The 143,551-nt window shown below is 53.6% G+C and overlaps 7 protein-coding genes and 1 non-coding gene across 8 annotated transcripts in view; 2 read left to right on the top strand and 6 right to left on the bottom strand.

Annotated features, from left to right (window-relative positions):
* Positions 1–1,213: 1,213 nt before the first annotated feature.
* Positions 1,214–73,593, bottom strand: CPSF1 (cleavage and polyadenylation specific factor 1). The gene is made up of 38 exons (XM_033072442.1): positions 73,522–73,593; positions 70,474–70,663; positions 68,356–68,383; positions 66,784–66,917; positions 64,143–64,223; positions 61,034–61,185; positions 60,813–60,959; positions 57,657–57,796; positions 55,034–55,144; positions 51,997–52,090; positions 50,173–50,260; positions 49,964–50,089; positions 49,029–49,080; positions 47,304–47,398; positions 45,784–45,858; positions 45,073–45,153; positions 43,232–43,321; positions 42,132–42,248; positions 40,298–40,439; positions 36,309–36,487; positions 34,307–34,437; positions 33,430–33,601; positions 27,994–28,191; positions 22,984–23,073; positions 22,713–22,898; positions 19,544–19,696; positions 18,664–18,780; positions 17,729–17,819; positions 16,064–16,148; positions 14,086–14,227; positions 11,756–11,908; positions 9,267–9,443; positions 8,224–8,290; positions 6,825–6,872; positions 6,585–6,740; positions 3,488–3,617; positions 2,043–2,181; positions 1,214–1,331 (listed from the first exon to the last, which is right to left on the bottom strand). Exons 2-38 carry the CDS (start codon positions 70,615–70,617, stop codon positions 1,284–1,286), a joined length of 4,359 nt encoding a protein of 1,452 aa, XP_032928333.1. The 5' UTR covers positions 70,618–70,663; positions 73,522–73,593; the 3' UTR covers positions 1,214–1,283.
* Positions 73,537–89,165, bottom strand: SLC39A4 (solute carrier family 39 member 4). The gene is made up of 9 exons (XM_033064306.1): positions 88,953–89,165; positions 84,230–84,631; positions 83,171–83,603; positions 82,052–82,266; positions 81,122–81,265; positions 79,746–79,806; positions 77,105–77,260; positions 75,930–76,117; positions 73,537–73,563 (listed from the first exon to the last, which is right to left on the bottom strand). The coding sequence occupies exons 1-9, from the start codon at positions 89,163–89,165 to the stop codon at positions 73,537–73,539; spliced, it is 1,839 nt and encodes a 612-aa protein (XP_032920197.1).
* On the top strand, positions 78,845–78,917 carry TRNAR-CCG. The gene has a single exon. It is a non-coding gene; the product is annotated as a tRNA-Arg (tRNA).
* A 17,839-nt stretch (positions 89,166–107,004) lies between the features above and the next one.
* LOC116998579 (NAD(P)(+)--arginine ADP-ribosyltransferase 2-like) lies at positions 107,005–108,396 on the top strand. Its single transcript, XM_033064441.1, has 2 exons — positions 107,005–107,749; positions 108,311–108,396. Exons 1-2 carry the CDS (start codon positions 107,005–107,007, stop codon positions 108,394–108,396), a joined length of 831 nt encoding a protein of 276 aa, XP_032920332.1.
* A 2,468-nt stretch (positions 108,397–110,864) lies between these two features.
* LOC116998614 (erythroblast NAD(P)(+)--arginine ADP-ribosyltransferase-like) lies at positions 110,865–112,083 on the bottom strand. The gene is made up of 2 exons (XM_033064590.1): positions 111,333–112,083; positions 110,865–110,950 (listed from the first exon to the last, which is right to left on the bottom strand). Exons 1-2 carry the CDS (start codon positions 112,081–112,083, stop codon positions 110,865–110,867), a joined length of 837 nt encoding a protein of 278 aa, XP_032920481.1.
* A 9,982-nt stretch (positions 112,084–122,065) lies between these two features.
* LOC116994948 (erythroblast NAD(P)(+)--arginine ADP-ribosyltransferase-like) overlaps positions 122,066–143,551 on the bottom strand; it is a 268,873-nt gene continuing 247,387 nt past the window's right edge. Inside the window, exons 2-3 of the mRNA XM_033056972.1 lie at positions 122,678–123,464; positions 122,066–122,218 (exon numbers count right to left, since the gene is read on the bottom strand). Coding sequence (XP_032912863.1) covers positions 122,127–122,218; positions 122,678–123,431 — 846 coding nt within the window. The 5' untranslated portion in view covers positions 123,432–123,464 and the 3' untranslated portion in view covers positions 122,066–122,126. The remainder of the gene's footprint in view (positions 122,219–122,677; positions 123,465–143,551) is intronic.
* On the bottom strand, positions 131,190–134,814 carry LOC116998668 (GPI-linked NAD(P)(+)--arginine ADP-ribosyltransferase 1-like). The gene is given in 4 exon segments (XM_033064708.1): positions 131,190–131,263; positions 131,651–131,692; positions 134,014–134,328; positions 134,331–134,814. Coding segments are annotated over 4 exon segments (915 nt in total).
* LOC116994880 (repressor of RNA polymerase III transcription MAF1 homolog) overlaps positions 143,253–143,551 on the bottom strand; it is a 16,527-nt gene continuing 16,228 nt past the window's right edge. The window contains exon 8 of the mRNA XM_033056833.1: positions 143,253–143,551. This exon is cut by the window's right edge and continues 1,234 nt beyond it. The gene's annotated coding sequence lies outside the window, so the exon portion shown is untranslated.

Genomic DNA, 143,551 nt, shown 5'->3' on the forward strand with positions numbered 1-143,551 from the left:
ACCAAGAATCCCACAAAAATCTCCCTCAAAAATCCCACAGAAAAACACCTTGAAAATCCCCCAAAAATCCCCCAAAACCACCAAAAATCCCTCCAAAAATTCCCACCAAAAACCCCCCAAAATATCCCAAAACCCACCAAAAATCCCACAAAAAAATCCCACAAAAACCCAGCTGAACCCCCCAAAAAAATCAAAAATCCCACCGAAAATCCACCTCAACTATCCCAAAAATCCCACAATAAAAACCCTGAAAACCGCCAAAAATCCCCCCAGAATCATCAAAAATCCCACAAATAATCCACCTCAAATCCTTTTAAAAAATCCCAAAAAATCCCACAAATAATCCCCTGAATCCCCCCAAAAAATCCCCCCAAAAATCCCACCAAAATGCACCTGAAACCCTTTAAAAAAACCCCAAATGTCCCCAAAATCCCATAAAATATCCACCTCAAATCCCCCCAAAAAATCCCCAAAAAATCCCAAAAAAGTCCCAAAAAAATCCCCAAAAAATCCCCAAAAAATCCCAGAATCACCAAAAATCCCACGATCCCTCTCCCTAAAATTCACTGTGAATCCCAAACCACTGTGACCCCAAATCCCCCAAATAAAACCCTAAAAAAATGAAACTTTGAGTTGGTTTTTATTACAAACTGAGTTTTGGGGTTTTGGGGTTTTTTGGGATTTGGGGTTTTTGGGATTTTTGGGATTTTTGGGGTTTGGGGATTTGGGAATTTTTGGGTTTTGAGGTTTTTGGGAATTTTGGGTTTTGGGATTTTGGGATTTAAAGTTTTTGGGATTTTGGGGTTTTGGGATTTTGGGATTTTTTTGATTTTTGGGATTTTGGGATTTTTGGGTTTGGGGATTTTGGGGTTTGGGGATTTTGGGGTTTTTGGGCTTTTGGGGATTTGGGGATTTTTGGGATTTTGGAATTTTGGGAGGAAATTTGGGTGAACCCCAAAATCCCCCAAATAAACCCCAAAACTGTGAATTTTTATTTTATTACAAACGGGAATTTGGGGGTTGGGATTTTTGGGATTTTGGGATTTCTGGGATTTTGGGGGATTTGGGATTTTGGGAGGAAATTTGGGTGAACCCCAAAAACCCCAAATAAACCCCAAAAACAAAACTGTGAGTTTTTCTTTTATTATAAACAAGGATTTGGAATTTTGGGATTTTTGGGATTTTGGGGTCTTTGGGTTTTTTGGGATTTTGAGGTTTTGGGATTTGGGGTTTTTGGGATTTTGGGATTTGGGATTTTTGGGATTTTGGGGTGTTTGGGTCCCTCAGAAGTGGGCGGTGACGCGATCGATCTCCAGGAGGTCGTCCAGGATCTGTGGGGGGAGGTGAAAAGTCAGGGACTCACCTGTGTGAGCCTCACCTGTCCCAAACCTCACCTGGTCTGAGCCTCACCTGGTCTGAATCTCACCTGTCTGAATCTCACCTGTCCCAAATTTCACCTGTCTGAATCTCACCTGGCCTGAGCCTCACCTGTCCCAAATCTCACCTGTCCCAAATCTCACCTGTCTGAATCTTACCTGGCCCAAATCTCACCTTGTCTGAATCTCACCTGTCCCAAATTTCACCTGTCCAAAAACCTCACCTGTCCTGAACCTCACCTGTCCCAAATCTCACCTGTCCCAAATCTCACCTGTCCTGAGTCTCACCTGGTCTGAGCCTCACCTGTCCTGAGTCTCACCTGGTCTGAGCCTCACCTGTCCCAAACCTCACCTGTCTGAATGTCACCTGTCTGAATCTCACCTGTCCCAAACCTCACCTGTCTGAATGTCACCTGTCTGAATCTCACCTGTCCCAAACCTCACCTGTCTGAAATCTCACCTGTCCCAAACCTCACTTGTCCCAAATCTCAGCTGTCTGAATCTCACCTGTCCTGAACCTCACCTGTCTGAATCTCACCTGTTCCAAATTTCACCTGTCCCAAGCCTCACTTGTCCCAAATCTCACCTGTCCAAAACATCACCTGTTCCAAACCAGCCCCACACCTGTCCCACCCCTGTCCCACCCCTGTCCCAGGTGACACTCACGATGTCAGGTGTGGTGCCGATCTTTTTGGCCAGCTCTCCCCTCTCCATGGCGCTCAGGTACAGGAACCTGCCCAGCAGTTCCCCGTCCAGCACGTTGCGCACGGCGTTCTGCAGCAGGCGCCGCTCCGACTGCAGCAACCTGCACAGGTGGGACAGGGGGGACAGGTGGGACAGGGGAGACAGGTGAGGGACAGGTGACACACAGGTGAGACATGGGAGACAGGTGAGACAGGGCAGACAGGGGGGACAGGTGAGACAGGTGGGACAGAGGTGAGGGACAGGTGGGACAGGGGAGACAGGTGTGACAGGTGGGACAGGGGAGACAGGTGTGACAGGTGGGACAGGGGAGACAGGTGGGACAGGTGGGACAGGGACAGGTGAGACAGGTGAGACAGGGACAGGTGAGACAGGTGGGACAGGGGAGACAGGTGAGACAGGGGAGACAGGTGAGAGACAGGTGGGACAGGTGAGACAGGGACAGGTGAGACAGGTGAGAGGTGAGACAGGTGAGACAGGGACAGGTGTGACAGGGGAGACAGGGACAGGTGAGACAGGTGAGAGGTGAGACAGGTGAGACAGGGACAGGTGTGACAGGGGAGACAGGGACAGGTGAGACAGGTGAGACAGGGACAGGTGAGACAGGTGGGACAGGGGAGACAGGTGTGGGACAGGGGAGACAGGTGAGACAGGGGAGACAGGTGAGAGACAGGTGAGACAGGGACAGGTGAGACAGGTGAGGGACAGGTGAGACAGGGGAGAGACACAGGTGAGACAGGTGGGACAGGTAAGACGGGAGAGACAGGTGAGGGACAGGTGAGCACAGGTGAGATACAGGTGAGATACAGGTGGGACAGGTGGGACAGGTGGGACAGGTGAGATACAGACAGGTGTGACAGGTGAGACAGGTGAGACAGGTGAGGGACAGGTGGGACAGGTGAGACGGGAGACAGGTGAAGGACAGGACAGGTGAGACAGGTGTGGGAAATTGGGACAGGTGAAACAAGTGAGGGACAGGTGTGGAACAGGACAGGTGAGAGAGGACAGGGGAGAGACAGGTGTGGGACAGGTAAGAGACAGGAGAGACAAGTGAGGGACAGGTGAGGGAAAGCTCAGGTGTGCCCAGGTGAGCCCAGGTGTACCCAGGTGTACCCCAGGTGTGCCCAGGTGTATCCCAGGTGAGCCCAGGTGTGCCCAGGTGTGCCCAGGTGTGCCCAGGTGTACCCCAGGTGTGCCCAGGTGTATCCCAGGTGTGCCCAGGTGTGCCCAGGTGAGCCCAGGTGTGCCCAGGTGTGCCCAGGTGAGCCCAGGTGTGCCCAGGTGTATCCCAGGTGTATCCCAGGTGTCCCCAGGTGTATCCCAGGTGTATCCCAGGTGTCCCCAGGTGTATCCCAGGTGTCCCCAGGTGTCCCCAGGTGTATCCCAGGTGTGCCCAGGTGTGCCCTCACCTGAATGCCCGCGGGTTGAGCCCCGCCAGGTGCGGCAGGGCGGAGCTCAGCGCGTTCTGCAGCATCAGCAATCTCCTGTAGGTTTTCTCCTGCATGGGCAGCAGCAGCCCCAGGCCCCCGTCCAGCGTCGCTGCAAAAGGGACACACAAATGTGACACCAAATGTGACACCCCAAATCTGAACCCCAAATCCTAACCCCCCAAATTCCAACTCCCAAACCCTGACCCCAAATCTGAACCCTAAATACTGACACCCCAAACCCCAACCCCAAATTCTGACACCCCAAATCTGAGCCCCAAACCCCAACCCCAAATTCTGACACCCCAAATTCTGACACCCCAAATCCCAACCCCAAATTCTGACACCCCAAATCTGAGCCCCAAACCCCAACCCCAAATTCTGACACCCCAAATCTGAGCCCCAAACCCCAACCCCAAATTCTGACACCCCAAATCCTGACACCCCAAATTCCAACCCCAAATCCTGATCCTAAATCCTGACACCTCAAACCCCAACCCCAAATCCTGACACCCCAAATCCTGACACCCCAAATTCCAACCCCAAATTCTGACACCCCAAATCCTGACACCCTAAATTCCAACCCCAAATTCTGACACCCCAAATCCTGACACCCCAAATCCCGACCCCAAATCCTGATCCTAAATCCTGACACCCTAAACCCCAACCCCAAATTCTGACACCCTAAATTCCAACCCCAAATCCTGATCCTAAATCCTGACACCCTAAATTCCAACCCCAAATTCTGACACCCTAAATTCCAACCCCAAATCCTGATCCTAAATCCTGACACCCTAAATTCCAACCCCAAATTCTGACACCCCAAATCCTGACATCCCAAACCCCAACCCCAAATCCTGACACCCCAAATCCTGACACTCCAAATTCCAACCCCAAATTCTGACACCCCAAATCCTGACACCCAAAATTCCAACCCCAAATTCTGACACCCCAAATCCTGACACCCCAAATTCCAACCCCAAATCCTGACACCCCAAATCCTGACACCCAAAATTCCAACCCCAAATCCTGACCCCAAATCTGAGCTCAAATCTGAGCCCCAAATCCCGACCCCAAATCCTGATCCTAAATCCTGACAACCCAAATTCCAACCCCAAATCCTGATCCCAAATCCTGACACCCCAAATTCCAACCCCAAACCCTGATCCTAAATTCTGACACCCCAAATCCTGACACCCCAAATTCCATCCCCAAATTCTGACACCCCAAATCCTGACACCCCAAATCCTGACACCCCAAATTCCATCCCCAAATCCTGACACCCCAAATCCTGACACCCTAAATTCCAACCCCAAATTCTGACACCCCAAATCCTGACACCTCAAATTCCAACCCCAAATTCTGACACCCCAAATCCTGACACCCCAAATCCTGACACCCCAAATTCCAACCCCAAATTCTGACACCCCAAATCCTGACACCCCAAACCCCAACCCCAAATTCTGACACCCCAAATCCTGACACCCTAAATTCCAACCCCAAATTCTGACACCCCAAATCCTGACACCCCAAATTCCAACCCCAAATCCTGATCCTAAATCCTGACACCCCAAATTCCAACCCCAAATCCTGACACCCCAAATCCTGACACCCCAAACCCCAACCCCAAATTCTGACACCCCAAATCCTGACACCCCAAACCCCAACCCCAAATCCTGATGCTAAATCCTGACACCCCAAATTCCAACCCCAAATCCTGACACCCCAAATCCTGACACCCTAAATTCCAACCCCAAATTCTGACACCCCAAATCGTGACACCCCAAATTCCAACCCCAAATCCTGACACCCCAAATTCCAACCCCAAATCCTGACACCCTAAATTCCAACCCCAAATCCTGACACCCCAAATTCCAACCCCAAATCCTGACCCCAAATCTGAGCTCAAATCTGAGCCCCAAATCCCGACCCCAAATCCTGATCCTAAATCCTGACAACCCAAATCTGAGCTCAAATCCTGACACTCCAAATCCTGACCCTGAATCCCAAACCCAAATCCCAACCCCAAATCCCAACCCCAAATCCTGACCCCAAACTCATCCCCAGCTCTGATTGGTGCTCAGAGATGCAGGATGGGCCCTGCCTCAGGTGTGCCCAGGCGTCCCCAGGTGTGTCCCAGGTGTGCCAGGTGTGTCCCCAGGTGTCCCCAGGTGTCCCCAGGTGTTCCCCAGGTGCCCCCAGGTGTTCCCCAGATGTCTCCAGGTGTGTCCCACCCGTCCCCAGGTGTGTCCCACCCATCCCCAGGTGTGTCCCAGGTGTCCCCAGGTGTGTCCTACCTCTCTCCAGGTGTCCCCAGGTGTGTCCCACCCGTCCCCAGGTGTGCCCCTCACCGAACCAGGTGATGTGCTTGCTCTCCCAGGTGTTCCCAGATGTTCTCAGGTGTCCCCAGGTGTGTCCCAGGTGTCCCCAGGTGTGTCCCAGGTGTCCCCAGAAGTGTCCCAGGTGTCCCCAGGTGTTCCCCAGGTGTGCCCAGGTGTGCCCAGGTGTGTCCCACCTGTCCCCACCCGTCCCCAGGTGTGTACTCACCAAACCAGGTGATGTGCTTGTTCTCCCAGGTGTGTCCCCAGGTGTCCCCAGGTGTGTCCCAGGTGTCCCCAGGTGTCCCCAGGCGTCCCCAGGTGTCCCCAGGTGTGTCCCAGGTGTCCCCAGGTGTGTCCCCAGGCGTCCCCAGGTGTCCCCAGGTGTGTCCCAGGTGTCCCCAGGTGTGTCCCCAGGCGTCCCCAGGTGTCCCCAGGTGTGTCCCAGGTGTCCCCAGGTGTGTCCCTCACTGAACCAGGTGATGTGCTTGTTCTCCCAGGTGTGTCCCAGGTGTCCCCAGGTGTATCCTATCTTTCCCCAGGTGTCCCCAGGTGTGTCCCAGGTGTCCCCACCCATCCCCAGGTGCGTACTCACCGAACCAGGTGATGTGCTTGTTCTCCCAGGTGTTCCCCAGGTATCCCCAGGTGTGTCCCACCCATCCTCAGGTGTGTCCCAGGTGTCCCCAGGTGTCCCCAGGTGTGTCCCAGGTGTGTCCCAGGTGTCCCCAGGTGTCCCCACCCGTCCCCAGGTGCGTACTCACCGAACCAGGTGATGTGCTTGTTCTCCCAGGTGCTGGAGCGCCGGTTGGGCCCCTCGGCGTGCCCGCGGCACGGCGTGCGCCAGAAGGTGTTGACGTGCGCGCCCACGTGGAAGTCGGCGCGGCGCAGCAGCCGCAGCCCCCCGAACGACTCCTTGGCTGGGGGGGGACAGGTACGGCTTAGCTGGGCTCAGCTGGGCTCACCTGAGCTCACCTGAGCTCAGCCGGCCCCGCCCCGCTCACCTTCAGGCAGGTACATGTACACCAGCAGGTTCCGGTCGCGGTCCGACACTGCGGGGGAGGGAGTTGGCAGAGTTAACCCAAATTTATCCAAATTTTCCCAAATTCAACAACATTTAACCCAAATTACAAAAATTTAAACTGAATTTACGAAAATTTAACCCAAATTTAACCCAAATTTTCCAAAATTCAATCCAAATTCCACCAAACTCAACCAAAACTCAACCCAAACTCAACTAAACCAAATTAACCCAACCCAAACTCAACCAAACCAAACTAAATCCAACTGAACTCAACTAAACCCAACCCAAACTCAACCCAACTAAACCCAACCCAAACTCTACCAAACCCAACCCAAACTCAACAAAACCCAACTAAACTTGACTCAAACTCAACTAAACTCAACCCAAACTCAAACCCAACTAACCCAACCCAAACTCAACCCAACTAAATTCAACCAAACCCAACTAAAGTCAACTAAACTCAACCTAAACTCAACTAAACCCAATCCAAACTCAATCAAACTCAAACACAAACTCAACTAAATCCAATCCAAACTCAATTAAACCTTACGAAACCCAACCCAAACCCAACTAAACCCAAGCAAACCCAACCCAAACTCAATGAAACCCAACCAAACTCAACTAAATAAAACCCGAACTCAAAAAACCCAACTAAACTCAACTAAACCCAACTAAACCAAACTGAACCCAACTCAAACTCAACCAAACCCAACTAAACCCAACCAAAACTCAACCAAACCCAACCAAACTCAACCAAACCCAACTAAACTCAACCAAACCCAACTAAACCCAACCAAAACTCAACCAAACCCAACCAAAACTCAACCAAACCTAAACAAACTCAACTAAATCCAGCTATGGTCAACCTCACTCAACTTCACCCAACTAAACCCAACTGTTGTCAACCAAACCCAACTAAACCCAACCCAAACTCAACCAAACCAAATTAAACCCAACCCAAACTCAAATAAACCCAACTAAACCCAACCCAAACTCAACTAAACCCAACCTCACCCAACTAAACCAAACTAAACCAAACTATGGTCAACCAAACCCAACAAAATCCAACCCAAAACCAACTAAACCCAAAGTCAACCACACCCAACTAAACCCAACCAAACCCAACTAAACTCAACCCAAACTCAACCAAACCCAGCTACGGTCAACCTCACCCAACTAAACCCAACCAAACCCAATGAAACTCAACCCAAAACACACTAAACTCAACCCAAACTCATCCAAACCCAACTAAACTCAACCAAACTCAACCACACCCAACTACAGTCAACCAAACCCAACTAAACCCAACCCAAACTCAACCAACCCAACCAAACCCAACCCAACCGTCACCAAACTCCCGCCCCAGGCCGTGTCCGTACCCAGGAATCCCAACTGGCTGCCGTCCACCATGAAATCCACGCTGTACACCTCCAGCGGCTTCGCGTCCTGCAGGGGACACGCCCGTCACCGACACCGGCACCGGGGGTGGCACCTGGGCGTCCCCATAGAGCCCAAGAGTCCTCCAAGAGCCCTGAGTTTCCCCTAGGTGTCCCCCAGAACCCTCAGGTGTCACCCAGGTGTCACCCAAGACCCTCAGGTGTCCTCAAGATGCTCAAGTGTCCCCAGAAATGTCCCCCAGGACTCTCAGGTGTCATCCAAGACCCTCAGGTGACCCCCAGGTGTCCCCAACACCCTCAGGTGACCCCAGAACACTCAGGTGTCACCCAAGACCCTCAGGTGTCCCCAGAAATGTCCCCCAGGACCTTCAGGTGTCCCCCAGCACCCTCAGGTGACCCCCAGGGCCCTCAGGTGACCCCAGAACACTCAGGTGTCACCCAGGACCCCTGGATGTCCCTTGAGATGTCCCCAGGCCCCTTGAGGGGGTTTGGTGGCCTTAGGGTGGATTTGGTGGCCCTGGGAGTGGTTTGGTGGCCTGGTGGCCCCAAGGTAGCTCTAGTGGCCCCATGAGAATTTGGTGGCCCTTGATGGGTTTGTTGCCCCGTGGGGGTTTGGTGGCCCCAAGCCTGGTTTGGTGGCCCCAAGGACAGTTTGGTGGCCCCATGTGAGTTTGGTAGTCCCAGTAGGAGTTTGGTAGCCCCAAGGCCAGTTTGGTAGCCCCAAGGAAGGTTTGGTAGCCCTGTGTGGGTTCGGTAGCCCCAAGGCCCATCCAGTAGCCCCACAGGAGTTTGGTAGCCCCAAGGAAGGTTTGGTAGCCCCGTGTAGGTTTGGTAGCCCCAAGGAAGGTTTGGTAGCCCCAAGGAAGGTTTGGTAGCCCCATGTGGGTTCAGTAGCCCCAAGGAAGGTTTGGTAGCCCCAAGGAAGGTTTGGTAGCCCCGTGTGGGTTCAGTAGCCCCACAGGAGTTTGGTAGCCCCGTGTGGGTTCGGTAGCCCCGATCCCCATCCGGTAGCCCGCGCGGCGCACCCGGCTGACGAGGGACAGCGTCTTGCTCTCCTCCTGGTAGCGCAGCAGCGAGATGCTCTTCATGAGGTCGGCGGCCAGGATGAAGCTCTTGACGCTGATCATCTGGTGGATGTAGAGCTGCGTGTCGATGAACGCCATCCCCGTCAGCTCGTTGTCCTTGAGGCTCCACAGGAAGATCTGGGGACACAGGGACACCTTGGTGGCACTGTGGTGGCCTTTGAGACCTCCCTGGTGGCCTTTGACACCTCCCTAGTGGTCCCTGTCACGTCTCTAGTGGCCATCCCAACCCAAACCCAACGAACATTGAGTGGCCACCAAGGTTGGTTCATTGCCCTTCAAAGTCTACAGAGAGCTCTAAGGGGACAGGGACACCTTGGTGGCACCATGGTGGCCCCTCAACACCTCTTTGGTGGCCATTGACACCTTCCTGGTGGCCCTTGACACCTCCTTGGTGGCCTGTGACACCTTCCTGATGGCCCTTGACATCTCCCTGGTGACCATCTCAACCCAAACCCATCCAACAATGAGTGGTCACCAAGGTTGGTTCGTTGTCCTTGAGGCTCTACAGGAAGATCTGAGGGGACACAGTGACACCCTGAGGTCACCATGGTGGCCTTTGACACCTCCATGGTGGCCCTTGACACCTCTGTAGTGGCCATCCCAACCCAAACACAACGAACACTGAGTGGTCACCAAGGTTGGCTCGTTGTCCTTGAGGCTCTACAGGAAGATCTGGGGGGACAGGGACAACTTGGTGGCACCGTGGTGGCCTTTGAGACCTCCCTGGTGGCCCCTGTCACGTCTCTGGTGGCCATCCCAACTCAAACCCAACGAACATTGAGTGGCCACCAAGGTTGGCTCATTGCTCTTGAGGCTCCACAGGAAGATCTGGGGACACAGGGACACCTTGGTGGCACTGTGGTGACCCTCAACACCACCTTGGTGGCCTTTGACACCTCCCTGGTGGCCCCTGACACCTCTGTAGTGGCCATCCCAACCCAAACCCAATGAACACTGAGTGGCCACCAAGGTTGGCTCGTTGGCCCTCAGGCTCCACAGGAGGATCTGAGGAGACACAGTGACACCCTGAGGTCACCTTGGTGGCCTTTGACACCACCTTGGTGGCCTGTGACACCTCCTTGGTGGCCTGTAACACCTCCCTGGTGGCCCTTGACATCTCCTTGGTGGCCATCCCAACCCAAACCCAATAAGGAATGAGTGGCCACCAAGGTTGGCTCGTTGTCCTTGAGGCTCCACAGGAAGATCTGGGGACACAGGGACACCTTGGTGGCACTGTGGTGACCCTCAACACCACCTTGGTGGCCTTTGACACCTCCCTGGTGGCCATCCCAACCCAAACCAAATAAACAATGAGTGGCCACCAAGGTTAACTCGTTGTCCTTGAGGCTCCACAGGAAGATCTGGGGGGACAGGGACACCTTGGTGGCACCATGGTGGCCCTCAACACCTCTTTGGTGGCCATTGACACCTCCCTGGTGGCCTCTGACACCTCCCTGGTGGCCATCCCAACCCAAACCAACACTGGGTGGCCACCAAGGTTGGCTCGTTGGCCCTCAGGCTCCACAGGAGGATCTGAGGAGACACAGTGACACCCTGAGGTCACCTTGGTGGCCTTTGACACCTCCATGGTGGCCCCTGTCACCTCCCTGGTGGCCTTGGACACCTCCCTGGTGGCCTCTGACACCTCCCTGGTGGCCATCCCAACCCAAACCCAACTGGCATTGAGTGGCCACCAAGGTTGGCTCATCCTTGAGGCTCCACAGGAAGATCTGGGGACACAGGGACACCTTGGTGGCACCGTGGTGACCTTTGAGACCTCCCTGGTGGCCTTTGGCATCTCCCTGGTGGCCATCCCAACCCAAATCCAATAAACAATGAGTGGCCACCAAGGTTGGCTTGTTGGCCCTTGGGCTTCACAAGAGGATCTGGGGGGACAGGGACACCTTGGTGGCACCGTGGTGACCTTTGAGACCTCCTTGGTGGCCCCTGACACCTCCTTGGTGGCCCAGGTGTGCCCAGGTGTGTTCCATGTGTCCCCAGGTGTGCCCAGGTGTATCCCAGCTGTCCCCAGGCGTATCCCAGGTGTGCCCAGGTGTGTCCAGGTGTGCCCAGGTGTCCCCAGGTGTATCCCAGGTGTGCCCAGGTGTGTCCAGGTGTGCCCAGGTGTCCCCAGGTGTATCCCAGGTGTGCCCAGGTGTATCTCAGGTGTGCCCAGGTGTCCCCAGGTGTGCCCAGGTGTCCCCAGGTGTATCCCAGGTGTATCCCAGGTGTGCCCAGGTGTCCCCAGGTGTGCCCAGGTGTCCCCAGGTGTGTCCCAGGTGTATCCCAGGTGTGCCCAGGTGTCCCCAGGTGTATCCCAGGTGTATCCCAGGTGTCCCCAGGTGTATCTCAGGTGTGCCCAGGTGTACCCAGCTGTACCCAGTTGTACCCAGTTGTACCCAGGTGTGCCCAGGTGTGCCCAGGTGTACCTTTTGCCCGATGGCAGACACCAGGTAGCCGTGGCAGTGGCACAGCGCCGTCACCGGCCCCTTCTGCTCCTTCTCGTAGAGCACCTTGAACTTGTTCTTGGTCAGCGGCTGCCCCGGCTCCGGCACCACCTCGATCACGTCCAGGATCAGGATCTGCAACAGGTGAGCACAGGACAGGTGAGCACAGCACAGGTGTGTGAGTGTGGGGCACCACCTCGATCACGTCCAGGATCAGGATCTGCAACAGGTGAGGGTGGCACAGGTGAGGGGGGGACAGCTGAGTGTGGGACAGGTGAGGGTGGGACAGGTGAGAGGGGACAGCACAGGTGTGTGAGTGTGGGGCACCACCTCGATCACGTCCAGGATCAGGATCTGCAACAGGTGAGGGTGACACAGGTGAGGGGGAGACAGGTAAGGGTGGGACAGGTGAGCACAGGACAGGTGAGGGTGGCACAGGTGAGCACAGGACAGGTGTGTGAGGGTGGGACAGCACAGGTGTGTGTGTGGGACACCACCTCGATCACGTCCAGGATCAGGATCTCCAACAGGTGAGGGTGGGACAGGTGAGCACAGCACAGGTGTGTGAGTGTGGGGCACCACCTCGATCACGTCCAGGATCAGGATCTGGGGACAGGTGAGCAGGGGACAGGTGAGCACAGGACAGGTGTGTGAGTGTGGGGCACCACCTTGATCACGTCCAGGATCAGGATCTGCAACAGGTGAGCAGGGAACAGGTGAGGGGGGGACAGTACAGGTGTGTGAGTGTGGGGCACCACCTCGATCACGTCCAGGATCAGGATCTGGGGACAGGTGAGCAGGGGACAGGTGAGCACAGGACAGGTGAGCACAGGACAGGTGAGGGTGGGACAGGTGAGAGTGGGACAGGTGAGCACAGGACAGGTGAGGGTGGGACAGGTGAGGGTGGGACAGGTGTGGGTGGGACAGGTGAGAGTGGGACAGGTGAGGGTGGGACAGGTGAGTACAGGACAGGTGAGTGTGGGACAGGTGAGCACAGGACAGGTGTGTGAGTGTGGGGCACCACCTCGATCACGTCCAGGATCAGGATCTGCAACAGGTGAGCACGGGACAGGTGAGGGGGGGGACAGGTGAGGGTGGGACAGGTGAGGGTGGGACAGGTGAGCACAGGTGAGTGTGGGGCACCACCTCGATCACATCCAGGATCAGGATCTGGGGACAGGTGAGTGTGGGACAGGTGAGGGTGGGACAGGTGAGGGTGGGACAGGTGAGCACAGGTGAGTGTGGGGCACCACCTCGATCACGTCCAGGATCAGGATCTGCAACAGGTGAGCAGGGGACAGGTGAGGGTGGGACACACAGGTGAGGGTGGCACAGGTGAGTACAGGAAGGTGAGAGTGGGACAGGTGAGCACAGGACAGGTGAGGGTGGCACAGGTGAGTACAGGAAGGTGAGAGTGGGACAGGTGAGCACAGGACAGGTGAGGGTGGCACAGGTGAGTACAGGAAGGTGAGAGTGGGACAGGTGAGCACAGGACAGGTGAGAGTGGGACAGGTGAGCGTGGGATACAGGTGTGTGTGTGTGCGACACAGGTGAGGGTGACACAGGTGAGCGTGGGACAGGTGAGCACAGGACAGGTGAGGGGGGGGACAGGTGAGCACAGGTGTGTGAGTGTGGGGCACCACCTCCATCACGTCTAGGATCAGGATCTGCAACAGGTGAGCATGGGACAGGTGAGCGTGGGACAGATGAGGGTGGGACACACAGGTGAGGGTGGCACAGGTGAGCACAGGCAGGTGAGGGTGGGACAGGTGAGGGTGAACAGGTGAGGGTGGCACAGGTAAGGATGGGACAGGTGAGCATGGGATACAGGTGTGTGTGTGCGACACAGGTGAGGGTGACACAGGTGAGCGTGGGAAAGGTGAGCACAGGACAGGTGAGGGTGGGACAGGTGAGGGTGGGACAGGTGAGCATGGGACAGGTGAGAGTGGGACAAGTGAGCACAGGACAGGTGAGGGTGGGACAGGTGAGGGTGGGACAGGTGAGTACAGAACAGGTGAGTACGGGACAGCACAGGTGTGTGAGTGTGGGGCATCACCTTGATCACGTCCAGGATCAGGATCTGGGGACAGGTGAGCACAGGACGGGTGAGTGTGGGACAGGGGAGGGTGACACAGGTGAGTGTGGCACAGGTGAGAGTGGCACAGGTAAGGATGGGACAGGTGAGCGTGGGACACATAGGTGAGTGCTGGGATATCCTCTCAGGTGTGTGTGGGACACACAGGTGTGCCCAGGTGCCCCCAGGTGTATCCCAGGTGTCCCCAGGTGTATCCCAGGTGCCCCCAGGTACGCACCCTGCCCCGACAGGTGACCTCCTCGCCCTGCATCAGGCAGGTGCCCACGGCCACGTAGCCCTTGAGGCCCGACACCGTCTCCTCGGAGCGCAGCGACACCGTCTTCATACAGGTGACGTGTTCCCACTCCTCCAGGGCGATCCTGCACAGGTGAGGGCAGGTGGGGTCACAGGTGAGCTCAGGTGAGAACAGGTGAGCTCAGGTGAGCACAGGTGAGCACAGGTGAGCACAGGTGAGCTCAGATGAGCACAGGTGAGCTCAGGTGCGTTTAGGAGGGCACTTAAGGGGGTTCCCAGTTGGATTTTGGGGTTCCCAGTTGAATATTTTGGGGTTCCCAGTATGATTTTGGGGTTCCCAGTATAATTTTTGGGGTTCCCAGCGGGATTTTTGGGGTTCCTGAGAATATTTTGGGGTTCCAAGTATAATTTTTTGGGTTCCCAGTATGATTTTTGGGTTTCCCACTATAATTTTTCAGTTCCCAGTATGATTTTTGCCATTCCCAGTATAATTTCCCATTCCCAGTACGATTCTGGTCCCACCTGGTGTTGAGGATGGCCTCCCAGTTGGATTTTTAGGGTTCCCAGTATAATTTTTGGCATTCCCAGTATGATTTTTAGGGTTCCCAGTGGGATTTTTGGGTTTCCCAGTATAATTTCTCAGTTCCCAGTATAATTTTTGCATTCCCAGTATGATTTTTGCATTCCCAGTATGATTGTTCCCCACCTGGTGTTGGGAATGGCCTCCCAGTTGGATTTCTAGGGTTCCCAGTTAGATTTTTGGCATTCCCAGTATACTTTTTGGGTTTCCCAGTATAATTTTTGCCATTCCCAGTATGATTTTTGCCATTCCCAGTATAATTTTTGCATTCCCAGTATGATTTAGTCCCACCTGGTGTTGGGGATGGTCTCCCAGTTGGATTTCTAGGGTTCCCAGTTAGATTTTTAGGGTTCCCAGTATAATTTTTGCCATTCCCAGTATAATTTCTCAGTTCCCAGTATGATTTCCCAGTTCCCAGTACGATTCTGGTCCCACCTGGTGTTGGGGATGGCCTCCCAGTTGGATTTTTAGGTTTCCCATTATAATTTTTGGCATTCCCAGTATGATTTTTAAGGTTCCCAGTTAGATTTTCAGGGTTCCCAGTGGGATTTTTGGGTTTCCCAGTATAATTTCTCAGTTCCCAGTATAATTTTTTACATTCCCAGTATAATTTCCCAGTTCCCAGTATGATTCTGGTCCCACCTGGTGTTGGGGATGGCCTCCCAGTTGGATTTTTAGGGTTCCCAGTTGGATTTTTAGGGTTCCCAGTGGGATTTTTGGGTTTCCCAGTATAATTTTCCAGTTCCCAGTATAATTTTTGGCATTCCCAGTATAATTTCTCAGTTCCCAGTATGATTTAGTCCCACCTGGTGTTGGGGATGGCCTCCCAGTTGGATTTTTAGGGTTCCCAGTTGGATTTTTAAGGTTCTCAGTTGGATTTTTAGGGTTCCAAGTGGGATTTTTGGGTTTCCCAGTATAATTTTTGGGTTTCCCAGTATAATTTTCCAGTTCCCAGTATAATTTTTGCCATTCCCAGTATAATTTTTGCATTCCCAGTATGATTTTTGCATTCCCAGTATGATTGTTCCCCACCTGGTGTTGGGGATGGCCTCCCAGTTGGATTTTTGGGGTTCCCAGTTGGATTTTTGGGGTTCCCAGTGGGATTTTTGGGTTTCCCAGTATGATTTCTCAGTTCCCAGTATAATTTCTCAGTTCCCAGTATAATTTCCCAGTTCCCAGTACGATTCTGGTCCCACCTGGTGTTGGGGATGGCCTCCCAGTTGGATTTTTAGGGTTCCCAGTATAATTTTTGGCATTCCCAGTATGATTTTTAGGGTTCCCAGTGGGATTTTTGGGTTTCCCAGTATAATTTTTCAGTTCCCAGTATAATTTTTTACATTCCCAGTATAATTTCTCAGTTCCCAGTATGATTTGGTCCCACCTGGTGTTGGGGATGGCCTCCCAGCTGACGGGTGAGATGAGCTGGATGCTGAACGCCTCCTGCTGGGGGGGCACGTAGCGCTCGTCTGGGGGGACACGGGCGGTCAGCACTGGGGGCACTGGGGGGACTGGGGGGACTGGGATGGGCTGGGAGGGACTGGGAGGGACTGGGATGGACTGGGGGGACTGGGGGGACTGGGGGGACTGGGGGGACTGGGGGGACTGGGAATACTGGAATGGACTGGGGGGACTGGGGGGACTGGGGGGACTGGGATGGACTGGGATGGACTGGGGGACTGGGATGGGACTGGGAGGGACTGGGGGGACTGGGATGGACTGGGGGGACTGGGATGGACTGGGAGGGCCTGGGGGGACTGGGATGGACTGGGGATACTGGGATGGACTGGGGATACTGGGATGGACTGGGGGGACTGGAATGGACTGGGATGGACTGGGAATGGGGACACTGGGATGGACTGGGGACACTGGGATTGTGGATACTGGGATGGACTGGGGATAATGGGATGGACTGGGGATAATGGGATGGACTGGGAGAACTGGGGATACTGGGATGGACTGGGGGGACTGGAATGGACTGGGGACACTGGGGGGACTGGGACTGGGGATACTGGGGATACTGGGATGGACACTGGGGATACTGGGATTGGGGATACTGGGAATGGGGATACTGGGGAGACTGGGATGGACTGGGAATACTGGGGATACTGGGAATACTGAGGATACTGGGATGGACTGGGGATACTGGGACTGGGGAAACTGGAATTGGGGATACTGGTGATACTGGGGATACTGGGATGGACTGGGGGGACTGGGATGGACTGGGACTGGGGATACTGGGGATACTGGGACTGGGGATACTGGGATAGACTGGGACTGGGGACACAGAGACTGAGGATACTGGGGGTACTGGGATAGACTGGGGATACTGGGATGGACTGGGGGAACTGGGATGGACTGGGGGGACTGGGACTGGTAATACCTGGGATAGTGGGGATACTGGGAATGGGGATACTGGGGATATTGGGAATACTGGGGATACTGGGATGGACTGGGGAGACTGGATTTGGGGATACTGGGACATGGGACACTGGGAATGGGGATACTGGGACTGGGAATACTGGGATGTACTGGGGATACTGAGGATTTGGGATACTGAGGATTTGGGATACTGGGGATACTGGGAGTGGGGATACTGGAGATACTGGGAGTGGGGATACTGGGAGTGGGGATACTGGGGGGACTGGGATGGACTGGGATGGACTGGGGACACTGGGGATACTGGGATGGACTGGGGACACTGGGGATACTGGGATGGACTGGGGATACTGGGATGGACTGGGATGGACTGGGACTGGGGACACTGGGATTTGGGATACTGGGGATACTGGGAGTGGGGATACTGGGGATACTGGGGATACTGGGATGGACTGGGACTGGGGACACTGGGACTGGGGACAGAGCTCCCCAGGTGTCCCCAGGTGTGTCCCAGCTCCCCCAGGTATCCCCAGGTGCCCCAGCTGTCCCCAGCTCTCCCAGGTGTGCCCCGGTGTCCCCAGCTGTCCCCAGGTGTCCCCAGCTCTCCCAGGTGTGTCCCAGCTCTCCCAGGTGTCCCCAGGTGTGTCCCCAGGTGTGTCCCTGCCCTCACCTCTCTCGATGCTCTCGAACTCCTTCTCCTCCCCCGTCATGCGCGGGATCCGCGTGCAGGGGTGGGGGGAGCTCGTGGCCACCGCGTACACCTGGGGAGGGGACACACCTGAGAGACCCCCAACGTCACCTGGGACCCCCCCCAAACATCACCTGGGGAGGGACACACCTGAGAGACCCCCAACATCACCTGGGACCCCCCCAAAATCACCTGGGAACCCCCAGAGACCCCCCAACATCACCTGGGGAGGGGACACACCTGAGAGACCCCCAACATCACCTGGGACCCCCCCCAAAATCACCTGGGGAGGGGACACACCTGAAAGACCCCCCACGTCACCTGGGACCCCCCAACATCACCTGGGGAGGGGACACACCTGAGAGACCCCCAACATCACCTGGGACCCCCCAACATCACCTGGGGAGGGGACACACCTGAGAGACCCCCCAACATCACCTGGGACCCCCCAGAGACCCCCAAAATCATCTGGGGGGGGTGACACACCTGAGAGACCCCCAAAATCACCTGGGACTCCCCTGAGACCCCCCAGACATCACCTGGGACCCCCCCCAAAATCACCTGAGTTCTGGGCATGGCCCAGGTGTGTCCAGGTGAGTTCTGGGCACGGCCCAGGCGTGTCCAGCTGTGCCCAGGTGAGTTCTGGGCACAGCTCAGGTGTGCCCAGGTGTGCCCAGGTGAGGTCTGGGTATGGCCCAGGTGCGTCCAGGTGAGTTCTGGGTATGACCAGGTGTGCCCAGGTGAGTTCTGGCCATGCCCAGGTGTGTTCTGGCTCTGCACAGGTGAGTTCTGGGTGTGCCCAGGTTTGCCCTGAGTGTTCTCAGTGTCCCCAGGTATGCCCAGGTGTGTTCTGGCCGTGCCCAGGTGTGCCCAGGTGAGTTCTGGTCATGCCCAGGTGTGCCCCCAGCCCCGCCCACCTTGGACTCCACGTGGTAGGCGACGTAGTGAGCGGTGCAGCGCAGGGGGATCTTCCTCACGGGCCAAGGGGCGTCGTAGGACAGGTACGCGGGGAGCACGCTGATCCTCAGCTCACCCTGAGCCAAAAAACACAGCCAGGTGTGTCACAGGGACAGGTACAGGTGAGCAAAACACAGCCAGGTGTGTCACAGGTGTGTCACAGGTACAGGTACAGGTGAGTACGCTGATCCTCAGCTCACCCTGAGCCAAAAAATCCAAAAATATCCCAAAAATGAACCCAAAACACAGCCAGGTGTGTCACAGGGACAGGTACAGGTGAGCACACTGATCCTGAGCTCTCCCTGACCCCAAAACACAGCCAGGTGTGTCACAGGTGTGTCACAGGTACGGGTACAGGTGAGCACGCTGATCCTCAGCTCACCCTGCCCCAAAAAACACAGCCAGGTGTGTCACAGGTACAGGTGAGCACGCTGATCCTCAGCTCACCCTGAGCCAAAAAATCCCAAAATGAACCCAAAACACAGCCAGGTGTGTCACAGGTACAGGCACAGGTGAGCACGCTGATCCTCAGTCACCCTGATCCCAAAATATCCAAAAATGAACTCAAAATGGCTCAGGTGTGCCCAGGTGTGCCCAGGTGCACTCACCTGGTGGTTGAAATACAGGAAGCCCTTGGGGCTGTTCAGGTGCCCCCCCAGGTGTGCCCAGGTGTGCCCAGGTGTGCCCAGGTGTATCCCAGTTGTCCCCAGGTGTCCCCAGCTGTCCCCAGGTGTCCCCAGCTGTACCCCAGCTGTCCCCAGGTGTACCCAGGTGTCCCCAGCTGTCCCCAGCTGCCCCCAGGTGCCCCCAGCCGCCCCCAGGTGTCCCAGGTGCGCTCACCTGGCGGTTGAAGTACAGGAAGCCCTTGGGGCAGTTGACGTTGTGGAAGGGGGCGAAGGATTCCACGGGGCCGTCGATGGCCATGGGGTGCAGGCGCAGAGCGCCCCGGCCCGTCAGCAGCATCCAGTGCGGGGAGGGGCCGCAGATAAACACCTGGGACAGGTGAGGGACAGGTGAGGGACAGGTGAGGAACACCTGGGAATGGGGACAGGTGACAATGGGGACAGGGACACCCAGGAATGGGCACTCAGAGCGCCCCGCCCCGTCAGCAGCATCCAGTGCGGGGAGGGGCCGCAGATGAACACCTGGGACAGGTGAGGGACAGGTGAGGGACAGGTGAGGGACACCTGGGAATGGGGACAGGTGACAATGGGGACAGGTGAGGGACACCCAGGAATGGGCACTCAGAGCGCCCTGCCCCGTCAGCAGCATCCAGTGCGGGGAGGGGCCGCAGATAAACACCTGGGACAGGTGAGGGACAGGTGAGGGACAGGTGGGACAGGTGACAATGGGGACAGGTGACAATGGGGACAGGGACACCCGGGAATGGGCACTCAGAGCGCCCCGCCCCGTCAGCAGCATCCAGTGAGGGGAGGGACCACAAATGAACACCTGGACAGGTGAGGGACAGGTGAGGGACACCTGGGACAGGTGAGGGACAGGTGAGGGACACCTGGGAATGGGGACAGGTGAGGGACACCTGGGAATACCCAGAGACCCCCAGGAATGGGGTACTCAGAGCCCCCTGCCCAGATTTGGGGTCCCAGTCCGGTTTTGGGGTCCCTGTCTGTTTTTGGGGTCCCTGCCCAGCTTTGGGGTCCCTGCACAGATTTGGGGTCTCTGTCTGTTTTGGGGTCCCTGCCCAGGTTTGGGGTGCCCCCCAGCTCTCCCCCCATAGATTTGGGGTCCTTGCCCAGATTCCCCCCAGATTTGGGGTCCCAGGCAGGTTTTGGGGTCCCTGCCCAGATATGGGGTCTCTGCCCAGATCCCCCCCAGGTTTTGGGGTCCCTGCCCAGCTTTGGGGTCCCTGCCCAGATTTGGGGTCTCTGCTCCGTTTCAGGGGTTTCTCCCCCATGGATTTAGAATTTCCCCCAGAGATTTGGGGTCCCTGCCCAGATCCCCCCCAGATTTGGGGTCCCTAGAAGGTTTTGGGGTCCCTGGAAAGTTTTGGGGTCTCTGCTTGGTTTGAGGGGTTCTACCCCATGGATTTCAGATTTCCCCCAGAGATTTGGGGTCCTTGCCCAGGTTTGGGGTCCCTGCCCAGATCCCCCCAGATTTGGGGTTCCTGTCTGTTTTTGGGGTCCATGCCTGGTTTTGGGGTCTCTGCTCAGTTTTGGGGTCCCAGGCAGGTTTTGGGGTCCCTGCCCGTTTTTGGGGTCCCTGTCTGTTTTTGGGGTCCCTGTCTGTTTTTGGGGTCCCCAGCAGGTTTTGGGGTCTCTGCCCAGATTTGGGGTCTCTGCTCAATTTCAGGGGTTCTCCCCCATGGATTTAGGATCTCCCCCAGAGATTTGGGGTCCCTGCCCAGATCCCCCCCAGATTTGGGATTTCCCCCCCAGAGATTTGGGATTTCCCCCCCAGATTTGGGATCCCTGCCCAGATTTGGGGTCCCTGTCTGTTTTTGGGGTCCCTGCAGGATTTTGGGGTCACCCCAAAGACCCCCTATAGATTTGGGGTCCCCATCATAGATTTAGGATTCCTCCAATAGATTTGGGGTCCCTGGCTGTAGATTTGGGGTCCCTGCTCAGATTTGGGGTCCCTGCCCAGCTCTCCCCCTATAGATCTGGGGTCCCAGGCAGGTTTTGGGGTCTCTGCTCAATTTCAGGGGTTCTCCCCCATGGATTTCAGATTTCCCCCAGAGATTTGGGGGTCCCTGCTCAGGTTTTGGGGTCCCTGCCCAGATTTGGGGTCCCTGCTCGGTTTCAGGGGTTCTCCCCCATGGATTTAGGATTTCCCCCAGAGATTTGGGGTCCCTGCCCAGATACCCCCCCTATAGATTTGGGGTCCCTGTTTGTTTTTGGGGTCCCAGCAGGTTTTGGGGTGCCCCCCACTCACCCCAGAGTACCCATAGATATCCTGGAAGTGCCTGAACCGCGCCACACGGCCCCGGGGTCCCCAGAGATTTGGGATTTCCCCTCCAGAGATTTGGGATTTCCCCCCCAGATTCGGGATCCCAGCCCAGATTTGGGGTCCCAGGCAGGTTTTGGGGTCTCCACTCGGTTTCAGGGGTTCTCCCCCATGGATTTCAGATTTCCCCCAGAGATTTGGGGTCCTTGCCCAGGTTTGGGGTCCCTGCCCAGATCCCCCCCAGGTTTTGGGGTCCCTGCCTGGTTTTGGGGTCCCTGCCCAGATTTGGGGTCCCTGCCTATTTTTGGGGTTCCCAGCCAGTTTTGGGGTCCCTGTCTGTTTTTGGGGTCCATGCCTGGTTTTGGGGTCTCTGCTCAGTTTTGGGGTCCCAGGCAGGTTTTGGGGTCCCTGCCCGTTTTTGGGGTCCCTGCCTGTTTTTGGGGTTCCTGTCCAGGTTTTGGGGTCCCTGTCTGGTTTTGGGGTCTCTGCTTGGTTTCAGGGGTTCTCCCCCATGGATTTCAGATTTCCCCGAGAGATTTGGGGGTCCCTGCCCAGATTTGGGGTCCCAGCAGGTTTTGGGGTGCCCCCCAGGTCTCCCCCCATGGATTTGGGGTCCCTGTCTGGTTTTGGGGTCTCTGCTCAGTTTCAGGGGTTCTCCCCCATGGATTTCAGATTTCCCCCAGAGATTTGGGGTCCCTGCCCAGGTTTGGGGTCCCTGGCAGGATTTGGGGTCCCTGCTCGGTTTCAGGGGTTCTCCCCCATGGATTTGGGATTTCCCCCAGAGATTTGGGGTCCCTGCCCAGATCCTCCCCAGATTTGGGGTCCCTGCAGGATTTTGGGGTCGCCCCAAAGACCCCCTATAGATTTGGGGTCCCTGTCTGTTTTTAGGGTCCCCAGCAGGTTTTGGGGTGCCCCCTCACTCACCCCAGAGTACCCACAGATATCCTGGAAGTGCCTGAACCGCGCCACACGACCCCCAGAGATTTGGGATTTTCCCCCCAGAGATTTGGGATTTCCCCCCCAGAGATTTGGGATCCCTGCCCATTTTTGGGGTCCCCAGCAGGTTTTGGGGTCCCTGTCTGTTTTTGGGGTGCCCCCCACTCACCCCAGAGTACCCATAGATATCCTGGAAGTGCCTGAACCGCGCCACACGGCCCCGGGGTCCCGCTGGTTCCTCGGGAGTCCCTCCCTGCGCTCCCCCCGGAGCCCCCCCGGGAGCTCCCCCGGGCCCTTCCGGCTTCTTCCGCGACGGCTTCGCCTTCTTCTCCCGGAAATTGATCCCGTGGGGCACCTGGGGGGACACAGGGACATCCAGGGGGGGTCACAGGGGGGTTGGGAATCCCAAAATTCCCTCTGGGATCCGTCCCCGATCTCACCTTGCGGAAGCGAACCTTGAGGTTGCTCTGGCCCAGCTGGGAGTCGTGGGCAAAGGCCTCGTACAGGAGCAGCTCCTGCTCCACGTGCACCTGGGGGGATAAAAATATACCTGGGGAGTTAAAAATATACCTGGGGAGCTAAAAAATACACCTGGGGACACCCAAATCCACCCCCAGATCCATCCCAGAACCCCAAAGGCCTCGTACAGGAGCAGCTCCTGCTCCACGTGCACCTGGGGGGGCAAAAATATACCTGGGGAGTTAAAAATTGCACCTGGGGAGTTAAAAATACACCTGGGGAGCTAAAAAATATACCTGGGAACCCCAAAAATACACCTGGGGATTTAAAAAATACACCTGGGGACTGAAAAATACACCTGGGGAATTAAAAATACACCTGGGGAGCTAAAAAATACACCTGGGAACCCTAAAAATACACCTGGGGAGTTAAAAATATACCTGGGGAGTTAAAAAATATACCTGGGAACCCCAAAAATACACCTGGGAACTGAAAAAATACACCTGGGGATTCAAAAATACACCTGGGGATTCAAAAATACACCTGGGGATTCAAAAATACACCTGGGGATTCAAAAATACACCTGGGAATGCAAAAATACACCTGGGGAGCAAAAAATGGGTCAGGGAACCCCAAAAACACACCTGGGTAGCCCAAAAATACACCTGGGGACTGAAAATATACACCTGGGAACCCCAAAAATCCACCTGGGGATTCAAAAAACACACCTGGGGAGCTAAAAAATACACCTGGGGACTGAAAAAATACACCTCGTACAGGAGCAGCTCCTGCTCCACGTGCACCTGGGGGGGCAAAAATACACCTGGGGAGTTAAAAATACACCTGGGGAGCTAAAAAATATACCTGGGGACTGAAAAATACACCTGGGAACTGAAAAAATACACCTGGGGAATTAAAAATACACCTGGAGAGCTAAAAAATACACCTGGGGAGCCCAAAAATACACCTGGGAATTAAAAAATGGATCAAGGAACCCCAAAAATACACCTGGGGAGCTAATAAATACACCTGGAGAGCCAAAAACGGGTCAGGGAACCCCCAAAAATACACCTAGGGATTCAAAAAATGGGTCAGGGAACACCAAAAATGCACCTGGGAACTGAAAAATACACCTGGGACAGGAGTAGCCCCTGCTCCACGTGCACCTGGGGGGACAAAAATGGGTCAGGGAGACCCAAAAATACACCTGGGGAACCCCAAAAATACACCTGGGGACAGAAAATACACCTGGGGATTCAAAAATGGGTCAGGGAACCCTAAAAAATACACAGGGGAACCTAAAAAATACACCTGGGAAACCAAAAATACACCTGGGGAACTAAAAATACACCTGGAGAGCCAAAAATGGGTCAGGGAACACCAAAAATACACCTGGGGAGTTAAAAAATACACCTGGAGAGCCAAGTTACACCTGATACAGGAGCAGCTCCTGCTCCACGTGCACCTGGGGGGGCAAAAATACACCTGGGGAGCTAAAAATATACCTGGGGAGCTAAAAATATACCTGGGAACCCCAAAAATACACCTGGGATACATCTGGGAACTGAAAAATAAACCTGGGAATGCAAAAATACACCTGGGGATTCAAAAATGGGTCAAGGAACCCCAAAAATACACCTGGGGAGCCCAAAAATACACCTGGGAATCCCAAAAATACACCTGGGGAGCCCAAACATACACCTGGGAACTGAAAAAATACATCTGGGGACCCCAAAAATATACCTGGGATACACCTGGGAACAGAAAAATAAACCTGGGAATGCAAAAATACTCCTGGTACAGGAGCAGCTCCTGCTCCACGTGCACCTGGGGGGGCAAAAATACACCGGGGGATTTAAAAATGCACCTGGGGAGCTAAAAAATACACCTGGGAACACCAAAAATACACCTGGGGACACCAAAAATACACCTGGGGAGCTAAAAAACACATCTGGGAACCCCAAAATACACCTGGGGAGCCAAAAATAGGTCAGGGAACCCCAAATCTGAGCTAAAAAATACACCTGGGAACCCCAAAATCCACTCCCAAATCCATCCCAGAACCCCAAAGGCCTCGTACAGGAGCAGCTCCTGCTCCACGTGCACCTGGGGGGATAAAAAATACACCTGGGGAGTTAAAAATACACCTGGGGAGTTAAAAAATACACCTGGGAACCCTAAAAATACACCTGGGGATTGAAAAATGGGTCAGGGAACCCCAAAAATACACCTGGGGACACCCAAATCCACCCTCAAATCCATCCCAGAACCCCAAAGGCCTCGTACAGGAGCAGCTCCTGCTCCACGTGCACCTGGGGGGATAAAAAACACACCTGGGGATTCAGAAATGGGTCAGAGAACCTAAAAAATACACCTGGGGACTGAAAAAATACACCTGGGAACTCCAAAAATACACCTGGGAACTCCAAAAATACACCTGGGAAGCTAAAAAATACACCTGGGGATTCAGAAATACACCTGGGGACTGAAAACATACACCTGGGGAGCTAAAAAATACACCTGGGAACCCCAAAAATACACCTGGGGATTTAAAAATGGATCAGGGAACCCCAAAAATACACCTGGGAACTCCAAAAATACACCTGGGAACTGCAAAATCCATCCCACACACCTCTAATGCACCTGGGAACATGAAAAATACACCTGGGGAGCCCAAAAATACACCTGGGAACTGAAAAATACACCTGGGGAGCTAAAAAATACACCTGGGAACCCCAATGGCCTTGTACAGGAGCAGTTCCTGCTCCACGTGCACCTGGGGGCACAGAAAATACACCTGGGGAGTTAAAAATACTCCTGGGAACCCATAAAATACACCTGGGAACTGAAAAAATACATCTGGGAATGCAAAAATACACCTGGGAACTCAAAACTACACCTGGTACAGGAGCAGCTCCTGCTCCATGTGCACCTGGGAGACAAAAATACACCTGGGGAGTTAAAATATATACCTGGGGAGCTAAAAAATACACCTGGGGAGCCCAGAAATACACCTGGGGACAGAAAAAATACACCTGGGGAGCTAAAAAATGCACCTGGAGAGCCAAAAATGGGCCAGGGAACCCAAAAATACACCTGGGAACTGAAAAATACATCTGGTACAGGAGCAGCTCCTGCTCCACGTGCGCCTGGGGGGGCAAAAATGGGTCAGGGAACCCAAAAATACACCTGGGGATGCAAAAATACACCTGGGGACTCAGAGATACACCTGGGGAGCCCCAAAAATACACCTGGGAACCTAAAAATACACCTGGGGATTTAAAAATACACCTGGGGATTCAAAAAATACACCTGGGGACCCCAAAAATACACCTGGGAACTGAAAAAATACACCTGGGCAGCTAAAAAATACACCTGGGGAGCCAAAAATGGATCGGAGAACCCCAAAAATACACCTGGGGATTCAAAAAATATACCTGGGAACCTAAAAAATACACCTGAGGATTCAAAAATTCATTCCCAGTGCTCCCAGTGCCATCCCAGTGCTCCCAGTGCCATCCCAGTGCTCCCAGTGCCATCCCAGTGCTCCCAGTGCCATCCCAGTGCCATCCCAGTGCCATCCCAGTGCCATCCCAGTGCTCCCAGTGCCATCCCAGTGCCATCCCAGTGCCATCCCAGTGCTCCCAGTGCCATCCCAGTGCCATCCCAGTGCCATCCCAGTCCATCCCAGTGCTCCCAGTTTGCCCAGTTTGGGTTACCAGCAGGAAGGGGCGGCTCTGGGCCCGGCCCAGCCCCACCAGCAGCAGCTCCCTCACGTGGGGCAGTTCCCAGTGCTCCCAGTGCCATCCCAGTGCCATCCCAGTGCCATCCCAGTGCCATCCCAGTGCCATCCCAGTGCTCCCAGTGCCATCCCAGTCCATCCCAGTGCTCCCAGTGCCATCCCAGTGCTCCCAGTGCCATCCCAGTGCTCCCAGTGCCATCCCAGTGCCATCCCAGTGCTCCCAGTGCCATCCCAGTGCTCCCAGTGCCATCCCAGTGCCATCCCAGTGCCATCCCAGTGCTCCCAGTGCCATCCCAGTGCCATCCCAGTGCCATCCCAGTGCCATCCCAGTGCTCCCAGTTTGCCCAGTTTGGGTTACCAGCAGGAAGGGGCGGCTCTGGGCCCGGCCCAGCCCCACCAGCAGCAGCTCTCTCACGTGGGGCAGTTCCCAGTGCTCCCAGTGCCATCCCAGTGCCATCCCAGTGCCATCCCAGTGCCATCCCAGTGCCATCCCAGTGCCATCCCAGTGCTCCCAGTGCCATCCCAGTGCCATCCCAGTGCTCCCAGTTTGCCCAGTTTGGGTTACCAGCAGGAAGGGGCGGCTCTGGGCCCGGCCCAGCCCCACCAGCAGCAGCTCCCTCACGTGGGGCAGTTCCCAGTGCTCCCAGTGCCATCCCAGTGCCATCCCAGTGCTCCCAGTGCCATCCCAGTGCTCCCAGTGCCATCCCAGTGCCATCCCAGTGCCATCCCAGTGCCATCCCAGTGCTCCCAGTGCCATCCCAGTGCCATCCCAGTGCCATCCCAGTGCCATCCCAGTGCTCCCAGTGCCATCCCAGTGCCATCCCAGTGCCATCCCAGTGCCATCCCAGTGCTCCCAGTGCCATCCCAGTGCCATCCCAGTGCCATCCCAGTGCCATCCCAGTCCATCCCAGTGCTCCCAGTTTGCCCAGTTTGGGTTACCAGCAGGAAGGGGCGGCTCTGGGCCCGGCCCAGCCCCACCAGCAGCAGCTCTCTCACGTGGGGCAGTTCCCAGTGCCATCCCAGTGCCATCCCAGTGCCATCCCAGTGCCATCCCAGTGCCATCCCAGTGCTCCCAGTTTGCCCAGTTTGGGTTACCAGCAGGAAGGGGCGGCTCTGGGCCCGGCCCAGCCCCACCAGCAGCAGCTCTCTCATGTGGGGCAGTTCCCAGTGCTCCCAGTGCCATCCCAGTGCCATCCCAGTGCCATCCCAGTGCCATCCCAGTGCTCCCAGTTTGCCCAGTTTGGGTTACCAGCAGGAAGGGGCGGCTCTGGGCCCGGCCCAGCCCCACCAGCAGCAGCTCCCTCACGTGGGGCAGTTCCCTCTCGCCCCTCTCGTCCTTGCGCGGCTCAGCCGGGGGTTGCCCGAAGGACGAATCAACCAACACGCGCTGCCCCACCGGGAAGTTCTTCACCAGGAACACCAGGCGCCACTCGGGGACCTGGTAGATCTGGGGATTGAATAATTAATTCATTAATAATGGGATTAATAATGGGGGTTAATAATGGGAATAACAGAGATTAATAATGGGAATAATGGGGATCAATAACATGGATCAATAATGGGGATCAATAACAGGGATCAATAATGGGGATCAATAACATGGATCAATAATGGGGATCAATAACAGGGATCAATAATGGGAACAGCAGGTGCCACTTGGGGACCTGGTAAATCTGGGGATTAATTAATAATGGGGATTAATAATGGGAATAACGGGGATTAATAATGGGAATAATGGGCATCAATAACAGGGATCAATAATGGGAACAGCAGGTGCCACTCGAGGACCTGGTAGATCTGGGGGGATTAATTAATAATGGTGCTTAATAATGGTGATTAATAATGGGAATAATGGGAATTAATAATGGGAGTAATGGGGATCAATAATGGTAATAACAGGGACCAATGACAGGGATCAATAATGGGAACAGCAGGCACCACTCGGGGACTTCGTAAATCTGGGAGTAATTAATTGATAATGGTGATTAATAATGGGAATAATGGGGATTAATAATGGCAATAATGAAGATCAATAACTGGGATCAATAATGGGGATCAATAACAGTGATCAATAATGGGAACAGCACGTGCCACTTGGGGACTTGGTAGATCTGGGATTAATTAATTAATTAATAATGGCCATTAATAATGAGATTAATAATGGGAATTATGGGAATTAATGACGGGAGTAATGGGGATCAATAATGGGAATTACAGGGATCAATGACAGGGATCAATAATGGGAACAGCAGGCACCACTCGGGGACTTGGTAGATCTGGGGTGGAATTAATTAATTAATAACGGCTATTAATAATGGGAATTAATAATGGGAATAACAGGGATTGATAATGGGAGTAATGGGAATTAATAATGGGAATTAATAATGGGAATTAATAATGGGAATTATGGGGATTAATAACAGGAATAATGGGGATTAATAATGGGAATAATGGGAATTAACATTGAGAATAATGGGAATTAATAATTGGAATAATAGTAATTAATGATAGGAATAATGGGGATTAATAATAGGAATAATGGGAATTAATGATGGGAATAATGGGAATCAATAATGGGAATAATGGAGATTAATGGGAATATTGGGTATTAATAATGGGAATGATGTGGATTAATAATGGGAATAATGACAATTAATGACAGGAATAATGGGGATTAATAACAGGAGTAATGGGGATCAATAATGGGAATAATGGGGATCAATAACAGGGATCAATAATGGGAACAGCAGGCGCCACTCGGGGACATGGTAAATCTGGGGGTAATTAATTAATTAATAATGTGGATTAATAATAGGAATTAATAATGGGAATAACAGAGATTAATAACCAGAATAATGGGGATCGATAATGGCAATAATGGGAATAATGGGGATCAATGACAGGGATCAATGACAGGGATCAGCAGTGGCCACTCGGGGACCTGGTAAATCTGCGGGGATTAATTAATAATGGTCATTAATAATGGGGATTAATAATGGGATTAATAATAGTGATTAATAATGGGATTAATAACGGGAATAATGGGGATTGATAATGGGAATTGTAGGGATCAATAATGGGAATATTGGTTATTAATGACAAGGATCAATAATGGGAACAGCAGTTGCCACTCGGGGACTTGGTAAATCTGGGGCAATTAATTAATAATGGTCATTAATAATGGGATTAATAATGGGATTAATAATGGGATTAATAATGGGAATTAGGGGAATTAATGACGGGAGTAATGGGGATCAATAATGGGACTTATAGGGATCAATAACAGGGATCAATAACAGGGATCAATGACAGGGATCAATGACACAGATCAATAATGGTTATTAATGACAAGGATCAATAATGGGAACAGCAGGCGCCACTCGGGGACCTGGTAGATCTGGGGATTTAATAATTAATTAATTCATTAATAATGGTCATTAATAATAGGGATTAATAACGGGGATTAATACTGGCAATTATAGGGATCAATAATGTGAATATTGGTTATTAATAACAAGGATCAATAATGGGAACAGCAGGCACCACTCGGGGACATGGTAAATCTGGGGGTAATTAATTAATTAATAATGTGGATTAATAATAGGAATTAATAACGGGAATAACAGAGATTAATAACCAGAATAATGGGGATCGATAATGGCAATAATGGGAATAATGGGGATCAATGACAGGGATCAATGACAGGGATCAGCAGTGGCCACTCGGGGACCTGGTAAATCTGCGGGGATTAATTAATAATGGTCATTAATAATGGGGATTAATAATGGGATTAATAATAGTGATTAATAATGGGATTAATAACGGGAATAATGGGGATTGATAATGGGAATTGTAGGGATCAATAATGGGAATATTGGTTATTAATGACAAGGATCAATAATGGGAACAGCAGGTGCCACTCGGGGACTTGGTAGATCTGGGGATGTAATAATTAATTAATTAATAATGGTCGTTAATAATGGGGGTTAATAATCAGAATAATGGAGATTAATAATGGCAATAATGGGGATCAATAATGGGGATCAATAACCGGGATCAATAACAGGGATCAATAATGGGAACAGCAGGCGCCACTCAGGGACTTGGTAAATCTGGAGATCAATTAATAATGGTCATTAATAATGCTGATTAATAATGGGGATTAATAATGGAAATAATGGAGATCAGTAATGGGAATAATGGGAATTAATAATGGGAATAATAGTAATTAATGACAGGATTAATACGGATTAATAATGGGAGTAATGGGGATTAATAATAGGAATAATAGGAATTAATGATGAGAATAATGGGGATCAATAATGGGAATAATAGTAATTAATGACAGGAATAATGAGGATTAATAATGGGAATTATGGGAATTAGTAACAGAAGTAACGGGGATCAATAATGGGAATTATAGGGATCAATAACAGAGATCAATAACAGGGATCAATAGTGAGAACAGCAGGCACCACTCGGGGACTTGGTAAATCTGGGAGTAATTAATTGATAATGGTGATTAATAATGGGGATTAATAATGGGAACTAATAACAGGAATTATGGGGATTAATAATGGGAATTATAGGGATCAATAACAGGAATATTGGTTATTAATGACATGGATCAATAATGGGAACAGCAGGTGCCACTCGGGGACTTGGTAAATCAGGGGGGATTAATTTAAAATAGTCATTAATAATGGGATTAATAATGGGAATAATAGGAATTGATAATGGGAGTAATGGGGATCAATAATGGGAATAATGGGAATCTATGACAGGGATCAATAATGGGAATCTATGACAGGGATCAGTAATGGCAACAGCAAGCACCACTTGGGGACTTGGTAAATCTGGTGTGGAATTAATTAATTAATAATGGTGATTAATAATGGGGATTAATAACAGGGGTTAATAACGGGAATAATGGGGATTAATAACAGCGATTAATAATGGGGATCAATAACAAGGATCAATAATGGGAACAGCAGATGCCACTTGGGGACCTGGTAAATCTGGAGATTAATTAATAATGGGGATTAATAATGGGAGTTAATAACAGGAATAATGGGGATCAATAACAGGAGTAATGGGGATCAATGACAGGGATCAATAACAGGGATCAATAATGGGAACACCAAGTGTCACTTGGGGACATGGTAAATCTGGGATTAATTAATAATGGTGATTAATAATGGTGATTAATAATGGTGATTAATAATGGGAATACTGGGAATCAATGATGGGAGTAATGGGGATCAATAAGGGGAATAATGGAAATTAATAACGGGAATAATGGGGATAAATAACAAGGATCAATAATGGGAATAATGGGGATCAATGACAGGGATCAATAATGGGAACAGCAGGCGCCACTCAGGGACCTGGTAAATCTGGGGGGATTAATTAATAATGGTGATTAATAACAGGGATTAATAATGGGGATTAATAATGGGAATAATGGGGATCAATAACAGGGATCAATAATGGGAACAGCAGGCGCCACTTGGGGACCTGGTAAATCTGGGGGTTCATTAATAATGGTGATTAATAACAGGCATTAATAATGGGGATTAATAATGGGAATAATAATGGGAATAATGGGGATGAATAATGGGAATTATGGGGATTAATGACAGGGATCAATAACGGCAATAACAGGAATTATTCTGCTCCCAGTCCCATCCCAGTCCCATCCCAGTGCCATTCCCAGTCCCATCCCAGTCCCATCCCAGTCCCTCCCAGTCCCATCCCAGTCCCCTCCCAGTCCATCCCAGTCCATCCCAGTCCATCCCAGTCCCATCCCAGTCCCCTCCCAGTCCCTCCCAGTCCCCCCAGTACCTCCATGTTGCCGTTCTCCCTGGCCAGCACACACCAGTGCCATTCCCAGTCCCATCCCAGTCCCTCCCAGTCCCTCCCAGTCCCTCCCAGTCCCCCCAGTACCTCCATGTTGCCGTTCTCCCTGGCCAGCACACACCAGTGCCATTCCCAGTGCCATCCCAGTGCCATCCCAGTGCTCCCAGTGCCATCCCAGTGCTCCCAGTGCCATCCCAGTGCTCCCAGTTGCCCCAGTACCTCCATGTTGCCGTTCTCCCAGGCCAGCACACACCAGTGCCATCCCAGTGCCATCCCAGTGCCATCCCAGTGCTCCCAGTGCCATCCCAGTGCTCCCAGTGCCATCCCAGTGCTCCCAGTTGCCCCAGTACCTCCATGTTGCCGTTCTCCCAGGCCAGCACACACCAGTGCCATTCCCAGTGCTCCCAGTGCCATCCCAGTGCCCCCAGTGCCATCCAGTGCCATCCCAGTGCTCCCAGTCCCATCCCAGTCCCTCCCAGTCCCATTCCCAGTCCCATCCCAGTTGCCCCAGTACCTCCATGTTGCCGTTCTCCCTGGCCAGCACACACCAGTGCCATTCCCAGTCCCATCCCAGTCCCTCCCAGTCCCTCCCAGTCCCCCCAGTACCTCCATGTTGCCGTTCTCCCTGGCCAGCACACACCAGTGCCATTCCCAGTCCCATCCCAGTCCCATCCCAGTCCCATCCCAGTCCCTCCCAGTCCCTCCCAGTCCCATCCCAGTACCTCCATGTTGCCGTTCTCCCTGGCCAGCACACACCAGTGCCATTCCCAGTCCCCTCCCAGTCCCTCCCAGTCCCTCCCAGTCCCTCCCAGTCCCATCCCAGTACCTCCATGTTGCCGTTCTCCCTGGCCAGCACACACCAGTGCGAGGGCTCGGGGCTGTGCGGGGCCGGGTCTCTCTCGGGGGGTCCCGGGCGCCGCGGCTCCTCCTTGGGGGGGGAGCGCCCCGAGCCCCCCGAGTCCCCGTAGAGCATCTCCTCCTCATCGTCAACAGAGTCACTGTGGGGTGGGACACACCTGGGATATACCTGGGGACACCTGGGGACACCTGGGATACACCTGGGACACACCTGGGATACACCTGGGGACACCTGGGATACACCTGGGCACACCTGGGATACACCTGGGATACACCTGGGGACAGCTGGGGACACCTGGGGACAGCTGGGCACACCTGGGACACCCCCCCAGTCCCCGTAGAGCATCTCCTCCTCATCGTCCACGGAGTCACTGCGGGAAATGGGGATAGGACACACCTGGGGACATCTGGGTACACCTGGGCACACCTGGGATACACCTGGGTACACCTGGGCACACCTGGGATACACCTGGGATACACCTGGGCACACCTGGGATACACCTGGGATACACCTGGGATACACCTGGGCACACCTGGGATACACCTGGGCACACCTGGGCACACCTGGGCACACCTGGGATACACCTGGGCACACCTGGGTACACCTGGGATACACCTGGGATACACCTGGGATACACCTGGGCACACCTGGGGACACCTGGGTACACCTGGGGACATCTGGGCACAGCTGGGGACACCTGGGGACATTTTGGTGACACCTGGGCACACCTGGGGCACACCTGGGGCCACACCTGGGCACACCTGGGATACACCTGGGATACACCTGGGGACACCTGGGGACATTTTGGTGACACCTGGGCACACCTGGCACACCTGGCACCCACCTGAGGTCCTGGATCAGCGTCTCGGCCTCGGCGTGGGGGCGGGGCGGGGGCTCCTCGCGGGGGGCGCGGCTCTCGGTGGTGAACATTCCGGAAACGTCGCGGTACAGGCACAGCGCGGTCACACGGGATTGCTGCGGGGACATGGGGACATGGGGACACTCAGGGGACACTGGGGACATTGGGGACACTGTGGAACATTCCGGAAACGTCGCGGTACAGGCACAGCGCGGTCACACGGGATTGCTGCGGGGACATGGGGACACTGGGGACATTGAGGACACTCAGGGGACACTCAGGAGACATTGGGGACACTCAGGGCACACTCAGGGGACACTGGGGACACTCAGGGGACCTTGGGGACACTGGGGACACTCAGGGGACACTCAGGGGACACTCAGGAGACATTGGGGACACTCAGGGCACACTCAGGGGACACTGGGGACACTCAGGGGACACTGGGGACACTGGGGACATTGTGGAACATTCCAGAAACGTCGCGGTACAGGCACAGCGCAGTGACATGGGATTGCTGCGGGGACATGGGGGACAGTGGGGACATTGAGGGGACACTGAGGACACTGGGGACATGGGGACATTGGGGACACTCAGGGGACACTGGGGACACGGTGGAACATTCCGGAAACGTCGCGGTACAGGCACAGCGCGGTCACACGGGATTGCTGCGGGGACATTGGGGACATGGGGACACTGGGGACATTGAGGACACTGAGGGGACATTGGGGATACTGGGGACATTAGGGGACATTGGGGACACTCAGGGGACACTCAGGGGACATTGGGGACATTGTGGAACATTCCGGAAACGTCGCGGTACAGGCACAGCGCGGTGACACGGGATTGCTGTGGGGACATGGGGACACTGAGGGGACATTGCGGACACTGAGGGGACATTGAGGGGACACTGAGGACATTGGGGACACTGGGGACATTGGGGACACTCAGGAGACACTCAGGGGACACTCAGGGGATACTGGGGACACTGGGGACACTCAGGGAACACTGGGGACACTCAGGGGACACTCGGGACACTCAGAGGACACTCAGAGGACACTCAGGGGACACTGGGGACACTCAGGGGACACTCAGGGACATGGGGACACTCAGGGGACACTCAGGGGACACTCAGGGGATACTGGGGACACTGGGGACACTCAGGGAACACTGGGGACACTCAGGGGACACTCGGGACACTCAGAGGACACTCAGAGGACACTCAGGGGACACTGGGGACACTCAGGGGACACTCAGGGACATGGGGACACTCAGGGGACACTCAGGGGACACTGGGGACATTGGGGACACTCAGGGGACATTGGGGACATTGGGGACACTCAGGAGACATTGGGGACACTCAGGGGACACTCAGGGGACACTGGGGACATGGGGACACTTGGGACACTCAGGAGACATTGGGGACACTCAGGTGACACTCAGGGACACGGGGACACTCAGGGGACACTGGGGACATTGGGGACACTCGGGGAACACTGGGGACATTGGGGACATTAGGGACACACAGCTGACACTCACGTGTGACACAGGCGGCCGCAGCAGGGTTGGGGATGGCAGGGGATGGTTGGGGACACACAGGTGACACTCACATGTGACACGGGTGGCCGCAGCAGGGCCAGGCAGGGTTGGGGATGGCAGGGGACACTCAGGGGACACTCAGGTGACACTCACGTGTGACACGGGTGGCCGCAGCAGGGCAGGGTTGGGGATGGCAGGGGACACTCAGGTGACACAGGTGACACTCACATGTGACACAGGTGGCCGCAGCAGCGCCAGGCAGGGTTGGGGACAGTTCAGGGGGTTTGGGGACACAGGTGACACTCACGTGTGACACGGGTGGCCGCAGCAGGGCCAGGCGCGGGGCGCGGCCCCCGTAGGTGTCCCCTTTGAGGGTGAAGGTGGCCAGGTGGGGTTGGGGATGGCAGGGGACACTCAGGTGACACTCAGGTGACACTCAGGTGACACTCACGTGTGACACGGGTGGCCGCAGCAGGGCCAGGCGCGGGGCGCGGCCCCCGTAGGTGTCCCCTTTGAGGGTGAAGGTGGCCAGGTGACCCTCGGCGCTCAGCAGCACCCCGAAGGGATCGGCCACGGCGCAGTGCACGATGGGAGAGCCCAGATCCACCGGGACAAAGTGCAGCTGGGTCACTGTGAGGGGACACAAATGACATCAGTGTCACCAGGGTCACAGTGCACGATGGGAGAGCCCAGATCCACGGGGACAAAGTGCAGCTGGGTCACTGTGAGGGGACAAATGTCACATCAGTGTCACAGGGCACGATGGGAGAGCCAAGGTCAACAGGGACAAAGTGCAGCTGGGTCACTGTGGGGACAGCAATGTCACATCAGTGTCACATCAGTGTCACAGCCATGTCATCAGTGCTACAGTGTCACAGTGTCACAGTGCACGATGGGAGAGCCCAGGTCCATGGGGACAAAGTGCAGCTGGGTCACTGTGAGGGGACAAATGTCACATCAGTGTCACCAGGGTCACAGGGCACGATGGGAGAGCCCAGGTCAACAGGGACAAAGTGCAGCTGGGTCACTGTGAGGGGACACAAATGTCACATCAGTGTCACCAGGGTCACAGCAATGTCATCAGTGTCACAGGGCACGATGGGAGAGCCCAGATCAACCGGGACAAAGTGCAGCTGGGTCACTGTGGGGACAGCAATGTGACATCAGTGTCACCAGGGTCACAGCAGTGTCACAGCAATGTCACAGGGCACGATGGCAGAGTCGAGGTCCACGGGGACAAAGTGAAGCTGGGTCACTGTGGGGACAGCAATGTCACATTGTCATATCAGTGTCACAGCAATGTCACATCAGTGTCACATCAGTATCACAGTGTCACATTGTCACAGTGTCACAGTGCACGATGGGAGAGCCCAGATCCACGGGGACAAAGTGCAGCTGGGTCACTGAGGGGACAGGAGTGACAGTAGTGTCACATCAGTGTCACAGTGTCACCAGTGTCACAGCAATGTCATCAGTGTCACATCAGTGTCACAGAAATGTCATCAGTGTCACAGTGTCACAGGGCACGATGGGAGAGCCCAGGTCAACCAGGACAAAGTGCAGCTGGGTCACTGTGGGGACAGGAGTGTCACAGCAGTGTCACAGCAGTGTCACATCAGTGTCACAGTGTCACAGGGCACGATGGGAGTGCCCAGGTGAATAGGGACAAAGTGCAGCTGGGTCACTGTGGGGACAGGAGTGTCACATCAGTGCCACAGCAGTGTCACAGCAGTGTCACATCAGTGTCACAGCAGTGTCATCAATGTCACCAGTATCACATTGTCACAGTGTCACAGTGTCACATTGTCACACTGTCACAGTGTCACAGTGTCACAGTGCATGATGGGAGAGCCGAGGTCAACGGGGACAAAGTGCAGCTGGGTCACTGTGAGGGGACACAAATGACATCAGTGTCACATCAGTGTCACTTATATCACAGTAATGTCATCAGTGTCACCAATGTCACATCAGTGTCACCAATGTCACATCAGTGTCACAGTGTCACAGGGCACAATGGGAGTGCCCAGGTCAATAGGGACAAAGTGCAGCTGGGTCACTGTGGGGATGTGGGGACAGGAGTGACACCAGTGTCACCAGGGTCACAGCAATGTCATCAGTGTCATCAGTGTCACATCAGTGTCACCAGTGTCACATCAATGTCACAGCAGGGTCACAGTGCACGATGGGAGAGCCGAGATCAACCGGGACAAAGTGCAGCTGGGTCACTGTGGGGACACAAATGACATCAGTGTCACCAGGGTCACAGGGCACGATGGGAGAGCCCAGGTCCACGGGGACAAAGTGCAGCTGGGTCACTGTGGGGGGACAGGAGTGTCACATTGTCACATCAGTGTCACATCAGTGTCACAGTGCACGATGGGAGAGCCCAGATCAACAGGGACAAAGTGCAGCTGGGTCACTGTGAGGGGACAGGAGTGACACCAATGTCATCAGTGTCACATCAGTGTCACCAGGGTCACAGCAATGTCATCAGTGTCACATCAGTGTCACAGCATCACAGTGTCACATTGTCACAGTGTCACAGGGCACGATGGGAGAGCCGAGGTCAACCGGGACAAAGTGCAGCTGGGTCACTGTGGGGACAGAAATGTCACATCAGTGTCACCAGTGTCACATCAGTGTCACCAGGGTCACAGCAATGTCATCAGTGTCACCAGTGTCACATCAGCGTCATATAAGTGTCACACCCATGTCACACTCTCTGTGTGACCCCAGACCCTCGGTGACAAAGTGCCCCTGAGATGGGACAGCAGCACTGTCACATCCCCTGTGTCACCTCCTGTGTCACCTGCCCATGTCACCTCAGTGTCACTGCACCTCAGCATTGACCCAGCCGTGTCACCCTGGTGCCACACCCTTGTGTCACCTGTGGGCCACCCTCTGACCCCTCTGATGTCACCCCAGGTGTGTCCCTGTCCCCAGGTGTGTCCCTGTCCCCAGGTGTCCCCAGGTGTGTCCCTGTCCCCAGGTGTCCCCAGGTGTCCCCAGGTGTGTCACTCACCCCCCTGCAGCAGCCTGAGCCCCAGAGGTGACACCTGCACAATGAACTGGCCCTGGCCCAGCTGTGTCCCTGTCCCCAGGTGTGTCCCTGTCCCCAGGTGTCCCCAGGTGTGTCCCTGTCCCCAGGTGTCCCCAGGTGTCCCCAGGTGTGTCACTCACCCCCCTGCAGCAGTCTCAGCCCCAGAGGTGACACCTGCACGATGAACTGGCCCTGGCCCAGGTGTGTCCCTGTCCCCAGGTGTGTCCCTGTCCCCAGGTGTCCCCAGGTGTGTCCCCAGGTGTGTCACTCACCGCCCTGCAGCAGCCTCAGCCCCAGAGGTGACACCTGCACGATGAACTGGCCCTGGCCCAGGTGTGTCCCTGTCCCCAGGTGTCCCCAGGTGTCCCCAGGTGTGTCACTCACCGCCCTGCAGCAGTCTCAGCCCCAGAGGTGACACCTGCACGATGAACTGGCCCTGTCCCCAGGTGTGTCCCTGTCCCCAGGTGTGTCCTGTCCCAAGGTGTGTCCCTGTCCCCAGGTGTGTCCCTGTCCCCAGGTGTGTCCCCAGGTGTCCCCAGGTGTCCCCAGGTGTGTCACTCACCCCCCTGCAGCAGCCTGAGCCCCAGAGGTGACACCTGCACGATGAACTGGCCCTGGCCCAGGTGTGTCCCTGTCCCCAGGTGTCCCCAGGTGTCCCCAGGTGTGTCACTCACCCCCCTGCAGCAGCCTCAGCCCCAGAGGTGACACCTGCACGATGAACTGGCCCTGGCCCAGGTGTGTCCCTGTCCCCAGGTGTGTCCCTGTCCCCAGGTGTCCCCAGGTGTCCCCAGGTGTGTCACTCACCGCCCTGCAGCAGCCTCAGCCCCAGAGGTGACACCTGCACGATGAACTGGCCCTGGCCCAGGTGTGTCCCTGTCCCCAGGTGTCCCCAGGTGTCCCCAGGTGTGTCACTCACCCCCCTGCAGCAGTCTCAGCCCCAGAGGTGACACCTGCACGATGAACTGGCCCTGGCCCAGGTGTGTCCCTGTCCCCAGGTGTGTCCCTGTCCCCAGGTGTCCCCAGGTGTCCCCAGGTGTGTCACTCACCCCCCTGCAGCAGCCTGAGCCCCAGAGGTGACACCTGCACGATGAACTGGCCCTGGCCCAGGTGTGTCCCTGTCCCCAGGTGTCCCCAGGTGTCCCCAGGTGTGTCACTCACCCCCCTGCAGCAGCCTCAGCCCCAGAGGTGACACCTGCACGATGAACTGGCCCTGGCCCAGGTGTGTCCCTGTCCCCAGGTGTGTCCCTGTCCCCAGGTGTCCCCAGGTGTCCCCAGGTGTGTCACTCACCGCCCTGCAGCAGCCTCAGCCCCAGAGGTGACACCTGCACGATGAACTGGCCCTGGCCCAGGTGTGTCCCTGTCCCCAGGTGTCCCCAGGTGTCCCCAGGTGTGTCACTCACCCCCCTGCAGCAGTCTCAGCCCCAGAGGTGACACCTGCACGATGAACTGGCCCTGGCCCAGGTTCCCGGCGAACACGGTCGGGCCCTGCGTGGCGAAGCCGCTCGTGTCCAGCTCCAGGATCTCCTGTCCTGTCTGCAGGATCTGGGGACATTGGGGACATCGGGGACATTGGGGACATTGGGGACATCAGAGCATGGCAGCCACGCAGCCCCCAGGACATGAGTGCTGTCCCCATGGGGGACACTGAGGGGACATTGAGCCCTGGATGCGGCATCAAGGGAAGTCCCGAGAATTGTGTCACTGTCCCCCATGATGTCCCCATGATGTCCCCATGTCCCCATGTCCCCATGATGTCCCCAATGTCCCCTCATCATGGTGGAATCCTCCCTGCTCAGGATCAGGAAGCCCTGTCCCCATGTCCCCATGTCCCCATGTCCCTGTGATGTCCCCATGTCCCCTCACCATGGTGGAATCCTCCCTGCTCAGGATGAGGAAGCCCTGTCCCCATGTCCCCATGTCCCCATGTTCCTGTGATGTCCCCATGTCCCCATGTCCCCATGTCCCCGTGATGTCCCCATGTCCCCTCACCATGGTGGAATCCTCCCTGCTCAGGATCAGGAAGCCCTGTCCCCATGTCCCCATGTCCCCATGTCCCCATGTCCCCTCACCATGGTGGAATCCTCCCTGCTCAGGATCAGGAAGCCCTGTCCCCCATGTCCCCATGTCTCCATGTCCCCATGTCCCCAATGTCCCAATGTCCCCATGTCCCAATGTCCCCATGTCCCCAATGTCCCCATGTCCCCATGTCCCCATGTCCCCATGTCCCCATGTCCCCTCACCATGGTGGAATCCTCCCTGCTCAGGATGAGGAAGCCCTGTCCCCATGTCCCCATGTCCCCATGTCCCCATGTCCCCATGTCCCCATGTCCCCATGTCCCCTCACCATGGTGGAATCCTCCCTGCTCAGGATCAGGAAGCCCTGTCCCCATGTCCCCATGTCCCCATGTCCCCATGTCCCTGTGATGTCCCCATGTCCCCTCACCATGGTGGAATCCTCCCTGCTCAGGATCAGGAAGCCCTGTCCCCATGTCCCCATGTCCCCATGTCCCCATGTCCCCTCACCATGGTGGAATCCTCCCTGCTCAGGATCAGGAAGCCCTGTCCCCATGTCCCCATGTCCCCATGTCCCCATGTCCCTAGCCCTGTCCCCATGTCCCCATGTCCCCAATGTCCCCATGTCCCCATGTCCCCATGTCCCTGTGATGTCCCCATGTCCCCTCACCATGGTGGAATCCTCCCTGCTCAGGATCAGGAAGCCCTGTCCCCATGTCCCCATGTCCCCATGATGTCCCCATGTCCCCTCACCATGGTGGAATCCTCCCTGCTCAGGATGAGGAAGCCCTGTCCCCATGTCCCCATGTCCCCATGTCCCCATGTCCCCATGTCCCTGTGATGTCCCCATGTCCCCTCACCATGGTGGAATCCTCCCTGCTCAGGATGAGGAAGCCCTGTCCCCATGTCCCCATGTCCCCATGTCCCCATGTCCCCATGTCCCCTCACCATGGTGGAATCCTCCCTGCTCAGGATCAGGAAGCCCTGTCCCCATGTCCCCATGTCCCCAATGTCCCCATGTCCCCTCACCATGGTGGAATCCTCCCTGCTCAGGATCAGGAAGCCCTGTCCCCATGTCCCCATGTCCCCATGTCCCCATGTCCCCATGTCCCCATGTCCCCATGTCCCCTCACCATGGTGGAATCCTCCCTGCTCAGGATCAGGAAGCCCTGTCCCCATGTCCCCATGTCCCCATGTCCCCATGTCCCCATGTCCCCTCACCATGGTGGAATCCTCCCTGCTCAGGATCAGGAAGCCGTGCCGTTCCCCGTCCTCCTCAGAAGGTTCCGGAGCCGTTGTCCCCTCGGGCTCAGCGCTGGTCCCCGGGGCCACCTCCGGCTGTGGGGACACAGCCTGCTGGGGACACGGCCACAGGGACAGGGGGACACAGGGACACAGGGACATGGGGACATGGGGACATGGGGACACAGGGATGAGGGACATGGGGACACAGGGACATGGGGACACAGGGATGGGGACATGGGGACACAGGGACATGGGGACATGGGGACACAGGGAAGAGCGACAGGGGGACACTGGGAAATGGGACATGGGGACACGGAAATGGAGACACAGGGATGGGGGACAGGGACACAGGGACATGGGGACACACACAGGGACATGGGGACGCAGGGACACAGGGACAGACACACGGGGACATGGGGACACTGGGAAATGGGACATGGGGACACAGGGAAGGGGGACAGGGGGACATGGGGACACAGGGACATGGGACATGGGGACACAGGGATGAGGGACAGGGACGCAGGGACACAGGGACAGACACAGGGACATGGGGACACAGGGATGGGGACAGGGACATGGGGACATGGGGACACAGGGACAGGGATGGGGACATGGGTACACAGGGATGGGGGACAGGAACATGGGGACATGGAGGGACAGGGACAGGAACACAGGGACATGGGGGGACATGGGGACACAGGGAAGGGGGACAGGGACACAGGGACAGGGGGACACAGGGACATGGAGATACACAAGGATGGGGACAGGGGACATGGAGGGACATGGGGACACAGGGACATGGGGACAAACACTGGGACACAGGGACAGAGATGGGGACAGTGACACAGGGAGGGTGACATGGGGACACGGTGACACAGGGAAGGGGACTTGGGGACAAGGGACACAGGGACAGGGATGGGGGGACACAGGGAGAGTGACACAAGGACACAGGAGATGGTGACACAGGGAGGGTGACAGGTGACACACAGGTGACACAAGTGACACAGGGTGACACAGGGTGACACCCAGGTGACACACAGGTGACACAGGTGACACCCAGGTGACACAGGACTCACCTGTTCCCGCGGGGGTGGCGCTGTCACCGTCCACATGTCGTAACAGCCAGGCAGCTCGAACGTGGTGACAACCTGGGGCCGGATACTGCGCTGGGGACAGGGACAGAGGGGACAGTTAGGGACAGGGACAGGGACAGGGACAGTCAGGGACAGAGACAGGGACAGGGACAGGGAGAGGGACAGTCAGGGACAGGGACAGTCAGGGACAGGGACAGGGAGAGGGACAGTCAGGGACAGGGACAGTCAGGGACAGAGACAGGGACAGGGACAGGGAGAGGGACAGTCAGGGACAGGGACAGTCAGGGACAGGGACAGGGAGAGGGACAGTCAGGGACAGGGACAGTCAGGGACAGGGACAGGGACAGGGACAGTCAGGGACAGGGACAGGGATGGGGACAGGGACAGTTAGGGACAGAGACAGGGACAGGGACAGGGACACAGGGACACAGGGACAGTCAGGGACAGGGACAGTCAGGGACAGGGACAGGGACAGTCAGGGACAGGGACAGTCAGGGACAGTCAGGGACAGGGACAGTCAGGGACAGGGACAGGAACAGGGACAGTCAGGGACAGGGATGGGGACAGGGACAGGGACACAGGGACAGGGACAGGGACAGTCAGGGACAGGGACAGGGACAGGAACAGGGACAGTCAGGGACAGGGATAGGGGACAGGGACAGGGACAGAGGGGACAGGGATGGGGACAGTCAGGGACAGTCAGGGACAGTCAGGGACAGTCAGGGACAGGGACACAGGGACAGGGACAGAGGGGACAGTCAGGGACAGGGATGGGGACAGGGACAGGGGACAGGGACAGAGGGGACAGGGATGTGGAACTTTCAGGGTCCCCACATTTTTGGGGTGTCCCTGAGTGTCACAGTCAGGATTTTGGGGTGTCCCCATTTTTGGGGTGTCCCCATTTTTGGGGTGTCCCCGTTTTGGGGTGTCCGGGGGTGTCACAGTCAGGATTTTGGGGTGTCCCCATTTTAGGGTGTTCCCATTTTGGGGTGTCCCCATTTTTGGGGTGTCCCCATTTTTGGGGTGTCCCCATTTTAGGGTGTTCCCATTTTGGAGTGTCCCCATTTTTGGGGTGTCCCCATTTTAGGGTGTCCCCATTCTGGAGTGTCCCCATTTTTGGGGTGTCCCCGTTTTTGGGGTGTCCCTGTTTTTGGGGTGTCCCCATTTTGGGGTGTCACAGTCAGGATTTTGGGGTGTCCCCATTTTGGGGTGTCCCATTTTTAGGGTGTCACAGGGAGGTTTTTGGGGTGTCCCCATTTTTGGGGTGTCCCCATTTCGGGGTGTCCGGGGGTGTCACAGGTGCTCCCCACACTTTGGGGTCACCCTGGTTTGTCCCCAGCTCTGCTCTGGCACCGGGAGAGACCCCCGGGAACCTCCCACGGGGGATTTGGGGTGCGGGGTTTGGGGTGCAGGGTTTGGGGTTTGGGGTTTTTGGGGTGCAGGGTTTGAGGTGAAGGGTTTGGGGGGGATTTGGGGTTTTTGGCTTCAGGGGGGATTTGGAGTATGGGGGACTTGGGAGGTTTGGGGTTCAGAGGTGGTTTTGGGGTTCCAGGGGTGTGTTTGGGGTCCCAGGGGTGTGTTTGGGGTCCCAGGGGAGTTTTTGGGGTCCCAGGGATGTTTTTGGGGTCTCAGGGGTGGTTTTGGGATCTCAGGAAGGTTTTTAGGGTGGTTTTTTTAGTCTCAGGGGAGTTTTTGGGGTCCAGGGGATGTTTGTGGGGTGGTTTTGGGGTCCCAGGGGTGGTTTTAGGGTCTCAGGATGGTTTATGGGGTGGTTTTAGGGGTGTATTTGGGGTGTATTTGGGGTTTGCGGGGTGTTTGGGTACCTGCAGCACGGTGAGCGCCCCGTTCTTGCCGTACCCCGAGCACAGGACGATCTCCAGGTCGGGCTCGGGGCTGTTCTGGAACTGAGGGAGAAAAACGGTCAGGGGTGGGGTCAGGGTTGGGGTTTGGGGTCAGGGTTTGGGGTTTGGGGTCAGGTTTGGGGTCAGGGTTTGGGGTTTGGGGTCAGGGTTTGGGTTTGGGGTCAGGGTTTGGGGTCAGGGTTTGGGGTTTGGGGTCAGGGTTTGGGATGACTGCAGCCAGGTTTGGGGTGGATTTTGGAATTTTTGGGATGGGTTTTGGGGTTGATTTGGGGTTTTATGGATGGATTTTGAGGTTTTTTGGGGTGGATTTGGAGTTTTTGGGGTAGGTTTTGGGGTAGATTTTGGGGTTTTTGGGTACATTTTGGGATTTTGGGTCCCTCACCTCCTCAGACAGGAAGGCCGGGTTTGGGGTGGGTTTGGGGTTTTTTGGGGTTTATTTTTGGGTACATTTTGGGTACATTTGGGGTTTTTGGTCCCTCACCTCCTCAGACAGGAAGGCCGGGTTTGGGGTTGATTTTGGGGTTTATTTTTGGGTACATTTGGGGTTTTGGGTCCCTCACCTCCTCAGACAGGAAGGGCAGGTTGGGGTTTATTTTGGGGTGGGTTTGGGGTGGGTTTGGGGTTTATTTTGGGGTTTATTTTGGGGTACATTTGGGGTTTTTGATCTCTCACCTCCTCAGACAGGAAGGCCGGCTCCCCCATGGCCGCGTTGGCGCAGGGCCCGATGTTGAGGATGCTGTCACACACCTGGGACAGGGACAGGGACACGGTGACAGTGACAGGTGACACACACAGGTCACACAGGTGACAGAGATGACACACAGCTCACACCCAGGTGACACACAGATGACAGTGACAGTACCTCGAAGGAGTAGGTGACACACAGGTGACACAGGTACACACACAGGTGACACCCAGGTGACACAGATGACACACAGGTGACAGTGACAGTACCTTGAAGGAGCAGGTGACACAGGTACACACAGATGACCCAGGTGACACACACAGGTGACACAGAGGTGACACCCAGGTGGCAGTGACAGTGACAGGTGACACACAGGTGACAGTACCTCAAAGGAGTAGGTGACACACAGGTGACAGTGACAGGTGACACAGGTGACACACAGGTGACACAGGTGACAATGACAGTACCTCGAAGGAGTAGGTGACACAGATCACACACAGGTGACACAGGTGACACACAGGTGACACAGGTGACAGTGACAGGTGACAGTGACAGTACCTAAAGGAGTAAGTGACACACAGACGACACACAGCTCACACATGGATGACACCCAGGTGACAATGACAGTACCTCAAAGGAGTAGGTGACACAGGTGACACAGGTAATACAGGTGACACAGATGACACAGATGTGACACAGGTACACACACAGGTGACACAGGTGACACAGGAGACACAGGTGACAGTGACAGGTGACACAGCTCACACCCAGGTGACACAGATGACACAGTGACAGTGACAGATGACACCCAGGTGACAGAGCTCACACACAGATGACACAGTGACAGTGACACCCAGGTGACACAGGTGCCAGTACCTCGAAGGAGTAGGTGACACAGCTCACACACAGGTGACACAGATGACACAGTGACAGTGACACAGGTGACAATGACAGTACCTCAAAGGAGCAGGTGACACACAGGTGACACACAGGATCACACACAGGTGACACAGGTGACAGTGACAGATGACACACAGGTGACACCCAGGTGACACAGGTGACACAGGTGACAGTGACAGTACCTCAAAGGAGTGGGTGACACAGATCACACACAGGTGACACAGGTGACAGTGACAGTGACAAGTGACAGTGACACACAGGTGACAATGACAGTACCTCGAAGGAGTAGGTGACACAGATCACACACAGATGACACAGATGACACAGTGACAGTGACAGATGACACCCAGGTGACAGAGCTCACACACAGATGACACAGTGACAGTGACACACAGGTGACACAGGTGACACAGGTGACACCCAGGTGACACAGGTGACAGTACCTCGAAGGAGTAAGTGACACAGGTACACACACAGGTGACACACAGATGACACAGTGACAGTGACACAGATGACACAGTGATAGTGACACACAGATGACACAGTGACAGTGACACACAGGTGACACAGATGACACAGATGACCCAGGTGACACAGGTGCCAGTACCTCGAAGGAGTAGGTTGCCAGCTGTGTCCCCGAGGCCGCCTCGCTGCCGTACACCTCGATCTCATCGACCTCGTCCTGAGCCTGCGGCTTCCCCCCTGCCACAGGGACAGGGACACGTGTGACACCTACTGACACCTACTGCCACCCCTGTGCCACCCCCTGGGACACACTGCCACCCCTGGGACAGGGACACACCTGTCACCTACTGCCACCTACTGCCACCCCTGGGACACACTGCCACCCCTGTGCCATCCCCCTGGGACAGGGACACGTGTGACACACTGCCACCCCTGTGCCACCTACTGACACCCCTGTGTCACCCCCCTGCACGAGGACAGGGACACACCTGTCACCTGCTGCCACCCCCTGGGACACACTGCCACCCCCTGGGGACAGGGACACACCTGTCACCTACTGCCACCCCTGTGCCACCCCCCTGGGACAGGGACACACCTGTCACCTGCTGCCACCCCTGTGCCACCCCCCTGGGACAGGGACACACCTGTCACCTGCTGCCACCCCTGTGCCACCCCCCTGGGGACAGGGACACACCTGTCACCTGCTGCCACCCCTGTGCCACCCCCCTGGGACAGGGACACACCTGTCACCTGCTGCCACCCCTGTGCCACCCCCCTGGGACAGGGACACACCTGTCACCTACTGCCACCCCTGTGACACCCCCCTGGGACAGGGACAGGTGTGACACACTGCCACCCCCTGGGACAGGGACATACCTGTCACCTGCTGCCACCCCCCCCCTGCCACAGGGACAGGGACAGGTGTGACACATGTCACCTACTGCCACCCCTGTGTCACCTACTGCCACCCCCTGGGGACAGGGACAGGTGTGACACATGTCACCTACTGCCACCCCTGTGTCACCTACTGCCACCCCCTGGGGACAGGGACAGGTGTGACACATGTCACTACTGCCACCCCTGTGACACCTACTGCCACCCCTGTGCCACGCCCCTGGGGACAGGTGTGTCACCTACTGCCACCCCCCTGGGGACAGGGACATGTCTGTCACCCCCTGTGCTCCCAGGTGACACTGTCATTGTCACCACCCCCACCCTCTGCCACCCCCCATGTCACCTGTGTCACCTCCCCAGGACTCAGGGAGTCCCCAGGTGTGTCCCCTCCCTGTCACTGTCACCCCCCAGTGTCTCTAGGTGTCCCCACAGGTGTCCCCAAGTGTCCCCAGCTGTCCCCAGCTATTCCCAGGTGTCCCTCAGGTATCCTCAAGATGTCCCCAGGTGTCCCCAAAATGTCTCCAGATGTCCCCAAATGCCCCCCAGGTGTCCCCAACTGTCCCTAGATGTCCCCCAGATGTCTCCAGGTGTCCCCAGGATACCCCCAGGTGTCCCCAAAATGTCCCCAGATGTCCTCAAGTGTCCCCAAGATGTCTCCAGGTGTCCCTCAGGTATCCCCAGGTGTCCCCAGGATATCCCCCAGGCGTCCCCAAAATGTCCCCAGATGTCCTCAAGTGTCCCCAAGATGTCTCCAGGTGTCCCTCAGGTATCCCCAGGTGTCCCCAGGATATCCCCCAGGTGTCCCCAAATGCCCCCCAGGTGTTCCCCAGATGTCCTCAGGTGTCCCTCAAGTACCCCCAGGTGTCCCCAGACACCCCCCAGGTGTCCCCAAGTGTCCCTAGATGTCCCCCAGGTGTCCCCAGGTGTCCCCAGGTGTCCCCAGGTGTCCCCAGATGTCCCCAGGTGTCCCCACCTGCCCACGGCCCCGATGGCTCCGAGCGTTTCTTCTTCACCGGGGGCTCCTCCTGGGGGGGACAGGGACAGATTTGGGTCCCCCGGGTGACATTTGCGTCCCCGAGGTGTGATTTGGGGTCCCCAGGTGAGATTTGGGATCCCCAGGTGAATTTGGGGATTCCCCAGGTGAGATTTGGGGTTCCCCAGGTGTGATTTGGGGATTCCCAGGTGTGATTTGGGGTCCCCAGGTGAATTTTGAATCCCACCAGGTGGTTTTTGGGGATCCCCAGGTGAGATTTGTGCCCCCCGGGTGAATTTTGGTGTCCCCCAGGTGTGCTCTGTGTCCCCCAGGTGTGATTTGTGCTCTCACCTGTCTCTCAGGCCCCTCCCTGCCCACCCTGCCCAGGATCTCTGGGATGGGAATTTGGGGTCCCCAGGTGAATTTTGAAGCCCCTCAGGTGAATTTTGAAGCCCCCCAGGTGTGCTTTGTGTCCCCCAGGTGTGCTCTGTGCCCCCCAGGTGTGATTTGTGCTCTCACCTGTCTCTCAGGCCCCTCCTCGCCCGCCCTGCCCAGGATCTCTGGGATGGGGATTTGGGGTCGCGGGAAGGATTTGGGGTCCCCAGGTGAATTCTGAAGCCCCCCAGGTGAATTTTGGGGATTCCCAGGTGATATTTAAAGCCCCCCAGGTGTGCTTTGTGTCCCCCAGGTGTGCTCTGTGTCCCCCAGGTGTGCTCTGTGCCCCCCAGGTGTGATTTGTGCTCTCACCTGTCTCTCAGGCCCCTCCTTGCCCACCCTGCCCAGGATCTCTGGGATGGGGATTTGGGGTCGCGGGAAGGATTTGAGGATCCCCAGGTGAATTTTGAAGCCCCCCAGGTGATATTTAAAGCCCCCCAGGTGTGATTTGTGCCCCCCAGGTGTGCTCTGTGTCCCCCAGGTGTGCTCTGGGCTCTCACCTGTCTCTCAGGCCCCTCCTTGCCCGCCCCAGCCGGCGCCTCCTGCAGTTTCTCCGTGTACCTGAGCAGCAGCGAGTTGCCCAGGCGGGACCCCAGGAACAGATAGCCGGGCTCCAGAGGGACCATCTGGGGACACAGAGGGGCACAGCTGTCCCCTGATGTCCCCAAGGTGTCCCCAAGGTGTGCCCAAGGTGAGCCCAGGTGCTTACACAGGTGGTGAGGACGGAGGCGGCCGCTTTGTCGAAGTGGAAGGAGCGCACGGAGCGCATCCCGTCCGTGATCAGCGTCAGGACGTAGCTGGGACGGGAGGGGACACTTCAGGGAGGGTGACAGGAGACACCAGATCCTTGGGGACACCCCAAAATTCATGGGGACACCCAAAATACATGGGGACACCCCCAAAAATCCCCCCTTTGTCCCACAGAACAGAGCTCATCCCGTCCGTGATCAGCGTCAGGACATAGCTGGGATGGGAGGGGACACTTCAGGGAGGGTGACAGGTGACAGCAAAATCCCTTGGGGACACCCCAAAATCTCTTTGGAACACCCCAACAAAAAACCCAGGACCCCCCATGTCCCACAGGACAGAACTCAACCCATCCCTGATCAGGGCCAGGACACACAGGGGACATTTTGGAGGGACAGGACACCCCAAAATTCCTGGGGAGATCACAGAATCTGTTTGGGACACCCCAAAATCTCTTTGGGACACCCCAGAATCTCTTTGGGACACCCCAAATCCCTTGTGGACACCCCAGAATCCCTTGGTGACACCCCAGAATCCCTTTGGGGACATCCCAGAATCCCTTGGGGACAGCCCAAACCCCTTGGGGACAGCCCAGGACCCCTTGGGGACACCCCAGAGCCCCTTGGGGACACCCCAGAGCCCCTTGGGGACAGCCCAGGACCCCTTGGGGACAGCCCAGAGCCCCTTGGGGACACCCCAAAATCCCTTGGGGACACCCCCAAACCCCTTGGGGACACACCAGAACCCCTTGGGGACACCCCAAAATCCCTTGGGGACACCCCCAAACCCCTTGGGGACACCCCAGAGCCCCTTGGGGACATCCCAGGACCCCTTGGGGACATCCCAGGACCCCTTGGGGACACCCCAGAACCCCTTGGGGACACCCCAGAACCTCTTTGGGACACTCCAGAACCCCTTGGGGACACCCCAAACCCCTTGGGGACAGCCCAAAATCCCATGGGGACACCCCAGGACCCCTTGGGGACACCCCAAACCCCTTGGGGACAGCCCAGGACCCCTTGGGGACACCCCAGGACCCCTGGGGACACCCCAGAACCTGCTGGGGACACCCCAAAACCCCTTGGGGACACCCCAAATCCCTTGGGGACAGTCCATAACCTCTTGGGGACACCCCAAACCCTTTGGTGACACCCCAGATCCCTTGGGGACACCCCAGGACCCGTTGGGGACACCCCAGGACCCGTTGGGGACACCCCAGATCCCTTGGGGACACCCCAGGACCCGTTGGGGACACCCCAGATCCCTTGGGGACACCCCAGGACCCCTTGGGGACACCCCAGATCCCTTGGGGACAGCCCAGGACCCCTTGGGGACACCCCAGAACCCATTTGGGACACCCCAGATCCCTTGGGGACACCCCAGGACCCCTTGGGGACACCCCAAACCCCTTGGGGACACCCCAGAGCTCCTTGGGGACAGCCCCAAACCCCTTGGGGACACCCCCAAACCCCTTGGGGACAGCCCAGAACCCCTTTGGGGACACCCCAGAACCCATTTGGGACACCCCAAACCCCTTGGGGACAGCCCAGAGCCTCTTGGGGACACCCCAGAATCCCTTGGGGACACCCCAAACCTCTTGGGGACACCCCAGAATCCCTTGGGGACACCCCAGAGCCCCTTGGGGACACCCCAGAATCCATGGGGACACCCCAGAAGCCCTTGGGGACAGCCCAGGACCCCTTGGGGACAGCCCAGAATCTCTTTGAGACAGCCCAAACCCCCTTGGGGACAGCCCAGGACCCCTTGGTGACACCCCCAGACTCACATCTCCCCCCCCTTGAGCGAGATCACCATCTTGTCATAGGAGATGAAGGTGGCCTGGGCACAGTCCAGAGTCATCCTCACCCCCTCCTGGATCCCTGGGGACAGACAGGGACACTCAGGGACAGGGACAGCCAGAGACAGGGACAGTCAGGGATGGGACAGGGACACAGGGATGGGGACACAGGGACAGGGACACTCAGGGACAGGGACACTCGGGGACAGGGACACAGGGACACTCAGGGATGGGGACACAGGGACAGGGACACTCAGGGGTGGGGACAGGGACAGTCAGGGATGGGGACACAGGGACAGGGACACAGGGACAGGGACACTCAGGGACACAGGGACAGTCAGGGGTGGGGACAGTCAGGGATGGGGACACAGGGACACTCAGGGACAGGGACACTCAGGGACAGGGACAGGGACACAGGGACAGGGACACTCAGGGACAGGGACACAGGGACAGTCAGGGATGGGGACACAAGGACAGGGACACAGGGACAGTCAGGGACAGGGACAGTCAGGGGTGGGGACACAGGGACAGGGACAGAGGGACAGGGATGGGGACACAGGGACAGGGATGGGGACACAGGGATGGGGACAGGGACACAGGGATGGGGACACAGGGACAGGGACAGTCAGGGATGGGGACAGTCAGGGGTGGGGATAGGGACAGGGACACTCAGGGACAGGGACACTCAGGGACAGGGACACTCAGGGACAGGGCACAGGGACACTCAGGGGTGGGGACACAGGGACACTCAGGGACAGGGACACAGGGACACTCAGGGAGAGGGACACTCAAGGACACGGACACAGGGACACTCAGGGATGGGGACATAGGGACAAGGACATGGACAGGGAGGAGACAGGGATGGGGACAGGGAGGGGACAGGGAGGGGACAGCGACAGGGACAGGGACAGGGGAGGAAGAGAAAGAAGAGGAAGATGAGGGAAGCGAGGATAACAAAGGATGAGGAGAGAAAAACACAAGGAGGAAAATGAGGGGCAGGAAATGGGGATGAGGAGGAGGAGGATGAGAGGGATGAGGATGATGATGGGGATGAAGATGAGGTTGTGAGGATGAGGAGGATGAGGATGAAGATGAGGATGATGAGGGGAGGAGGAGGATGAGGATGAAGATGAGGTTGTGAGGATGAAGAGAATGAGGATGAAGATGAGTCTGAGGATGAAGAGGATGAAGATGAGGATGAGGATGAAGAGGATGAAGATGAGGATGAGGATGATGAGGATGAAGATGAGGATGAGGATGAAAGGGATGAAGATGAGGATGAAGATGAGGCAGATGATGAGGATGCTGAGGATGACAGGGATGAGGATGACAATGAGGCTGAGGAAGATGAGGATGAAGATGAGGATAACAGGGATGAGGATGATGAGGATAATGAGGATGATGAGGATGAAGATGACAGGGATGAGAATGATGAGGACAAGGAGTAGGATGAGGGATGAGGATGATGGGGATGGTGAGGATGAGGCTGAAGAGAAGGATGATGAGGATGAGGAGGATGACAGGGATGTGGGTGATGAGGATGATGAGGCTGAGGAAGATGATGATGAGGATGATGGGGATGATGGGGATGATGAGGATGATGAGGATGAAGATGAGGCTGAAGAGGAGGATGATGAGGGGATGAGGAGGAGGATGAGGATGATGGGGATCAGGATGATGAGAATGAGGCTGAAGAGGAGGGTGAGGATGATGAGGAGGACGAGGAGGATGATGAAGATGATGGGGATGAGGCTGAAGAGGATGAGGAGGATGAGGAGGATGATGAGGAGGATGAGAAGGATGAGGTTGAAGAGCAGGATGATGAGGATGATGAGGATGAAGATGAGGCTGAGGATGAAGATGAGGATGATGAGGGGATGAGGATGATGAGGAAGAGGCTGAAGAGGACGATGATGAAGATGACGAGGATAATGAGGATGATGGGGATGATGGGGATGAGGCTGAAGAGGAGGAAGATAAGGATGATGGGGATGATGAGGATAAGAATGATGAGGATGATGAGGATGAAGATGAGGATGATGAGGGGATGAGGATGATGAGAATGAGGCTGAAGATGAGGATGGGGATGATGAGGAGGATGAGGAGGATGAGGCTGAAGATGAGGATGGGGATGATGAGGAGGATGAGGAGGATGAGGCTGAAGATGAGGATGGGGATGATGAGGAGGATGAGGAGGATGAGGCTGAAGAGGAGGATAATGAGGATGATGAGGATGGGGATGATGATGCTGAAGAGGAGAATGATGAGGATGATGATGAGGTTGAGGATGAGGATGATGAGGATGATGAGGATGATGGGGATGGGGATGAGGCTGAAGAGAAGGAGGATGAGAAAGATGAGAAGGATGATGAGGATGATGGGGAGGAGGATGAGGAGGATGAGGCTGAAGAGGAGGATGATGATGAAGATGATGAGGATGATAGGGATGATGGGGATGATGAGGATGATGAGGGTGAGGAGGATGAGGAGGATGTGGCTGAAGAGGAGGATGATGAAGATGATGGGGATGGGGATGAGGCTGAAGAGAAGGAGGATGAGAAGGATGAGAAGGCTGAGGAGGATGAGGATGAGGGGGAGGAGGAGGATGATGAGGATGATGAGGATGGGGATGATGACGCTGAAGAGGAGAATGATGAGGATGATGATGAGGTTGAGGATGATGAGGCTGAGGAGGATGATGAGGATGAGGATGATGATGAGGATGAAGATGGGGACGAGGACTAGGATGAGAATGATGAGGATGAGGAGGATGATGAGGATGATGAGGATGAGGCTGAGGATGATGAGGATGAGGATGCTGAGGATGATGAGGATGATGAGGATGAAGATGAGGTGGATGACGAGGATGATGAGCATGAGGATGATGAGGATGAGGATGCTGAGGATGGGGATGATGATGATGATGATGAGAATGAGGATGCTGAGGATGAGGATGCTGAGGATGGGGATGATGATGATGAAGCTGAGGCTGAGGAGCAGCAGCGAGGCCGAAGGCTGTCCTTACGCAGCGGGAACACGGTGGTGCCGCAGGTGAGGCTGTTGAGGGCGACCCCGTACGGGGGCACGCTCTGGTTCAGGTACAGCAGCGAGTTCACCGCAAAGATCACCACGCCACCTGCCACGGGGACAGGGACACCACGGTGTCACCACAGTGTCACCATGGTGTCAGTGTCACCACAGTGTCACCACAGTGTCACCACGCCACCTGCCACAGGGGGACAGTGTCACCATGGTGTCACCACAGTGTCATTGTCACCAACAGTGCCACCACAGAGTCACCAACAGTGCCACTACAGCGTCAGTGTCACCACACCACCACCACGCCACCTGGCACAGGGACAGGGACAGTGTCACCACGGTGTCACCACGGTGTCACCAACAGGGTCATTATCACCAACAGTGCCACCACAGAGTCACCAACAGTGCCACTACAGCGTCAGTGTCACCACACCACCACCACGCCACCTGGCACAGGGACAGGGACACCACGGTGTCACCACAGTGTCAGTGTCACCACAGTGTCACCACAGTGTCACCACGCCACCTGCCACAGGGACGGTGTCACCATGGTGTCACCACAGTGTCAGTGTCACCACAGTGTCACCACGCCACCTGCCACAGGGACAGGGACAGTGTCACCACGGTGTCACCACAGTGTCAGTGTCACCACAGTGTCACCACAGTGTCACCACGCCACCTGCCACAGGGACGGTGTCACCACGGTGTCACCACAGTGTCAGTGTCACCACAGTGTCACCACAGTGTCAGTGTCACCACACCATCACCACACCATCACCATGCCCCCTGGGACAGGGACAGTGTCACCACAGTGTCAGTGTCACCAACTCTGTCACCACAGTGTCAGTGTCATCACATCATCACCACATTGTCACCATGCCCCCTGGGACACGGAGACAGGGACAGGGACAGTGTCACCAACAGTGCCACCACAGTGTCACCAACAGTGTCACCGCAGTGTCATTGTCACCACAGTGTCACCACACCACCTGGGACACGGGGACAGGGACAGTGTCACCACACTGTCACCACGCCCCCTGGGACACAAGGACAGGGACAGTGTCACCACAGTGTCTGTGTCAACACAGTGTCATTGTCACCACACCGTCACCACACTGTCACCACACCATCACCACGCCACCTGGGACAGGGACAGTGTCACCACACCATAACCAACAGTGTCAGTGTCACCACAGCGTCACCAATACTGTCACCACGCCCCCTGGGACATGGGGACAGAGTCACCAACTGTGTCACCACAGTGTCATTGTCACCACACCGTCACCACACCATCACCACGCCACCTGGGACATGGGGACAGGGACAGTGTCACCACACCACCTGGGACATGGGGACAGTGTCACCACAGTGTCACCAACAGTGTCATTGTCACCAAAAGTGCCACCAACACCATGCTGCCTGCCACAGGGACAGGGACAGTGTCAGTGTCACCACACCATCACCATGCCCCCTGGGACACGGGGACAGTGTCATTGTCACCAACAGCGTCACCACAGTGTCAGTGCCACCACACCCCCTGCCACAGGGACAGGGACAGTGTCACCACAGTGTCACCACAGTGTCACCAACAGTGTCAGTGTCACCACAGTGTCACCATGCCCCCTGGGACATGGGCACAGTGTCATTGTCACTGTGTCACTGTGTCACTGTCCCTGTGTCACTGTCACTGTCACTGTGTCACTGTCGCTGTGTCACTGTCCCTGTGTCCCTGTCAGTGTCACTGTGTCACTGTGTCACTGTGTCCCTGTGTCACTGTGTCACTGTCCCTGTGTCCCTGTCAGTGTCACTGTGTCCCTGTGTCACTGTCCCTGTGTCACTGTCCCTGTGTCACTGTCACTGTGTCCCTGTGTCACTGTCACTGTGTCACTGTCACTGTCACTGTGTCCCTGTCACTGTCACTGTGTCACTGTCACTGTGTCACTGTCACTGTGTCCCTGTGTCACTGTCACTGTAACTGTCACTGTGTCACTGTCACTGTGTCCCTGTGTCACTGTGTCACTGTGCCACTGTGCCACTGTGTCACTGTCACTGTGTCACTGTCACTGTCACTGTGTCCCTGTCACTGTCACTGTGTCACTGTCACTGTGTCACTGTGTCACTGTCACTGTAACTGTCACTGTGTCACTGTCACTGTGTCACTGTGTCACTGTCACTGTGTCACTGTCACTGTGTCCCTGTCACTGTCACTGTGTCACTGTCACTGTGTCACTGTCACTGTGTCACTGTGTCACTGTCACTGTGTCACTGTGTCACTGTGTCACTGTCCCTGTCAGTGTCACTCACCGATGGGTTTGGGGACAGGCAGTGCCTGGGTGCAGTCGAAGGGCAGCGAGCTCAGTGACCCTGTCACTGTGTCACTGTCACTGTGTCACTGTCACTGTGTCACTGTGTCACTGTCACTGTGTCACTGTCACTGTCACTGTGTCACTGTGTCCCTGTGTCACTGTGTCACTGTCCCTGTGTCACTGTCACTGTGTCACTGTCACTGTGTCACTGTCACTGTCACTGTGTCACTGTGTCCCTGTGTCACTGTGTCACTGTCCCTGTGTCACTGTCACTGTGTCACTGTCCCTGTCAGTGTCACTCACCGATGGGTTTGGGGACAGGCAGTGCCTGGGTGCAGTCGAAGGGCAGTGAGCTCAGTGACCAGATGACCGGGTGGACGCGCTGCAGGATGTTCAGAGAGATGGCCACGATGCTGCACGTGTCCTGTCGCACTGCCACCCTCCTGTGGGGACAGCACTGTCACCTGGGGGTGACAGACACACCCTGACCCCCACAGGTGTCCTGTCGCACTGCCACCCTCCTGTGGGGACACCGGTGTCACCTGGGGGGTGACAGACACACCCTGACCCCCACAGGTGTCCTGTTGCACTGCCACCCTCCTGTGGGGACAGCAGTGTCACCTCTGTGTCACCTGGGGGTGACAGACACACCCTGACCCCCACAGGTGTCCTGTCACACTGCCACCCTCCTGTGGGGACAGCAGTGTCACCTCTGTGTCACCTCTGTGTCACCTGGGGGTGACAGACACACCCTGACCCCCACAGGTGTCCTGTGGCACTGCCACCCTCCTGTGGGGACACCAGTGTCACCTCTGTGTCACCTGGGGGTGACAGATACGCCCTGACCCCCACAGGTGTCCTGTCGCACTGCCACCCTCCTGTTGGGACACCAGTGTCACATCTGTGTCACCTGGGGGGTGACAGACACACCCTGAGCCCCACAGGTGTCCTGTTGCACTGTCACCCTCCTATGGGGACAGCAGTGTCACCTCTGTGTCACCTCTGTGTCACCTGGGGGTCACAAACACACCCTGACCCCCACAGGTGTCCTGTCGCACTGCCACCCTCCTGTGGGGACACCAGTGTCACCTCTGTGTCACCTGGGGGGTGACAGATACGCCCTGACCCCCACAGGTGTCCTGTCGCACTGCCACCCTCCTGTGGGGACACCAGTGTCACCTCTGTGTCACCTGGGGGGTGACACACACACCCTGACCCCCACAGGTGTCCTGTCGCACTGCCACCCTCCTGTGGGGACACCAGTGTCACCTGGGGGGTCACAGACACACCCTGACCCCCACAGGTGTCCTGTTGCACTGCCACCCTCCTGTGGGGACAGCAGTGTCACCTCTGTGTCACCTGGGGGTCACAGACACACCCTGACCCCCACAGGTGTCCTGTCACACTGCCACCCTCCTGTGGGGACACCAGTGTCACCTCTGTGTCACCTCTGTGTCACCTGGGGGTGACAGACACACCCTGACCCCCACAGATTTCCTGTCGCACTGCCACCCTCCTGTGGGGACACCCCAATGTCACCTGGCGTGACCCCTGACCCCCCAGCCCTGTCACCCCTTTGGGGACACCTCAATGTCACCAGGAGGTGACAGAGTGACCCCCTGGCTGTCCCCTGTGTCCCCACAGTCACTGTCACCCTCAAACTGGGCAGTGTCCCCTGGCCCTGGACACCCAAATTCTCCCTGAAATCCCCCAAAATTCCCCCAAAATTCCCTAAAATCTCCCTGAAACCCCCTCAAATCTCCCCTAAATTCCTTCCAGACCCCCAAAATTCCCCCAAAATTCCATAAAATCTTCCTGAAACCTCCTGAAATCTTCCTGAAAACCCCTCAAATCTTCCTGAAACCCCCCAAAATTCACTCCAGATCCCCCAAAATTCCCCCAAAACTCCCTAAAATCTTCCTGAAACCTCCTCAAATTCACTCTGAACCCCCCAAAATTCAATCCAGATCCCCCAAATTCCCCCAAAATTCCCTAAAATCTCCCTGAAACCTCCTGAAATCTTCCTGAAAACCCCTCAAATTCCATCCAGACCCCCCAAATTCCCTCCAGACCCCCAAATTCCAGCACTGACCCAGGCCAGGTCTGGTTGGGCTCCAAGAGGATCAGCAGGGCTCACGGTGACCATGCAGGAAAATCATGGCCTGGGACCCTCAAATTCCCCCTAAAACCCCACTTAAACCCCCTAAAATTCCATTCAGTCCCCCCAAATTCTCTCCAGACCCCCCAAATTCTCTCCAGACCCCTGAAAATCCGGGACTGACCCAGGCCAGGTCTGGTTGGGCTCGAAGAGGATCAGCAGGGTGGGCTCATGGTGGCCATGCAGGAAAATCATGGCTTGGGACCTCCAAAATTCCCCTAAAATCCCCCAAATTGTCCCAAAATTCCATAAAATCTCCCTGAAACCTCCTGAAATTTTCCTGAAACCTCCTCAAATTCACTCCAGACTCCCCAGATTCACTCCAGACCCCCCAAATTCCAGCACTGACCCAGGCCAGGTCTGGTTGGGCTCCAAGAGGATCAGCAGGGTGGGCTCATGGAATTACATGGTATAGGACCCCCAAATCCCCTAAAACCCCCCAAAATCCCCCTCAAACCACCCTAAAATCCCTCTGAAACCCCCTAAAATTCCATCCAGACCCCACAAATTTTGGAACTGACCCAGGCCAGGTCTGGTTGGGCTCAAAGAGGATCAGCAGGGTGGGCTCATGGTGGCCATGCAGGAAAATCATGGCTTGGGACCTCCAAAATTCCCCTAAAATCCCCCAAAATTCCCTCAAAAATCCATAAAATCCCCCTGAAACTTCCTTAAATCTTCCTGAAACCTCCTCAAAGTCCATCCAGACCCCCTAAATTCACTCCAGACCCCCCAAATTCCAGCACTGACCCGGGCCAGGTCTGGTTGGGCTCCAAGAGGATCAGCAGGGTGGGCTCACAGTGACCATGCAGGAAAATCATGGACTGGGACCCCCAAAACCCCCCTGAAATCCCCCAAATTCCCCTAAAAGTCTCTCAAATCCCCCTGAAACCTCCTCAAATCTTCCTGAAATCCCCTCAAATTCCCTCCAGACCCCCCAAACTGTGGCACTGACCCAGGCCAGGTCTGGTTGGGCTCCAAGAGGATCAGCAGGGTGGGCTCACGGTGGCCATGAAGGAATTACATGGTATAGGACCCCCAAAATTCCCCCTAAAATCCCCTTGAAACCCCTCTAAAACCCCTCAAAACCCCCTCAAATTCCCTCCAGACCCCCAAAATTCTGGCACTGACCCGGGCCAGGTCTGGTTGGGCTCGAAGAGGATCAGCAGGGTGGGCTCATGGTGGCCATGCAAGAATTACATGGTATAGGACCCCAAAATCCCCCAAAATCTTCCTGAAACCTCCTCAAATCCCACTGAAATCCCCCCAAATTCCCTCCAGACCCCCCAAATCCCGGGACTAACCCAGGCCAGGTCTGGTTGGGCTCGAAGAGGATCAGCAGGGTGGGCTCATAGTAGCCATGCAGGAACTGCATGTCGATGATGTTGAGCAGTTTCTCGTCCAGCTCGCGCACGTCGATGATGTAGCTGGGCAGGAAACTCGACTTCTGCCTGCGGGGATTTGGGGGTTCAGGGGGGTTTCCATGATTTGGGGGGCTCAGGGAGGGTGCAGGGGGGGCTCTCACCCCTCTCCCACCAGCCCCTCGTGCTCGTCAGCCAGGGAATCGCGGCGGAAGGGCAGCACCACCAGGCGCGTGCCGTAGATCAGCATCACCGCGCAGCGCCCGTCGGGGTCCACGCGCACTCGGGGGGTGTGCACGTTCTGAACGAAGCCATCCTGGAATAAAAGGGGGATTTGGGGTGTGGGGTGTGTGGGGAACACCAAAATCCAGCCCAGAGTGACCCCAAAGGGATGGATCCACCAAGGGTTTCACACCCACACACGCGGGGTGTGAACGTTCTGAATGAAGCCATCGTAAAAAAATGGGGGTTTGGGGGAAGTTTGGGATTTGGGGAGCCCCAAAATCCATCCCAGAGAGATCCCAAAAAGACCCCAAGGGTCTCAAACTCAGGGGTTGTGCAGGTTCTGAATGAAGCCATCCTAAAAAATATTGGGAATTTGTGGCATGGGGAACCCCGAAATCCAACCCAGAGCTCCTGTGCAGGTTCTGAATGAACCAATCCCAAAATAAAATGGGGATTTGGGGTTTGGGGTGTCCAGAGAACCCCAAAATCCATCCCAGAGCTCCCTGTGCAGGTTCTGAAGGAAGCCATCCCAAAATAAAATGGGGATTTGGGGTTTGGGGTGTGCAGGGAACCCCAAAATCCATCCTGGAGGGAAATCAGGGGATTTGGGGTGGTTTGGGGGAACTCTGGGATGTGGAGAATCCCAAAATCCATCCCAGAGAGATCCCAAAAAGACCCCAAGAGCCTCAAACCCAGGGGGTGTACAGGTTCTGAATGAAACCATCCCAAAATAAAATGGGGATTTGGGGGAAATCTGGGATGTGGGAACCCCAAATCCAAAATCCAAACCCCAAAATCCATCCCAGAGCTCCCTGTGCAGGTTCTGAATGAAGCCATCCTAAATAAAATGGGGATTTGGTGTTTGGGGTGTGCAGGGAACCCCAAAATCCATCCTGGGGGGGAAATCAGGGGATTTGGGGTGGTTGTGGGGAACTCTGGGATGTGGGGAACCCCAAAATCCATCCCAGAGTGACCCCAAAAAGGATCCCAAGGGCCTCAAATCCAGGGTTGTGCAGGTCCTGAATGAAGCCATCCTAAATAAAATGGGGATTTGGGGGAAATCTGGGATGTGGGGAACCCCAAATCCAAAATCCAAACCCCAAAATCCATCCCAGAGCTCCTTGTGCACATTCTGAACAAACCAATCCTAAAATAAAATGGGGATTTGGGGTGTCCAGGGAACCCCAAAATCCATCCCAGAGTTCCTTGTGCAGGTTCTGAATGAACCAATCCTAAATAAAATGGGGATTTGGGGTTTGGGATTTGGGGAACCCCAAAATCCATCCCAGAGCTCCCTGTGCAGGTTCTGAACAAACCAATCCTAAATAAAATGGGGATTTGGGGTTTGAGGTGTGCAGGGAACCCCAAAATCCATCCCAGAGAGATCCCAAAGGTCTCAAATCCAGGGTTGTGCAGGTTCTGAATGAACCAATCCTAAAATAAAATGGGGATTTTGGGGAAATCTGGGATGTGGGGAACCCCAAATCCAAAATCCAAACCCCAAAACCCATCCCAGAGCTCCCTGTGCAGGTTCTGAATGAAACCATCCTAAATAAAATGGGGATTTGGTGTTTGGGGTGTGCAGGGAACCCCAAAATCCATCCTGGGGGGGAATCAGGGGATTTGGGATTTGGGGGAAACCCCAAAATCCATCCCAGAGTGAGCACAGAGGGGCTCCACATCCTAAAATATAATGGGAATTTGGGGTTTGGGGGGAAGTCTGGGATCTGGGGAATCCCAAAATCCATTTTGGGGTGAAATTCAGGGATTTGGGGGTGAAAATCAGGGATTTTGGGGTGAAAATGAGGGATTTTGGGGTGACATTCAGGGATTTTGGGGTGAAATTCAGAAATTTTGGGGTGAAAATGAGGGATTTTGGGGTGAAATTCAGGGAATTTGGGGTGAAAATGAGGGATTTTTGGGGTGAAATTCAAGGATTTGGGGTTCAGGGATAGCTCTGGGATCAGGGGAACCCCAAACTCCATTTTGGGGTGAAAAAATGGGATTTTGGGGTGAAAATAAGGAAATTTTGGGATGAAAATGAAGGATTTTGGGGTGAAATTCAGGGATTTTGGGGTGAAAATGAGGGGATTTGGGGTTCAGGGATAACTGTAGGATCTGAGGAACCCCAAAATCCATTTTGGGGTGAAATTCAGAAATTTTGGGGTGAAAATCAGGGAATTTGGGGTGAAATTCAGGGATTTTAGGGTGAAAATGAGGAATTTTGGGGTGAAATTCAGGGAATTTGGGATGAAAATGAGGGAATTTGGAATGAAATTCAGGGGTTTTGGGGTGAAAATGAGGAATTTTGGGGTGAAATTCAGGGATTTTGGGGTTCAGGGATAACTGTAGGATCTGAGGGAACCCCAAACTCCATTCTGGGGTGACATTCAGGGATTTTGGGGTGAAATTCAGGGATTTTGGGATGAAAATCAGGGATTTTGGGGTTCAGGGATAACTGTAGGATCTGAGGAACCCTAAACTCCATTTTGGGGTGAAATTCAGAGATTTTTGGGTGACATTCAGATAATTTGGGGTGAAATTCAGAGATTTTGGAGTGACATTCAGGGATTTTGGGGTGAAAATGAGGAATTTTGGGGTGAAATTCAGGGATTTGGGGTTCAGGGATAGCTCTGGGATCAGGGGAACCCCAAACTCCATTTTGGGGTGAAAATCAGGGGATTTGGGGTGAAAATGATGGAATTTTGGGGTTCAGGGATAACTGTAGGATTTGAGGAACCCCAAACTCCATTTTGGGGTGAAATTCAGGGATTTTGGGGTTCAGGGATAACTGTAGGATCTGAGGAACCCCAAACTCCATTTTGGGGTGAAATTCAGGGATTTTGGGGTGACATTCAGGGAATTTGGGGTGACACTCAGAGATTTTGGGGTGACATTCAGGGATTTTGGGGTGACATTCAGGGGTTTTGGGGTGACATTCAGGGATTTTAGGGTGACATTCAGAGATTTTGGGGTGACATTCAGGGATTTTGGGGTGACATTCAGAGATTTTGGGGTGACATTCAGGGATTTGGGGTCAGGCCCCACCCTCAGCTCGGGCTCCTCGAAGTAGTGCAGGGACAGAGTCTTGAGGTCGTGAGTGCCGGGGTCGTACTCCACCACGGACAGCTGTGGGAAAAACACCCAAAAATCATCAGTTATGGAACCCTAAAAATCATCAATGGCACCCCAAAAATGAGTTATGGAAACACAAAGTGATCAATGGCACCCCACAATCCTGACTGACACCCCACAATGGGGTTGGACTGCACCACTGACAGCTGTGGGACAGAAACACAAAATCATCAGTTACAGCACCCCAAAAATCAGTTATGGAACCCCAAAAATCATCAATGGCACCCCAAAATTATCAATGGAACCCCAAAAATGATCAATGGTACCCCAAAGTGATCACTGGCACCCCACAGTCCTGACTGACACCCCAAATGGGGTTGGACTGCACCACTGAGAGAACCCAAAAATCATCAGTTACAGCACCCCAAAATCATCAATGGCACCCCAAAATTGAGCTACAGCACCCCAAAATGATCAATAACACCTCAAAGTGATCAATGGCACCCCAAAAATTATTTATGGTTCCCTAAAGTGATCAATGGCACCCCAAAATTAGCAATGGCACCCCCAAAATTATGGCACCCCAAAATTATCAACAGCACCCAAAAGTGATCAATAGCACCCCAAAAATCATCAATGCCACCCCAAAATTAGCAATGGCACACCAAAATTGAATTATGGAACCCCAAAGTGATCAATGGCACCCCAAAAATTGAATTATGGAACCCCAAAGTGATCAATGGCACCCCAAAAATTGAATTATGGCACCCCAAAGTGATCAATGGCACCCCAAAAATTATTTATGGATCCCAAAAGTGATCAATGGCACCCCAAAATACAATTATGGGACCCCAAAATTGGTTATGGCACCCCAAAATTGAATTATGGAACCCCAAAAATCCTTCATGGCATTCCAAAATTAAATTATGGAACCCCAAAAGTGATCAATGGCATCCCAAATTATCAATGGCACCCCAAAATTGAGTTACAGCACCCCAAAAATTGAATTATGGAACCCCAAGTGATCAATGGCACCCCAAAATTGAATTATGGCACCCCAAAAATCCTTCATGGCACCCCAAAAATTGAATTATGGAACCCCAAATGATCAATGGCACCCCAAAAATGATCAATGGCACCCCAGAGTGATCAATGGCACCCCAGAGTGATCAATGGCACCCAAAAATGATCAATGGCACCCCAGAGTGATCAATGGCACCCCAAAAATTGAATTATGGAACCCCAATGTCATCAATGGCACCCCAAAAATCCTTCATGGTACCCCAAAAATTGAATTATGGAACCCCAAATTATCAATGGCACCCCAAAAATCAGAAATGGAACCCCAAAAATGAGTCACAGCACCCCAAAAATCATCAATACCACCCCAAAAGTGATCATTGGCACCCCAAAGTGATCAATGGCACCCCAGAGTGATCAATGGCACCCAAAAATGATCAATGGTACCCCAGAGTGATCAATGGCACCCCAAAATTCAGCTACAGCACCCCAAAAATTATTTATGGCACCCCGAAACTAGCAATGGAACCCTAATGTCATCAATGGCACCCCAAAAATTGAATTATGGAAACCCAAAGTGATCAATGGTACCCCAAAAATTATTTATGGCTCCCTAAAGTGATCAATGGCACCCCAAAAATTGAATTATGGCATCCCAATGTGATCAATGGCACCCCACAATTATTTATGGCTCCCTAAAGTGATCAATGGCACCCCAAAAATTGAATTATGGCATCCCAATGTGATCAATGGCACCCCCAAAATTATGGCACCCCAAAATTATCAACAACACCCAAAAATGATCAATGGTACCCCAGAGTGATCAATGGCACCCCAAAAATGATCAATGGCACCCAAAAATGATCAATGGCACCCAAAAATGATCAATGGCACCCCAAAGTGATCAATGGCACCCAAAAATGATCAATGGCACCCCAAAAATTGAATTATTGAACCCCAAATTATCAATGGAAACCCAAAGTGATCAATGGCACCTCAAAATTGAGTTATAGCACCCCAAAAATTATTTATGGTACCCCAAAGTGATCAACGGCACCCCATAAATAAGTTACAGTTTTGGGGTTTTTTTTGGGGGATTTTTGGGGTTTATTTGGGGATTTTTGAGGTTTCTTGAGGGGATTTTTGGGATTTTTTGGGGTTTTTTTTGGGAGGATTTTTGGTGTTCTTGAGGGGTATTTTGGGAAGTTTTTTGGGGATTTTTTGGGGTTTTTTTTGGTGTGTCTCTCTCTCACCTTGGTGAGTTATTCAGGTTTTTTGCAGGGATTTTTGGTTGTTCTTGAGGGGGATTTTGGGAAGGATTTTTGGGTTTCCTTTGGGATTTTTTGGGAGATTTTTGGGATTTTTTGGGAGGATTTTTTAAGATTTTTTTGGAGATTTTTCGGAAGGATTTTTGGGGATTTTTTGGGAGGATATTTGGGGATTTTTCTGGGATTTTTGGGAGGATTTTTGGGATTTTTTTGGGATTTCTTTTGAGATTTTTGGGGTTTTGGGGGGAATTTTTTGATGTTCTTGAGGAGGGTTTTGGGAAGTTTTTTTGAGGTTTTTTGGGATTTTTTTGAGGTTTTTCTCTCACCTTGGCATCCTTGAAGCTGAGCAGCAGCGCGTCCCTCTTGGCCCCAGCCAGGGTCACGCTGGCCATGGACATCACGTTCCCAAAAAATGAAAAAGAGGCCAAAAGTTCCAGCTTCTCCTTCTGCCTGCTGCTCTCTGGGGAAAAAAAGTATTAGGGATTTTTTTGGGATTTTTTTGGGATTTTTTTGTGATTTTTTTGCAATTTTTTGGCGATTTTTCGGGTTTTTTTTGATTATTTTTGCAATTTTTTTGGGATTTCTTGGGGGATTTTCAGGGATTTTTTTGGGGGGATTTTTTGGGGAATTTTTAGGGATTTTTTGGGGATTTTTTTGGGATTTTTTTGTAAATATTTTGGGGATTTTTTGGGATTTTTTTGCAATTTTTTGGCGATTTTTCGGGTTTTTTTTGATTATTTTTGCAATTTTTTTGGGATTTCTTGGGGGATTTTCAGGGATTTTTTTGGGGGGATTTTTTGGGGAATTTTTAGGGATTTTTTGGGGATTTTTTTGGGATTTTTTTGTAAATATTTTGGGGATTTTTTGGGATTTTTTTTGCAATTTTTTGGCGATTTTTTCGGGTTTTTTTTTGATTATTTTTGCAATTTTTTTGGGATTTCTTGGGGGATTTTCAGGGATTTTTTTGGGGGGATTTTTTGGGGAATTTTTAGGGATTTTTTGGGGATTTTTTTGGGATTTTTTTGTAAATATTTTGGGGATTTTTTGGGATTTTTTTGCAATTTTTTGGCGATTTTTCGGGTTTTTTTTGATTATTTTTGCAATTTTTTTGGGATTTCTTGGGGGATTTTCAGGGATTTTTTGGGGGATTTTTTGGGGAATTTTTAGGGATTTTTTTGAGATTTTTTTGGGATTTTTTTGTAAATATTTTGGGGATTTTTGGGGGTTTTTTTGTAATTTTTTGCAATTGTTGGGGAATTTTCGATTTTTTTTTCCATTTTTTTGGAATTTCTTAGGGATTTTTCAGGGATTTTTGGGATATTTTTTGGGGATTTTTCTGGGGATTTTTCGGGCAGTTTTTGGGATTTTTTTGCAATTTTTTAGGGGGATTTTTCGGGGTTTTTTTCCATTTTTTTAGCTATTTTTTTGGGGATTTCTGGGGGGTTTTTCAGGGATTGTTGGGGATTTTTTGAGATTTTTTTAAATTTTTTTGGGAATTTTAAAAAATTATTTTTAAGGATTTTTTAGGATTTTTTTGGGAATTTTTTGAGGCTTTTTGTGATTTTTTTGCAGTTTTTTTGGGATTTTTTTCGATTTTTTTGCAATTTTTTTGGCATTTCTTGGGGATTTTTCAGGGATTTTTGGGATATTTTTGGAAAGTTTTAGGGGAGTTTTTTGGGGGATTTTTAAGGATTTTTGGGGGATTTTGTTTGAAATTTTTGGGGATTTTTCAGGGGTTTTTTTCGATTTTTTTTGTAATTTTTTTGGGATTTCTTGGGGGTTTTTCAGGGATTTTTTGGGGGAATTTTTCCCAAAAAATTCCCACTCCCACTAAAAAAATTCCCAAACACCCCCCAAAAATCCCCAAATCCCCCCAAAAAATAAAATTTCTCACTCACCCCCATTCCTGTCACCTTTTCCTGGTGCCTGCAACAAAAAATTGAATAAAATGGAAAAGTTGAAAAAAAAAAATTGAAAAAAAATTGAAAAAAAATCGAAAATAAATTGAAAAAAAAATGAAAATAAATAGGAAAAAAAATTTAAAATAAACAGAAAAAAAATTGTAAATAAATTGAAAATAAATTGAAAATAAATAAAAAAAATGAAATAAAATTGAAAAAGTTGAAAAAAATTGAAAAGAAATTGAAAAAAAATTTTTAAAAATGGAAAAAATTGAAATAAAATTGAAATAAAATTGAAACAAAATTTACAATAAATAGAAAAAAAATTGAAATAAAATTGCAAAGAAAATTGAAAAGAAAATGGAAATAAAATTGAAATATAATTGAAAATAAAATTGAACTAAGATTGAAATATAATTGAAAAGAAATTGAATAAAAATTGAAAACAATTTTTAAAAATTTGAGATAAAATTGAAATAACAATAGAAAAAATTGAAAAAAATTTGAAAAAAAGTTGAAATAAAATTGAAAATTAAAAAAATTGAAAATAAATAGAAAAAAATGGAAAATTATAGAAAAAAAATTGAAAATAAATAGGAAAAAAATTGAAAATAAAAAAAAAGAAAATAAATAGAAAAAAACCTGAAAATAAATGCAAAAAAAAATAGAAAAATAATAGAGAAGAACTTGAAAATCAATAGAAAAAAATTGAAAATAAACTGAAAAAAAATTGAAAATAAATTGTTAAAAAGTTCAAAATAAATTGAAAATCAACAGAAAAAAAATGAAAAAAAATAGAAAAAAAAATGAAAATAAAGTAAGAATAAATAGAAAATAAATAGAAAATAAATAGAAAATAAATAGAAAATAAATTGAAAATAAATTGAAATAAAATTGAAAAATAAATCAAAAAAAATTGAAAAAAAAATGAAATAAATAGAAAATAAATCGAAAAAAAATTGAAAATAAATCGAAAAAAATTCAAAATAAATAGAAAAAAAATTGAAAAAAAATAAGTTGAAAATAAATAGAAAAATTAATTGAAAATAAATAGAAAAAAATTGAAATAAAATTGAAAAAAAATTGAAATAAAACTGAAATAAGGTTGAAATAAAATTGAAATAGAATTGAAAATAAATAGAAAATAAATTTTAAAAAATGAAAATAAATTGAAAATAAATTGAAAAAATTGAAATAAAATTGAAACAAGGTTGAAATAAAATTGAAAAAGATTGAAATAAAATTGAAAAAAATTGAAATAAAATTGAAAATAATTGAAAATAAAAAAATAAATTGAAAATAAATTGAAAAGAAATTGAAAAATAAATTTAAAATAAATAGAAAAAATTTGAAATAAAACTGAAAAAAATTGAAATTGAATCAAAATAAAATTGAAAAAAAAAATTGAAACAAAATTGAAAATAAATCGAAAAAAAAATTGAAAAAAAGCTGAAATAAATAGAAAATAAATCGAAAATAAATTGAAAATAAATAGAAAAAAATTCAAAATAAATAGAAAAAAAATTGAAAAAATAAATTGAAAATAAATAGAAAAATTAATTGAAAGTAAATAGAAAAAAATTGAAATAAAACTGAAAAAAAAAATTAAATAAAATTGAAATAAGGTTGAAATAAAATTGAAATAAAATTGAAAAAAATTGAAATAAAATTGAAAATAATTGAAAATAAATTTTAATAAATGAAAATAAATAGAAAATAAATTGAAAAGATTGAAATAAAATTGAAATAAGATTGAAATAAAATTGAAATAAAATTGAAAAAATTGAAAAAAATTGAAAATAAAAAAAAAGAAAATAAATTTTAAAAAAATTGAAAATAAATAGAAAATAAATTGAAAATAAATTGAAAAATAAATAGAAAAAATTTGAAATAAAATTGAAAAAAAATTGAAATTGAATCAAAATAAAATTGAAAAAAAATTTGAAACAAAATTGAAAATAAATAGAAAAAAAAAATTGAAAAAAACCTGAAATAAATACAAAATAAATCCAAAAAAAATTGAAAATAAATAGAAAAAAAATTGAAAAAAACCCCAAAAACCCCCCAAAATTTGGGGGATATTTTGGGGTTTGGGGTTGATATTTTTGGTGTTACCTCAGGCTCGTGGTTGAGTCGATAAACGAAGAGTTGGGAGGTTCCAGCCACCACCAGGTTCCGCTCAGAGGAGGAGAAAAAATGGCAAAAAAGGGAAAATTCCAACCCCGTGGGGGGGTGGGTCTGCTTGTACACGGCGTACATGGGGCACCCCAAAATCCTGCACCCCAAACTGGGGGGGCTGGGGGGGAAAAAAGAGAGAGAGGGGTGAGAAAATGGGAAAAAAAGGGAAATTGGGGGGAGAAAATGGGAAAAAATAGAGAAAAATGGGGTGAAAAAATGGGAAAAAAAGGGAAATTGGGGTGAGAAAATGGGAAAAAAATGGAAATTGGGGGGAGAAAATGGGAAAAAAAAGGGAAATTGGGGGCAGAAAATGGGAAAAAAAAGGGAAATTGGGGGGAGAAAATGGGAAATTGGGGGCAGAAAATGGGAAAAAAAGGGAAATTGGGGGGAGAAAATGGGAAAAAAAAGGGAAATTGGGGGGAGAAAATGGGAAAAAAAGGGAAATTGGGGGGAGAAAATGGGAAAAAAAGGGAAATTGGGGGGAGAAAATGGGAAAAAAAGGGAAATTGGGGGCAGAAAATGGGAAAAAAAGGGAAATTGGGGGCAGAAAATGGGAAAAAAAAGGGAAATTGGGGGGAGAAAATGGGAAATTGGGGGCAGAAAATGGGAAAAAAAGGGAAATTGGGGGGAGAAAATGGGAAAAAAAAGGGAAATTGGGGGGAGAAAATGGGAAAAAAAGGGAAATTGGGGGCAGAAAATGGGAAAAAAAGGGAAATTGGGGTGAGAAAATGGGAAAAAAGGGAAATTGGGGGCAGAAAATGGGAAAAAAAAGGGAAATTGGGGGGAGAAAATGGGAAATTGGGGGGAGAAAATGGGAAAAAAAGGGAAATTGGGGGGAGAAAATGGGAAAAAAAAGGGAAATTGGGGTGAAAACGGAGAATTGGTGGAAAAAAATAAAAATTAGGAAATAAAGAAAAATTGGGGAAAAGGGAAAATCAGGAAAAAAAGGAGAATTGGGGGGAAAAAGAATATTTAGGATTTTTTTTGAGATTTATTGGGGATATTTGGGGATTTTTTTTGGATTTTTGGGAGGTTTTTGGGGGGATTTTTTGCCTTTTTTTAGGGAATTTTTTGGGATTTATTTTTGGGAGGTTTTGTTTGGGGATTTTTTTTTAGGGATGTTTTTAGGATTTTTTTTACTTTTGGGGGAATGTTTTGGGATTTTTTTATTTTTTGGGAGGTTTTGTTTGGGGATTTTTGAGGATTTTTTGGGGGAATTTTTTGTCTTTTTTTAGGGAATTTTTGGGATTTTTTTATTTTTTGGGAGGTTTTGTTTGAGGATTTTTTTTATTTTTTAGGGAATTTTTTAGGATTTTTTTTATTTTTGGGGGAATTTTTAGGGATTTTTTTTGGGGGGGATTTTTGAGGAGTTTTTGGGGGGAATTTTTTTGTCTTTTTTAGGGAATTTTTTGGGATTTCTTTTATTTTTGGGAGGTTTTGGTTGAGGATTTTTTTTTTACTTTTTTGGGGAATTTTTTAGGGATTTTTTTTATTTTGGGGGGAATTTTTTGGGATTTTTTTTATTTTTTGGGAGGTTTTGTTTGAGGATTTTTTTTAATTTTTGGGGAAAATTTTTTGGGATTTTTTTTATCTTTTGGAGAAATTTTTGAGATTTTTTTTATTTTTTGGGAGGTTTTGTTTGAGGATTTTTTTTTATTTTTGGGGAAAATTTTTTGGGATTTTTTTTTTATCTTTTGGAGGAATTTTTGAGATTTTTTTTATTTTTGGGAGGTTTTGTTTGAGGATTTTTTCTATTTTTTAGGGAATTTTTTAGGATTTTTTTTTATTTTGGGGGGAATTTTTTAGGATTTTTTTTTATTTTTTGGGAGGTTTTTGGGGATTTTTTGAGGATTTTTGGAAGGGAAAATGAGGGAAAAAAAGAGAATTGAAGGAAAAAGAAAAGGTGGGGAAAATGGGATTTGGGGAAATGGGAATTTGGGGAAAAAGAAAAATTGGGAAAAAAGGGAATTAGGGGGAAAAAAGGAAAATTGGGGAAAATGGGATTTGGAGGGGAAGGGAAAATGAGGAAAAAAAGGAGAATTTTAGGGAAAAAAATAAAATTGGGAAAAAAGGGAATTGGGAAATTGGGAGGAAAAGGGAAAATTGGGGAAAAGGAAAAATCAGGAAAAAAAGGAATTGAGGAAAAAAGGAAAATTGGGGAAAAAATTAAATTGGGAAAAAAGGGAATTGGGGGAAATAGGAATTGGGGGAAAAGGGAAAATGAGGAAAAAAAAAAGGAGAATTTGAGGGGAAAAACACAAAACTGAGGAAAATGGGAACTGGGGGGAAGGGAAAATGAGGAAAAAAAAGCAGAATTTTGGGGAAAAAGAAAAATTGGGGAAAAGGGGAATTGGGAAAAAAGGAAAATTGGGGGAAAAGGGGGGAACACCCCAAAGGATCCCACTCAGATCCCCCCAAATTTCCCCTCAGATCCCCCCAAATTTCCCCTCAGATCCCCCCAAATTTCTCCTCAGATCCCCCCAAATTTCCCCTCAGATCCCCCCAAATTTCCCCTCAGACCCCCCCAAATTTCTCCTCAGATCCCCCCAAATTTCCCCTCAGATCCCCCCAAATTTCCCCTCAGACCCCCCCAAATTTCCCCTCAGATCCCCCCAAATTTCCCCTCAGATCCCCCCAAATTTCCCCTCAGACCCCCCCAAATTTCCCCTCGGATCCCCCCAAATTTCCCCTCAGACCCCTCAGAGCCCCTCAACCCCCATTATCCCCTCATGAACCCCAAATTTCCCCCCACAGAACCCCTCCACTCTCCCAAAGTACCCCCAAAACCTCCCTCCCAAATTTCCCCTCAATCCCCACAAACCCTCCAAAAACTTTCCCCCCTCACAAACCCCTCACAACTCCCCTCAGACCCCTCCACTCCCCCATCTCCCTCCACCATCCCCTCAAATCTCCTCCTTCACTCCCTCCCACCCTCTAAAATCCCCCTAAACCTCTAAAAAAACCCAAATTCCCGTCCCGTCCTCACCGCTCCCACGCGCGCTAAGCCGGCTCCCGCCGCCGCCGCCGCTACCACAGAGAAACCGGAAGTGGGGCCGGAAGTGGGGCCAGTGCGGCGCTCTGGCCGCTCCGGCACCGACCATAGAGACGCCGGAAGTGAGACCGGAAGTGAGGCCGGAAGTGTGGCCAGAGAAGCGCTCTGGCCGCTCCCACAGTGACCATAGAGACACCGGAAGTGAGGCCGGAAGTGGGGCCAGAGCGGCACTCCTGGAGCCGCTCTGGCCGCTCCTGCACCGACCATAGAGATACCGGAAGTGAGTCCGGATGTGGGGCCAGAGCGGCACTCCTGGAGCCGCTCTGGTCTCTCCCTCACCGACCATAGAGACGTTGGGTCCTCCAGCGGAGCCGGGACTCGAACCCGGGTCCTCCAGAGGTACTCCCCAAAATCCCACCCCGCTTCTGGGGGGATTTGGCGGGGTTGGAGGGGTCCAGGGGGGTCCTGGGTACCCCCAAAAGGGGTTGGATCCCATGGGGAGGGTCTGGAGGGGTTCTGGACTCCCCTAAATTGGGCTGCACCCCATAGAGAGCCTATGGACCCCCCAAATGGGGTGGGACCTATAGGGGTCTATGGGACTTCTGCTCCCGCAGTGCCTCCCAGTGCCCCCCAGTAACCCCCCAGTGCATCCCAGTGCCCCCCCAGTGCCCTCCGGTACCCTGCACTGTCCTCCCAGTGCCTCCCAGTACCTCCCAGTATCCCCCCAGGCTGTTCCAGTGCCTCCCACTGCCTCCCAGTCCCTCCCAGTCCCCTTCCCAGTCCTCCCCCAGTCCCTCCCAGTATCTCCCAGTACCTCCCAGTACCTCCCAGTCCCCTTCCCAGTCCCCCCCAGTCCCTCCCAGTATCTCCCAGTACCTCCCAGTGCATCCCACTGCCTCCCAGTCCCTCCCAGTACCTCCCAGTATCCCCCATTGCCCTCCCAGTACCTCCCACTTCCTCCCAGTCCTTCCCAGTCCCCCCCCCCAGTCCCTCCCAGTATTTCCCAGTATCCCCCAGTGCCCTCCCAGTACCTCCCAGTGCATCCCAGTCCTTCCCAGTCTCCTTCCCAGTCCCCCCCCAGTCCCTCCCAGTATCTCCCAGTCACTCCCAGTGCCCCCCAGTCCCAAATCCAAGACTCCAGCTCCATCTCCACCTTTATTGCCCCCATTCCCACCCCCGGGGGAATCACTGGGGTGCTGGCCCAGGTGTGCCCAGGTGTGCCCAGGTGTGTCCAGGTTTCTCCAGGTGTGTCCAGGTGTGTCCAGGTGTATCCCAGGTTTCTTCAGATGCTGTTCCAGGTGTGCCCAGGTGTGCCCAGGTGTGCCCAGGTGTATCCCAGGTTTCTTCAGGTGTGTCCAGGTGTGCCCAGGTGTATCCCAGATTTCTTCAGGTGCTGTTCCAGGTGTGTCCAGGTGTGTCCAGGTGCCGGGGGGGGTCAGTGTTCGTCCCCCTGCTCGCCCAGGGCCAGCAGCAGCAGCAGCCCCCAGCCCCCGAGCAGCCCCAGGCTCTGCAGGGCCAGCAGCACCCAGGGCCGGTGGCTGCGCACCGACAGCATGGCTGGCACCTGTGGGACACCTGAGAGTCACCTGGGGCACCTGAGAGTCACCTGGGGGCATCTGAGATACCTGAGTGTCACCTGAGAGTCACCTGAGAGTCACCTGGGGCACCTGAGTGTCAGCTAGGGGCACCTGAGAGTCACCTGAATGTCACCTGACTGTCAGCTAGGGGCACCTGAGAGTCACCTGGGGCACCTGAGATACCTGAGAGTCACCTGAGTGTCACCTGAGTGTCACCTGAGTGTCACCTGAGAGTCACCTGAGTGTCACCTGAGCATCACCTGAGAGTACCTATGGGATACCTGTGGGGACCTACGGGCACCTGAGCATTGTCCCCATGCCCCCAATGTCCCCAATGTCCCCAATGTCCCCAGTGCCCCCAATGTCCCCAATGTCCCCACTGTCCCCAATGTCCCCAACGTCCCCAATGTCCCCAGTGTCCCCACTGTCCCCAGTGTCCCCAATGTCCCCAGTGCCCCCAGTGTCCCCATGTCCCTCACCATGTGACACAGCGCCAGGTGCGTCAGGAAGCCCCAACGTCCCCAATGTCCCCAATGTCCCCAGTGTCCCCGTGTCCCTCACCATGTGACACAGCGCCAGGTGCAGCAGGAATCCCCAGTGTCCTCCATGTCCCCAATGTCCCCAATGTCCCCAATGTCCCCAGTGTCCCCGTGTCCCTCACCATGTGACACAGCGCCAGGTGCAGCAGGAATCCCCAATGTCCCCAATGTCCCCAATGTCCCAGTGTCCCCATGTCCCTCACCATGTGACACAGCGCCAGGTGCAGCAGGAATCCCCAATGTCCCCAGTGTCCCCAATGTCCCCATTGTCCCCATGTCCCTCACCATGTGACACAGCGCCAGGTGCAGCAGGAATCCCCCTCCCACGGCCGCCAGCCAGGTGCGGGCAGCGGGGGCTGTCCCCAGGGCCAGCCCGGCCACCACCCCCGGCACCACCGGCACCGCCGCGGCCACCGCCAGCGCCACCACCCGCCGTGTCCCCAGGCCGGACTGCGACAGCACCAGCGCGTCACCTGCGGGGGGACAGTGACACTGAGAGCGCTGAGGGGACAGTGACAGTGAGAGTGCTGAGGGGACAGTGACAGTGACAGCACTGAGGGGACAGAGACACTGAGAGTGCTGAGGGGACAGTGACAGTGACAGCACTGAGGGGACAGTGACAGTGAGAGCGCTGAGGGGACAGTGACAGTGACAGCACTGAGGGGACAGTGACAGTGACAGCACGGAGGGGACAGTGACAGTGACAGCACGGAGGGGACAGTGACAGTGAGAGTGCTGAGGGGACAGTGACAGTGACAGCACTGAGGGGACAGTGACACTGAGAGCACTGAGGGGACAGTGACAGCACTGAGGGGACAGTGACAGTGACAGCACGGAGGGGACAGTGACAGTGAGAGCACTGAGGGGACAGTGACAGTGAGAGCACTGAGGGGACAGTGACAGTGAGAGAGATGAGGGGACAGTGACAGCACGGAGGGGACAGTGACAGTGAGAGCACTGAGGGGACAGTGACAGTGAGAGAGATGAGGGGACAGTGACAGCACTGAGGGGACAGTGACAGTGAGAGCACTGAGGGGACAGTGACAGTGACAGCACTGAGGGGACAGTGACACTGAGAGTGCTGAGGGGACAGTGACAGTGACAGCACTGAGGGGACAGTGACACTGAGAGTGCTGAGGGGACAGTGACAGCGACAGCACTGGGGGGGGGTTGCTCCCAGGCCCCGCCCCCAGGCCAAACCCCACCCCTTATCCCCAGACCACGCCCCTTTCATCAGGCCCCGCCTCTTTCCCCGAAGCCCCGCCCCTTACTGAGCGCGCGCGGCAGCTCGTGCAGCGCCAGCCCCGCCCCCTTCCCCAGGCCCCGCCCCCTTCCCCCAAGCCCCCGCCCCTTCTCCCCAAAGCCCCACCCCTTCCTGATTGCGCACGGCAGCTCGTGCAGTGCCAGCCCCGCCCCCTTTCCCAAGGCCCCGCCCCCTTCCCCGAAGCCCCGCCCCTTACTGAGCGCGCGCGGCAGCTCGTGCAGTGCCAGCCCCGCCCCCGCGGCCGCCCCCGCGCTCCCGGAAGCGGCGAAGGCGGAGCCGAGCGCGAGCCCGTCCGCCAGGCGGTGAATGGCGCCCCCTGCCGACAGCAACAGCGCCTGCGCGCGGCCCGAGCCTGCGGGACGGACACACGGACACGGGACGGACACACGGACACGGGAGGGACACACGGACAGACACGGGATGGACACACGGACATGGGAGGGGCACGGGATGGACACACGGACACGGGATGGACACACGGACACGGGACGGACACACGGACACGGGAGGGGCACGGGATGGACACACGGACACGGGAGGGACACACGGACATGGGAGGGACACACGGACACGGGATGGACACACGGACATGGGAGGGACACACGGACAGACACGGGATGGACACACGGACACGGGACAGACACACGGACACGGGATAAACACGGGAAAGACACACGGACACGGGAGGGACACATGGACACGGGATGGACACACGGACACGGCGATGGACACACGGACACGGGACAGACACGGGATGGGCACGGGACGGACACACGGACACGGCGATGGACACACGGACACGGGACAGACACACGGACACGGGAGGGACACGGGATGGACACACGGACACGGGACGGACACACGGACACGGGAGGGACACGGGATGGACATGGGACAGACACAGGACAGACACACGGACACAGGACAGACACACGGACACGGGACGGACACGGGACAGACACGGGACAGACACACGGACACGGGACAGACACACGGACACGGGACGGACACGGGACAGACACGGGACAGACACACGGACACGGGACAGACACACGGACACGGGACAGACACACGGACACGGGACAGACACACGGACACGGGAGGGGCACGGGATGGACACACGGACACGGGATGGACACACGGACATGGGAGGGACACACGGACACGGGAGGGACACGAGAGGGACACGGGATGGACACGGGATGGACAGACAGACAGACACGGGATGGACATGGGATGGACACGGGATGGACACGGGATGGACACGGGATGGACACGGGAGGGACACGGGAGGGACACGGGATACACCGGGACAGACACAGGACAGACAGACAGACACGGGATGGACACGGGAGGGACAGACAGACAGACACGGGACAGACAGACACGGGACAGACAGACACGGGACAGACAGACATGGGATAGACACGGGACGGACGGGGGGACACAGGACAGACAGAGGGACAGACAGGGACAGACAAGGGGACAGACAAGGGGACAGACAGGGGAGAGAGACAAGGGTCACCACGGGTCACCCACGGGCACCTACGGACACACCTGGGGACACGTGGTGACACTCACAGGTGACCCACAGGACACCTGGGGACCCCCAAAAAGGACTCGGGGTCACCTGGGGACACCCACAGGACACCTGGTGACACCCCCAGGTGACCCACAACTACCTGGGGACGCCCCGAAAAGGACTCAGTGCCACCAGGTGACACCCGGGGGTCCCCTCTGTCCCCTCCCCATCCCGGGGGTCCCCTCTGTCCCCTCCCCATCCCCTCTGTCCCCTCCGTGTCCCCTCTGTCCCCTCCCCATCCCCTCTGTCCCTCTGTCCCCTCTGTGTCCCCTCTGTGTCCCCTCTGTCCCCTCCCCGTCCCGGGGGGTCCCCGCAGCGCCCGCAGGTGGCGCTGGGCGCGGCTACCGCGCGCACGGCCCAGTGGCCTAATGGACAAGGCATCAGCCTCCGGAGCTGGGGATTGTGGGTTCGAGTCCCACCTGGGTCGGGTCAGCCTTTTACCTGGGGGGGGGGATTGGGAATTTGGGGGGATTTGAGGGTTTTCGGGAGAATTCGAGGAATTTTGGAGAGTTTGGGGGGGGATTTGGGGAATTTTGGAGGAGATTTGAAGAGTTACGGGGGGAATCTGGGGATATTTGGAGGGGATTTGGGGAATTTTGGGGGGATTTTGGGAGTTTTGGGGTGAATTTGGGGAGTTTTGGGGGAGATTTGGGGAGTTTTGGGGGGAATTTGAGGATTTTCTAGGGGGATTTAAGGAATTTTTTGAGAGAATTTGGGGAGTTTGGGGGGGGGCTTGAAGAGTTTTGGAGGAGATTTTGGGAGTTTTGGAGGGGATTTGGGGCATTTTGGAGGGAATTTGGGGAGTTTTGGGGGGATTTAAGGATTTTTTTGGGGAAATTTGGGGAGTTTTGGAGGGGATTTGGGGATTTTGGGGGGAATTTCAGGGGTTTTGGGTGAATTTGAGCAATTTTGGGGGAAATTTTGGGAGTTTTTGGGGGGGATTTGGGGAGTTTTGGGGAGAATTTGAGGAATTTTGGGGAGAATTTGAGGAATTTTGAGGTGAATTGGGAGAGTTTTGGGGTGAATTTGGGGAGTTTTGGGGGAATTTGAGGATTTTCGGGGGATTTGAGGAATTTTTGGAGGGAGATTGAGGAATTTTTGGGAGAATTTGAGGAGTTTTGCGTGAATTTGAGGAGTTTTGGGGGGAATCTGAAGATTTTTTCGGGGGATTTAAGGAATTTTTGGAGAGAATTGGAGGAATTTTGGGGTAAATTTGAAGATTTTGGGGTGAATGTTCAGAATTTGGGGGCCGTACCGTGATTCCTCAGCTCCTCCGTGCTCTGGGCGGGCTCGGGGCTGGGCTCTCCACCCTTCACCTGAGGAGGGGGAGGAGCTGCTGTACCCAAAATCCCCCTCCCCATGTCCCGTTAACCCCCCCAGACCCAATAAACCCCAAAATCCCCTCCCCCAACCCAAAATCCCCCCCCAAAATCCCCCAAATTTTCACTACGGTATGTCCCCGAACTCCCAGACCCCCAAATTCCACCCCCCAAAATTCCTCCCCCCCATGTCTCCCCCACCGTGTCCCCCCGTGTCCCCCCCCATGTCCCCAATGTCCCCGTGTCCCCCCCGTGTCCCCTCCCTGTCCCTGTGACTCCAATGTCCCCGTGTCCCCTCCCTGTCCCCCCAATGTCCCAATGTCCCCAATGTCCCCGTGTCCCCCCCGTGTCCCCTCCCTGTCCCTGTCCCTGCCCCTGTCCCTGTCCCCCCCGTGTCCCCCCTAATGTCCCCATGTCCCCCCCCGTGTCCCTTCCCTGTCCCTTCCCTGTCCCTGTCCCCTCCCTGTCCCCCCCATGTCCCCCCAATGTCCCCGTGTCCCCGTGTCCCTTCCCTGTCCCTTCCCTGTCCCTGTCCCCTCCCTGTCCCCCCCATGTCCCCCCAATGTCCCCGTGTCCCCGTGTCCCTTCCATGTCCCCCCATGTCCCAATGTCCCAATGTCCCCGTGTCCCCCCGTGTCCCCTCCCTGTCCCCCAAATGTCCCAATGTCCCCGTGTCCCCTCCCTGTCCCTCCCATGTCCCCCCATGTTCCCCCTCAATGTCCCCCTGTCCCCCCCATGTCCCCCCCATGTCCTCCCCTGTGTCCCCCCCATGTCCCCCCGTGTCCCCTCCCTGTCCCTGTCCCCCCCATGTCCCCTCCATGTCCCCCCCATGTCCCCTCCCTGTCCTCCCCGTGTCCCCCCCAATGTCCCCATGTCCCCAATGTCCCCGTGTCCCCCCCGTGTCCCCTCCCTGTCCCTGTCCCCGCCCTGTGTCCCCCCCATGTCCCCAATGTCCCCCCGTATCCCCTCCCTGTCCCTGTCCCCCCCAATGTCCCCATGTCCCCCGTGTCCCCCCATGTCCCCGTGTCCCCCCCGTGTCCCCCCCGTGTCCCCTCCCTGTCCCTGTCCCGCCCCGTGTCCCCCACCATGTCCCCTCCCTGTCCCCCCCATGTCCCCTCCATGTCCCCCCCAATGTCCCCATGTCCCCCCCGTGTCCCCCCCGTGTCCCCTCCCTGTCCTCCCTCGTCCTCCCCCGTCCCCCCATGTCCTCCCCGTCCCCTCCCTGTCCCCGTGTCCCCTCCCTGTCCTCCCCATGTCCCCCCAATGTCCCCCCCAATGTCCCCCATGTCCCCGTGTCCCCCCGTGTCCCCACCTCCGTGTCGCCGTGTCCCATGCCCCCCAGCGCTCTCTCCAGCACGAATCCCCCGTAGAGCCCCCCCAGGACCCCCAGCAGCTCCCAGGGGGGTCCGCCCGTGTCCGCGTGTGTCCCCTCCGCGTGGCTGTGGATCCCCAGCGCCTGTGGGGACACCGAGGGACACCGGGGGTGACATCGGTGTCACCACCCCCACCCGGTGTCACTCATGTCCCCCCTGTCACCGCTTTGTGTCCTCAATGTCCCCCCACCCTTGTTCTTGCCATCCCCCCGATGTCCCCCGTGTCCCCTCAATGTCCCCGTAATGTCCCTGCCATCCCCCCAATGTCCCCCGTGTCCCCAGTGTCCCCTCAATGTCCCCCCACACGCTGTCCCCCCACCCAGTGTCCCCTCACCTCCGTGTCCCCCTGTCCCTCCTGTCCCCAATGTCCCCCCTATCCCCGTGTCCCCACTGTCCCCACTGTCCCCCCTGTCCCCAATGTCCCCCTGTCCTTCCTGTCCCCCAATGTCCCCGTGTCCCCGTGTCCCCACTGTCCCCGCAATGTCCCCCTAGTCCTTCCATTCCCGCTGTCCCCTCTGTCCCCTGGATGTCCCCATTGTCCCCTGGGTGTCCCCGTGTCCCCGCTGTCTCCGCTGTCCCCCCGTGTCCCCTCTGTCCCCTCGCTGTCCCCGCTGTCCCCTGGGTGTCCCCACTGTCCCCTGGGTGTCCCCGCTGTCCCCCCCGTGTCCTCACTGTTCCCGCTGTCCCCTGGGTGTCCTCGCTGTCCCCCTGTGTCCCCACGGTCCCCCCGCTGTCCCCCAGTGTCCCCCCTGTCCCCTCTGTCCCCTGGATGTCCCCACTGTACCCCCGCTGTCCCCGCTGTCCCCCCGCGTCCCCGCTGTCCCCCCGCTGTCCCCCCGCTGTCCCCACAATGTCCCCGCTGTCCCCACCTGTGGCAGCACGTGCAGCAGCGCGTCCCCGCTGAGCGCCCCGGCCGCCAGCCCGTCCAGCAGGGGGCGCCACCAGCGCCGGGGACACCCGCGACATCGGCGACATCCTTGGGGACACCGCGAGCACAGGGGACAGCGGGGACACAGCACCAGGGCCAGCGCCACCAGCGGCACCAGCGCCAGCCCCAGCGCCGTCAGTGTCCCCAACAGGTACCCTGCGACAGGGACACGGGGTCAGCGACAGGGACAGGGACACGGGGACATTGTCCCCAGCAGGTACCCTGCGACAGGGACACGGGGTCAGGGACAGGGACACGGGGACAGCGACAGGGACAGGGACAGGGACACGGGGTCAGGGACAGGGACAGGGACATGGGGACAGGGACAGGGGTCAGGGACAGGGACAGGGACAGGGACAGGGGTCAGGGACAGGGACAGGGACAGGGACATGGGGACAGGGACAGGGGGACAGGGACATGAGGACAGCGACAGGGACAGGGACATGGGGACAGGGACAGGGACACGGGGTCAGCGACAGGGACAGGGACATGGGGACAGTGACAGGGACACGGGGTCAGGGACAGGGACAGGGACATGGGGACAGTGACAGGGACAGGGACGGGGACAGGGACACGGGGACAGGGACACGGGGACAGGGACAGGGACAGGGACGGGGACAGGGACACGGGGACAGGGACAGGGACACGGGGACAGGGACACGGGGTCAGGGATAGGGACAGGGACAAGGGGACGAGGACAGGGATGAGATAGGGACATGAGGACACGGGGACACGGGGACAGCGACAGGGACAGGGACAGGGACACGAGGACACGGGGACACGGGGTCAGGGATAGGGACACGGGGACAGGGACAGCGACAGCGACAGCGATCGGGACAGGGACAGGGAGGGGACAGCGACAGGGACACGGGGACAGTGTCCCCAGCGAGCACCCTGTGACAGGGACACGGGCGCAGGGGGACAGCAGGACACTGCCCCAGCCCTGTCATTGTCCCCATCTCTGTCCCCTCCCTGTCCCTGTCCCTTCCCTGTCCCCCTCCCTGTCCCCCTCCCTGTCCCCTCGCTGTCCCCTCGCTGTCCCCTCGCTGTCCCCACTCACTCTGGCCGAGCTGCTCCGCAGTCTCGGTGCTGTTGGTGGCCGTGGGGACAGTGGCATTGTCACCGCTGTCCCCCGAGCTGGGCACCGTGGGGCTGTGGTGGCTCTCGGTGTCCCTGGGGTTGATGTCACCGTGCCAGCTGTCCGTGTCCCCACGCGGGGTGCTGACGTCACCGCTGTCCCCACGATGAGTGTCCGTGTCCCCGCAGAGGGTGTCGATGTCACCCGTGTCCCCACAGTGCCAGGTGTCCCCACGCTGGCTGGCGGTGTCCCCGCACCGCGGGCTGGCCGTGTCCCCGCTGTCCCCGCTGTCCCCAGGGCAGAGGTGGCGGCCACGCAGCACCAGGACCCCGAGTGCCACCAGCACCCGTCCTGTCCCCACCCTTGGGGACACTTCAGAGGTGGCAGCCAGCACCCCCTGAGCGTCCACGCAGGCCTGTGACACCCAAATGTCACCGTGTCACCCTCGGGTCACCTCGGTGTCACCGTGTCACCCACCGTGACATGAGGGGCTGGGCAGTGGTGGCTGTGACAGGTGTGTCACCTCCCCAGTGACATTTGTCACCTGTCTGTGCCCTGCAGCCACCTGTCACCTCCTGCAGCAGTGGCCATGACGTGTCACCCGTGTCCCCTCGATGTCCCCAATGTCCTCAGTGTCCCCAATGTCCCCCCAATGTCCCCAGTGTCCCCAATGTCCCCACTGTCCCCACTGTCCCCAGTGTCCCCAGTGTCCCCAATGTCCCCACTGTCCCCACTGTCCCCAGTGTCCCCAGTGTCCCCAATGTCCCCACTGTCCCCAATGTCCCCACTGTCCCCATTGTCCCCCAATGTCCCCACAGTCCCCACGTCCCCAGTGTCCCCAGTGTCCCCATTATCCCCCAATGTCCCCAATGTCCCCAGGGTCCCCATTGTCCCCCAGTGTCCCCAATCCCTCCAGTGTCCCCACTGTCCCCACTGTCCCCACTGTCCCCAATCCCTCCAGTGTCCCCAATGTCCGCACTGTCCCCACTGTCCCCAATGTCCCCATTGTCCCCACACCCCCATGTCCCCGTGTCCCCTCACCTCGTGGCTGTTGTCACCGCGATAGTTGGGCTCGATGGCCGCCAGCAGCTCGGCCACCTCCGGCAGTCCAGGGCCACCACTGCCAGTGACAGTGACAGTGACATTGCCGGTGACATCGGCGGTGACATTCCCGGTGACATTCCCGGTGACATCGGTGGCAAACTCGCGGTGCAGGGCACGGACACGGCTGGCCCAGGACCCCGTGGTGGCCTCAGTGTCACCATCGGTGTCCCCATCGGTGTCCCCATCGGTGTCCCCATCGGTGTCCCCGCAGGTGCCCGGGGGGTCCCTGAGCGTGGCCACCACGGCTGCCCCCAGCCAGGACAGCTCGGTGGCCCCGAGCCCGGCGGTGTCACCCGGGGCCTTCCCGGCCAGGGACAGCAGCGCTGGCACCGAGGGACACTGCGGGGACAGGGGACAGCGTCAGGGGGGACAAGGGACAGGGAGGGACAGGGAGGGACAGGGTGGGATGGGGGACAGGAGCATGGTGTGGAAAATACAGCAGGGCGTGGCACAGGTGACATGGGACGGGACAGGTGACACAGGACAGGTGACACACACAGGACAGGTGACACACAAGGGACAGGTGACACACACAGGACAGGTGGCACAACACAGGTGGCGCAATTGGGACAGGTGACACACACAGAACAGGTGACACAGGACAGGTGGCACACACAGAACAGGTGGCACACACAGGACAAGTGACACAACACAGGTGGCGCAATTGGGACAGGTGACACACACAGAACAGGTGACACAGGACAGGTGGCACACACAGGACAGGTGGCACACACAGGACAAGTGACACACACAGGACAGGTGACACAGGACAGGTGGCACATACAGGACAGGTGACACAGGACAGGTGACACACAGAGAACAGCTGACACAGGACAGGTGACACAGGACAGGTGGCACACACAGGACAGGTGACACACACAGAACAGGTGGCACACACAGGACAGGTGACACACACAGAACAGGTGACACAGGACAGGTGGCACACACAGGACAGGTGACACAGGACAGGTGACACACAGAGAACAGCTGACACAGGACAGGTGACACAGGACAGGTGGCACACACAGGACAGGTGACACAGGACAGGTGGTACAATTGGGACAGGTGACACAGGACAGGTGGCACACACAGGACAGGTGACACAGGACAGGTGGCACAATTGGGACAGGTGACACAGGACAGGTGGCACACACAGGACAGGTGGCACACACAGGACAGGTGACACAGGACAGGTGACACACACAGGACAGGTGACACAGCACAGGTGGCACAGGACAGGTGGCACACACAGGACAGGTGACACACAAGGGACAGGTGACACAGGACAGGTGGCACATACAGGACAGGTGGCACACACAGCACAGGTGACACAGGACAGGTGGCACACACGGGAGACGTGGCACTCATGGCATGGCACACACGGCACAGGTGGCATTTGTGACATGGCACAGGTGGCACACCCAGGGCACACGGCACCGCCTACCTGTCCCACACAGCTCAGTGACAAAGGTGACACGGCACAAGCGTCACAGCACAGGTGGCACAGGTGGAACACAACGTGTGGCACGCATGGCACACATGGCACAGGTGGCATACATGGCACAGGTGACACGGGGCAAGTGACACAGCAAAGGTGACACAAATGGCCTGGCACACATGGCACACGCTGCACAGGTGGCACAGGTGGCACAGGTGACGCAGCAAAGGTGACACAAATGGCCTGGCACAAGTGGCACAGGTAACACAGCACAGGGACACATGGCACCACCTGGCACATGGCACGGGTGGCACAGGTAACGCAGGTGACACAGCACAGGTGGCACAGGTGACACAGCACAGGTGACATAAATGGCCTGGCACAAATGGCACAGGTGGCACAGATGGCACAGGTGACACAGCACATGTAGCACACAGCATAGGTGACACAAATGGCCTGGCACAGGTGGCACAGGTAACACAGCACAGGTGGCACAGGTGACACAGCACAGGTGGCCCAGGTAATACAGCACAGGTGACATAAATGGCCTGGCACACACGACACACACAGCACAGGTGGCACAGGTGGCACAGCACAAATGGCACAGGTAACACAGCACTCATGGCACAAATGGCACGGGTAACAGCACAGGTGGCACACACAGCACAGATGGAACAGGTGGCACAGCACAAGTGGCTCACATAGCACAGGTGACACAAATCACCTGGCAGAGGTGACACAGGTGACACAGCACAAATGGCACAGGTAACACAGCACAAGTGGCACACAGCACAGGTGACACAAATCGCCTGGCACACATGGCACAGGTGACACAGCACAGGTGCACACGGCACCACCTGGCACATGGCACACATGGCACAGGTATCACAGGTGACACAGAGATGGCACAGGTGACACAGCACGTGTAGCACACAGCAAAGGTGACACAAATCGCCTGGCACACATGGCACAGGTAACACAGGTGACACAGCACAGGTGGCACAGGTAACACAGCACAGGTGACATAAATGGCCTGGCACACACGGCACACACAGCACAGGTGACACAGATGGCACAGGTGACACAGTACATGTAGCACACAGCACAGGTGACACAAATCACCTGGCACAGGTGGCACAGGTAACACAGCACAGGTGGCACACACAACACAGATGGCACAGGTGACACAGCACATGTAGCACACAGCACAGGTGACATAAATGGCCTGGCACACACGGTACACACAGCACAGGTGACACAGCACAAATGACACAGGTGACACAGCACAAATGGCACAGGTGACACAGCACACATGGCACACACAGCACAGGTGGCACAGGTGACACAGCACAAGTGGCACACAGCACATGTAGCACACGGCACAGGTGGCACAAATCGCCTGGCACAAATGGCACAGGTAACACAGCACAGGTGGCTCACACAGCACAGGTGACACAGCACCCAGCACAGGTGACATAAATGGCCTGGCACACACGGCACACACAGCACAGGTGACACAGATGGCACAGGTGACACAGCACAGGTGGCACACACAGCACAGGTGGCACAAATCGCCTGGTACAAATGGCACAGGTAATACAACACAGGTGGCACACATAGCACAGGTGGCATAGGTGACACAGTACAGGTGGCACAGGTGACACAGGTGACACAGCACAAATGGCACATGTAACACAGCACACATGGCACAAATGGCACGGGTAACACAGCACAGGTGACATAAATGGCCTGGCACACACGGCACACACAGCACAGGTGACACAGGTGGCACAGCACAAATGGCACAGGTAACACAACACAGGTGGCACACATAGCACAGGTGGCACAGGTGACACAGCACAAATGGCACAGGTAACACAGGTGACACAGCACAAGTGGCTCACATAGCACAGGTGACACAAATCACCTGGCAGAGGTGACACAGGTGACACAGCACAAATGGCACAGGTAACACAGCACAGGTGTACATGGCACCACCTGGCACATGGCACACATGGCACAGGTAACACAGGTGACACAGAGATGGCACAGGTGACTCAGCACATGTAGCACACAGCACAGGTGACACAAATCGCACAGGTAGCTCAAATGGCACAGGTGACACACTACAGGTGGCACAGATGACACAGCACAAGTGGCACACACGGCACACACAGCACAGGTGGCACACACAGCGCAAATGGCACAGGTAACACAGCACAGGTGACTCAGGTGACACAGCACAAGTGGCACACAGCACATGTAGCACACGGCACAGGTGGCACAAATCGCCTGGCACAAATGGCACAGGTAACACAGCACAGGTGGCTCACACAGCACAGGTGACACAGCACCCAGCACAGGTGACATAAATGGCCTGGCACACACGGCACACACAGCACAGGTGACACAGATGGCACAGGTGACACAGCACAGGTGGCACACACAGCACAGGTGGCACAAATCGCCTGGTACAAATGGCACAGGTAATACAACACAGGTGGCACACATAGCACAGGTGGCATAGGTGACACAGTACAGGTGGCACAGGTGACACAGGTGACACAGCACAAATGGCACATGTAACACAGCACACATGGCACAAATGGCACGGGTAACACAGCACAGGTGACATAAATGGCCTGGCACACACGGCACACACAGCACAGGTGACACAGCACAGATGGCACACATAGCACAGGTGGCACAGGTGACACAGCACAGGTAGCACACACAGCGCAGGTAACACAGCACACATGGCACACACAGCACAGGTACTCAGGTGACACAGCACAAATGGCACAGGTAACACAGCACAGGTGACTCAGGTGACACAGCACAAGTGGCACACAGCACATGTAGCACACGGCACAGGTGGCACAAATCGCCTGGCACAGGTGGCACAGGTGACACAGCACAAAAAGCTCAGGTAACACAGCACAGGTGCACACGGCACCGCCTGGCACATGGCACGGGTGACACGGGTGACACAGCACACACAGCACACATGGCACAGGTGGCACACACAGCACACACAGCACAGGTGGCACAGGTGGCACAGATGACACACTGCCACCCCCATCCCCCTCCCCACACTCCCCCCATCCCATCCCATCCCCCCCTCCCCTCCCCCCGCGCCATGCCCGGCAGTGCCAGCCGGACTTTGTCCCCGCGCTGTCGCCGTGTCCCCTGGCTGTCCCCGCGGCGCGGGCGCGGTCTCACCTCTCCGCACGGCCCTCGCGGGCACTGCGCACGGCCGGCCACCTGTGCCACGAGTTCCCGCAGCGTCCCGCCACCCAGGCGGCCCTCGCCCGACGCCACCAGCGCCTCCAGGGCCACCAGGGCCACCCGGGGGTCACCCCCGCCTCGTGTCCCCGGGGGCACGGCCAGCGCGGCCGGCAGAGCCAGGGCCAGCAGCAACCACGGCCAGGGCATGGCGGGGTGGTGGCGGCGCTGGTGGCAGGGCTGGTGGCGCTGGGGTGGCAGCGCTGGTGGCCGTTTGGGCACCGTGGGCCAGCGGGGCTGTAAAACCCGCCCGGGGCCGAGGTGCTGATTGGCCCGGGATGAGATTGGCCCGGGTTAACGATTCATTCACCCCGCGGGGCCCGGCCCGCACCCCGCCACGGCTCCGCGACACCCCCGGGACACCCCGAAAACACCCCCGGGACACCCCGAAAACACCCCAAAAACACCTGGGGACTCCTGGGACACCTCAGGGACACCTGGGACACCCCTAGCACACCCTTGGGACACGCCTGAGACATTCCTGGGACACCCAAGGCGCACCTGGGATATTCCTGAGACACCCCAGGGACATGAAATCCCCACCTGGGGACTTCTGGGACATTCCTGGGACACCCCAGGGACATCTGGGACACCCCACGGACACCCCTGGGATGCACCTGGGACATTCCTGGGACGGCCCAGGGCCACCAAATCCCCACCTGGGGACTTCTGAGACATTCCTGGGACACCCCTGGGACATCTGGGACACCCAATCCCCACCTGGACACCCCTGGGACACTCTCAGGACACCCAAGGGACACCCCAGGGACACCTGGGACATCCCTGGCACACCCTTGGGACACTCCTGGGACATCCTAGGACATTCCTGGGACACCCTTGGGACACCAAATCCCCACCTGGGGACTCTTGGGACATTCCTGGGACACACCCAAGACACCTGGGACACTCCAGGGATACCACTGGGATGCACCTGGGACATTCCTGGGACACCTCAGGGACACCAAATCCCCACCTGGGGACTCCTGGGACATTCCTGGGACACCCCTGGGACATGTGGGACACCCAATCCCCACCTGGACACCCCTGGGACACTCTCAGGACACCCAAAGGACACGCCAGGGACACCTGGGACACCCCTGGCACACCCTTGGGACACCCTGGGACATCCTAGGACATTCCTGGGACACCCAATCCCCACCTGGGACAACATTGGGACACCCCAGGGACACCCCAAAGGCACCTGGGACATCTGAGACACCCCTGGGACATCCTGGGACGTCCCTGGGACATCCTGGGACATCCCTGGCACACCCCAGGGACACCAAATCCCCACCTGGGGACTCCTGGGACATTCCTGGGACACCCCCCAGACACCTGGGACACCCCAGGGATACCCCTGGGATGCACCTGGGACATTCCTGGGACGGCCCAGGGCCACCAAATCCCCACCTGGGGACTCCTGGGACATGCTGGGATCACTTGGGACATCCCTGGGACACCCCTGGGACATGTGGGACACCCAATCCCCACCTGGACACCCCTGGGACACTCTCAGGACACCCAAGGGACACCCTAGGGACACCTGGAACATCTCTGGGATACCCTTGGGACACCCCTGGGACATCTCTGGGATACCCTTGGGACACCCCTGGGACACCCCTGGGACATCCTAGGACGTACCTGGGACACCTGGGACATCTCTGGGACACCTGGGACACACCAGGGACACCTCTGGGACACCTGGGACACCTGTGACACACCTGGGACACCCCTGGGACATCCCTGGGACACCTGGGACACCCCTGGGACATTCCTGGGACAACCCCCAGGACACCTGAGACATCCCTGGGACACCTGGGAGATCTCTGGGACACCCCTGGGACACCCCTGGGACATTCCTGGGACACCTGGGACACCCCTGGGACACCTCTGGGACACCTGGGACACCTGTGACACACCTGGGACACCCCTGGGACATCCCTGGGACACCTCTGGGACACCCCTGGGACATCCCTGGGACATTCCTGGGACACCTGGGACACCCCTGGGACATCCCTGGGACACCCCTGGGACAACCCTGGGACACCTGGGACATCTCTGGGACAACCCTGGGACACCTGGGACATCTCTGGGACACCCCTGGGACACCCCTGGGACATCCCTGGGACATCCCTGGGACCCCTGGGTTCCGATGTCACCTTTGGGACCCTTGAGCCACCTTTGGGTGTCAGGCTGTCCCCAAACCCTCACCAGGACGAGGACACAGCACAGGTGGCACAGGTGGCACAGGTGACCCGTGTCACACCTGTCACAGGTGGGCACATCCTGGCACGACACAGGTGTGACACACGTGGCACTGGTGACACAACACGGGGGTGGCATTTTTTGGGCATCAGTGACCCCGTGTGTCACCCACGCTGTGCCACACCCGGTGCCACGCGGCATCCTGGCACCTGTCACCTGTGTCACCTGTGTCACCTGTGCCACTCCATGACACACTGCCAGGCTGGAATTTGTCCCCAAGGCCACCCCCTCTCTCGCCACGGCCCAGGGTCGGTGTCACCTGTGGGTGTTGGGGACATCTGTGGGTGTTGATGTCACTTGTCACCGCATCCCCATGTCCATGTCCCCATGTCCCTGTGTCCCCATGTCCCTCTGTCTGCATGTCCATGCCAATGTCCCCATGTCCCTGTGTCCATCTGTCCCAGTGTCCCCATGTCCATCCTGGTGTCCCCATGTCCCTGTGTCCATCTGTCCCAGTGTCCTCATGTCCATCCCAATGTCCCCATGTCCATCCCAGTGTCCCCATGTCCCTGTGTCCATCTGTCCCCATGTCCCCATGTCCATCCCAATGTCCCCATGTCCATCCCAGTGTCCCCATGTCCCTGTGTCCATCTGTCCCCATGTCCCCATGTCCATCCCAATGTCCCCATGTCCATCCCAGTGTCCCCATGTCCCTGTGTCCATCTGTCCCCATGTCCCCATGTCCATCCCAGTGTCCCCATGTCCATCCTGGTGTCCCCATGTCCTTGTGTCCATCTGTCCCAGTGTCCCCATGTCCATCCTGGTGTCCCCATGTCCATCCTGGTGTCCCCACGTCCCTGTGTCCATCTGTCCCAGTGTCCCCATGTCCATCCCAGTGTCCTCATGTCCCTGTGTCCATCTGTCCCAGTGTCCCCATGTCCATCCCCATGTCCCTGTGTCCATCTGTCCCCATGTCCATCCCAGTGTCCCCATGTCCCCATGTCCCCACGTCCCCATGTCCATCCCAGTGTCCCCATGTCCCCATGTCCCCACGTCCCCATGTCCATCCCAGTGTCCCCATGTCCATCCCAATGTCCCCATGTCCCTGTGTCCATCTGTGTCCATCTGTCCCAGTGTCCCCATGTCCATCCCAGTGTCCCCATGTCCCTGTGTCCATCTGTGTCCATCTGTCCCAGTGTCCCCATGTCCATCTGTCCCAATGTCCCCATGTCCATCCCAATGTCCCCATGTCCATTCCAGTGTCCCCATGTCCATCCCAATGTCCAAACCCCAGCTGACCCCACCCCTCCCCCCCGCTGTCCCGCGGTTCCTTTCCCACGGGGACATGGGGACTTTGCCCGGTGACAGCGCCAAGGTGGCACCAGGAAGTGCCACCAGCACCCTTGTCACACCCACCCAGGCTCAGGACACAACCGTTGATCCTAATTAGGGCTAATTAACCCTGAACATTCTGGTGACGTTTGGGGACAGGGGGACAAAGGGGACCATGGGGACATTTTGGGGCATTTTCCGGGAAAATCCAAGGAATTTGGGGGTTCAGGATCCGGCCCTTCCCACCCCACAGGACCCCCAGGAGCTCCAAAATGGTCAAAATCCCTTAAAACAGTGCAAAAATCCCTTAATTCGGGTTGAGATCCCCTAAGTCAGGCCTAACTCTGTTAATTCAGGTTGAAATCCCTTAATTCAGGTTGAGATCCCCTAAGTCAGGCCTAACTCTGCTAATTCAGGTTGAAATCCTTTAATTCAGGTTGAAATCCCCTAAGTCAGGCCTAACTCTCCTAATCCAGGTTAAAATCCCCTAAATCAGACCTAACTGCTAATTCAGGTTGAAATCCCTTAATTTAAGTTGAAATCCCTTAATTCAGGTTGAGATCCCTTAAGTGAGGCCTTACTCTGCTAATTCAGGTTGAGATCCCTTAAATCAGACCTAACTCTGCTAATTCAGGTTTAAACCCCTTAATTTAAGTTGAAATTCCTTAATTCAGGTTGAGATCCCTTAAGTAAGGCCTAACTCTGTTAATTCAGGTTGAAATCCCTTAATTCAGGTTGAGATCTCCTAAGTCAGGCCTAACTCTGTTAATTCACATTGAAATCCCTTAAATCAGGCCTAACTGTGCTAATTCAGGTTGAAATCCCTTAATTTAAGTGGAAATCCATTAATTCAGGTTGAGATCCCCTAAATCAGGCCTAACTTTGCTAATTCAGTTCAAATCCCTTAATTCAGGTTGAAATCCCCTAAATTAGACCTAACTCTGCTAATCCAGGTAGAAATCCCCTAAATCAGACCTAACTCTGCTAATTCAGGTTTAAATCCCTTAATTTAAATTGAAATCCCTTAATTCAGGTTGAGATCCCTTAAGTGAGGCCTTACTCTGCTAATTCAGGTTGAGATCCCTTAAATCAGACCTAACTGTGCTAATTCAGGTTTAAATCCCTTAATTTAAGTTGAAATTCCTTAATTCAGGTTGAGATCCCTTAAGTAAGGCCTAACTCTGCTAATTCAGGTTGAGATCCCTTAAATCAGGCCTAACTCTGCTAATCCAGGTAAAAATCCCCTAAATCAGACCTAACTCTGCTAATTCAGGTTTAAATCCCTTAATTTAAGTTGAAATTCCTTAATTCAGGTTGAGATCCCCTAAATCAGGCCTAACTCTGTTAATTCAGGTTGAAATCCCTTAATTCAGGTTGAAATCTCCCAAATCAGGCCTAACTCTCCTAATTCAGGTTGAAATCCCTTAATTTAAATTGAAATCCCTTAATTCGGGTTGAGATCCCCTAAATCAGGCCTAACTCTGCTAATCCAGGTAAAAATCCCCTAAATTAGACCTAACTCTGCTAATCCAGGTTAAAATCCTGTAATTCAGGTTGAAATCCCCTAAGTCAGACCTAACTCTGCTAATTCAGGTTGAGTATCCCTAAGTCAGACCTAACTCTGCTAATTCAGATTTAAATCCCGTAATTTAAGTTGAAATCCCTTAATTCAGGTTGAGATCCCCTAAGTCAGGCCTAACTTCACTAATTGAGGTTGAAGTCCCTTAATTTCAGTGCAGCTCTGCTGGGAGGACGGAAAATGTCAGCACTGGGATTGTGCCTGTCCCTGTCCCTGTCCCTGTCCCATTCCTCTCCCTGTCCCTGTCCCTGTCCCTGTCCACGTGTCCCATCCGTGTCCTTGTCCCATCCCTGTCCTTGTCCTTGTCCTTGTCCCTGTCCCTGTCCCATCCCTGTCCCTTTCCCATCCTTGTCCCTTGTCCCTGTCCTTGTCCTTGTCCCTGCTCCTGTCCCTGTCCCTTTCCCTTTCCCTGTCCTTGTCCCTGTTCCTTTCCCTGTCCCTGTCCTGTCACCATCCCTGTCCCTGTCCATGTGTCCCATCAGTGTCTCCTTGTCCCATCTGTGTCCTTGTCCCTGTCCCTGTCCCTGTCCCTGTCCCTATCCCTGTCCCTGTCCCTGTCTCTGTCCCTGTCCCTGTCCCTGTCCCTGTCCCTGTCCACATGTCCCATCCGTGTCCCCTGTCCCTGTCCCTGCCCCTGTCCCTGTCCCTGTCCCATCCCTGTCCCTGTCCCATCCCTGTCCCCATGTCCCAAAGCCCCAGGGCTGTCCCCATGTCCCACTGCTCAGCCTGGAGAAGGATCCAGGGAGGGGTGATCATTGATAAAAGATTCGTGTGAATCATGAAAATATTGAGGTTTGTATAAACCAGAATGCTGAGGTCAGAAGTGACACTTGATGGAAGAAAAATGTGATTAAATAATTTTGTTTTAAATCCCCTTGTGTGGTAATTGATAAAAGATTCGTGTTAATCATAAAAGTTTTGAGGTTTGTATAAACCAGAATATTGAGATCTGAAATTATATTGGATAGAGGAAAAATGTGATTAAAGTTTGTATAAACCAGAATGCTGAGGTCTGAAGTGACACTGGATAGAAGAAAAATGTGATTAAATAATTTTGTTTTAAATCCCCTTGTGCGATAATTGATAGAAGATTCATGTTAATCATAAAAGTTTTGAGGTTTGTATAAACCAGAATACAAAGGTCTGAAGTGACATTGGATAGAAGAAAAATGTGATTAAATCATTCTGTTTTAAATCCTCTGTTGGGAATATAATGTTTGTAAATAATTTGTATCTACTACCAGTTTGTAAAATCAGACTTTCCAATTGGTAGATTTTGTAAAATCAGAATTCCTGCCTTTGTTTTATCAATGCTGACTATTGTGATAATTGATAAAAGATTCGTGTGAATCATGAAAATATTGAGGTTTGTATAAACCAGAATGCTGAGATCTGAAATGACACTGGATAGAGGAAAAATGTGATTAAATCATTCTGTTTTGAATCCCCTGTTAGCAATATTATATTTGTAAATAATTTGTATCCACTACCAGTTTGTAAAATCAGACTTTCCAATTGATTGATTTTGCAAAATCAGAATTTCTGCCTTTGTTTGATCAATGACTGCCTATTGTGATAATTGATAAATGATTTGTGTTAATCATAACAGTTTTGAGGTTTGTATAAACCGGAATGCTGAGGTCTGAAATTATATTGGATAGAGGAAAAATGTGATTAAAGTTTGTATAAACCAGAATGCTGAGGTCTGAAGTGACACTTGATGGAAGAAAAATGTGATTAAATAATTTTGTTTTAAATCCCCTTGTGCGATAATTGATAAAAGATTCATGTTAATCATAAAAGTTTTGAGGTTTGTATAAACCAGAATACAAAGGTCTGAAGTGACGCTTGATGGAAGAAAAATGTGATTAAATAATTCTATTTTAAATCCCCTGTTATGAATATTATGTTTCGAAATAATTTGTATCCATTACCAGTTTGTAAAATCAGACTTTCCAATTGATTGATTTTGCAAAATCAGAATTTCTGCCTTTGTTTTATCAATGAATGCCTATCTACAAAACCCAAAACTTCTGATTTCTGGCATTTTATCCACCAAGACCAGATAATTATCGATGGGACTGACTCCCAGAGATTTTATACAGAGGTTTATATAATAATAAATAAATGAATGAATAAATAAATAATTATTATTATTTATTTTTCTATTCTTTTATTATTCTATTAGTCTATTATTCCTTTATTCTATTATTCTATTATAACATAAAAATACAAAAAAATAATTTAAAAATCTCCCAGTGATTTTATACAGATGTCTATATAATAATAATTAAATAAATTTATTATTTATTATTTATTATTTATTACTCTATTACTCTATTATTCTATTATTTTATTATTCTTTTACAATATTATTTTATTATAATATTATTTTTCCTCTATCGGGTGTCACTTCAGATCTCAATATTCTGGTTTATACAAACTCAAAACTTTTATGATTAACACAAATCTTTTATCAATTATCACGATAGGCAGTCATTGATCTAACAAAGGCAGGAATTCTGATTTTACAAAATCCATCAATTGCAAAGTCTGATTTTATAAACTGGTAGTGGATACAAATTATTTACAAACATAATATTCCTAACAGGGGATTTAAAACAGAATGATTTAATCACATTTTTCCTCTATCCAGTGTCACTTCAGACCTCAGCATTCTGGTTTATACAAACCTCAATACTTTTATAATCAACACAAATTTTTTATCTATTATTTGTATTATTATTCAGTATTTCTATTGTTATTTAGCATTTCTATTAGTATTTCTATTATTATTCAGTATTTCTATTATTATTTCTATTATTTAGCATTTCTATTATTATTTCTATTATTATTTAGCATTTCTATTACTGTTTCTATTATTATTTAGTATTTCTATTATTGTTTCCATTATCATTCAGTATTTCTATTATTATTCAGTATTTCTATTATTATTTAGTATTTCTATTATTATTTCTATTCTTATTGAGTATTTCTATTATTATTTCTATTATTATTTAGCATTTCTATTATTATTCCTATTTTTTTGTATTTCTATTTTTAGTTATATTATTATATAGTATTTCTATTCTTATTGAGTATTTCTATTATTATTTCTATTATTATTTAGTGTTTCTATTGTTATTTAGTATTTATATTATTATTTCTATTATTATTTAGTATTTCTATCATTATTTCTATTAATATTTTGTGTTTCTATTGTTATTTTATAGTTATATTATTATTTCTATAATTTAGTATTTCTATTCTTATTGAGTATTTCTATTATTATTTGTATTATAATTTAGTATTTCTATAAATATTTTTATTATTATTCAGTATTTCTATTATAATTTAGTATTTCTATTATTATTTCTACTATTATTCATTATTTCTATTATTATTTAGTATTTCTATTATTTCTATTATTATTTAGCATTTATACTAATATTTTTATTACTATTCAGTATTTCCATTATTATTTAATATTTCCATTATTATTTAATATTTCTATTATTATTTAGTATTTTTATTATTATTTCTATTATTATTTAGTATTTCTACTATTATTTAGTATTTATATTATTATTTTTATTTTTATTTAGCATTTCTATCATTATTTAGTATTTCTATTATTATTTCTATTATTATTTAGTACTTATATTATTAGGGGGAGGAGGAGGAGGAGGAAAAGGAGGAGGAGGAGAAGAGGAGGAAGAAATCCCAAAAAAATCAATTTTAGCTCTAAGTCCAGGGGGTCATGTTGGTAGGATGATGTTTAGGTCATGACAACAAAATCAAGGCAGCTCAGGATGATAAATTCGTGTTCTGTCCTGTTTTCCCAACCTGGGGACACCATTCCCAGCTCCAGATGTCATTTGGGTTCGTTGTTTTAAGGAGTTTTAACTCCAAAATGTGTCCCAGCAGCCTTTGCACTCCTTCATTTGCATACAGATCAATGACGTCACCCTCCTCACCGGCGCCATTTCAGGGGAGCAGCAGCGGCATCATCCGACAGAAGGGAAGGGCACAGAGGTGAGACAACTGGGGACTGAAACAGAACAAAGCAATAATTCAACATTAACAATTAACATTAATTAAGAATCAGAACAGGGTAAAGCTTGGAATTTAACATTAACAATTAACATAAAAATTGGAAATTAGGAACTTGTTCCTAACAGAACCATTCTCAAACCCCAGGGCTGGGCCGGACCACGCAGCGCCACCAGCTTGTGTTGTCACCTGCTGGTGGCACCCAGAACTGCAGCTGTGCAGTGCCACCAACTCATGTTGTCACCTGCTGGTGGCACCCGGAACTGCAGCTGTACAGTGCCACCAGCTCATGTTGTCACCTGCTGGTGGCACCCAGAACTGCACATGCTTAGTGCCACCAGCTCATGTTGTCACCTGCTGGTGGCACCTGGAACTGCACATGTGCAGTGCCACCAGCTTGTGTTGTCACCTGCTGGTGGCACTCGGAACTGCGCATGCACAGCACCACCAGCTCGTGTTGTCACTGGCTGGTGGCACCTGGAACTGCGCATGTGCAGTGCCACCAGCTCATGTTGTCACCTGTTGGTGGCACCTGGAACTGAACATGTTCAGTGCCACCAGCTCGTGTTGTCACCTGCTGGTGGCACCTGGAACTGTGCATGTGCAGTGCCACCAGCTTGTGTTGTCACCTGCTGGTGGCACCTGGAACTGCAGCTGCACAGTGCCACCATCTCGTGTTGTCACTGGCTGGTGGCACCCGGAACTGTGATGTGCAGTGCCACCAACTCGTGTTGTCACCTGCAGGTGGCACCTGGAACTGCAGCTGTGCAGTGCCACCAGCTTGTATTGTCACCTGCTGGTGGCACCTGGAACTGCAGCTGCTCAGTGCCACCAGCTCATGTTGTCACCTGCTGGTGGCTTCCGGAACTGCACATGCTCAGTGCCACCAGCTCGTGCTGCCCCTGCTGGTGGCATCCAGAACTGTAGCTGCACAGTGCCACCAGCTCGTGCTGCCACCTGCTGGTGGCACCTGGAACTGCAGCTACTCAGTGCCACCAGCTCGTGTTGTCACCTGCTGGTGGCACCCGGAACTGCGCATGCTCAGTGCCACCAGCTCGTGTTGTCACCTGCTGGTGGCACCTGGAACTGCGCATGTGCAGTGCCACCAGCTCATGTTGTCACCTGTTGGTGGCACCTGGAACTGAACATGTTCAGTGCCACCAACTCGTGTTGTCACCTGCTGGTGGCACCTGGAACTGAACATGTTCAGTGCCACCAGCTCGTGTTGTCACCTGCTGGTGGCACCCGGAACTGCTCATGCTCAGTGCCACCAGCTCGTGCTGCCACCTGCTGGTGACACCCAGAACTGCAGCTGCGCAGTGCCACCATCTCGTGTTGTCACCGGCTGGTGGCACCCGGAACTGCACATGCACAGTGCCACCAGCTCATGCTGCCATCTGCTGGTGGCATCTGGAACTGCAGCTGATTTTCCACTCTCACTGCTGCCCTCCAGTGGGCAATTCCTGAACTACAACTCCCACAATCCCAAATTCCCAGAACGGATTGGTGTTGGACTCAGTGACTTGACGCACTCACTGAATTCTTCAGACAGAAATCACAGTGCAGGGATTGAATTAAAGTCTTTGGATGCATTGAAGTGTGTTAAGCCACTCACACATGAGGTAGAGGTGTAAGTTCAAGTTTTAGAATGAGCTTTAAGTGCTTTTAGTGAGTAAAAGGTCTCAGATGCCAAGGTAGAAGTGCAAGTTCAAGTGAAAGTTGGAAAACATACGAGTGTTTTCAGTGGAGGCTCCAGGAAAAATAGTTTTAGACATAACAGATCTCTAGTAAAAATATTGCTTATATTTTTCATATAGATCAAGAGAGTTAATATGAGTTAATATTAAAGAGAGTTGATATGTAAAGTTTATTCCTGACCTGGTGCGTTAAGAAACTGGAATTCTAATAGGTTAAAAAATGTTGGTCCAAGTTTGTGTCTTAGCTTGTTGGGAAAATTCTATATAAGAACTGGTGCTTTTTACCACTGGTTTTTTTGTCTTTTGCCTTTTGCCTTTTGCTTTTTACCATTTTCTTTTTGCCGTTTTCTTTTTGATTTGCTTTGCTCTGTCACTGCCATCATCAACACCCAAGAAGAAAACAGGAGCTGCCACAGCAACATCAACTTCAGGGGATCTTGACAGGCCAACTTCCAATTTTATTTAGGGCTTTATACCAGAACTTAGCATGGAGTTTAATATCTGTGACTTTGCTCTTGAGACTGATGTGTCTTTGTAATAATCAGCCTTTTATCAACTATTCTAAGATTGCTCATTTAAAATAACCCAACAAAGTTTGTGCCTAAGAGCACTGGGGGTCTAACCTGACACCTGAAAAAGGAATTTCACCCCCAGAGGTGAGGCCTGGATAGAGCTGGGCAGATTAAAAATTAAAAATTAATTAAATTAATTGAAAATAAAGAGAGTGATAGCTCCCAATAACCAGGCACACCCCGAATGAGGCTGCAGTTGGTGAAGGAGAGAAGCACCAGCCAAGCTCTGGGGAGTCCATGGGATGGGGACAGGTTATCCCCAGGAATGTCACCTTGTAGGGGACCCCATTTGGTGTCTGGGGTGTGACAGCAACCCAGTGAGCAGTGGGGAGTGGGACTGGGGGCACTGAGGGGATGTGGGACCGTGGGATTGGGGTATTGTGGGGTGAGAAATAAGAGAGAGAACAGAAAGTTTCAGTTCTCTTGAAGGTGCTGGATATGGCTGCAAGATGAAACAATAGCAGAAAAATATAAAATTATATAAAAGTGGGGACACAACAGGCAAAGCTTCCTGGAGCCGGTGGAAAAACAAATTAACGGAAGCTGCTGTGAAAGGTTTTGCCAAAATCTGTAACACAGAAGTGGCAGTGCTGCCCAAAAGAGAAACTGAAAGGCGAGGTGAGGCAGGATATTGGGGCACTGAGAGGAAACCACACCCTGGAATCTCATTATGTGACACCCCAGAGGAATAAAGTTCTGTCTTAAAACAGCCAGACCAGGGCAAAATATTTACAGGGGAACCCTGGTTCTGTGTCTGCTAAACATCCTGTTTAATACATATTTATAATTAGGGTGGATAAATACCCAGTGGCAAAGCCCCCCTGAGCTGCAGGAGCAGGAGAGATCCGCTGTGAGTCCGAGCTGATCAAGAATTCCGGCTCTCTGGTACCTCCAGCTGTGCCAGGGAGTTCACTCCGGCTGATTTCGGTATCAGGGGCTGGGGAGACACTGGGGACACTTGGGGGGGAACAGGAGACTGTGGGATTGGGGTCTAGGGGGCACTGGGGGTGTCATGGGACTGGGATTGGGGTCATGGGGTGCTCTGGGGGAAAGTGAGGGGGAACACGGGATGGTGGGAGTGGGATTGGGGTCATGGGGGGCTGGGACACACTGTGGGGGTAGGGGGAGATGCCCGGGTTTGGGTTGAGGTTCTGGGGTGACACCAAAGAAATTGGGGACTGGGTGTGGGATTGGGGTGTGGGGACAGGCTGAGGAAAACACTGAGGGGCTCAGGGAGTGACCCCAGGATTTGGGCTGGGGTCCTGGTGGGGCTGAGGGGAATTGTAATCATGGGAGTGGGGTTGGGATTCTGGGGGGGTTGTGGTACTGTGGTATTCGGGTCCATGGAGGGCGTTGGGAAGGCAAAAGTGACCCCAGGATTTGGGATGAGGGACCCCAGACATGTGCAGGGGGGTGCTGACCAGGAGTGCCTCCCTTCCCTCTGGCCTGACCCCACTGCCCTCCCCAGTCCCTCACTGAGGAACCCTCCCAGTGTCACCTCTGTGTCCCCTCTGTGTCCCCTCTGTGTCCCCCAGTGCCCACACTGCTCCCTGTGGCCTCTCCCCTCCATGGCCCTCCTGGCTCTCACCCTGGCACTGTTGGCAATCACCGTGGCCACCGGGGATATACCGATGAAGCCCCTGGACATGGCCCCGACCTCCTTCGATGACCAGTACCAGGGCTGTGGCCCTGCCATGGAGGCGGAGCTGCCGGCCCTGAAGCGCTCCGAGTTGCAGATGAATCCTCTTTTCGCTGAGGTCTGGCCAATGGCTGAGGCAGAGTGGCAGAAATTGGGGTCCCCTGTGTCCCCTCTGTCATCCCCAGACCAGGCCATCGCCATCCAGGCCTCTGGGGCGCCTGATCTATACGACTATTTCAATGGGAACGTGAGCGTTGCCGGGCGCTCCCCCCAGGAATACCGGGACAATTTCCACTTCAAAACGCTGCATTTCCTGCTGACCAAAGCTCTGGTCACGCTGAGGGCCACTCAGAAGGGGCAGAAATGTCAGAGTGTGATCCATCTGGCAGGCTACAAGTTCTATGCAACTCCTGGTGACATCATCCGGTTCGGTCAGTTCGCGCCGTCGGTGGGTTCCATTGCTGGCAGTGTGTCAGTCCCCACAGTGTTCAAGGTGCAGACGTGTCACGGCGCGGACATCACCACATTCACTGGATTTTCCAGCATTCTTATGGTGCTGATCCCACCCTTCGAGAAGTTCAACGTCACCAAAATCATCCCAAAAGGGGAGAGGGTGGAGATCCACCTCGACTCCATCGGGACCTACAGCAAATACAACTGCGAGTGGCTGAAAGGTGGGGACACCACCTGAGGCCATGGGGACACCCCCTGGGGCCATGGGGACAGCCCTGATGAGGCACAGGGGACAATGACAGTGACTGGGGATTGGGGACAGGAACAGGGGCACCCATGTTGTGAGAGGGGAGAAGGACACTCCGTACTGGGGACACCAAGTCTGGGGACATGAATGTGCAAAGTTCCTGGGGACAGGAACATCCATGACAGGGCCCAGGGAAAGGGACCCCCAAATCTGGTTGGGGACAGGGACACCCCCATTCTGATCCAGTCCCTCCTCTGCACAGACAGTGCTGTGGGGACAGGCCCTGTGTGCTGGACATGGGTGGGTGGGACCTCCCACGGCACCCCCTGATCCCCTGTCACTCCCTGTCACTGTCACCTCATGGCCCCCATCTCTCCTGTCACCCTTATCCCCCGCTGTGGCTGTCCCTGACCCCCTCACTCCCCCATGGTCCCCCTGACCCTTCTCTTTAACCCCCAGGTGGGAGCGTCCCCAGGACCCCCTTTCACATTGGAGGACTCCTCCTGGCCACCACAGCCCTGGCAGTGGCCACCGGGATCCTCTGAGCCACGAAGTCACCAAGGTCACCAGGGTCACTGTGGCCACCATGATCACCGAGACCACCAGGACCCCCAGAGAAACAAGGTTATCAAGGCTACCAACGCCACCACTGCCACTACGGCCACCTTGACCACCATGGCCTCCATGAGGTCACTGTGGCCACCACTGGCACTGTGACCACCATGATCACCAACATTCCCTGAGCCACAAGGCAGTCACAGCCACTGTGACCGCGGTGGCCACCAAGGCCATTGTGCAGAATAATTATATAAAATAAATACATTGAAAGTATTGCATCATATCAATTCTCTTAAATAATTGTTTCAAATCAATTGTATCCAAACAGTTCTCTAAATTAATGGTATCAAAGCAATTTCATGGGGAGTCTAGGTCTGTCCAGTGCCGTGTCCAGTTCTGGGTTGCTCTGGACCCAATCCTGTGTTCAGGGTGACACTGCCTGAGCTGGGAGCTTGGACCAGGTGCCCACTCTGGGTCCTTCCATCCTGACCCATTCTGGGATTTTGGGATTCTGGGAGCTGTGGTTCGGGAATTGCCCACCGGAGGGCAGCAGTGAGAGCGGGAAATCAGCTGCAGTTCCGGGTGCCACCAGCAGGCGGCAGCACGAGCCCAGCCCCGGGGCTCGGGAATGGTTCGGGATGGAGTGACCTTAAAGCGCGTCCGGGGCCAGCCCTGTCAGGCCAGGGACATCTTCCCCTGGACCAGGCTGCTCCAGGGCCCGCCCAGCCTGGCCTGGGACACGGCCAGGGACGGGGCAGCCACAGCTTCTCTGGGCAGCCTGTGCCAGGCCATCCCCCCCCTCACAGGGCAGGAGTTCATAGGAAGATGGGCGGTGATGTCTGTGAAAATGACTCAGTGGGTCGGGGTCTTTAGGAGTGTTCAAAATGGTTCTTGATGTCTCCACATGAGAAGACGTGAAGTTTGTCCCAGCACCCAGGTGGTTTCACCCGAGAGTTTGTGTGGGATACTGGTGAAAGCCAGGGAAAGGTGCAGCTTGAGTTTTCTCAAGCTACTCAAAGGAAAAGAGAAGAGAAAGAATTAATAACAGAGATGAGCACCTGCTGTTGACAGAGTAGGATGTGTGAGAGACGTGATGATTGGGTGAAAGCATGTTTGCAAGGGCTGTCACCTTCCTTGGACCAATCAGTTTGATTCTATCCTGGTTGTGTGATCTAATCCATAAAATCATCCATTACCTTTTCTCCCCACGGACGGAAAACAGCAACGGAAGATTCGAGGACGACATCCCATCTGTTGGTAGCTATTCCACCATCCTTCTCTGTCTCCCTCTCCCCTTTTACTTCATTTCCCTTTTCCTCTCTCTCTCCCCTATCATAAACTAAGCTGTTGGCTCTGAATAAAGTGCATTGTTGCTTGCTGCAGAAGAAAACTCGAGTCCCTCGCTGTTTGTCTTTTGCACCCTGGGATCGAACGAACCATCGCGACTCCCGTGCGTGTTGGGCGGATCGTGACGCCTGTTAATTGCTCGTTAGTGCTGCAAACGCCAGCACTGGTGCAGGTCAGAACTCAGATTCCCAATCTGTGCTCGGTGCAGTGTCTGCAGAATGAGAGTTGAGAAAGGAACACAAGTGATGATTTTGGCTGCAAAGTGAGGGTGTTTGGTACTCAAAGATGGCCCCGATGTCGGCATCTCCCAAGGGATCTCCAGACTTTAACAGCCTTGGAGATCTTTGTGTATCAAAGACAGCACCCAAAATGCGGGACTCTTGTTAGAACAACTCAATCACAAAACAACTGTGAGATGCAGCAGTGACTGTGCTCCTCATCCTGGAGGCCACGAAATTCAATCTGAGACAGAAGTTTGTGGTAGATATTTTGCTCACCGCAACCACAGGATGTGGAACCAAGGGTGGAGCTCACAGTGCCACAAAGAGCTCTGAAAGGGGCAGCAGGAGAAAGAGCAAACAGAGGAACTCACTTGAGATCTGCTTTGGGCATTGCTCATGCCTGGGGAGCCACAAGGAAAGAAAGAAATCCATTCCCAGCACAGGGATCTGTGATTAAATATGAACAGGAAATGTTGTCCGTCCTCAACAACACCCAAAGAAGGGGCCGTGCCACAGCCCAGGGCACAGCAGCTCGGGGGATGCCAAATCCATTGGGGCAAATAGCCTGGCAATAAAGCACCTGGTGTTAATTCCTTATAAAGGAATTTCGCCACCAGAGGTGTGGCCTGGATAGAGCTGGGCAGATGGAAAATTGGCTGTTTATGGAAAAGGCCCCAGTAAAGAGGGTGGGTGGGTGATAACTCCCAATAACCAGACCAGGACCACCCTGACTGAGGCTGCAGTTGGTGAAGGAGAGAAGCACCAGCCACGTTCTGGGGAGTCCATGGGATGGGGACAGGTTATCCCCAGGTTTGGGGTGCCTATAGGGGTGTCACCAGGTAGGGGACCCCATTTGGTGTCTGGGGTGTGACAGCAACTCATTGAGCAGTGGGGAGTGGGACTGGGGGCACTGGGAGTGCATGGGATCCTGGGATTGGGGTCCTGGGGCTTGAGAAATAAGAGAGAGAACAGAAAGTTTCAGTTCCCCTGAAGGGCTGGTTGGGGCTGGAAGATGAACTATCAGAAAAAGATAAAATGATGTAAAAGTGGGGACGCAGCACGGCAAAGGTGACTGCAGCTGATGGTTAAACACATGAATTGAACTCATGTTTTTGTCATGTTCTGTAACACAGAAGCTGCCATGCGCATCAAAAGCAGCAGCTCAAGGCAAGGTGAGGCAGGATACTGATGCACTCAGTGAAAACCACATCCTGCAGCCCCTTTTATGGCTTCTAAGGGGAGTAAAATTGTCACCTAAAAGAGGCGGAGCCATGCAAATTATTGACGGGAACAGCCTGGGTCTGTGTTTGCTAAGAAGCCATTTTGATGAACATTTATAATTAGGGTGGCAGAGCACCCTGAGCTGCAGGAGCAGGAGAGATCCGCTGTGAGTCCGAGCTGATCTAGAATTCCGGCTCTCTGGTACCTCCAGCTGTGCCAGGGCGTTCACTCCAGCTGATTTGGGTATGAGGGGCTTGGGAGATACTGGGGACACTTGGGGGGGACAGGGGACTGTGGGATTGGGGTCATGGGGGACACTGGGGGGGTGATGGGACTGGGATTGGGGTCATGGGGTGGTCTGGGGGAAAGTGAGGGGGGACACGGGATGGTGGGAGTGGGACTGGGGTCATGGGGGGCTGGGACACACTGTGGGGGTAGGGGGTGATGCCCAGATTGGGTTTGAGGTTCTGGGGTGACACCAAAGAAATTGAGGACTGGGAGTGGGATTGGGGTGTGGGGACAGGCTGAGGGGAACACTGAGGGGCTCAGGGAGTGACCGCAGGATTTGGGCCGGGATACTGGTGGTGCTGAGGGGAATTGTAATCATGGGATTGAGATTCTGGGGGGGTTGTGGTACTGTGGGATTCGGGTCCATGGAGGGCGTTGGGGAGGCAAAAGTGACCCCAGGATTTGGGATGACGGACCCCAGACATGTGCAGGGACTCCTGGCCAGGAGTGCCTCCCTTCCCCCTGGGCTGACCCCACTGCCCTCCCCAGTCTCTCACTCAGGAACCCTCCCAGTGTCCCCTCAGTGTCCCCCAGTGTCCCCCAGTGTCCACACTGCTCCCTGTGGCCTCTCCCCTCCATGGCCCTCCTGCCTCTCACCCTGGCACTGCTGGCAATGACCGTGGCCACCACGGCCATGACGACGAAGCCCCTGGACATGGCCCTGGACTCCTTCGATGACCAGTACCAGGGCTGTGGCCCTGCCATGGAGGAGGCATTGCCGGACCTGAATAGCTCCGAGTTCCAGAAGAATCCTCTGTACGCCAAGGTCTGGCCAATAGCTGAGGCAGAGTGGCAGAAATTGGGGTCCCCTGTGTCCCCTCTGTCATCCCCAGACCAGGCCATTGCCATCATGGCCTATGTGGCGCCTAACCTGCACGACTATTTCAATGGGAACGTGAGCATTGTCGGGCGTTCCCCCCAGGAATACCGGGACAATTTCCACTTCAAAGCGCTGCATTTCCTGCTGACCAAAGCTCTGGTCACGCTGAGGGCCACTCAGAAGGGGCAGAAATGTCAGAGTGTGATCCATCTGACAGACTACAAGTTCTATGCAACTCCTGGTGACATCGTCCGGTTCGGTCAGTTCGCGCCGTCGGTGGGTTCCATTGACGGCAGTGTGTCAGCCCCCACAGTGTTCAAGGTGCAGACGTGTCACGGCGCGGACATCACCACATTCACTGGATTTTCCAACATTCTTATGGTGCTGATCCCACCCTTTGAGAAGTTCAAGGTCACCAAAATCATCCCAAAAGGGGAGTGGGTGGAGATCCACCTTGACTCCATCGGAACCTACAGCAAATACAACTGCGAGTGGCTGAAAGGTGGGGACAGCCTGAGGCCATGGGGACACCCCCTGGGGCCATGGGGACAGCCTGAGGCCATGGGGACACCCACTGGGGCCATGGGGACACCCCCTGGGGCCATGGGGACAGCCTGGGACCATGGGGACACCCCTGATGAGGCACAGGGGAAAATGACAGTGACTGGGGATGGGGGACAGCGACAGGGGCACTCACAGTGTGTATGGGGACAAGGACACCCTGTGCTGGGGACACCAGGTCTCGGGACAGGAACACGCAGAGTGGGCATGGGGACAGGAACATTCATGACAGGGCACAGGGACCCCCACATCTAACCCGAGACAGGGACATCCCCATTCCAACCATGTCCCTCCTCTCAACAGACAGTGCTCTGGGGACAAGTCCTGTGTGCTGGACGTTGGTGGGTGGGACCCCCTACGGCACCCCCTGATTCCCTGCCACCCTCTGTAATTGTCACCTCATGGGCCCCATCTCTCCTGTCACCCCTTGCCCCTGTTATGGCCACCCCCTGATCCCCCCTCACTCCCCCTTGTCCCCCTGACCCCCCTCTTTATCGCCCAGGTGGAAGCGTCCCCAGGACTCCCTTTCACATTGGAGGACTCCTCCTGGCCACCACAGCCCTGGCAGTGGCCACCGGGATCATCTGAGCCATGAAGTCGCCAAGGTCACCAGAGTCACTGTGGCCACCATGATCACCAAGACTAACTGGACAGTCAGAGAAACGAGGTTATCAAGGCTACCAAGGCCATCACTGCCACTTTGAACACCTTGGCCTCTTGCCTCCATGAGGTCACTGTGACCACCACTGGCCCTGTGGCCACCATGGTCACTATAAGCACCAAGGCCACTGGGACCACCATGGTCACCAGCACTCCCTGAGCCACAAGGCAGCCACAACCACTCCAGCCACTGTGGTCACCAAGGCCATTGTGCAGAACAATTATATAAAATAAATATATTTGAAGTGTTGTATCATATTAATTCTCTTAAATAATTGTTTCAAATCAATTGTATCCAAACAGTTCCCTAAATTAATGGTATCAAAGCAATTCCATGGGGTGTCCAGTTCTGTTCAGTGCTGTGTCCAGTTCTGTTCGGTGCCATGTCCACCTCTGCCCAGTGCCGTGTCCAGTTCTGGGCTGCTCTGGACCCAATCCTATGTTCAGGGTGACACTGCCTGAGCTGGGAGCTTGGACCAGGTGCCCACTATGGATCCTTCCATCCTGACCCATTCTGGGATTTTGGGATTCTGGCAGTTGTGATTCGGGAATTGCCCACTGGAGGGCAGCAGTGAGAGCGGGAAATCAGCTGCAGTTCCGGGTGCCACCAGCAGGCGGCAGCACGAGCCCGGCCCCTGCAACTCGGGAATGGTTCGGGATGGAGCAACCTTAAAGCACGTCTGGGGCCAGCCCTGCCAGGCCAGGGACATCTTCCCCTGGGCCAGGCTGCTCCAGGGCCCACCCAGCCTGGCCTGGGACACGGCCAGGGACGGGACAGCCACAGCTTCTCTGGGCAGCCTGTGCCAGGCCATCACCGCCCTCACAGGGCTGGAGTTTATAGGAAGATGGGCGGTGATGTCCATGAAAAACGACTCAGTGGGTCAGGGTCTTTAGGAGTGTTCAAAATGGGCCTTGATGTCTCCACATGAGAAGACGTGAAGTTTGTCACAGCACCCAGGTGGTTTCACCCGAGAGTTTGTGTGGGATACTGGTGAAAGCCAGGGAAAGATGCAACTTGAGTTTTCTCCAGCTACTCAAAGGAAAACAGAAGAGAAAGAATTAATAACAGAGATGAGCACCTGCTGTTGGCAGAGTAGGATGTGTGAGAGATGTGATGTTTGGGTGAAAGCATGTCTGCAAGGGCTGTCACCTTCCTTGGAGCAATCAGTTTGATTCTATCCTGGTTCTGTGATCTAGTCTATAAAAGTCTGATTGCTTCTATAACAAATTCCTTTTTTCTGCCTCTGAAGGAAGCTGTGTGTTGCTAATTTTTTTGCCACTCCTAGCTCTACAGCAAAAACTTTGAACTCCCAAAATCTTGGGTAATAGGAGAATTGGGTCCCCACAAATCTATTGCCACACCCTGACAGCCTGAACTTCTATCAGGAGCTGTCAGGGGATCAGTGGTAACCCTGTGCACTCTGGCAACGCCTGCCTGAGAATCGCCCCTCATGTGGGGAAGAAGACTTGGGAGCATGGGGAGAGGAAGGAGAGAAAGGGGTTTTTAATTGGGGACCCAAACCAGAAACATTCCACAATTTTTCATCTAACTTTACAATAATGTGAAAGAGAGGAATAAATATAGCAACTGGTAAGTGTCCCTCAGCCTGAGCATTATACAACTTCTTCCCTGCACTGTCCCAAAAAGAAATCAAAAAACCAGAATCCCCTATAGTGTTCGGAAACTATTTAAAAATCCAAAAACCAAAATTTTTAAGATACCCCTAAGAAAACTTAAATTCCCCCATTCACGGGTACCAGAACTTGATAATGGATGCCTCTCTCAGGAGGGCCAAGTGTAGGGTGACTGAGGTCATTGCCCATCCTGGAGCTTCGTTCCCACACCCAGAAGTAAAAGGGAAAATTAAAGGGAAAGACCCAAATATATAAGTAAATCAGAGCACAATCCCCAATATTGATTCCAACTTACGATTTTTCTTGGGGTACAGGAGGCCCGATGAGTCAACTCAAGACTGCTGGGCAGGTGCTCAACCCCTCCACCAGTCCTTGGGATTCTTCTCCCAGGCATTGAGTGGAGGATCCCAGTGTCCCCTTGGATAGCCCTCACTAAAATGTGAGGGGTTTTTGGGGAAGCAGCAACCCAAAAGTGACTTGTGTCCTGCAGCTGATGCGTCAGGAGTCACTTCTCCAGGAACCCTCGAGCAGAGGTCCCAGTTCAGGTGCCACTTTCTTTGTTTTGATACAAATATTTAATGAAATTGTGTTGATAGAAATTTCAATAGACTAGTTATATACAATTGACTTAATACAATTATTTAATAGAATTGTTTTGATAGAATTGATGCGATTTCTTGGCTACAATTTTTTAAGAGAACTTCTTTGCACAATGTCCTTGATGGCCACAGTGGCCACAGTGGCTGTAGTAGTTTTGGGGCTCAGAGGATGCCGGTGGCCACTGCCAGGCCTGTGGTGGCCAGGAGGAGTCCTCCAATGTGAAAGGGGGCCCTGGGGACGCTCCCACCTGTGGAATAAAGAGAAGGGTCAGGGGGATCATGGGGGAGTGAGGGGGTCAGGGGTGGCCATAACGGGGCTGGGGGTGACAGGAGAGATGGAGGCCATGAGGTGACAGTGACAAGAGGTGACACGGGATCAGGGGGTCCCTTTCCCCGTGCCCTGTCATGGATGTTAATGTCCCCATGCCCACTGAGCTCATTCCTGTCCCCACAATTGGTGTCCCCAGCACAGGGTGTCCATGCCCCCACAAAAACTGTTGATGCCTCTGTCCCTGTCCCCAGTCCCCAGTCAGAGTCATTGTCCCCTGTGCCTCATCAGGTCTGTTCCCATGGCCCCAGGCTGTCCCCATGGCCCCAGTGGGTGTCCCCATGGCCCCAGGCTGTCCCCACCTGTCAGCCACTCGCAGTTGTATTTGCTGTAGGTCCCGATGGAGTCGAGGTGGATCTCCACCTTGTCCCCTTTCTCGATGACTTTGGTGACCTTGAACTTCTCATAGGGTGGGATCAGAACCACTTTATCATTGGTTTTTCCAATGACGGCATTGATTTCCACGCCGTGACATGTCTGCACCTTGAACACCGTGGGGTGTGGTGACGTTCTGTCATCAACGGAATCCCATGACAATGTGAATTGACCAAATCGGACGATGTTGCCAGGAGTTGCATAGAACTTGTACTTTAGCTCAGGGTGGATCACACACTGACATTTCTGCCCCTTCTGAGCCGCCTTCAGTGTGGCCACAGCTCTGGTCAGCAGGAAATGCAGCGTTTTGAAGTGGAAATTGTCCCGGTATTCCTGGGGGGAGTGCCCCATAGCCCTCACATAGACATCGAAATAGTCGTACAGGTCAGTCACCCCATAGGCCTGGATGGCGATGGCCTGGTCTGAGGATGACAGAGGGGACACAGGGGACCCCAATTCCTGCCACTCTGCCACGGCCGCAGACCAGGCCTTGGCAAACAGAGAATTGTTCTGGAACTCGGAGTGGTGCAGGGCTGGCAATGCCTCCTCCATGGCAGGGCCACAGCCCTGGTACTGGTCATCGAAGGAGCCCAGGGCCATGTCCAGGGGCTTTTCCTCAATGGCCGTGGTGGCCACAGTCATTGCCAGCAGTGCCAGTGTGAGAGTCAGGAGGGCCATGGAGGGGAGAGGCCACAGGGAGCAGTGTGGGCACTGGGGGACACTGAGGGGACACAGAGGGGACACAGGGAGGGTTCCTCAGTGAGGGACTGGGGAGGGCAGTGGGGTCAGCCCAGGGGGAAGGGAGGCACTCCTGGCCAGGAGACCCCTCACCATGTCTGGGGTCCCTCATCCCAAATCCTGGGGTCACTTTTGCCTCCCCAACGTCCCCCAGTCCCCAGCGACCCCAGTCCCACACCACCACAGCCCCCCCAGGAGCCCAATCCTACTCCAATGATCACAATTCCCCTCAGACCCCCCCAGGACCCCAGCCCAAATCCTGGGGTCACTCCCTGAGCCCCTCAGGGTTCCCCTCAGCCTGTCCCCACACCCCAATCCCAGTCCCCAATTTCTTTGGTGTCACCCCAGAACCTCAACCCAAATCTGGGCATCACCCCCTACCCCCACAGTGTGTCCCAACCCCCCATGACCCCAATCCCACTCCCACCATCCCGTGTCCCCCCTCACTTTCCCCCAGACCTCCCCATGACCCCAATCCCAGTCCCATGACACCCAGAGTGCCCCCCAGACCCCAATCCCACAGTCCCCTGTTCCCCCCCAAGTGTCCCCAGTGTCCCCCCAGCCTCTGATACCGAAATCAGTCGGAGTGAACTCCCTGGCACAGCTGGAGGCACCAGAGAGCCGGAATTCTTGATCAGCTCGGACTCACAGCAGATCTGTCCTGCTCCTGCAGCTCAGGAGGGCTCTGCCACCCTAATTATACATGTTCAATAAATGGGCTGCTTAGCAAACACAGACACAGGCTTTTATCGTCAATAATTTGTATTGCTACGCCTCTTTTAGGTGACAATTTTACTCCCCTTGGAAGCCATAAAAGGGGCTGAAGGATGTGGTTTTCACTGAGTGCCTCAATTTCTGGCATCACCTCGCCTTGACCTTTCGCTTGTGGTCGGCGCTTCCACTTCTGTGTTACAGAATGTGACAAAAATATGATTTCAATCCATGTGTTTCGCCATCAGCTCCAGCCACCTTTGCCGTGAGGTGTCTCCATTCTTACACCTTTGATGTTTTTCTGCTATTGCTTCTTCTCTCAGCCATATCCAGCACCTTCAGGGGAACTGAAACTTTCTATTATCTCTCTTATTTCTCACCCCCCAGGACCCCAATCCCACGGTCCCACATCCCCCCAGTGCCCCCAGTCCCACTCCCCACTGCTCACTGGGTTGCTGTCACACCCCAGACACCAAATGGGGTCCCCTACTAGATCACATCCCTGCAGGCACCCCAAACCTGGGGATAACCTGTCCCCATCCCATGGACTGCCCAGAGCTTGGCTGGTGCTTCTCTCCTTCACCAACTGCAGCCTCAGTCGGGGTGGGCCTGGCCTGGTTATTGGGAGTTATCAGCCACCCACCCTCTTTACTGGGGCCTTTTCCATAAACAGCCAATTTTCCATCTGCCCAGCTCTATCCAGGCCTCACCTCTGGGGGTGAAATTCCTTTACCAGGAATGAACACCAGGTGCTTTATTGCCAGGCTATTTCCCCCAAGATTTGGCAATCCCCGAGCTGCTGTGCCCTGGGCTGTGGCACTGCCCCTTCCTTGGGTGCTGTCAAGGAGGGACAATATTTCCTGTTCATATTTAATCACAGATCCCTGTGCTGGGAATGGATTTCTTTCTTTCCATGTGGCTCCATGTGCATGAGCAATGCCCAAAGCAGATCTCAAGTGAGTTCCTGTGTTTGCTCTTTCTCCTGCTGCCACTTCCAGAGCTCTTTGTGGCACTGCGAACTCTGCATTGGTGCAACACCCTGTGGTTGCGGTGAGTAAAGCATCTACCACAAACTTCAGTCCCAGACTGAATTTCCTGGTCCCTGGGTGAGGAGAACAGTCACTGCTGCATCTCACAGTTGTTCTGTGATTGAGTTGTTCTGACAAGTATCTCACATTTTGGTTGCTGTAATTGGTACACAAAAAGCTCCAAGGGTTTTGTTGAAGTCTGGAGATCCCTTGGGAGATGCTGACATTGGGGCCACCTTTGAGTAGCAGACACCCTCACTTTGCAGCCAAAATTATCACTTGTGTTCCTTTCTCAGCTCTCATTCTGCAGACACTGCACCGAGCACACATTGGGAATCTGAGTTCTGACCTGCACCAGTGCTGGCGTTTGCAGCACTAACGAGCAATTAACAGGTGTCACGATCCGCCTAACACGCACGGGAGTCCCGATGGTTCATTCGATCCCAGGGTGCAAAAGACAAACAGCGAGGGACTCGAGTTTTCTTCTGCAGCAAGCAACAATGCACTTTATTCAGTGCCAACAGCTTGGTTTACGATAGAGGACAGAGAGAAAAAGGGAAATGAAGTAAAAGGGGAGAGGGAGAGAGAGAAAGACAGGGTGGGGGGAATAGCTACCAACAGGTGGGAGGTCATCCTCGAGTCGTTAATGGGCCATGTTTTATAAACCAGGTGGGGCAGTGATCCTTATCTCTGTGGGAGATATCTCCTACTAATGGGCCAGCTCTTAAAAACCAGGGGGCAATGTTCTTTATCTTTTCCAGACCCCTTCTCCCTCCAGGAGATCTCTCCTGATCATGGGCCAGTGAGTCCCACTGTACAACTGATACAATTCCATCATCCCATGGGGAGATGCTCCACCCAGGGGGAGGAGCCAAGCATTTCCTACCCAGATAAAAAATGAGATTTGGAACATCAGAGCAGCCTTTCCCACTGCTTTCCATGAGCTACCAGAACTTTCTACAGGATCACAACTTCAGCAAGAGCACTTCATCTGGACTGCTACCACCACCCTAACCGGAGGAGTGTCAGGTTGAATTCTGATCCTGCCACAGTTTTTCTTTTCTACTATTGCATATATTTTATTTTTTTCTCTTTTTTTTCCTATTAAATTTTATTTCTGACTTGGAGTCCCTCACTGGTTTTGCTTTCAAACCAGTCCAGTCCCTGGCACTCGTTTGTGGCAAGACCCAATAAAGGCTCTCTGCAGAACCCCACACAAAGACCCCGTCTCGGTTCTGCATCCCCCAAAAGCACTTCTCACCAAGGAGCTGATGATCCCAGTGGCGAGGCGAGTGTGCCTGTGCTCCCCAGAACACGTCTTTATAAAAATGCTTCTCTAGGGCAGTCACAGCACCTTGGGCACCGCCCTCTGCAGCGAGTGGTGCCCGAACAGGGATCTCTGCTTGGGGGTCCCTGGAGAAGCGACTCCTGATGCATCAGCTGCAGGACACAAGTCACTTCTGGGTTGCTGCTTCCCCAAAACCCCTCACATTTCAGCAAGCGCAATCCAAGGGGTGACCGGGACCCTCCACTCAATGCCTGGGAGAAGAATCCCGAGGACTGGTGGATGGGTTGAGCACCTGCCCAGCAGTCTTGACTTGACTCAATGGGCCTCCTGTACCCCAAGAAAAATCGTAAGTTGGAATCAATATTGGGGATTGTGCTCTGACTTAATTATATATTTGGGTCTTTTTGTTTAATTTTCCCTTTTATTTCTGGGCACTGGAACAAAGCTCCAGGATGGGCAATGAGCTCAGTCACCCTAAGCTTGGCCCCCCTGAGAGAGGCATCCATTAACAAGTTCTGGTACTCTTGAATGGGGGGAATTTAAGTTTTCTTAGTGATATCATAAAAATTTTATTCATTGGATTTTTAAATACTTTTCCAACACTAGAGAGGATTCTGGTTTTTTGAATTCTTATTGGCACAGCATATGGAAGAAGTTGTACCATGTTCAGGCTGAGGGAGACTTACCAGTTGCTATATTTATTCCTCTCTTTCACATTAATGTAAAGTTAGATGAAAAATTGTGGAAAGTTTGGGTTTGGGTCCCCAGTTAAAAACCCCTTGCCCTCCTTCCTCCCCCCATGCTCCCAAGCCTTCTTCCCCACATGAGGGGCGATTCTCAGGTGGGCATTGCAGAGTGCACAGGGTTGCCACCAATCCCCTGACGGCTCCTGACAGAAGTTCAGGTTCTCAGGGTTATGCCATAGACTTTGTGGGACCCAATTCTCCTGTTACCCCAAAGCTCGGGAGTTCAAACTTATCACTATAAAGGTACAAGTGGTGAAAAAAAATTAGCAACACACGGTTCCCTTCATAGGCAGAAAAAAGGAATTTGTCATAGAAGCAATCAGACTTTTATGGACAAGATCACAGAACCAGGATAAAGTCAAACTGATTGCTCCAAGGAAGGTGACAGCCCTTGCAAACATGCTTTCACCCAAACATCACGTCTCTCACACATCCTGCTCTGCCAACAGCAGGTGCTCATCTCTGGTATTAATTCTTTCTCTTCTGTTTTCCTTTTAGTAGCTGGAGAAAACTCAAGCTGCATCTTTCCCTGGCTTTCACCAGTATCCCAAACAAACTCTTGGGTGAAATCACCTGGGTGCTGTGACAAACTTCACATCTTCTCATGTGGAGACATCAAGACCCATTTTGAATACTCCTAAAGACCCCGACCCACTGAGTCGTTTTTCACGGACATCACCGCCCATCTTCCTATAAACTCTGGCCCTGTGAGGGTGGTGCTGGCCTGGCACAGGCTGCTCAGAGAAGCTGTGGCTGTCCCGTCCCTGGCCGTGTCCCAGGCCAGGTTGGGCGGGCCCTGGAGCAACCTGGCCCAGGGGAAGATGTCCCTGGTCTGACAGGGCTGGCCCCGGATGTGCTTTAATGTCGCTCCATCCTGAACCATTCCCGAGCCCCGGGGCCGGGCTCGTGCTGCCGCCTGCTGGTGGCACCTGGAACTGCAGCTGATTTCCCGCTCTCACTGCTGCCCTCCAGTGGGCAATTCCCAAACCACAACTCCCAGAATCCCAAAATGCCAGAATGGGTCAGGATGGAAGGACCCAGAGTGGGCACCTGGTCCAAGCTCCCAGCTCAGGCAGCGTCATCCTGAACACAGGATTGGGTCCAGAGCAGCCCAGAACTGGACATGGCACTGGGCAGAGGTGGACATGGCATTGAACAGAACTGGACACCCCATGGAATTGCTTTGATACAATTAATTTAGGGAACTGTTTGGATACAATTGATTTGAAGTAATTATTTAAGAGAATTAATATGATACAATATTTCACATATATTTATTTTATATAATTGTTCTGCACAATGGCCTTGGTGGCCACAGTGGCCACAGTGGCTGTGGTAGCCTTGTGGCTCAGGGTGACCATGGTGGTCACAGTGGCCTTGGTGCTTACAGTGACCATGGTGGCCACAGGGCCAGTGGTGGCTGCAGTGACCTCATGGAGGCAAGAGGCCAAGGTGTTCAAAGTGGCAGTGATGGCCTTTGTAGCCTTGATAACCTCGTTTCTCTGGCTGTCCAGTTGGTCTTGGTGATCATGGTGGCCACAGTGAGTCTGGTGACCGTGGCGACCTCATGGTTCAGAAGATCCCGGTGGCCACTGCCAGGGCTGTGGTGGCCAGGAGGAGTCCTCCAATGTGAAAGGGGGCCCTGGGGACGCTTCCACCTAGGGGACAAAGAGAAGGGTCAGGGGGACCATGGGGGAGTGAGGGGGTCAGGGGTGGCCGTAACAGGGGCTGGGGGTGACAGGAGAGATGGGGGCCATGAGGTGACAGTGACAAGAGGTGACAGGGGATCAGGGGGTACCTTTCCCTGTGCCCTGTCATGGATGTTCCTGTCCCCATGCCCACTGTGGGTGTCCCCAGACTTGGTTTCCCTAGCACAGGGTGTCCATGTCCCCACAAAAACTGTGGGTGCCTCTGTCCCTGTCCCCGGTCCCCAGTCAGTGTCATTGTCCCCTGTGCCTCATCAGGGCTGTTTCCATGGCCCCAGTGGGTGTCCCCATGGTCCCAGTGGGTGTCCCCAGGGCCCCAGGCTGTCCCCATGGCCCCAGTGGGTGTCCCCATGGCCCCAGGTTGTCCCCATGGCCCAGTGGGTGTCCCCATGGCCCCCAGTGGGGTGTCCCATGACCCCAGTGGTGTCCCCATGGCCCCAGGCTGTCCCCACCTTTCAGCCACTCGCAGTTGTATTTGCTGTAGGTCCCGATGGAGTCGAGGTGGATCTCCACCTTCTCCCCTTTGGGATGACTTTGGTGACCTTGAACTTCTCGTAGGGTGGGATCAGCAGCTTCTCCTCTGAGGTATATTCAAAGTAAACTTGATGGTAACACCATGACACGTCATGCACCTTGAACATTGTGGTGCTCCCCAATCCTTCGTTGCCATCTTCGCAAAGAGTCGATGACACGAATTGACCCAACCTGACGACGTCGTCAACATTTGCCTTGAACTTGTACTTGTCCATCCCCCAGAACACACAGCGACATTGCTGCCCCTGAGCAGCCCTCAGCATGGCCAGGGCGTCAGTCAGCAGGAAATGCAGAGTTTTGAAGTGGAAATTGTCCCGGTATTCCTGGGGGGAGCGCCCAGCCACTCTCACTTCATCATTGAACAGCTCATATAAGTCAATTATGTTGTAGGCGTTGATGGCGATGGCCCTGGTTTGGGGACGACAGAGGGACACAGGGGACCCCCATCTCTGCCACCAGGCCATGGCCTTTGGCCAGACCTGGGCCCAGCAGAGAATTATTCTGGAATTCAGAGCGGTTCAGAGCCGGTAGCTCCGCCCTCATGGCAGGGCCACAGCCCTTGGTACTGGTCATCGAAGGAGTCCAGGGCCATGTCCAGGGGCTTTTCCTCAATGGTCGTGGTGGCCACGGTCATTGCCAGCAGTGCCAGGGTGAGAACCAGGAGGGCCATGGAGGGGAGAGGTCACAGGAGTCAGTGTGGACACTGGGGGACACAGTGGGGACACGGAGGGGACACAGAGGGGACACAGAGGGGATACAGAGGTGACACGGGGAAGGTTCCTCAGTGAGGGACTGGGGAGTGCAGTGGGGTCAGCCCAGGGGGAAGGGAGGCACTCCTGTCTTGGAGACCCCGGCACATGTCTGGGGTCCCTCATCCCAAATCCTGGGGTCACTTTTGCCTCCCCAATGTCCCCCATGAACCCCAATCTCACAGTACCACAACCCCCCCAGGAGCCCAATCCCAATCCCTCAGCACCACAGCCCCCCCAGAACCCCAGTCCACTAGCCATGATTACAATTCCCTCAGCCCCACCAGGACCCCAGCCCAAATCCTGAGTCACTACCCCTGAGCCCTCAGTGTTCCCCTCAGCCTGTCCCCACACCCCAATCCCACTCCAGTCCCAATCTATTTGGTGTCACCCCAGAACTTCAACCCCAAATCCGGGCATCACCCCCTACCCCCACAGTGTGTCCCAGCCCCCCCATGACCCCAATCCCACTCCCACCATCCTGTGTCCCCCCTGCACTTTCCCCCAGAGCTCCCATGACCCCAATCCCACTCCCATCACACCCCCAGTGCCTCCCCAGACCCAATCCCACAGTCCCCTGTCCCCCCCAGTGTCCCAGTGTCCCCCCCCCCCTGATACCCAAATCAGCCGGGTAACTCCCTGGCACAGCTGAGGTACCAGAGAGCCGAATTCTTGATCAGCTCGGACTCACAGCAGATCTCTCCTGCTCCTGCAGCTCAGGGTGCTCTGCCACCCTAATTATAAATGTTCAATAAATGGGCTGCTTAGCAAACACAGACCCAGGCTTTTCCCATCAATAATTTGCATGGTTCCGCCTCTTTTAGGTGACAATTTTACTCCCCATGAGAGCCTTAAAGGGACTGCAGGATGTGATTTTCACTGAGTGCCTCAATTTCTGGCATCACCTCGCCTTGAACTTTCTCTTTTGGTAGGCGCGACAGTTTCTGTTTACGAACGTGACAAAAATATGAGTTCAGTTTATCTGTTTCGCCATCAGCTCCAGCCAACTTTGCCCTGTGCTGTCCCCACTTTTACATCCTTTGATATTTTTCTGCTGTTGTTTAATCTTTCAGCCCTATCCAGCACCTTCAGGGGAATGGACTTTCTGTTCACTCTCTTATTTCTCTCCCCCAGGACCCATCCCACGGTCCACACCCCCCCCATGCCCCCAGTCCCACTCCCACTGCTCACTGGGTTGCTGTCACAACCCCAGACACCAGATGGGGTCCCCTACCAGATCACATCCCTGCAGGCACCCCAACCTGCGATGACCTGTCCCCATCCCAAGCCTTTCCCACTGCTTTCCATGAGCTACCAGACCATTCTACAGGATCACAACTTCAGCAAGACCACTTCACCTGACTGCTTACCACCACCCTAACCGAAGGAGTGTCAAGTTGGATTCTGATCCTGCCACTGTTTTTCTTTTCTACTATTGAATGTATTTTATTTTTTCTCTTTTTTTTTTCCTATTAAATTTTATTTCTGACTTGGAGTCTTAGTGATATCTTAAAATTTTGTTCATTGGATTTTTAAATACTTTCCAAACACTACAGGGGATTCTTGTTTTTGAATTCTTTTTATCCCAGCGAGGGAAGAAGTTGTATCATGTTCCGCTGAGGGGACTTATCAGTTGCAATATTTTTCCTCTCTTTCACATTATTGCTAAGTTAATTGAAAAATTGTGGAAAGTTTTGGCTTTGGTCCCCAGTTAAAAACCCTTGCCCTGCTTCCTCCCCCCGTACTCCCAAGCCTTCTTCCCCACATGAGGAGCGATTCTCAGGTGGGCATTGCCAGAGTGCCAGGGTTCCACTGATCCCCTGATGGCTCCTGATAGAAGTTTAGGCTGTCAGGGTTATGCCGTAGACTTTGTGGGACTCAATTCTCCTACTACCCTGAATTTTGGGAGTTGCAACTCATCACTATAGAAAAAATACAGCAACACATGGCTTACTTCATAGGCAGAAAAAAGGAATTTGTTATAGAAGCAATCACAATTTTACGGATTAGATCACAGAACCAGCATAGAATCAAACTGATTGCCCAAGGAAGGTGACAGCCCTTGCAGACATGCTTTCACCCAAACATCACGTCTCTCATGCATCCTACCCTGCCAAGCAGGTGCTCATCTCTGTATTAATTATTTCTCTTCTCTTTTCCTTTGAGTAGCTTGAGAAAACTCAAGCTGCATCTTTCCCTGCTTTCACCAGTATCCCACACAAACTCTCGGGTGAAACCACCTGGTGCTGTGACAAACTTCACGTCTTCTCATGTGGAGACATCAAGACCCATTTTGAACACTCCTAAAGACCCTGACCCACTGAGTCATTTTCATGGACATCACTGCCCATCTTCCTATAAACTCCTGCCCTGTGAGGGGGGTGATGGCCTGGCACAGGCTGCCCAGAGAAGCTGTGGCTGCCCCGTCCCTGGCTGTGTCCCAGGCCAGGCTGGGTGGGGCCCTGGAGCAGCCTAGCCCAGGGGAAGATGTCCCTGGTCCGGCAGGGCTGGCCCCGGACGCGCTTTAAGGTCGCTCCATCCAAACCATTCCCGAACCCCGGGCCAGGCTCGTGCTGCCACCTGCTGGTGGCACCCGGAACTGCAGCTGATTTCCTGCTCTCACTGCTGCCCTCCAGTGGGCAATTCCCGAACCACAGCTCCCAGAATCCCAAAATCCCAGAATGGTCAGGATGGAAGGACCCAAGTGGGCACCTGGTCCAACCTCCCAGCTCAGCAGCGTCATCCTGAACACAGGATTGGGTCCAGAGCAGCCCAGAACTGACACTGCACTGACAGAACTGGACACAGCACTGAACAGACCTAGACACCCCAAGGAATTGCTTTGATGCCATTAATTTAGGGAACTGTTTGGATACAAGTATTTGAAACAATTATTTAAGAGAATTAACATCATACAGTATTTCAAATATATTTATTTTATATAATTGTTCTGCGCAATGGCCTTGGTGGCCACAGTGACCACGGTGGCTGTGGCAGTCTTGTGCTCAGGGAGTCTTGGTGACCATGGTGGTCACAGTGGCCTTGGTGCTTACAATGACCATGGTGGTCAGAGTGCCAGTGCTGGCTGCAGTGACCACATGGAGACCATGGTGGCCAAGGCAGCCTAGTGGTAGGGGTGGGTTTGGTGGCATTGGTGACCTCGTTACTGTGGCAGTCTGGTGGTCTTGGTGATAATGGTGGCCACATTGAACTTGGTGACCTCATGGCTCAGAGGATCCCGTGGCCGCTGCCAGGGCTGTGGTGGCCAGGAGGAGTCCTCCAATGTGAAAGGCGGCCCTGGGGACGCTCCCGCCTGGGGGCAAAGAGAGGGGTCAGGGTGACCATGGGGGAGTGATGGGGTCGGGGTTGGCCATAACGGGGGTAGGGGTGACAGGAGAGATGGGGGTCATGAGGTGACAGTGACAGGGTGAGACAGGGGATCTGGGGGTCCCTTTCCCTGTGCCCTGTCATGGATGTTAATGTCCCCACGCCCACTGAGCTCATTCCTGTCCCCACAATTGGTGTCCCCAGCACAGTGTGTCCTTGTCCCAACACCGTGGGTGCCCCTGTCCCTGTCCCCCATCCCCGGTCAGTGTCATTGTCCCCTGTGCCTCATCAGGGCTGTCCCCATGGCCCAGTGGGTGTCCCCATGGCCCCAGGCTGTCCCCATGGCCCCAGTGGGTTGTCCCCATGGCCCCAGACTGTCCCCATGGCCCCAGTGGGTGTCCCCATGGCCCCAGTGGGTGTCCCCAGGGCCCCAGGCTGTCCCCACCTCTCAACCACTCGCAGTTGTATTTGCTGTAGGTCCCGATGGAGTCGAGGTGGATCTCCACCTTCTCCCCTTTCTCAATGACTTTGGTGACCTTGAACTTCTCAAAGGGAGGGATCAGCACATCATCCTTATCGGGATTGTCACCAAATGCCTGGATGTCCGCGCCGTGACACGTCTGCACCTTGAACAACGTGGTGATCCCAGATCTTTCTGCGACAGTTTTGTTAAGTGTCGACGACATGAAGTGACCGAACCGGACGATGTCGCCAGGCTTTGCCTTGTACCGTAGGTAGTACACCCCTCGGAACACCAAGTGACATTTCTGCCCCTTGTGAGCGTCCCTCAGAGTGGCCAGAGCGTCGGTCAGCAGGAAATGCAGCGTTTTGTAGTGGAAATTGTACCGGTATTCCTGGGCGGAGCGCCCAGCCTCTCGCACTTCCTCATTGAAATACTCGTACAGGTCCAAGTTGGTGGCGGTCATGATGGCGATGGCCTGGTCTGGGGACGACAGAGGGGACACAGGGGACCCCTGATACTTCCACCTCTCCACGGACACAGGCCACATGTCAGCAAAACTAGGATTGTCGTGGAACTCGGAGTGGTTCAGAGCCGGCAGCTCCGCCTTCATGGCAGGGCCACAGCCCTGGTACTGGTCATCGAAGGACTCCGGGGCCATGTCCAGGGGCTTTTCCTCAATGGTCATGGTGGCCACGGTGATTGTCAGCAGTGCCAGGGTGAGAGCCAGGAGGGCCATGGCGGGGAGAGGCCACAGGGAGCAGTGTGGACACTGGGGGACACAGTGGGGACACGGAGGGGACACAGAGGGGACACAAGAGGTGACACAGAGGTGACACGGGGAGGGTTCCTCAGTGAGGGACTGGGGTGGGCAGTGGGGTGAGTCCAGGGGGATGGAGGTACTCCTGTCTTGGAGACTCCTGTAGATTTCTGGGATCCCTTATCCACAATCCTGGGGTCACTTTTGCCTCCCCAATGTCCCCCAGTCCCCCATGGACCCCAATCCCAATCCCACAGCACCACGGCCCCCACAGCCCCCCCAGGAGCCCAATCCTACTCCCATGATTACAATTCCCCCTCAGTCCCCCCAGGACCCCGCCCAAATCCTGGGGTCACTCCCTGAGCCCCTCAGTGTTCCCCTCAACCTGTCCCCACACCCCCAATCCCACTCCCAGTCCCCAAATCCTTTGGTGCCTCCCCAAAACCTCAACCCAAATCCGGGCAGCACCCCCTACCCCCACAGTGTGTCCCAGCCCCCATGACCCCAATCCACTCCCATCATCCCGTGTCCACCCTCACTTTCCCACAGATCACACCACGACCCCAATCCCAGTCCCATGACACCCCCAGTTACTACCCAGACCCCAATCCCACAGTCCCCTGTTCCCCCCCAGTGTCCCCAGTGTCCCCCAACCCTGATACCCAAATCAGCACGGAGTGAACTCCCTGGCACAGCTGGGGTACCAGAGAGCCGGAATTCTTGATCAACTCGGACTCACAGCGGATCTCTCCTGCTCCTGCAGCTCTGGGGGGCTCATCCAGGGTATTTATCCGCCCTAATTATAAATATTCATTAAAATGGGCGGTGTGGTTGACACAGAACCAGCACTTCTACTATAAATAATTTGCGTGACTCTGCCACTTTTAGTTGATAATTGTACAGTCCTGGAGAGTCACAGCAGGGCATTCAGGGCCAGGTTGTCACTGAGTGCCCCAATATCTTGGATCACTCAAACCTTTCGGTTTTGGCCAGCACTGATCCTTCTGTGTTACTGAACTTGCCAAACTCCCCTCACTGGAGTTCCCTTTATTTGCTTCTCAAAGCTTCTGGCAATGTTTATTCTGCTGTGTCCACACTTTTACATCCTTCTGCAAGTTCATCTCTCAGCCCTATCCAGCACCTTCAGGGGAACTGACGTTTTCTGTTCTCTCTCTTATTTCTCACCCCCCAGGACCCCAATCCCATGGTCCACATCCCCCCAGTGCCCCCAGTCCCCACTCCCCACTGCTCACTGGTTTCCACAAATTTTTTGAGGATGCAGCCTCCTTTTTATCCTATTTTCCCATCTGCATCTCCCTCTTTTTTTCCACATTGCTGAGGTATCTGTGAGTCACCGACTTCCTGGAACACCTGATACTTGAGATTCCCCCTCCAATGTATAACTCTCCGTTTTCATTTTTAGTTCTTATGGAATTTATTTTTTTTCCCAGTGTTTTCTTTCATTTTTCCATGTTCAATTTCATTTCTCAGTAAACCTACAGTTTGTTGGTAATGGCAAATATTGTTTCCAACCAACAATCAGTGGAATCCACCCCATTGTTATTTTATGTTTGTCTTATCTACCAGCAGATGCACAGCTTGTTTGTAAAGACAATCTTGCATTCCTCTTAATCCCTCCTCTTTTTATTGTTTTAATAATTGTCTTTACAAATTTTAGTTATCATTGACTTAACTTCCTGTTCCTGCGGTTTTTTTTTGGTTTGCAATTATTTGCACTGAGAAAAATTTCTGTCCTTTTGTAGCCATCTCTGGATCAGTAGCCACGGCCACTCCCTGCATTTCCCAGCTCCCACATGAGGTTTCCTCCTGCTGTTACATCCCAGATCTGTTTGTTAGATCTGGACCAGAACCTATTTAAAAGGGTTGAGTTCCTTTCGTTGTTCCCACTTTCACTTATAATCATGGACAACATGTGTCCTATTTGTGGAATTATCTTGGGGACAACTTAAAAATAATTGGTCAAAAAACTTATCCTTCCCCACTGCTTTACAGCCTTCAAAATCCTCTGGTAATTATGGAAGAAACACCTTACCCAGATACCATTCATGACCTTAACATGAGTTGGATTCCATCTGCCTTGATATCTGGAACAATCCTAAGGAGGGCAGTTGGGGCTCCAACAATCTGAACCCAGAGATCATGTTGGCTGGGAACCAAGAAAGCAGCCAGGATTTTTCTCAGGCTACTCGAGCTTTGCTCCCAGGCTTCCCAAGGAGAGAACCCAAAACAAACACCACACACCTGCTAGTGTGTGCATGGCGCTGGTCGCGGAGTGTGTTTCTAAAAGGGCTTCTCCTCTGTCCAGTGAACTCTCTCTAAATTATTTTGGTAATATATACTATTGAAACCCATGATTTCCTTGAATAAATGCTCCTTCTTGCTCCTGTAAGAAAGTTGCCATGTTGCTGTGACTTTTCACCGCTCGGAACCACATACAGTAACATTTGGAGGATTCCACCGAGGTCACTGCTTGAGTGGACTGGACAGCGTTACAAAACTTGACAAAAATATGAGTTCAGTTTATCTGTTTTGCCATCAGCTCCAGCCAACTTTGTTCTGTGGTGTCCCCACTTTTACATCCTTTTATATTTTTCTGCTAGTTAATTTTTCATCCCCATCCAGCACCTTCAGAAGAATTTCAACTTTCTGTTCTCTCTCTTATTTCTCACCCCCCAGGACCCCAATCCCACGGTCCCACATCCCCCAGTGCCCCCAGTCCCACTCCCCACTGCTCACTGGGTTGCTGTCACACCCCAGACACCAAATGGGGTCCCCTACAAGGTGACATTCCTGGGGATGACCTGTCCCCATCCCATGGACTCCCCAGAGTTTGGCTGCTGCTTCTCTCCTTCACCAACTGCAGCCTCAGTCGGGGTGTGCCTGGTTATTGAGAGTTATCACTCTCTTTATTTTTAATTAATCTCATTAATTTTAATTTTTAACCTGCCCAGCTCTATCCAGGCCTCGCCTCTAGGGGTGAAATTCCTTTTTCAGGTGTTGTGTTGGGGCAGGATCAGCAAAGCCCCTCAGCTGCTGCCCTCTGCAGAGGAGAGAGGAGAGAAAATTGAACCAAGAATTTGAGATAAAACCCAGCAGAGATCACCCATCAAAAATCATCGAGGGAAAAGAGAGAGGAGAGAAAATGGAACCAAGGGTTGAGATAAAACCCAGCAGAGATCACCCATCAAAAATCATTGAGGGAAAAGAGAGAGGAGAGAAAATGGAACCAAGAATTTGTGGGTTGAGGTAAATCCCAGGATCTGAACCACAAATCTGACAGAAATTCCAATTCTAATTTAAATTTAGTTATTTGCTAGAGTTAATTATAAGCAGATTACTAGGTAAGCCTTGCTGAAAAGAATTAAAAGATAATTAATTATAATCAATGAAAATATTAAAATCACCCATCAAAAATCACAGAGGGAAAAGAGACAGGAGAGAAAATTGAACCAAGAATCTGAGATAAAATCCAGGATCTAAACCACAAATCTGACAGAAATTCGATTCTAATTTAAAACTAGTTATTTGCTAGAGTTAATTAAAAGTAGATCGCTAGGTAAACCTTGCTGAAAGAATTAAAAGGTAATTAATTATAATCAATAGAAATAATCAAAATCACTCATCAAAAATCGCCAAGGGAAAACAGAGAGAGGAGAGAAAATGGAACCAAGGATTTGAGATAAAACCCAGGATCTGAACCATAAATCTGACAGAAATTCCGATTCTAATTTAAAATTAGTCACATACTAGAGTTAATTAAAAGCAGATCACTAGGTAACCCTTGTTGGAAAGAATTAAAAGATAATTAATGATAATCAATGAAAATAATCAAAATCAACCATCAAAAATCACTGAGGGGAAAGAGAGAGGAGAAAAAATGGAACCAAGGGTTGAGATAAAACCCAGGAGAGATCACTCATCAAAAATCGCCGAGGGAAAAGAGAGAAAGGAGAGAAAATTGAACCAAGAATTTGAGATAGAACCCAGGATCTGAACCACAAATCTGACAGAAATTCCCATTCTAATTTAAAATTAGTTATTTACTGGAGTTAATTAAAAGCAGATTGCTAGGTAAGCCTTGCTGAAAAGAATTAAAAGATAATTACTTATAATCAATGAAAATAATTAAAATTTTGTTAGAAGAAACCGGGCTTGATTTAAATAATTTTTATGTTTGCTCAGCTGTGCAATGGAAGAGAAGAATCTGGGAAATAAATGCAGAGAAACACAAAAATTGCAACCAGAAATTTTTTCAAAATCACAAAATTAAAAAATTGGAGCTGTCCCAAAAGTCAGTGCTGGAGTTATGAATATGGAAATATTTCTATTTCTATTTAAATTTCTATCCAAATTTCTATTTAAATTTCTATCTAAATTTCTATTTCAATTTATATTTCAATTTCTATTTCAATTTCAATCTAAATTTCTCATTCAATTTCTCATTCAATTTCTATTAAAATTTCTATCTAAATTTCTATTTCAATTTCTATTAAAATTTCTATCTAAATTTCTATTTAAATTCCTATCTACATTTCTATCTCAATTTCTATTTAAGTTTCCAATATTTCTAATATTAAATTTCTAACTTTCTGATATTTCAGTTCCTGTTTTATTTCCTTTTGTCAATAATTGGCTCTGTGATTTTGCTGTGAGTTTTGGGGGGTTACCCCACGCAGTTGAATTTAATATAAATTTAATTTTAAAATAAATATTAAAATAGAAAATATAAGTATTAATGTATAAGTATGAATATGATTATAAAAATTTATATATAATGTATAAATACGAGCATATATAAAATCTAAATATTAATATAAAAAATAGAAGTATGCATATATAGAAATATAAGTAAATAGAAAATACAAATCCTAATATATAAAAATCTAAATATGAGTATATATAAAATCTAAATATTAATATATAAAAATAGAAATATGCATATATAGAAATATATAAATATGAAAATATGCAAATATAAATATGAATATGTAAAGATACTAATATTATTATATATAAAGTATCATTATGATTATATAAAAATCTAAATATGGGTATAGATAAAATCTAAATATGAATATATAATAAAATATTAATAAATATAGATATAATTATAAATATAGATATAACTATAAATATAACTATAACTAATAAAAATTAAAATTAAAATATAACTATAAATATAACTATAACTATAAATATAACTATAACTATAAATATAACTGTAACTATAAATATAAATATAAATATAAATATAAATATAAATATAAATATAAATATAAATATAAACATGCCTAATAAAAATTAAAATTAAAATTAAAATAAATATAAATATAGCCATAAAAATAAAAATAAACAGAAATAGAAATAGAAACAGAAATAGAAATAATAGAAATAGAAATTGTTAGAAAGTTTTTTTTCCGTCACGGTTGGGTTTTGGTTTTAGGCCAATCCTCATATTTTGTTAAATCATTAAAACTCTCCTCTTCCTCTTCCTCTTCCTCCTGCCTGCAGGAAATCCTGGAATTCCAGGAGAATTTGGGACAAGACCTTCAGAGCTCTCAGTCCCACCCCTGCCCTTCCTCCTCCTCCTCCTCCTCCTCCTCCTCCTCCCGAGCGCTAAAATGAGAGGAAAACTCGCGGATTGAGGCAAATCCAGTTTAATAATAGGGAAAATTTAAAATTTTGGGGAAGGGAGGGAAAAAAACCCAAAAAGTAAAGTTCAGGGTCCGCCTGTCCCCTCTCTTGTCCCAAAGTCCTGGTGGCACTGGTGGCTTCAGTGCTGTCACCTCCCTTGTGTGGCTTGGTGGCCACAGTGGCCATGGTGTCCTTGCTAGTCACAGTGGCCATGGTGGCCATGGTGGTCTCGGAGACCTCAGTGACCTTGGTGGCCTTGCTAGTCACAGTGGCCACAGCGGCCATGGTGGTCATGGTGGCCTTGGAGACCTCAATGACCTCGGTGTCCTTGCTAGGCACGGTGGTCATGGTGGCTTTGGAGACCTCAGTGACCTTGGTGGCCTTGCTAGTCACAGTGGTCACAGTGGTCATGGTGGCTTTAGAGACCTCAGTGGCCATCGTGGCCATGGTGTCTTGCTAGTCACAGTGGCCATGGTGGCCTCAGAGACCTCAGTGACCTTGGTGGCTTGCTACACACAGTGGCCACGGTGGCCATGGTGTCTTGCTAGTCACAGTGGCCATGGTGGCCATGGTGTCTTGCTAGTCACAGTGGCCACAGTGACCTTGGTGTCCTTGCTAGTCACAGTGGCCATGGTGGCTTTGGGGACCTCAGTGACCTTGGTGGCCTTGGTGTCTTGCTAGTCACAGTGGCCATGGTGGCCTCAGAGACCTCAGTGACCTTGATGGCCATGGTGGCCTTGCTAGTCACAGTGGCCATGGTGGCCATGGTGGCCTTGGAGACCTCAGTGACCTTGGTGGCCTTGCTAGTCACAGTGGCCATGGTGGCCTTGGAGACCTCAGTGACCTTGGTGGCCATGGTGGCCTTGCTAGTCACAGTGGCCACAGTGGCCATGGTGGCTTTGGGGACCTCAGTGACCGTGGTGGCCTTGGTGTCTTGCTAGTCACAGTGGCCATGGTGGCCTTGCTAGTCACAGTGGCCATGGTGGCCTTGGTGGCCTTGGAGACCTCAGTGACCTTGGTGGCCATGGTAGCCTTGCTAGTCACAGTGGCCATGGTGGCCTTGGTGGCCTTGCTAGTCACAGTGGTCACGGTGGCCATGGTGACTTTGGAGACCTCAGTGACCTTGGTGGCCATGGTGTCTCGCTAGTCACAGTGGCCACGGTGGCCTCAGAGACCTCAGTGGCCATGGTGGCCTTGCAGACCTCAGTGACCTTGGTGGCCTTGCTAGTCACAGTGGTCATGGTGGCCATGGTGGCTTGGAGACCTCAGTGACCTTGGTGGCCATGCTGGCCATGGTGACTTTGGGGACCTCAGTGGCCATGGTGGCCTTGGAGACCTCAGTGACCTTGGTGGCCATGGTGCCTTGCTAGGTACAGTGGTCACAGAGCCATGGTAGCCTTGCTAGTCACAGTTGCCATGGTGGTCATGGTGGCCTCAGAGACCCCAGTGACTTTGGTGGCCTTGCTAGTCACAGTGGCCATGGTGGCTTTAGAGACCTCAGTGGCCATGGTGGCCTTGCTAGTCATAGTGGCCATGGTGGCCATGGTGGCTTTGGGGACCTCAGTGACCTTGGTGGCCTTGGTGTCTTGCTAGTCACAGTGGCCATGGTGGCCTCAGAGACCTCAGTGACCTTGATGGCTATGGTGGCCTTGCTAGTCATAGTGGTCATGGTGGCCTTGGTGGCCTTGGAGACCTCAGTGACCTTGGTGGCCATGGTGGCCTTGCTAGTCACAGTGCCCATGGAGGCCATGATGGCCTTGGAGACCTCATTGACCTTGGTGGCCTTGCTAGTCACAGTGGCCAGAGTGGCCATGGAGGCTTTGGGGACGTCAGTGACCTTGGTGGCCATGGTGTCCTTGCTAGTCACAGTGGCCACAGTGGCCATGGTGGCCTTGGAGACCTCAGTGACCTTGGTAGCCTTGCTAGTCACAGTGGCCACAGTGGCCATGGTGGCTTTGCTAGTGACAGTGGTCATGGTGGTCTCAGGGACCTCAGTGGCCTTGGTGGCCCCGTGGCTTGGGGGCCATGCCAGCAGCTTCGATGACCACGGTGACCACAATGACCACGGGTGGCCATGGTGGCTTAGAGGACCCCGGTGGTCACCGCCAGGGCTGCAGTGGCCAAGAGGAGCTGTCCGAGGGGGGCGATGGTCCTGCCTGGGGGGGAGGGAACAGAGGGGGGTCAGAGGGGGCTGAGGGGGACACAGGGGACAGAGAGGGGGGGACAGAGGGGACAGGAGGAGCCCTGAGGGTGGCTCTGGGGGGGTCAGGGGGTCACAGAGTGACACAGGGACAAGGAGGCCATGAGTGGGGGACAGTGGTGACAAGGGGGGGCCATGATGGGGTCGGGGGTGACGGGGGGATCCGTGAGGAGGGACAGTGGTGACAAGGGGTGGTGGCCATGGGAGTGGTTTGGGGGTGCCAGGGGGGTCACAGGGGGACAGGAGGGTGACACAGGGATGACACGGATGACACAGGGGTGGCACAGGGGTGACAGGGGTGGCACAGGGGTGACACAGGGGTGACACAGGGGTCCCAGCTCACCCGCGTCGAACACGCAGGGCCTGTCCCCACAGCGCTGCTCTGCTGAGGGGAGGGGACAGCGTCAGTACTGGGGGTGGCCCTGTCCCTGTCCCTGTCCCATCCCTGTGGGAGGCTCCATCCCTGTCCCCAGCACTGGGTGTCCCTGTCCCCAACCCTCTCTGGGTGTCCCCGTGTCCCCCCAGGGAATGTCCCCCTGTGATGTCACCTCGCAGTGTCCCCAGGAAATGTCTCCTGTGTCACCTCGCAGTGTCCCCACCCCCTGGGACATCACCCTGGGGTGTCCCTACCCCCTGTGATGTCACCTCTCAGTGTCCACACCCCATGTGACATCACCTCACAATGTCCCCGCCCCTTGTGACATCACCTCACAATGTCCCCAACCCTGTGATGTCACCGTGCATTGTCCCCACTCCCTATGTGATGTCACTGCTGTGTCCTCACCCCCTGTGACGTCACCCCAGTGTCCCCACCGCCCGCGACATCACCTCGCAGTGTCCTTGCCACCCTGTGATGTCACCTCAGTGTCCCCACCACCCCTTGTGATGTCACCTCTCATTGTCCCCACCCCCTGTGACATCACCTCTCATTGTCCCCACCCCTTGTGGTGTCACCTCGCTGTGTCCCCTGTGACATTACTTCATTGTCCCCATCCCCTGTGTGATGTCACCCCGTGGTGTCCCCACCCCCTGTGTGACATCACCTCTCAGTGTCCCCACCCCCTGTGACACCACCCCACGGTGTCCCCACTCCATGATGTCACCTTGCAGTGACCCCGCCCCTGTGTGACATCACCTCACAAGAGTCCCCACCCACTGTGATGTCACCTCAGTGTCCCCATCCCTGGTGACATCACCTCATAAATCCCCCATGATGTCACCTCAGTGTCCCCACCCCCTGTGATGTCACCTCGCAATGTCCCTGCCTTTTGTGACATCACCTCTGTGTTCCCACACTTGTGACATCACCTCACCATGTCTCCACCCCCATGATGTCACCTCAGTGTCCCCGCCCCCCTGTGTGATGTCACCTTGCAGTGTCCCCACCCCCTGTGATGTCACCTTTCAGTATCCCCATCCCCCATGACATCACCTCATAAATCCCCCATGATGTCACCTCAGTGTCCCCACCCCTGTGACATCACCGCAGTGTCCCCGCCCCTGTGACATCACCCCACTGTGTCCCCACCCCCTGTGATGTCACCTCACAGTGTCCCCATCCCCCGTGACATCACCTCATAATTCCCCCGTGACATCACCTCTCAGTGTCCCCAACCCCTGTGACATCACCCCACCGTGTCCCCACCCCTGTTTGATGTCACCTTGCAGTGTCCCCGCCCTTTGTGACATCACCTCTGTGTTCCCACACTTGTGATATCACCTCACAATGTCCCTGCCCCCTGTGACGTCACCCCTCAGTGTCCCCACCCCAGGATGTGATGTCACCTTGCAGCGTCCCTGCCCCCTGTGATGTCATCTCAGTGTCCCCACCCCCTGTGACACCCTACAGTGTCCCCGCCCCCTGTGACATCACCCCTCACTGTCCCCGCCCGCTGTGACGTCACCTCTCGGTGTCCCCACCCCTGTGACATCACCCCTCAGTGTCCCCACCCCCTGTGATGTCACCCCTCACTGTCCCCGCCCCCGTGACATCACCTCTCATTGTCCCCACCCCCTGTGATGTCACCTCTCAATGTCCCCATCCCCCATGACATCACCTCATAATTCCCCCATGATGTCACCTCAGTGTCCCCACCCCTGTGACATCACCTCAGTGTCCCCGCCCCCTGTGTGACATCACCTCAGTGTCCCTGCCCCCTGTGACATCACCTCACAGTGTCCCCACCCCATGATGTCACCTTACAGTGTCCCCACCCCCTGTGACATCACATCTCAGTGTCCCCACCCCCTGTGACATCACCTCTCATTGTGCCCGCCCCTGTGACGTCACCCCCTCACTGTCCCCGCCCCTGTGATGTCACCTCAGTGTCCCCGCCCCCTGTGATGTCACCCCTCCCTGTCCCCGCCCCCTGTGATGTCACCCCGTCCCCACCCCCTGTGATGTCACCTCACTGTCCCCGCCCCCTGTGACATCACCTCAGTGTCCCCACCTCCTGTGATGTCACTCCATGGTGTCCCCACCCCCTGTGACGTCACCCCTCACTGTCCCCGTCCCCTGTGATGTCACCTCAGTGTCCCCGCCCCATGACATCACCTCTCACTGTCCCCACCCCTGTGACATCACCCTTCACTGTCCCTGCCCCCTGTGACGTCATCCTCCCTGTCCCCGCCCCCGTGACGTCACCTCAGTGTCCCCACCCATGTGACGTCACCCTCCCTGTCCCCGCCCCCACCGCGCGCCGTCACCTCGCAGCCACTCGCAGTTGTACTTGCTCCAGGTCCCGGCGTGGCGCAGCTCGATCCATGCCGTGTCCCCGCCCTCGGTGACATTGGTGACCTCGAAGGTCTCGAAGGGCGGGATCAGCACCTCGTCCTCGTGCGGGAAGAAGGAGAACTCGCGCACGGCCGCGCCCTCGCACGTGCGCACCTCGAAGGCCGTGTCCGTTGCCGAAGCCCCGCGCGCTCTCCGCCGCAGCGACGCCGACGCGAATGTGACCGAACCGGACCTGAGGCCCGGCCGCGCCTCGAACCGGACCCCGGTCACCCCCCGGAACACGCGTTGACCCGCGGTCCCTGTGCGGCCCTCAGCGCGGCCAGCGCGTCGGTCAGCAGGAAATGCAGAGTTTTGAAGTGGAAATTGTCCCGGTATTCCTGGCGGGAGCGGCCGGCCGTGCGCACGGCGGCGTTGAATATCCGGTGTAACGGCACCGGCGCCGTGTAGGCCAGCAGGGCCATGGCCTGGGCTGGGGACAGAGGGGGGCACAGGGGACGGCCGGACGCGCCACTCGGCCCGCGGCCAGAGGCCCAGGCCTCGGCGAAGTGACCGTCCCGCCGCAGCTCGGAGCGGTTCAGGGCCGGCAACGCCGCGGCCATGGCGCGGCCGCAGCCCCGGTACCGGTCATCGAAGGAGTCGGGGACCAAGTCCAGGGGCACCGCCACGGGGGTGGCATTGGTGGCACTGGTGGCACTGGGGGTGGCCGTGGTGGCCGCGGTGATCGCCAGCACTGCCAGGGTCAGCGGCAGCGGGTCCGTGGAGAGGGAGGCCATGGGATGGCTCCAGGATCAGTGGGGGACACTGGGGGACACTGAGGGACACTGGGGGGACACTGAGGACACTGAGGGAGACAGGGGGGACACTGAGGGAACACTGGGGGACACTGGGGACACTGGGGACACAGGGGACACTGAGGGGACACTGAGGGACACTGGGGACACTGGGGGACACTGAGGGGACACTGAGGGGACACTGGGGGGACACTGGGGGGACACTGGGGGGACACTGGGGGGACACTGAGGGACACTGAGGGACACTGGGGGACACTAGAGGGACACTGGGGACACTGAGGGACACTGAGGGACACTGGAGGGACACTGAGGGACACTGAGGGGACACTGAGGGGACACAGGGGACACTGAGGGAACACTGGGGGACACTGGGGACACTGGGGGACACTGAGGGACACTGGAGGGACACTGAGGGACACTGAGGGGACACTGAGGGGACACAGGGGACACTGAGGGGATCTGACAGTGTCCCCCAGTTAGCCCCTGACCCCAAACCTCTTGACCCCTCCACTGCCCACCTGGACCCCAATCCAAGCCCTGGGGTCACTCCTGGTCCCATCCTATGACCCCAATCCCATTCCCACAGTCCCATGTCCCCCCTCAATGTCCCTCCAGGACCCCAATCCAAACCCTGGGGTCACTCCAATCCCCAATCCCATTCCCATGGTCCCATGTCCCTCCTGGTGTCCCTTCAAGACCCCAAATCCTGGGGTCACTCCCAGTCCCCCCCCATGACCCCAATCCCATTCCCATGGTCCCATATCCCTCCAGGACCCCAATCCAAACCCTGGGGTCACTCCCATGACCCAAATCCCACCCTCACAGTCCCATGTCCCCCCTGGTGTCCCTTCAAGACCCCAAATCCTGGGGTCACTCCCATGACCCCAATCCCATTCCCATGGTCCCATGTCCCCCCTGGTGTCCCTTCAAGACCCCACACCCTGGGGTCACTCCCATGACCCCAATTCCATTCCCACGGTCCCAATGCCCTCCCAGGCCCCCAAATCCTGTTCCTGATCCCGTTCCCCTCCCCCAGTGTCCCCCAGTGTCCCCCAGTGCCACTCCCAGTCCCCTGTCCCCACCTTGGTGCCCCCCAGACCCCAATCCCATTCCCATGGTCCTGTGTCCCCCCTGGTGTCCCTTCAAGACTGGGGTCACTCCCAGCCCTCCTCCCATGACCCCAATCCCATTCCCATGGTCCCATGTCCCCCCTCAATGCCCCCCTGGACCCCAATCCAAACCCTGGGGTCACCCCCATTGTCCCCACCATGACCCCAATCCCATTCCATGGCCCCATGTCCCCCCTGGTGTCCCTTCAAGACCCCAAACCCTGGGGTCACTCCCATGACCCCAATCCCACCCTCACAGTCCCAGGTCCCCCCTGGTGTCCCTTCAAGACCCCAAACCCTGGGGTCACTCCCATTGTCCCCCCATGACCCCAATCCCACTCCCACGGTCCCAATGCCCTCCCAGGACCCCAAATCCTGTTCCCGATCCCGTTCCCCTCCTATAGTGTCCCCCAGTGCCCCTCCCCGTCCCCTTGGTGCCCCCCAGACCCCCATCCCCGGTGTCCCCCCGGTGTCCCCTCCCCGTTACCTCCCCCCGTGGTGTCCGCGGGGTCCCGGAGCTGCTCCCCTCCCCCACCCCGGGGTCACGTGACCTCTCCAGGTTTTTTTTAGCCAGGATCGGGCCCCGAGCCAGCCCCCCCTCCCCTCCCCCACCCCGGGTATTTTTAGGGTGTCCTGCCCCACCCCCCCACCCCAGCGAGCCAGAGCAACAAAACTGGGAGTGACTGGGGGAGCACTGGGAGGGCACTGGGAGTGACTGGGAGTGACTAGGGGAGCACTGGGAGCGACTGGGAGTGACTGGGGGAGCACTGGGAGGGCACTGGGAGTGACTGGGGGAGCACTGGGAGGGCACTGGGAGTGACTGGGGGAGCACTGGGAGGGCACTGGGAGTGACTGGGAGTGACTGGGAGGGCACTGGGAGTGACTGGGAGGGCACTGGAAGTGACTGGGAAGCACTGGAGTTACTGGGAGGGTCATGGGAGCACTGGAGGGCACTGGGAATGACTGGGAGGGCAGTGGAGCGACTGGGAGGGTGCTGAGAATGACTGGGAGGGCACCGGGAGTGATTGGGAAGCACTGGGGGAGCACTGGGAAGACACTGGGAGTGACTGGGAACCACTGGGGGACCACTCAGAGTGACTGGGAGAGCACTGGGAGTGACTGGGAAGCACTGGGAGGGCACTGGGAGTGACTGGGAAACTCCGGGGGAGCACTGGGGGACCACTGGGAGTGACTGGGGGAGCACTGGGAGTGACTGGGGGAGCACTGGGGGAGCACTCAAAGTGACTGGGAGTGACTGGGAATACTGGGAGCACTGGGAGTAACTGGGGGAGCACTGGGAGGGTGCTGAGAATGACTGGGGGAGCACTCAGAGTGACTGGGAAGCACTGGGAGTGACTGGGAGTGACTGGAAGGGCACTGAGAGAGCACTGGGAGTGACTGGGAGAGCAATGGGAGTGACTGGGAAGCACTGGGGGAGCACTGGGAGTGACTGGAAGGGCACTGGGAGTGACTGGGAAGCTCTGGGAGAGCACTGGGAGTGACTAAACCCACCCTGAGACACCAAAACCTGAGCTAAACCCACCCTGAGACACCAAAACCCGACCTAATCCCACCCTGAGACACCAAAACCTGAGCTAAACCCACCCTGAGACACCAAAACCCGACCTAAACCCACCCTGAGACACCAAAACCTGAGCTAAACCCGCCCTGAGACACCAAAACCCGACCTAAACCCACCCTGAGACACCAAAACCGGACCTAAACCCACCCTGAGACACCAAAACCCGACCTAAACCCACCCTGAGACACCAAAACCTGAGCTAAACCCACCCTGAGACACCAAAACCTGAGCTAAACCCACCCTGAGACACCAAAACCCGACCTAAACCCACCCTGAGACACCAAAACCCGACCTAAACCCACCCTGAGACACCAAAACCCGACCTAAACCCACCCTGAGACACCAAAACCTGAGCTAAACCCACCCTGAGACACCAAAACCCGGCCTAAACCCACCCTGGCTCTGTTTCTAACTGGGATTTTTCCTCTATTTTTCCAGTACAGAACAGTTTTTCCCTTTTCCCTGAATCCCACACAATTCCCAGAGCTCTTCTCTTTCCATCCCAGGAAGGTTCTCCCCGTCCTGGACACACAAATTTTGGGATTTAAAACCCGACAATAATTATTATTTTCAGATTTATCTAAATCCAGGAGATTCCTTCTCATTTTTCTCTACCTGATCCTGATCCAGAGGATAAAGAGATAAAGAAACAAGAGATAAAGCAGAGGATAAAGGAATAAATTAGAGGATAAAGAAATAAGAGATAAAGCAGAAGATAAAGAGATAAAGCAGAGGATAAAGAGATAAAGGAATTGAAGATAAAGCAGAGGATAAAAGGATAAAATAGAGGATAAAAGATAAAGGAATAAGAAATAAAGAGGAGGATAAAAGGATAAAGCAGAGGATAAAGAGATAAAGCAGGGAATAAAAGGATAAAGTAGATGATAAAGAAATAAGAGATAAAGCAGAATATAAAGAAATAAAGCAGAGGATAAAAGGATAAAGCAGAGGATAAAGAGATAAAGTAGAGAATAAAGAAATAAAGAAATAAAGAAATAAAGAAATAAAGAAATAAAGAAATAAAGAAATAAGAGATGATGCAGAGGATAAAGAAATAAAGCAGAGGATAAAAGGATAAAGTAGAAGATAAAGAAATAAATAAGAAATAAAGCAGAGGATAAAGGGATAAAGCAAAGTATAAAGGGATAAAGGGATGAGGGAGTTTTTGGGGGGATCCCTGAGGGGTGTGAGGGGACCCCTGAGTGGTTTGGGGGATCCCTGGGGGGTTTTGGGGGGATCCCTGAGGGATTTTGGGGGATCCTATGAAGGATTTTGGGGGGATCCTATGAAGGATTTTGGGGGGATCCCATGAGGGGTTTCCCATGAAGGTTTTTTGGGGTATCCCATGAGGGGGTTTGGAATCCCTGAAGGGTTTGAGGGATCCCCGAGGGATTTGGGGGGGGATCCCTGAGGGGTTTGGGGGATCCCTGAGGGGTTTGGGGGGGGATCCCTGAGGGGTTTGGGGGATCCCTGAGGGGGATTTTGGGGGGCTCTGTGGCCCCTCCCTGTGCGTGGCCAGCAGGACCCCGGATCCAGAGTGGGAACAGGGAACCAGAGCCTGGAATCTGCACCTGGAGGGGTCGGGGGGGAAGGTGGGACCCCCCCAGATCCGGATCCGGGATCCCAATGGGGTCCCCCTGCTCCAGAGCCCCTCAGGATGGGAGAGGGACCCCCACGTGCTCCGGAATTCCACTGGGATTCAATTCCCAGGGAGGGGCAGGTGGGATCCCCCTGACCCCAGAACCCAAAGGAGATGGGAAATCCCATCCCCAGATCCCAAAGGAGATGGGACCCCCCCGATCCTGATCCCAGATCCCTCAGTGACACCAAACCCTGGGGACACCAAACCCTGGTGACACCAAACCCTGGGGACACCAAACCCTGGGGACACCAAACCCACGGTGACACCAAACCCTCAGTGACACCAAACCCTGAGTGACACCAAACCCTGGGGACACCAAACCCTCAGTGACACCAAACCATGGGGACACCAAACCCTGGGGACACCAAACCCTCAGTGACACCAAACCCTCAGTGACACCAAACCCTGGGTGACACCAAACCCTCAGTGACACCAAACCCTCGGTGACACCAAACCCTGGGGACACCAAACCCTCAGTGACACCAAACCCTCAGTGACACCAAACCCTGGGTGACACCAAACCCTCAGTGACACCAAACCCTCAGTGACACCAAACCCTGGTGACACCAAACCCTGGGGACACCAAACCCTCAGTGACACCAAACCCTGGGGACACCAAACCCTGGTGACACCAAACCCTCAGTGACACGAAACCCTCAGTGACACCAAACCCTGGGGACACCAAACCCTGGGGACACCAAACCCTGGGGACACCAAACCCTGGGTGACACCAAACCCTGGGGACACCAAACCCTGGGTGACACCAAACCCTGGGGACACCAAACCCTGGGGACACCAAACCCTGGGTGACACCAAACCCTCAGTGACACCAAACCCTCAGTGACACCAAACCCTCAGTGACACCAAACCCTGGGGGACACCAAACCCTGGGGACACCAAACCCTGGGGACACCAAACCCTGGGGACACCAAACCCTCAGTGACACCAAACCCTCAGTGACACCAAACCCTGGGGACACCAAACCCTGGGGACACCAAACCCTGGGGACACCAAACCCTGGGTGACACCAAACCCTGGGGACACCAAACCCTGGGTGACACCAAACCCTGGGGACACCAAACCCTCAGTGACACCAAACCCTCAGTGACACCAAACCCTGGGTGACACCAAACCCTGGGGACACCAAACCCTGGGTGACACCAAACCCTGGGGACACCAAACCCTGGGGACACCAAACCCTCGGTGACACCAAACCCTCAGTGACACCAAACCCTGGGGACACCAAACCCTGGGGACACCAAACCCTCGGTGACACCAAACCTCAGTGACACCAAACCCTGGGGACACCAAACCCTGGGTGACACCAAACCCTGGGGACACCAAACCCTGGGGACACCAAACCCTGGGGACACCAAACCCTCAGTGACACCAAACCCTGGGGACACCAAACCCTGGGGTGACACCAAACCCTGGGGACACCAAACCCTGGGTGACACCAAACCCTCAGTGACACCAAACCCTGGGTGACACCAAACCCTCAGTGACACCAAACCCTGGGTGACACCAAACCCTGGGTGACACCAAACCCTCAGTGACACCAAACCCTGGGTGACACCAAACCCTGGGGACACCAAACCCTGGTGACACCAAACCCTGGGGTGACACCAAACCCTCAGTGACACCAAACCCTGGTGACACCAAACCCTCAGTGACACCAAACCCTGGGGACACCAAACCCTGGTGACACCAAACCCTCAGTGACACCAAACCCTCAGTGACACCAAACCCTGGGTGACACCAAACCCTCAGTGACACCAAACCCTGGGGACACCAAACCCTGGGGACCCCAAACCCTCGGTGACACCAAACCCTGGGGACACCAAACCCTGGGTGACACCAAACCCTCGGTGACACCAAACCCTGGGGACACCAAACCCTGGGGACACCAAACCCTCGGTGACACCAAACCCTGGGGACACCAAACCCTGGGTGACACCAAACCCTGGGGACACCAAACCCTCGGTGACACCAAACCCTGGGTGACACCAAACCCTGGGGACACCAAACCCTCAGTGACACCAAACCCTGGGGACACCAAACCCTGGGTGACACCAAACCCTGGGGACACCAAACCCTGGGTGACACCAAACCCTGGGTGACACCAAACCCTGGGGACACCAAACCCTGGGTGACACCAAACCCTCAGTGACACCAAACCCTGGGGACACCAAACCCTCAGTGACACCAAACCCTCGGTGACACCAAACCCTGGGGACACCAAACCCTGGGTGACACCAAACCCTGGGGACACCAAACCCTGGGGTGACACCAAACCCTGGGTGACACCAAACCCTCAGTGACACCAAACCCTCAGTGACACCAAACCCTGGGTGACACCAAACCCTGGGTGACACCAAACCCTGGGGACACCAAACCCTGGGTGACACCAAACCCTGGGGACACCAAACCCTGGGTGACACCAAACCCTGGGTGACACCAAACCCTCAGTGACACCAAACCCTGGGGTGACACCAAACCCTCAGTGACACCAAACCCTGGGGACACCAAACCCTGGGTGACACCAAACCCTCAGTGACACCAAACCCTGGGGACACCAAACCCTGGGGACACCAAACCCTGGGTGACACCAAACCCTGGGGACACCAAACCCTCGGTGACACCAAACCCTGGGTGACACCAAACCCTGGGGACACCAAACCCTCAGTGACACCAAACCCTGGGGACACCAAACCCTGGGTGACACCAAACCCTGGGGACACCAAACCCTGGGTGACACTAAACCCTCAGTGACACCAACCCTGGTGACACCAAACCCTCGGTGACACCAAACCCTGGGGACACCAAACCCTCAGTGACACCAAACCCTCAGTGACACCAAACCCTGGGGACACCAAACCCTGGGTGACACCAAACCCTGGTGACACCAAACCCTCGGTGACACCAAACCCTGGGGTGACACCAAACCCTGGGTGACACCAAACCCTCAGTGACACCAAACCCTGGGGACACCAAACCCTGGGGACACCAAACCCTGGGGACACCAAACCCTGGGTGACACCAAACCCTCAGTGACACCAAACCCTGGGGTGACACCAAACCCTGGGGACACCAAACCCTGGGGACACCAAACCCTGGGGACACCAAACCCTGGGGACACCAAACCCTGGGTGACACCAAACCCTGGGTGACACCAAACCCTCAGTGACACCAAACCCTGGGGACACCAAACCCTGGGGACACCAAACCCTGGGGACACCAAACCCTCGGTGACACCAAACCCTCAGTGACACCAAACCCTGGGTGACACCAAACCCTGGGGACACCAAACCCTGGGGACCCCAAACCCTGGGACACCAAACCCTGGGGACACCAAACCCTCAGTGACACCAAACCCTGGGGACACCAAACCCTGGGGACACCAAACCCTGGGGACACCAAACCCTGGTGACACCACACCCTGGGGACACCAAACCCTGGGGACACCAAACCCTGGGGACACCACACCCTGGGGACACCAAACCCTGGGGACACCAAACCCTGGGTGACACCAAACTCTGGGGACACCAAACCCTCAGTGACACCAAACCCTGGGTGACACCAAACCCTGGGTGACACCAAACCCTGGGTGACACCAAACCCTGGGGACACCAAACCCTGGGGACACCAAACCCTCGGTGACACCAAACCCTGGGGACACCAAACCCTCAGTGACACCAAACCCTCAGTGACACCAAACCCTCAGTGACACCAAACCCTGGGTGCCACCAAACCCTCAGTGACACCAAACCCTGGGTGCCACCAAACCCTCAGTGACACCAAACCCTCAGTGACACCAAACCCTCAGTGACACCAAACCCTCAGTGACACCAAACCCTGGGGACACCAAACCCTGGGGACACCAAACCCTGGGGACACCAAACCCTCAGTGACACCAAACCCTCAGTGACACCAAACCCAGGTGACACCAAACCCCACCTGGCCAGGTGAGGTCCCAGCAGGAAATCAGAGCGGAGCAGGCAGACAGCAAAGCCAAACTCTTGAAACACACGGACTCGGGGTGGGGACAGGGGAAGGGGGGCGGTTTTGGGGTGGGATTTGGGATTTGGGGGTTTCCCCCCAGGCTGGACGGACGGACAGACGGACAGAGCCCGTCAGGAGCCCGGGCAGGCGGGACAGGGGTCAGTGCAGCCGAGGGCAGGAGCCATAAAGTGCAGCGAAGCTTCCCGGAGCTCCCGGCTCCGGCGGCGGCTCCGGAGCTCCGGGATTCCTGGGGGGGCTCCAGAGTCCAGGGGGGACATGGGGACACCGTGGGGACACCATGACACCGGGGGGACACGGCTCAGGAAGGACCAGCGGTGCTGGGGCAGGGCCGGCTCCTTTCCAAGATCTGTTCCTGGCTCCTTT

Source organism: Catharus ustulatus, chromosome 1 (genome assembly GCF_009819885.2).
Source record: "Catharus ustulatus isolate bCatUst1 chromosome 1, bCatUst1.pri.v2, whole genome shotgun sequence".
NCBI classification, from domain to species: Eukaryota; Metazoa; Chordata; class Aves; order Passeriformes; family Turdidae; genus Catharus; species Catharus ustulatus.

Bases quoted from the DNA above. Each gene is read 5' to 3' on its own strand.
- LOC116998579 (XM_033064441.1), top strand. From the start codon at position 107,005: ATGGCCCTCCTGCCTCTCACCCTGGCACTGCTGGCAATGACCGTGGCC. The intron at 107,750-108,310 runs GTGGGGACAGCC...TTTATCGCCCAG, and splicing joins CAACTGCGAGTGGCTGAAAG to GTGGAAGCGTCCCCAGGACT.
- CPSF1 (XM_033072442.1), bottom strand. From the start codon at position 70,617: ATGTACGCCGTGTACAAGCAGACCCACCCCCCCACGGGGTTGGAATTT. The intron at 55,145-57,656 runs GTGAGTGACACT...TCCCCGTGGCAG, and splicing joins GCCTGTCCCCAAACCCATCG to GTGGCGTGGTGATCTTTGCG. The intron at 6,741-6,824 runs GTGAGCGGGGCG...GTCCCCCCCCAG, and splicing joins GTACATGTACCTGCCTGAAG to CCAAGGAGTCGTTCGGGGGG.
- LOC116998614 (XM_033064590.1), bottom strand. From the start codon at position 112,083: ATGGCCCTCCTGACTCTCACACTGGCACTGCTGGCAATGACTGTGGCC. The intron at 110,951-111,332 runs GTGGGGACAGCC...TTTATTCCACAG, and splicing joins CAACTGCGAGTGGCTGACAG to GTGGGAGCGTCCCCAGGGCC.
- SLC39A4 (XM_033064306.1), bottom strand. From the start codon at position 89,165: ATGCCCTGGCCGTGGTTGCTGCTGGCCCTGGCTCTGCCGGCCGCGCTG. The intron at 81,266-82,051 runs GTGGGGACAGCG...GTGTCCCCACAG, and splicing joins TGCTGCACGTGCTGCCACAG to GCGCTGGGGATCCACAGCCA. The intron at 79,807-81,121 runs GTGGGGACACGG...CCCCCTCCTCAG, and splicing joins TGGGACACGGCGACACGGAG to GTGAAGGGTGGAGAGCCCAG.